Source organism: Mercenaria mercenaria, chromosome 10 (assembly GCF_021730395.1).
Source record: "Mercenaria mercenaria strain notata chromosome 10, MADL_Memer_1, whole genome shotgun sequence".
Lineage (NCBI taxonomy): Eukaryota > Metazoa > Mollusca > Bivalvia > Venerida > Veneridae > Mercenaria > Mercenaria mercenaria.
The window spans coordinates 71,438,226-71,562,688 of record NC_069370.1 but is presented as its reverse complement, the minus strand read 5'-3'; the positions used below and the strand labels follow the sequence as shown (position 1 = coordinate 71,562,688).

The following is a 124,463-nucleotide window of genomic DNA, read 5'->3' as shown; positions in this document are numbered from 1 at the left end:
ATCAATTAGTGTATACAGTGCTTTAGGGTATAGCGGATAGGTAACTAATTCTTACTGCATTCCAATTCAAAGAAATGAAAATAGTAGTTTTTTTCAGTATATATCAGACAGAAAATATCTGTTCTTCTTAAAACATTCAGCTTTTAATAGAAATTCACGTGTTTTTTTTCCAAGTCATTGTTTACATGTGCGCTGATTTAGGGTGTACAGGATAGCTTTGGTAATTTTTCCATTATTAGTTTAAAATCCACATCTTAACAAACTTTCCAAGATTTCTTTACTATAAATCAGAATAATAATGTATTCTCTTTTCAAAAACATTCAGCTTTTTAAATTTCTATCAAATACTTTTCATTCACTGACGTTTTTTACATATACACTGATTTAGTCTATAGGGGATAGCTTTATTTTACATTTGATGACATACGAAAAATAACACAACAAGCAAATATTCAAAATGTATGTCAGAATGTCTGTTTGCATGCCAGTAAAAGAATGAAATGAAAAAAAATACAATAATTCAAGTCTAAAGATAAAATTTATCAATCTATCCTCTATACCCTAAAACCCGCTATACCCTAAAGCACTGTACTAATTTGTTTAGCTCGATTGTGAAGAAAGCGTCAAGCTTATTGTAACCACTCTCGAGTCCGCTTCCTGGAAAAACCAGTACTGGTGTCATATGAGAAGTCATGGTCGTGACTCCAGTGGGGCTCGAACCCACGATCCCTGGATTGAGCGGCCGGCACCTTATCCGCTAGACCACCGCTCCCATTCAACTTAAATACAGCGAATCCCCTAGATATTTCGAAGGAATTTATATAACGTTTATAACTGTAACATATAAACATGAAGTTATGGGAAAATCAGGAAAAATAAAATAAAATAAAAATATAACTGAACATGTTGTCACTATAAAGTTCTAAATTACACCTTTATGTGCTCTTAGAAACTTGTCGTAGCAAACAAATTGAGAGATTACCTAAATGAAATTTTAGTGTTTTATATCACTTATTTTTTTAAGTAAAAGACTGCATAAATAATTTGAAACTTCTAAAATATTTGTTTCATTATTGAAAATAAAAATTAACAGTATACAAAATCACATACATTCATTTTTTTCCAATCTGGTTAATAATTCAGGAGATGAAATATTTGAAACTAACTTTTCTCCTTATTATTTTAAATGTCATTGAAAATAATAAGCATGACATAAAAACTTACATGTATGTTTAGTTTAATAATATTTTATTGTATTTGTTATTAGGCATATGTACAATAGAATGAACACAAAAGTAACATATACAAATGGATTGGGCCACGAGTTATATCAACATCAGCAAACGGCCCGTTCCACATGTATGTATACTGTCTTTCTCTACGTAAAACTCTCTGCTTCACTCTGATTTTGAAAAGTTTTGTAACAAAGACAAACAGGCGCAAAAGGTAATAAGAAAAAAACGCAAAATTAGGGTAGCTATACACATTTCTTAGTTTTTATCGTCTGTATGATTTTTTGTTATCAATTTTTGGTCATTTACTAGCTGGCAGAAAATATTTCTTTGGACAACTGATGGAGATTGCAGGTCTGAATGTGCTGTAAATTTGACACCATTAGCAGTCATAAATGGTGCGCCAAAATATATATCATACCATTTCTAATGTCAGGAGGATATAACTAGCAGCTTTGCGTTAATGCGAGGAAAAAAGTTAAAAGTTTTCAAAAGTGATAGAAGTGAAAAGATGACAACAAGTCATTAGGTGAGTTAAAAAGGTTAGGAACACTGCTTCGCCTATCTAGGGGCTGGGGTATATTTAAGATATCAAGATCAGGTTGCATAACAACATATGAAGGAAGGCTGTTCCATATCTTAACTGTGTAAGTGAAAAAAGAAAATCTAAAATAATTGGAAGAGGTATGTTACTGTCTGTATGACATGGTATGCATATGGCGAGTCAATCTCAAGGGCCGCTCAAGGTATGTCTGCAATATGGGGAATATTCAACATTTGGCAATGTATATATTTAGAAAGAATTTAATGAATACTATAAACTGGCGAAAAAATTATGAAAATCGGACTATAAACAAAAAAGATATGGTGGTTTAAATATTATCAATTAATTAAACGGCAACCATTTTGGGCACAGTAACGTCATCGTCCTTTCCTTATATGGGCATTACCAAATTTTGTATTATGGATGGCAAAATTATGTTAAATACAATTAAACATGGAGCATAAATTTAAGGTATACACCTTTACACACATACTAAGGTGAATATTATATTATGGCCCTCAAAAAAAATGTTTCTCTTAGTTGTCATTCACCGATTTTCCATACATGGTAATGCCCATATAAGGAAAGAATGATGATGTCACTGTGCCCAAAATGACTGCCATTTAAGTATATTGGTGGTATTCAAATGGCTATATGTTTGTAGTCAGATTTTGATACCTTCTTCATTACTGTTAATGTTTCACCTAGTTCTTTCTAATAAGAAATGTTGCCAAATGTTGCATATTCCCCTTTACTAATAGGGTTGAAATCCATTTCCTACGTATCCTCCAATTTTAACAGTTTTCTAATATTTTTTGAAGAACGTTGGAATCGTGCAGGTAATTTGTAGTGAGATAAACAGCAGTGTGATCTGCAAATAAAACGAACACGGGATCTGAGGGTTTCACGGACTTCATTTAAATATAATAAAAAATAGTGAGGGTCAAAATACAGACCTACGTAGTACTCCAGATGTAACTGCTACTTAAGACGAGTGTTCACTTTCCACTTATAGAAAAATATTTAATCCATTATAATGCAGTATTGTCGGGGTGACACTGCCTCGTACCATGGTACAACTTGGACCAGACAACCCGTACCATATAAGGAGTAACCAGGATCATGTTTTAGGACGACCCGTACCATGTTTCTGTAAGTTCTACAAAATTGTTTTTACAAATATACAATGTTCTTTTGGGATAACTAGTAGAGCTAAAGATGCTCATTGTCTATATCACGAACGACTGGATCATATCATGGACAAACTGGGCCGTATTATTGATATCCAGGTCTTATTGATTACCCAAGTTTTAGGGCGATCCAAATTATGTTTCAATATCTAAATTTATATTGGATTTGTAGAATGACTATTTACAGTGTAGATGAACAATGTCCATTGCTATAAATATATATGGTACTCCAAATATAATTGCTATTTCAGATGGTTGCCTCTTTGAATGATTATCATCTCCAGTTATTTTCAAAAAATATACAAATGATGAGAGTTAGGATTTGTATTTTACCGGCGAAATGGATAGTTTCTGCAAATTCCCCTAGCTGCAGTACACACCAGGATCCGTGTTAAATGTTTTAAAAACACTGTCAGAACTAAAGGAAACTCAAAACAAATTCTTGTTGTTATATTTTTTAACAGCTCATTGTTATTATATTTTCTGGTCCTTAAGGATCATGGATTATATTCATTTTTATCGTAACAGAGTTCCGCTTTAGTCGTTGCTGGTCGGCGTGTAAGGTGTTGCACGTTTTATTACCTCTCATAAACAGATCCAGTTTAACCTGGTCTGTCGTTATGTAGCTTGGTTGCATTTTATGCTTCCAAAGGATCTTTTCACAGATTTTTTTGTATTGGGATTGGGTTGGAAGGGCCATGCTTGATGCAAGAAAAATTTTCAGGGAAATAAACACACTGTTAGGAGATGCCAGTATGCAGTGGAGTGTGACGCCAGTCTTATATAAAATCAACAAAGCAAAACACACTCAAAACAACAAACAAGCGGAGAACTTTTGAAAACCGCCATTATGCAAATAACATTTGTGGTGCCATTTTACTGTTTATTGTCTCTATACTTGAAATAGCCCTTGGCGATTTGTCTAAATCTGGCAGCTGTCGTTTCCAGTTCGTCTAGCCTGGAAAGTCTCAAACGAAAATTACCTCAGTAGTGGACGCAGTGGTCCAGTGGGGACACTGTCTTACTACGAAACCACTGGTCATGAGTTCGAGCCCCCGTTCCACTAACTAAAAATACTACTTTTTGGATAAGAGTCTGGAGTAAGGGTGTTTTACACCTGGCAAGCAAAAGAGCTATGGAAGCTTCTGGATTTGGAGCGTTTTCTTTATCTTGCACTATCCTCCAACTAAAATTACTTATAGTCTTCTGGAGGAGTCACCCATATAGGTTTCCGGTGGCGAATATCAGTTAGCTTGCAAACAAACAAATCACTTCAATCCCGGGATCGAACTAATGACTTAAAGATTGGTTATCTTGTACTTCTCTGTATAACCTATGGTATACGATATGTTTCGAAATTTGGCGACTGTAAATACTTTTATAATTATGTTGAAAGTATGAAGGTGTTGTGGGAAAAACACAATTTTCTGTAATCAACTTGAAAGTGTCAATTAAGTCTTATTGCAATACTCGAAATAAGTTGCTACTAATATGGTCGGAAACATACAACGGTATCTATGTAGTTTTCCCCATTAAAAAAGTGATGATTAATCTTCCAAAGATACCAAACCCATTAACTGAAAGCAGAAAGCCACACAGTAATTTATACCTAAAGGAAAATAAAATGTGTTGGTGTTAGAAAGTAAAATCAATGGAAACGGCAAGCTTATGATATGACATGTTCAGTGTTCTAACAACCACATTGAGTTGCGAAAAGGTCGGGTTAAAGGGGAAATGAGGGGAAGACTATACCGGTGTGCTATTAACCTTAAAATGAGAGAACATTTGTTAGTGTTCTGGTCCTTCGGGATCATTGATTTCAACTCATTTAGATTTGAAGATTGAATACTGCTTAAGCCGGCGATTTTTCATGCTTGTCGTATTATTTGGTGTTATTGGTCAGCTATTTTGGATTAGTGTAATCTTAAAGCTATAATCTAAAATCTCAATTTCCATAAAAAATAATCGTTTTTAAAAAAATTATTGTTGTAATTTTCTTGTTTTTTAATAGTATGTAAGAGTATGTTATTATTTCAAAGTCATGATTATGCATTTTTCCATAGTCGGTTCAAAAGCGCTGGCCGCTTATGTTTTACTGCTTTTCTGTCTTGCCGATTTGAAATAAAACTTATCTTATCTTATTTTCCTTTCATTTTTCATTGTTTCTTCTCAAATCGCTATTTTAGTGAAATAAGTAAGTTTACAACATCATTTATGCATGTCCTAACATATATTTGATGCATCTTAAATACTTCCGTAATCCTAGCTTATCCTTAAGGGTTGTCTAGGAATACGGAACTTTCGTAGGCTAGAATTACCGTAATCCTAGTCACTGCCATTCTAGAATTCATATAATTGTTTACACGCACATTTTTGCGTTTTACATATTGTGCCTTTTCACTTATTTGCGTGTTAGCGATTTACCTGACGGGGCTAACTTAATTTTAAACCTGAACTCTGATAATAATTCTGGAGCATGCTACTGAAGTCACTGACCACACGAAAATCACTGTATATTATATAATATTTGAAATGGTATAATGACATTTTTTTGGTAGTTCGATTATTTTAAGACGTTAGATGTTATATTGTGTCGAAAAAGTATGGGATTTTTGTCTTGCACTGGGAGGGCGTACATGGTGTCAGTCGTTTCATATCTTCTCATGAACAGATTCAATCGAACTGCGTTGGGTGATTACTTGGTTGCATTCTATGCTTCCAAATGAACTTTGTTATATTAGTGTGTTCGGACAAATATGACGTTTGTTCCAAAAAAAGACAACGTATTTTACTGATTTTTGTTTTCTAGATTTACAAATCTTTAAATCTGATTTATTCTATCGAAAAAAATAGACAGAGATAGATATGGACAGACGTACGTCGATCACTGGAATATGAGGATTTTTTTTTCAAATTTAACCCCACAACCAACGGATTGTACAATTAGAGATTGTAAGTAATTCTTACAATATGTAGGTTCCTGGCAAACTGGACAGAAAATGGGCCATATATTATGAACAACTAACACCAGATTTGTGTTGTTCGAATTGTAATCGTTTAGATATAGCTTATCTATCTATCTGCCGTTGATGTCAAACCCCTTTCGGGAACGTAGACGTTTTGCGCGTCAAAATCAAGAAGAGAAAGAAATACAGTGATAAAAAAATTAGAGTGGAAGAAACTAAAAATAAATGTGGTGATATAAAAAAGATTATAACTTGAGTTTGCAGGATAACTAGGGCGAGACATGTTCCATGCTGCAACAAACTGTAGCATTGAACTGCTCTAGGGTAGGGAGATGGGCAACTCTGAGGGGAAGTTGGTTCCAATGGTACACTGTTCTCGGAAAATAAGAAAACTTGTAATAGTCAATGGTTGCAGTAATTAACCTACAACTTAGGGAATGGCCATAGCGAACATAGCGGGTCATTGGGGTCAGGTAATCTTCGATTGGGATGGCAACCAAATCATGATGAATCTTATAGAAGAGTGATAACCTAGAATCAATACGCCTTAAATCCAGTCGACGAAGGTTTAGGGAGTGTAGCATATCTGTTACACTGGAAATACGGCCGTAGTCGGTCTTGATCCAACGGGCGGCTCTCCTTTGGACGCTTTCAATTTGGTCAATTTGAGTTTGAGTGTGGGCGACCATACCTCGGAGGCATATTCAAGCTTGGGTCGGACTAGAGTCTGGTAAGCAATGGTCTTAATGGGTTCGGATTTGACCTTAATGTTTCTTCGCAGAAACCCTAGGGTTTGTTTAGCTTTCTTGGTTGACCTGTTTATGTGATTGTCCCATGATATTTCATTTGAGATATCCACGCCAAGGTATTTATCTGAGCTGACCGATTCAAGTTGGACTCCATGTAGGTAATACTGGGTAGGGATATGATGTTTTCTTCTAGTGGCGTGGATAACTTGACACTTGGAGGGGTTGAACTCCATGTCCCACTCCAACTCCCACTTTTCTAGAAGTTTAAATTTGAGGTCATTTTGGAGAGTGACAGATTGGTCTGCAGTTGTCAGAGTTAGATATATTGCCGTGTCATCTGCAAACAGACGGACTTTGGAGCTGACGTTTTGTGGGCGGTCATTTTTGTAGGCTAGGAAATGCAGGGGACCAAGTACAGACCCCTGCGGGACACCTGATGATACTGGGATGGCATCAAAGGTAGTGCCATTTAGGACTACTGATTGGATCCTATCATCTAAGGAGCTTTTGACCCATCTTAGTGTGTTACCTCTGACTCCATGTTCACGCATTTTTAGAAGAACTTTCTCATGGCTAACCTTGTCGAAAGCCTTGCTAAAGTCTAGCAGTGTAAGATCTAATTGTTTCTTATTGTAGACTGAAGTGACCAGATCATTTACTATCATAACTAACTGAGTAACACATGATCTTTTCCCTAAAACCATGCTGCAGGTCATACAGAATACCATGGTTGGTGAAGTGCTTAACAATAGATGAGGAAACTATGTGTTCTAGCACCTTGCACAGGACACATGTTAATGAAATTGGCCTATAATTTACTGGATTTGACCTTTCACCTTTTTTAAAAATGGGGGTAACATATGCGGATTTCCACTGGGGTGGAAGTGATCCTTCCTCCAGGGATTTCTGGAATATGACCTCAAGGATGGGGGACAGTTATATTTATACACACGACGTAACTCACCTCTCTCTGTCTCTACTTTTTTGTACTCTGATAATTTGGGTTTCCTCTAATATTTTGCAAGTTATTACAAAAAATCATTAAGTTAATGCCTTTACTTTGTTAATTCCTACCTTGATCCAAAGAATCAAAAAAAAATATACTATACCCTGTTCAAAATGGTACGGAAAATCCGGTACGCAACTTGCACGGAACAGCTATAATTCAATGGAAGTTACTCCCCTTTAAGCCGCATCACTTGCAATTAACCGGATCAATCAATCCGCGTGACCCAATTTAATATTTCTGCCGGTTTCTTTGAGATTATCTGTACGTTGTTGTTTTTCAGACGTACGTTTAAAATAATTACCCTTTTTATGTACCAAAAATGCAAATTAAAATGTCAGAAATTTTCATATAAGTCAACAATTTATTTTAGTGGGGACTATTTATTTGATTTTTAATTAACACTGAAACCTTACAACCGCCAAAATGGCAGCCATCGATTAATTAGCACCAAATATAATCGGAATTTTTAACGATTTCCCAAGATTTCCGACATAATTCCAAGTTGAAGGTATTACAATGAGCGAATTAAAACGGTTTGACATTGATTTTCAGAAATTATTTGTGCATTGGCATGCAATTTGTAACTCATCTTCGATGTTGAGAAATTCGAACAAAGTTGAACGGGACGCTTCTAAAATTTCACTGACTGACATGTCGAGCAGATCCGTTGATGGCCGACTTTTTATCGTCTTTTATATGGTTGTTTGAAACACAAGTCTTGTCACATCTCTTACGTTGGGTAAAACTTTAATGAAGTGTTAAGCGGTAGTTAATAGCCATAATCAGAGAAAAAAAGTTATTTACTCTGTTGCCATGTAATCTGAATTAGTCAGGTTGAATATATTTGCAAAGAACTGCTAGGTCTGGTCCATAGAAAAGTGTTTTCATTGTTTATTTCAACACTTGGTGTCATCATTTTTCTCACTTCCGTTTGGATTCTGTTTCTGCATGGACATGGAGTCGGTACCAGAGACAGATAGAATGGATTTAAATTTTAATTGAATACAGGCTGACTTGGACCATGGCTGATTCGGACCAAATTTACTTGGCTTATTCGGCCCAAATTGTTTAAGTTTTCCTGACACTAATGTCATGAGTAAAAATAAAATTTATGAGTATTAAGTTTAATGTCTGATGCAAAGAATAATTAAAGTCCTTATTTAGATGCATTTTAGTTTGTCAAAACTTCTTACCTGCTTGTACGGTGTATATTTTATGTCTTTACTTCAAGTTAAACCTCTATATAAGCAATAATCAACATTATTTTCTGAATTGCTGAATCATCCAAAATTTATGGTCATTATTGACTGTTAAATATAAGTTTGTGGTCTGAATCAGCCAAAATATATGGTCATTATGTACTTTTATTCGAAGTATGTGGTCCGAATCAGCCAAAATATTTGGTCCGAATCAGCCATGGTCCGAATCAGCCACGGTCCGAATCAGCCTGTTTCCTTTTAATTGCACATTCAAGACTAATGTTTTGTTGTATACCAATTACTGGGATATACAAATTACTGCGAATGTCCTGTTTTGATACTTAACTTGAAAAGTGCTTTACATTTTCTCTCTCATTATTTATGCGCGATGTGCTTAGATTTTTAGAAAAGCTATTTTTGAAAATTGGAGTGTCTTTCTTTTTGTTTCACACTGAATGATTGACTGATCCCAGAAATTAAAGAATTATGCTAAGTGACTGGTCATTATGGTTAATCTTTGCAATTTTTCTCCGCTAATTTTCAATGAAGTTGGTTATTTCTGCCATATCTGTTTTATATTTAGTTTGACCCGTTGTAAAATAGAATTGCTTTCTTTGTCTTAGATCAGTTTTAACAGCTTCTTTAGATTGAAAGTTGAAATTCACGGTAATAGGTATATGCCAGAAAGTGCTAAAATTCTCCACCTCTGTTCTTTGAATGACAAAAGTGGAAGTTTTACCTGGTGTTTTGACGAATTTTTCGCCAAAAGTCTAAAGCTAAAATATAAATTGATCAAACAGAATAAAATTTTTTCTTTTATACAATCATTTTGTCATAAATAGAGTCCACTGAATATAAGACTCACCTTAATTGGTATACCCAGTATAATTGTTGTTTAAGTGCACAAGGTTAGACATACAGAAAGCAGAACTTTTTCTTTCTACAGCAACAGGATGAAAAGCATGGTTTTGGACTTGTATTAGGCGTAAAAAAAAACGTTTGTTTCGTGTATCCTAACCTACTCTAAATTTTTGGCCCGAACCTAAATGTTTTTATGGCCTTGGAGAATATTTTTTCAATGTTTTAACAAAAAGTTGCAAAACTGCACTTTTAATACTTTAAACATGGTCAGTGATGCTAAATGTTTTTTAAAAGAGAATATATTTTTCTTCTGTTTTATAGTAAAAAAGTCTTTCAAGAGAAGTTTTTTAGATGTGGACTTTAAATTGATAATGGAAAAAATGACCAAAGCTATCCCGTACTTCCTAAATCAGTACATACGTAAACAATGGCATGGAGAGAAAATAGACATGAATTTCTTTTAAAAGCTGAATGTTTTGAAAACAATAGCTGTTTTCTGTCAGATATACAGAAAAAAAACTACATAATTTCATTAATTTTCTTTAAATTGGAATGCAGGAAAAATTAGCTGTCAGCTATACTCTAAATAACTGTATTCGTTTTTTGACACAAAATAATTTCTGGAATTTTTAGAATTTTTGTTTAGGCCTTATGATGATAGGGAAAAAGTATAAATGTAGTAGGGTAGAGTATAAGGGTGCACTTACACTTCCTTGCTATTGAGCTAGCTTTTATAGCGACGTAGAGTGTCTGCCTTAGGTGTGAGAGGTCCGGGCTTTGATTCCTGGTCACTGGTCAGGCCTGAAATATTTTCAGCCTGTTACATATAAATCCTGAAAGGTTTGTTCTCCCCCTTGTAATCTCGTCATTGTATTCTTCAGCTAAGTTAGATAGATGTCCTCAATGCTGAATCTGAGTGACAGTTTTTAAATTATGTCTCCCACACCACCATGTGGTGGGAGACATATTGATTTACTCCTGTCTGTCTGTCACAAATCTTGTCCGTATTCTATGTGCTTTTGCTGTATCTGTTATAACTATATTGTATTTCACTGACATCATATGACACAAAGTCCATAACTCATTAACTCTGGCACATTTATTTCATGAATTATGCTCCCTGTTACTTTTGAATTTCAGATTAGACTCATTAGTTTTAATGCTCTTTCACACTTTTAATAGTTTTTATCTTGTATATTTCAGAATTTTGTTTGAAGACTTGATGAAAATGTTCAGATAGGTCAAAAGTGGAAATGGCAGGTAATAAGGATGTACAGATATTAGCTTGTGTTGTAGTAAGTAAGTAAGTGATGACTTGATTTACTGAGGCAACACAATTGGGCAAGCCTCTTCAGAATATACTTGTGTACACATGTATAGCATTGAATTTATGTTAATGTTTAGTTTAGTTAATGTGATCTGCATGAATTCCTAGCAGTTTTTCAGCTTCTGTGAATTCTGTTTCTTGTAGTACTAATATATGATTATAATGCCCCACTTGTGTGTTTTTTATGCCCCCAAAGGCGAGCATGTTAAAGTCGCGCTGTCTGTCCATCAGTGTATGTGTGTGTGTGTTTGCGTGCATCTGTGTAAATCCTTGTCTGGGCTGTTACTTCAACATTCATAGGGGGTTTGAAAATAATTTGACACAAATATTTTACCATATTGAGGTGTGTCATGCTTATGACTCTTGGGGGAGGGGGGGGGGTGGGGTCCCTCAGGTCAAGGTCAAGGTCACAAAAGTCATACACTGAAGAACCAGACAAAATTATCTTAATTGTGTTTTCTCTGCATTATTCAGGAAATTTGATAAATTGATAGTTATGTTAATTATCTTTTACATAGATGGTAAAGATACTGCCAGAAAACAACTTGAGTCTAGAATGTCGTCTCAGGATAATCCCAGTTCCGTCCCATCTGTAAGGACTCGAAGTGACTCTAGAGACCGTGGCAGCAGTGAGATGCCAGTTTTGTCAAGATCTAACTCAAGATCAGAAACATCTCATGTAAGGTCGGAGTCTAAGGATAGAGCATCGGGATCATCCCGCAGTGAATCACGTGAAAGATCCAAATCAGAAGCAGGAGCATCAAAATCGAAGGACTCTCCGGGGCCGGTGCCCAAATTAGAATCTCGAGAATTGTCGAAATCGACTAAATCAGACTCTGTAAAAAGTAAATCAGAAACTAAATATAAAATTGAATCTCCTGATAAAAAGTCAAAATACTCTGATGGTGAAAAGAAAACAAAATCAACGCCTCCAGTGTTAGAAGCTCCGCCTCCAGAGCCAGAACATAAGGAGCCAATCAAACTAAAGCTTTCTTTATCTCAGATAAGATCATACAGTTCAAAGGCAAATACTCGAGATGATTCAGATTCAGCAACTTCATTTGAAGACTATGAGGAACCAGTTGGAAAGAAAAAGACAAAGAAGAAAGATGGTAGTTCTGGAAAAAAGAAAAGGTAAAGTTACTTTATAATTATGATGTTTATATCAATAACCTAGATGTATTCTTAATTGAAATAGTTGCAAGAGCAAGGAATGATAAAAATTTAATATCTGAATAAAACTTCACTGTTTTTTTTCATGAAAAAGGTGAAATAACCACTGTGGTCAGTTTATCAAATGCAAATCTGGTTAATCAGCTTATTAAGTACAATGCAAAGAATATTTCTTCGTTGGTGGACAATATCTCATTCAGTTATCACAAAATTTATCCAGATTTTGCTCTGTGTTATGAGAGCTTTCAGATCTGTTTTAGTTTAAAGATTCTTGGCCAGACCTGGAGTCTGGCATTTTCAGTTGATGTCAGATAGGATACAGAATGATCTTTAAAGATGAAAGAAAGTCTTGGAAAAGAAGCCAAAAAATTGGCGGTGAAATTTTTCACTCAAGTTTGCATAATTTGTTTGATTTAAAACTGCTATTATTCAATGCATAAAGGCATCATTTTACTCTTGCAAGTCTTATTATTAATATAGATTTGGAAATTAAAGATTTTTTTGTGCTATTTTAGAAGTAAAGATAAAGACAAGGCCAGAAAGTCGAAATCTCAGCCTATGGATCAGGACTCTCAGCCGCCACCAGAACTTGAATTGATGGAGACCGGAGAGGTACCAGTGATCAACAGTGATGCAGAAGCCAGTATGAACACTGACCCAGATCCCCTTCCTCCACCTGACATGGATATGTCCACTGATCCAGGTAAGATACCACAGAAATTACAAACCTTAAAGATTGACTGTCCTGTTAAAAGTTATTAATTAATTTGTCTCCAACTGATAAGGATATGTCCATGGATCTAGGTAAGATACTGTTGAAGTAGAAAACCTTAAAGATTGTCATGATAAGTTATTGTTCATAGATATATAACTGTTTTCTCATAATCACTCCCTACACCTGATATGGATATTGTCATGGATCTAGGTAGGATACTGTGGAAAACCCTAAAGATTGACTGTCATGTTAAAAGTTATAGTTCATATTACCCAAATGTTTAATAATTATCTGCTGCATGGAACTTGCTGCTTTTTTTCATTAACAAAGAAAGGATTTTATTTTGCAGAAAGAATTGGTGTAAATCTAGGTGAAATGAGTGATGGCTATATTGCTGTATTTCAGGTCTTGGGGGCAGTTATTTGGATATGGAGGATGATGAACAACAGAGTCAAGAAATGTAAGTTATGTTTGACAACACACAAGAATATACATACTTCATGCTGGTATAATAGTGTCATGTCGTTGAGAAATCTTGAAGCATGTTTGAATCTCTCAAGTCTACAGTATTGACTTTAAATGAGGAGGTTGTTGTAATATTCAACCCCTACATGCAAGTCTGTGAAAGAATATTTCCTTTGTGTTGGCTTCAGGAGTTGAATTAATATTTACCATGAAATGTTTATAAATGGTCTTTTCAGACAGTTGAAAAATTTTAGTCTTTGCAGCTTCACATATCAAAGGTTTTCTAACTTGTAGAAACACAGAAGAAGTTTTTATCACCTCTGTTATTAATAGTTAGCTTCACTGCCAAGAGGAGATGTGCATATCTTGTGCATGCTTTTTCTCAACAACTATGTGCTGGAGGTTTAAGAAACTTCCTTGGAAGCTTCACTAAAAAAAAAGATATGTGCCCAGTCTATGACTTGAGCTGTTGTGATTTTAATATGCAATAATCATATTTTGGGGAGCATCCATCAGTTTTACCAGTTTCTGTAAGGGCTGTAGCTTGGAAACATTGTTCACATGCATATTATCATTACATGAGTAACTTTAGTATGTAGGTCAAGAACCATAACTCTTCCATTTTGTCAGAATTATGACCCCTTTTATTGCATAATGCACTTACAGACAAGTGTTGGCATCCATAGGTGGTGCCTTTGATAAATTTAGCTACAAAGGGTAGTATGTTTTCAGTGGGAAGATTTGCTCGTTTTGTGCTTGTGGTATGAAGAGTCTGCTAGGTCAGGGGGAGTTGTGTAGGTATGATCCTACTCCAGGCTTCAACCCATTCAGACAAGCTGCTGCACTCAAAGCTATGAAAAAATCAAGTACTGATGTTGAAGATAGACCGTCAGACAAAGGCCCTAAACCTTTAACATCTAGGAGAAATAGAGGGCCTCTAAAAAGGTACGCTTTTTTTAATGTTAGTTTCATATTGGTATATTGCCAACATAGTCTTTCAATTTTTCAGTTACATCTGTTGTAGAGCTCAGAAACATAAATTTTTACCCACCCACCAACACACTTGATTTGCAAAATTATGAAGCATATTTTTATATTTTTAAAAATAACCTTATGAAATGTAATTATATAATATTTGAAAAGTAAAGCTTTGCCTTGCTCAAGACAAAAGATCTATATGTAGGAATTTGTACAAATTTTACAGAGATGCTTTCCGATCTCCCCGACGTGGTATTGACGATGACATTTGTGAAGGTTTTGATGAATTAGCAACTGTTGGATTTCCCGACGATACTGAAGTAACTTCTGTCTTTGAACAATCAGGTACATGTATATTCTATTTTTTTTTTGTTGAAAGACGAGTGAGAAAATTGTTTGATATAGAGATTTTCTTGCAGAATTTTTAAAATTACCACATTGGTTATGTTTGGTCACCGTGGCCAAGTGATTAAATTGCCAATTTATTTAATGTGTTGCCAGCTCTGCAACTTGTATTCTTTCATGTGAGGAAGCTATCCAGGTGATGGTTGCAGGCTCTGTTCAGGAGCCAGTGTATGTCTGATAATATTCTATTGTTATGCACAATCATGATTATTGTAAGCAGAGATTGTAATTTAGGGGAAAAAGTATTCCTGCTGAAGTTCACAAGAGCATATTTAGGTGACCTGCAGGTTGCCTGAGATATACATTGTATTATTGCAAGCTGTCTGTGTATTACAGACTTTACAGTCAGAGATTCAGTAAACTGTTTAAAGTTGTGTGTTGAAACACACTGTATTATTTTTAATGCAGGCTGGAACACCAGCCAGAATTTTGGTGTCAGTGATGCATAAATGTCATATATGATATTTGTTATTTTAGGTCATACCTGGGCACATCACTGCTGTGCAGCATGGTCTGAGGGAGTGATACAGAATGAAGATTGTGTCCTCAAGTTTGTTGACAAAGCTGTCGTATCAGGGCTTTCTAAAGTAAGTTTTCACTTAACATATTTGGGACATTTTCTATTATTTCAGGTTAGAGAAAAGGTGCGTTTGTAAGTTGCTATATAGCCATTAAATAATGTAGTTTCTTTCAGTTTACCTAAAAACTGTCCAACAGAATTGCTTCGCATTTTAAACAGTTGTTTCACATCATCACCCATATCATGTTAGACAAGATTGATAGCTTTGGCGTAGTATTTAACTGTGCCACATTTTTACTTAGAATTTTGGGTTTCATGCACTTCTTAGAACTGTACATTAAATATACAAATGTAGCGGTATGTTGACATATGTTAAGCAGTGATTAACGAGGAATTATCTTCAAACATAGAATAGATGATACGTCAAGATTTCAGAAAAAGACACCCTGAAAAATCTGTTTTTCAAAGGCAAAGGGATCTGGCTTTAACTGGATCAAGGCATTTCTCACATCACTGTATTGTCACAGAAAGGCTGTAACTATTTCAACATTTTTTCAAGTGAAATAGTTCAGCATGTTTCCTTCTCTGACCTCTCTTGTTTAATATCTTTCTTCAAATAATGTAGTAAAACACAATTTCATCCTTGCATTTCAGCGATGCAGCTACTGTTCACGGTATGGTGCTACAATCAACTGCAGATATCCACATTGCAATAAAATATATCATTATCCATGTGCTTCTGGTGGTGGTTGCTTCCAGGTAAGCATTTTCAACTTTAGGGACTGTGGTCATTGGCTTTAAGTGAGGGAATTACAAAAGCTAGTTCTTGTTCTATGTCAAAATGATGTAAAAAAATATGGAGGGGATTTTAGTCAATATCTAGGGAAAATGTTACTGTTGGGGGGGAATCAGGCCAAATTTTAGCCAGTAAAACATGAAATATAAGGGTACTGTACTTAGTAATATGTTTCCCTTCAGGAAGTTTATCAGGTTCTGGCAGGCACCTCGGTAGAACCACTGTAGTCTGTATAATATTTAATTGTAGTTAGAAGTAAATTTATAAGTATCCAGTTTAAGGTATTTCTGTACATTTGGATAAAAAAACTTTCTACATTGTAGAATTTGATTATTTAAACCCTGATTTTTCAAAACTTCAGAATATACTTAGAAAATTCAGCAAATAAAAAACAGAGGATCGTTGGCTTGAATTTTTGCTAGACTGATTTGAAAAATTTGATCTGCACACAAGTTTTCATAATGGAAATCTATGGGAAAATCACAATTTTGGTAACACTTCTGTGAAAATGAATTTTTCTACAATGTAGACTTAAATGAAACTTCCCTTAGTCTTAAAGATATAGACTGTTATAATGGTGAAATAGTATGTATAGGTCTGTGTGCTTGTTTTTGAGATTCTTGCCCATGAATGAAAGATATCTGTATATTTCAAGTCGATGTTAAGATATTATCTAGAATTTATATCATATTTTATCTTTATAAAGACAGTGAAGTTACCGTTTTAACACATTTAGTCTCGGGTTGCTATTAATTCACAAATGGATTTTCGTTTCCGTATACAGAGTCCAAATTTTTTTTAAATCACTTCTGGTTTATTAAATGTGCAGAACTACCTTGAGTTGCCCAGGAAGAAACAATTTTTTGTTTCATTTGTTGAACCATTAGATAAGCATTTCAGTAAGGTTTTAAACTATATAGACGAAATGACGAGATAATAATTGAAGGTTCTAAACCGTAATTTGCATTTCAGGATATAAAGACGCTTTCCTTACTTTGCCCAGAACATTCTGACGAGGCCCAGACAATAGGTATGTATTTTAGAGAATGGATGTAATACTATCATGATGTTTAAAGAAACTACATAGCAGAATGCAATTTAGTTGAGAAATGATGATCCTTTCATCATGCAGATTGATATGTTTCAAGTATGTAAACCTATTTCCTTGTAAAAATATACACCAAGAAGAAGGGATTTCCATTTTCAGAATTTGTTAAAATGCATAATTTTGACCTGACCAAGCACATTGTATCAGACTGGAAGAACAGATTTGGCATCTAGCTACAATTAACCTTGCATAAATATTCATTGGAAGTGTTGTATAATTTTACCAGGGATTTGGTAAGAGTAACGGTTTATTTTGCCAATACTGTTATTTCTGTTGAAAGTGCTATCTGTGTGAGTTTGATCTGCAGGCAAGAGCTGCAGGTAGGTGAGTTGTTGGGCAGGCAAGTGAATTTGATTCACAGGCAAGTGAGGCTGATTCACAGGCAAGTGAGGCTGATTCACAGGCAAGTGAGGTTGATCTGTAGACAAGTGAATTTGATTCACATGCAAACGAGGTTGATTTACAGGCATGTGAGTTTGATTGGCAAGCAAGATAGGTTGAATTGCAGGCTAGTGAGGTTGATTCACAGACAAGTGTGTTTCATCTGTAGGGAAGTTTAAATTGGTCTGCAGGCAATATGAACATCCTTAGTTGCTGTCAGCTATATGCAGAAAAAAAGTTTTTTAATAATGTTGTGAAATTAAGGAATATTTGTTCTTGTTAAAAGATGTCAAATATTTATGTTTACACAATTTATAAGTATTCCAAAATAAATCTGACCAGTTATTCCATTCAGAAGCAAGTGAACTGTGATATTTATGAATACTTATGGTTGATCTTTATATTGTTCTTGCAGATTCAGCAGGTAATATAGTGTGTTTACTAATGTTGGTTTGGGGATTTTGGAGGACATAGTTGTTTTTAGCTCACCTGAGCACAAAGTGCTCAGGGTGAGGTATTGTGATCACTCACCGTCCGGCGTCCGTCCGTCCGTCGTCCGTCCGTCCACACTTTCCTTTAAACAACATCTCCTCCTAAACCAACAGGCCAATTTTGATGAAACTTCACAGGGTTGTTCCTTGGATGGTCTTCTTTAAAAATTATTCAAAGAATTGAATTCCATACAGAATTCTGGTTGCCATGGCAACCAAAAGTAAAAACTTTAAAAATCTTCTTCTCAAAAACCAGAAGCCCTAGAGCTTAGATATTTGGTGTGAAGCATTGCCTAGTGGACCTCTACCAAGTTTGTTCAAATCATGACCCCAGGGTCAAAATTGATCCCGCCCCGGGGGGTCACTTGATTTTACATAGGAAAATCTTAAAAATTTTCTTCTCAAAAACCAGAAGCCCTAGAGCTTAGATATTTGACTTGCAGCATTGCCTAGTGGACCTCTACTAAAATTGTTCAAATCATGACCCCGGGGTCAAAATTGACCTCCCCCCAGGGGTCACTTGATTTTACATAGGAAAATCTTCAAAAAATTTCTAAAAATAAACCAGAAGGCTTAGAGCTTAGATATTTGACATGTAGCATTGCCTAGTGGACCTCTACAAAATTTGTTCAAATCATGACCCCCGGGTCAAAATTGACCCCACCCCAGGGGTCACTTGATTTTACAAAGGAAAATCTTCAAAAATTTTCTAAAAATAAACCAGAAGGCCTAGGTCTTAGATATTTGACATGTAGCATTGCCTAGTAGACTTCTACAAAATTTATTCAAATCATGACCCCCGGGGTCAAATTGACCCCGCCACATGGGATTACTTGATTGTACATAGAAAAATCTTCAGAATAAACCAGAAGGCCTAGAGCTTAGATATTTCATATGTAGCATTGCCTAGTGGACCTCTACAAAATTTGTTCAAATCATGACCCCCGGGGTTAAAATTGACCCCACCCCAGGGGTCACTTGATTTTACATAGGAAAATCTTAAAAAAATTTCTAAAAATAAACCAGAAGGCTTAGATCTTAGATATTTGACATGTAGCATTGCCTAGTAGACTTCTACAAAATTTGTTCAAATCATTACCTCCGGGGTCAAATTGACCCCACCCCATGGGGTTATTTGTTTAGCTTTAGCAAAGAATTTTTTCAAGAAAGCAATTAAACTAAGGTGAGCGATATAGGGCCATCATGGCCCTCTTGTTTTAGCTCACCAGAGCACAAAGTGCTCAGGGTGAGCTATTGTGATCGCTCACCATCCGGCGTCCGTCCGTCCTTCCACACTTTCCTTTAAACAACATCTCCTCCTAAACCAACAGGCCAATTTTGATGAAACTTCACAGGGATGTTCCTTGGATGGTCTTCTTTTTGAATTCCATGCAGAACTCTGGTTCAGGTTGCCATGGCAACAGAAAGGAAAAAATTTAAAAATCTTCTTCTCAAAAACCAGAAGCCCTAGAGCTTAGATATTTGGTGTGAAGCATTGCCTAGTGGACCTCTACCAAGTTTGTTCAAATCATGACCCCAGGGTCAAAATTGACCCCGCCCTAGGGGTCACTTGATTTTACATAGGAAAATCTTAAAAAATCTTCTTCTCAAAAACCAGAAGCCCTAGAGCTTAGATATTTGACTTGTAGCATTGCCTTGTGGACCTCTACTAAAATTGTTCAAATCATGACCCCGGGGTCAAAATTGACCTCCCCCCAAGGGTCACTTGATTTTACATAGGAAAATCTTCAAAAATTTTCTAAAAATAAATCAAAAAGCCTAGATCTTAGATATTTGACGTGTAGCATTGCCTAGTAGACTTCTACAAAAAAATTTCAAATCATGACCCCCGGGATCAAATTGACACCGCCCCATGGGGTCACTTGATTTTACATAGGAAAATCTTCAAAAATTTTCTAAAAATAAACCAGAAGGCCTAGATCTTAGATATTTGACGTGTAGCATTGCCTAGTAGACTTCTACAAAAAAATTTCAAATCTGGACCCCCCAGGGTCAAATTTACCCAGCCCCAGGGGTTACTTGATTGTATATAGGGAAATCTTCATAAATTTGCTAAAAATAAACCAGAAGGCCTAGATCTTAGATATTTGATATGTTACATTGCCTAGTAGACTTCTACAAACTTTGTTCCATTCATGACCCTCGGGGTAAACTTGGCCCTGCCCCAGGGGTTACTTCACTGTACATCAGAAAATCTTCAAAAAAAATTCTAAAAATCATCAGTTTGACATTTGAAACATGTAGCTCATATTACTGTGGTGAGCGATCCAGGGTCATCATGACCCTCTTGTTTTAAGGAAGATTTTGTTTCAGATACTAAAATCATGAAAAGTCACATGTTAATTTGCATCACACCTTTACACTTGGCCAGAATAATATAAGAAAAAGCTGAGATGTCAGATGTCATTGCAAACCCTTTATGGCAATTGTCATGCTTGCACGGACATTTGTCACCAACTGGAACTTTCATTTGATTTGATAAATATTCATGGATATTACCATGGCAGACAGACAGACAGACGCTTTCTTCACCCAAGATGTAAAATATAATGAAAGAAGTGCATACTTGGGATTGTAGGTTTAGATGTTGAGACTGCAAACTGTTCCCACTTCATAATTCTCAGCTCAAATTATTTCATTCAGATTAATTATTCATATCATAAAACTAAAATTTCTTAATTTTACCAGATGCATGTTAAAAATCTTTAATGACTCACTTTACAATGAGGTGATAGTAATTTTATATTAATCATTGATTGGAGAACTGTCCTAGAGTACAGTAATGCCATTGGTCAATTTCAATACTGTTCGCAAACAGCCAACCAGGTGCTGTAGATTTGAGAAAACTCAATTGCTGAAGTCAGTGTTTCTTTAATTTCTCAGAAAATGCTGGGTTCAAGTTCATAAATCTGAGTTTTGAGACCAGATTTTGGGACAACTTGTATATGAAAAGAATTGGAACCATTGTCTTACTGTTGCATGATTGTAAGAGATGATGTATAGATTATGAACATGTATCTTTGCTGTATCTCTGTCATTTCAGCATGTATCAAAGTTCTATACTACATACTTCCATTTTGATGTAAAAAATGTTAAACCAAAATTTTACACTTTGGATGCCATATAACCTGTTCTGTGCTGATGATCTGTAAATCAAAATCAGATTTAATACCAGTCTCAGAACTCCAGAATCTGATTGGTTGTTTCTGAACACAGTTTTGAAATTGACTAATGACACACTGGTCTCTAATCTCAGGTGTATAATCTTGGAACCTGGTGAGATTGTTTTTCAAGCTTTGAGCTTGTTGCCTTGCACTCTAAACTTCTCAGTTTGTTAAAATGGTTCTTTAACACAGCACAATAATGGTATTTAGACATTTCATGAAATTACTGATGTAAAGTGTGTTGAAGTATAACATGTATCAGGATTGCAATTCAATGTTTAAAAGTTCCTTGTCATATATAGAGGTATATTTGAATTTTGAAACGAACAAGTGCTCTTTTTTCACGGCAGTGAGATGCTTACCAGGTAAATAAAGAAGTAAACTGCCTTCATAATTTACTTCTTTGACATTATAAAATTTCTTATTCATAAAATGAAAATATTATTTATGGTTTGATGGTGTACAGGAAATGATTTTTGTTTTTCATTAAGTTTATATCAGAAATTTCCAAAAATGTGCGAGATAGTGATTTAAAAGAAAGCATCTTTCTGCAATATTAAGTTAGTAGATTTATTGACGTATGCAGTTATCTATTACAGCGGGTGACGAGGCAGTCTGTATAGTGTGTAATATTGTTGGTAACATCTCTGAGCAGTTGTTCTGTACAAGTTGTGGTCATCATTACCATGGAAACTGTTTACATCCAGCTGTTGAGGTCAATCCAACAGTACGAGCAGGCTGGCAGTGTCCCGATTGTAAAATATGCCAAATGTGCAGGTAAGGAAACACTCATTTATTTTACTAGCTCATTTCAAATGAGTAATATGTTTAGGCATGTATTGGTAGGCGGGCGAATGAAAACAGTGTACTGTATACACAGTAGCTAGAGTTCTTTTTCTTTGACCTAAATCAAATTAATACAGATTAGGCGTCATCATAATTTCAAGGTCACGATTTATGAACAGTCAGTTTGCACTTGACATAAAGATGATGGTGTGTGCGCAAACACTTTAGTGATTTTTAAGGGGATTTTTATCAAACTTTTACAGAATATATATCAATATATTAATAATATCAGGGTCAAGTTTGATAACTTTACAGTTTAAGACCTGATGTACATCACGTTAGTGACACTGTGGTACAGTTGTCAGATTTCCTACTCCACAGTTGTATTTTTTGTTAACAGGTCACATTTTACAAAATGTGTATCGCAAAGGTAAAATTGCTTTTGTTTAATCATGAATATATGTACAATGAAATATACACAGTTAGTTTGTTTCGTACCACAAAAAATGGTCATGATAGTTAATACCGCATAAAGGGTGTATAATGGAACGTCATGTAAATTAGTTATTCAGGTCCAATTGCTTAAGTTTAATCAATCATACTTGGTCTTTTTTTTGTCGACAGACATCCAGGGAATGATAGTAAGATGCTGGTATGTGATATGTGTGATAAAGGTTACCATACCTTCTGTCTTAAACCTGTCATGACGACCATTCCAAAAAATGGCTGGAAATGTAAAGTAAGTTAAATACAGTTTACATGTAAATATCTTGTGCTGATTAGCCAGGTTAGCTATAAAGCTAACCATTTAAGAGACAGAAAAAAAGAAAAGAAAAGAGTTGATACTGGTACTGATGATAAACCCGGACAGATGATAAAGTCGACCACCTTGGAAATATTCGATTGCAATCAGTTCTTTATAAAATTGAACACACCATCTAATAGTTTCCACTTAAAACACCAACTGGTGTAAACAAAAACAAAATTGGTAAATATTCTGTATAAATAAATGACTTACATTTATTTGTATAAAAAATATTTATCCAAAATTACTGGGAAAGAGGGTGTTTTTTTGCGCATTCTCACTGTCGAAACATAAAGGCCTGACATATGGTAACTTTTCATTACTTGATCAGGAATGACTGTTGCAGCTTTTTGGGGAAAGTTTCAATATGATAATACCAAGAAAATTTTGTAAATGACAAAGTGTTCGAATTTATCATCAGTCAACGTTCATACAGTCGCCATTTTACATACCCCTTTCAGGGCTTCACTTCGTGTGAGTTTGCTTACTAAATATAAATTTGAATTATGTAATGTTTTCAGCAAAGTTTAAGCATTATTTTGATACCGACCATTGATTACAATTTGCAGAAATAAAAAAGTTACAGGTAAAAAACCTCATTTTTTGTTCGGGTTTATCATCAGTACCAGTAACCCTTACAGATTAAAGAAAATATATGAAAGCCCAAAAATCTTTTGGATTGTAATCTGATCTTGTGAAGTACGTGTGTTTGCCTCTACTTAAGATGTTGTTCGAAAAATAAATATTGTCAGATGTGATTATGTCACTTTGTGAAGGTCAAGTTAGTATGCATATTTTCCATGGCTCATCCAGATATTCAAATGAATCTTGAACAATATTGAAGTGAAGCTGTAGTTCTTTCAGTGGCCATGCATCTTTATCAACTCAATGATTTTGCATTTAATTTTAGATGTGTACTGTAAGTGTTTCTGCTTAATTGTTAATTAAGTTACCTTAGATACCCATGTATAATGCGCAGTTTTTTTACCCCCGGGACCACCCCCGAATCGTGGGTGCGCATTATACACAGGTATAGACGATTTTCCAACTTCAAACCAAGTTTTGTTTCGATTTTCGCCATTTTGGTAAAGGGAAACTACTCTCCGCGCTGTCACCACTAAAATCTAAGATTGCCGTTACGTTCCGTAAAAGATAGAATGGTTTATTTTTCTTTCAAACAAAATTAATTTCATATAAATTTAAAAGTATTGTGAGGAAAGAAATATTAATAAATCACAAAAATTATGATACTAATTAAAGATCGAGTATTATCTTTAACCGAGATCAAACTGTGAACAACAAAATTGACACGAAGTGACACGCTAATTGCCGGTAATTACTGGCTATTGATCGTGACAAAAAGACTGTCACGCCTTTTGTTATCGGTTTGAATTGAGAAGCTCATGTCATTTTGAAAGATACCATTCCGAAATATTGAATCAGCTGCTATTTATTTATTCAAAATAGTTTATTAAAAATGGTAAAACAACAAATATAACAATATTTTACTGGTTTCATTTTCGAGAAAACAAAAATCGATAGTACCGCGATACCGATGCTGCTCTCCGCCGTGGAGATAAAATTCATTACCGGTGTAGATGTAAACTCTACTCTCATTTTCCATCAACCTCAAAATTGACCATAAATGTTTTTTTTTCCCCAGGATTTGGGCTAAAATGGGAGGGAGGGGTGCATTATACATGACAATCTACGGTAGTTCTAAATGGAATTAATGGAACATTTATAAGAACAGAATAATGTGAAAAGTAAAATGGTTTTTTATATATTTCCAGAATTGTCGTATATGTGTGGACTGTAACTCTAGAACACCTGGAAGTGGGCGGAGTTCACGTTGGCACTTAAACTACACTGTTTGTGATAGCTGTTATCAGCAGCGTAACAAGGGTCTGTCGTGTCCATTATGTGGTAAAGCGTACAGACATTTCTCCCAAAAGGCCATGGTTCAGTGCAATATGTGTAAAAAGTGAGTGCAGTTGGGTTTGTTTATATTACTATGTCTGGTTAATGATTGTTAAACATAATTTTCCTTTTAGATCGAATTAAGCTGACAGTTTTCATTTCATCAAACTTCTACAGAGGCCTGTGTGGCTGAGTGATTTAGGTAAAAATGATTGCCTCTCTCCTTTGTGGGTTTTAAACCTTAGAGGTTTTATTCATGTGAGAAAGCCATCCAGCTGGCTTACGAAAAACGTCGGTGTTTCTGCTGAGGTACTTATTTGTTCCTGCTATAATCAGTAATGCAGAGGAACTACTTGTGTATTCCTCCACAGTCACAGCTGGAATGGTTCCATATGACCTGTAATTGTATTGATGTGATGTTAAACACAAGCAAGTGAACTAAATGTTTATAATCACAATTTTCAGACTGATGATTTTTTTTTTTAAAAAAGGAAGGTTCAATAGAAAAGTTTCATAAATATATTAGCATTCCAGATATGATGTTTCAATATTTGTTCTTAAAAGCAGCTTCCAGTAACCATCTAGTTGTTGTTTTCTGGTGATAAATAATAGAACTGTCTAACTCAACTAGAAAATTTGACTTTGTTGTTGGAGGAAATTTTTCACATTGCTTTTTGTTATGTATAAACTTTTCAGACTAGTACATTCAGAATGTGATCCTAAAATAGATGCTGCATTATTAGTACATGTGAAGAATGAAGAACCAACAGATTATCTATGTACTATATGTAGAAATAGAGACCCTGAGGTGGGTATCAGGAAGGTAGGATTCGTACATGTTTCCCATGCTGAAAGTCACTGTTAGTCATGGTCATGTATTATTGGTATTATTTGATTAACCTTTAATTGATGTTGTGATAACCTTTTTAGCTCACCTGTCACATAGTGACAGTCGCCCTTCGTCCGTCGTCCGTCCGTCGTCCGTCCACAATTTCTTGTCTGCACGATAGAGGTTTCATTTATGATTTTATTTTAACCAAACTTGCACACAACTTGTATCACCATAAGATCTCGGTTCCTTTCTTGAACTGGCCAGATCCCATTATGGGTTCCAGAGTTATGGCCCCTGAAAGGGCCAAAATGAGCTATTTTGACCTTGTCTGCACAATAGCAGCTTCATTTATGATTCGATTTTTACCAAACTGACACACAACTTGTATCACCATAAGATCTCGGTTCCTGTCTTGAACTGGCCAGATTCCATTATGGGTTTCAGAGTTATGACCCCTGAAAGGGCCAAAATTAGCTATTTTGACTTTGTCTGCACAGTAGCAGCTTTATTTATAATTTGATATTTACCAAACTGACACACAACTTGTATCACCATAAGATCTTGGTTCTTTTCTTGAACTGGCGAGATTCCATTATGGGTTCCAGAGTTATGGCCCCTTAAAGGGCCAAAATTAACTTATTTGACCTTGTCGGCACAATAGCAGCTTCATTTATGATTTGATTTTAACCAAACTCGCATACAACTTGTATCACCATAAGATCTTGGTTTCTTTCTTGAACTGGCGAGATTCAATTATGGGTTCCAGAGTTATGGCCCCTGAAAGGGCCAAAATTAGCTATTTTGACCTTGTCTGCACAGTAGCAGCTTTATTTATGATTTGATTTTTACCAAACTGGCACACAACTTGTATCACCATAAGATCTCAGTTCCTTTTTTGAACTGGCCAGATCCCATTATGGGTTCCAGAGTTATGGCCCCTGAAAGGGCCAAAATTAGCTATTTTGACCTTGTCTGCACAATAGCAGCTTCATTTATGATTCGATTTTAACCAAACTTGCACAAAACTTGTATCACCACAAGATCTTGGTTCTTTTCTTGAACTGGCCAGATTTCTTTATGGGTTTCAGAGTTATGGCCCCTTAAAGGTCCAAAATTGGCTATTTTGGCCTTTGCAGCCATATAGAGACTTCATTTATGGTTTTATTTGATACAAACTTCCAAAATAACTTCAACAACAATACTTGGATTCCATGACAAATCAGATCTAAACGTAGGTTCAGAGTTATTTTATATCTGATTACCTCCCCTGATTGTAATCAAAATGGATTTATATCAGTAAGTACTTATAGTACTTATTTGAAATTTCATTATTGTCATTAGTTGGACTGAGCCAATCAGGGTAGATAACTATGGACTGATTTTATGTCAAATTACCTCCCTTTATTTTAAATTAAAATGGGTATATCTTTGTGACTAATGAAGATACTGATCTGAAATTTCATTTATGTCAACAGATTTATTTGGCAGATCCTTCTTTTCTTCACTTACAATAATTTTTTTTTTAATTACTTCCCTTTTACGTTACTATAAATAGCTTACTTTTAGTAACTTTTTTATTATTGGCCGTAGGGAAAAACCAAGACCACTTTTCTGTGGTACAACATGGATGATACCTCCAATTTTTAGGTGTATTTTGACATATCTGTACCTTGTAAGAATTTTTTTCTTTTTGATTAAATTTCTTCCCTTTGTTGTTACTGGCCTTTGGACTTAGATATTTTTTCTTATGACCTTCTTGTCCACAAGTGCAATGATAACAGGTGAGCGATATAGGGCCATCATGGCCCTCTTGTTGTTTACATAGTCAAATTTGTTATTGCTAGGAGCAGTTGCTGTGAGTTTACTTTCTGTCTCCAGTTTAGTATTAGATATATGTTTAGTTTGTATTTATTTTGTACTACCTTAGGAGAAGTTATAGCAATTTATATTAACTAGGTCTTCTGACAGCTTGTTGGATTTTAGATTTCAAATTTTTGACAGTGTAAGGGATTTTGTTTTCAAACCGATTCAGAGTTATTAGTCGACCTCTATTCCAATGTTCTGCTTTGATAATCCCTGCATCCCTACCCTACCACTTTGCAAGAGACAAATTAAACAAAATTGAAAGTTACTGCAGTTGTGTTCTCATATTGGTACACATAAAAACTCACTGTCAACAGCAAAGGACATTTTATTTAAAATCTCTTTCTGAATATGTGTACATCCATATTGCCACTTTAAAAATGTGAAAGACAAACAGCAATTTGAAAGTATTTTGAGTATAAAATGCTAATTCTGTTCTTTGCTTCAGATGGATATGCCAGATTTTCCTATGCCAATTGCTGGTATGATAGAAGATTCAGGGGATGGTGTATATATGCAAAAAGGTAACATTTTATTACTAACTTGTTTCAAGTGTTCACTAGAAATTGACATAGACACATGAGGCCAGCATTTTTTTATTTTCTGGTTTACGGGAGATTTTTCAAAAAGTTTGGGTCGGGGGGACAAATAAAAATAAAAAGTAAAAATCCCAATTTTGAGCAGTCGACCAAATAAATAAAAATAAAACGTCCAAAAGGATACAATTTTTTTATTTTTTGAAAACCACAGAAAAAAACTTGCAAGCTTAAATTGCAAACACTCTCACAAATGAACTATTCTGAACTGGTTTATATCTCATCATCTCAGTATACTGTTGTTTTCTTTATATGTAGCTTGTATGAATAATGCAATTTTCAAAGTCACTAAAGATATGTGTTATTTGTGTTTTTGTATGTATCTATTTTGTAGTAAAAATATTTGTGGTTTTTCATAATAAAATAGACAGATACCACAGCTTACATATCATAAGAATATTGCATAATGTTTATTATATAAACATGAATAAAAACTGCTATTAGAATGGGGATATGCAATGACTACTTTAGGTCTGCACCCTGCATACATGCATATTAATTGGCCTTAGATAAAAAGTCTTAAAAGACAGGCACTGTCATACTAGAAAGCCAAAATTACAAATTGATAAACTGGCTTTAAAATTAAATGGCTTTGGTTAAGTTTCAGTGGCTTAAATATTGTTTTATATTTTGCGATTGTCAGTGCCACCTATATTGTTCGACATGTCAAAACAATCTGAATTTTGGTTCAGCTAAAATGTGTACAAAATAACAACCTTATTGGTAGATGTTCAAACAACAGTATCGGATATTTATAAGACTCTTCACTGAGATGGGACTTGGACCTAGTAAGTAATTATGAGTCTGAAAAAGCATTTATTATTGGATATGTCATTATGTGTTCCTCAGTGTCAAAGGCACATGTGGCATATAGTGTCTGAATGTTTGTCCCAAACATGCTTTCAAAGGGTCTTCTTACAGATTTTATCGGTATACTTCAAGTGAACAGGACTCATGAGAATATTGCTGAGAGTTTCATGTTTGATAATTATCTTTTGAATTACAGTACCTGGCTAGAACTTTAGTCAAACTAATTTGACACGATCCTAGGAAATATTGAGATAATCTTTTCATATGAGAAATATCTCCACTCGGATTAGATTGCCTGTAAAAAATATTAAACAACCATTAATCTGACTGTCCAATTATTTCGACTACATGTAGTTCGAATTTTTTTTCATGTGTACATTTGTATCTTTGTCTAGCATTTGCAGGGACATGTGTCATTTTACATTGAAATGCATTAATGTACTTATTGAGTACACCACCCCTACTGACTTTGGGGTCACCAGGTCAAAGGTCAAGGGCACAGGGGCCAACGTTAACTTTTTGCATGAAGGCACTTTACTCGCGAACCACTGCACCCAGGACCTTCGAACTTCACGTGGTGATAGAACTTATTGAGTACACCACCCCTACTGACTTTAGGGTCACCAGGTCAAAGGTCAAGGTCACAGGGGCCAACGTTATCTTTTTGCATGAAGGCACTTTACTCGCGAACCACTTCACCCAGGACCTTCAAACTTTACATGCTGATAGTACTTTATGAGTACACCAACCCTACTGACTTTGGGGTCACCAGGTCAAAGGTCAAGGTCAAGGGGCCAACATTAACTTTTTGCGTGAAGGCACTTTACATGCGAACCACTTCACCCAGGACCTTCAAACTTCACATGCTGATAGTACTTATTGAGTACACCACCCCTACTGACTTTGGGGTCACCAGGTCAAAGGTCAAGGTTGCTGCGGGGGCATTTGTCACCATTAGTGACAGCTCTTGTTAAGTGGAAGTAAAGCAATGTTTGGTAGTTCTTTTCTTGACTTTCATTCAGAAGTTCAGAAGAGTAGAAAAAAAAGTCTTTTGAAAAAGACTATTTACAGAATGCATTTCAGTTACCCAGTGCATCAGCTTTATCATTTTTGAAGTAATAAATATAGAAAAAGTAGTATTTCATTAACACTGAAAATAAACATCATTTGTTGTGGAACATTGATCTCTAAATTATGTGCTTAACAGCACTGAAATATATCCTTGAATCATTCACATATGCATATAATACTTGTACAAGTATAAAACCTAAGTCAGTCTAGCATTGAAGGGAATTCTTTCTTTACTAATATAATTTTTTACACACAGAAAGTACGATGGACACAGAAACAACAGATGATGTTGGAGAGGATAGTTCACAACATAGTTCACAGTTCCTACTCAATGAGGATAGTTGTTCTAGTGTTGATATAGATCCTGCTCTCATATATGGCAAGGTAAAGCCTTTCATTTCATTGTTTAATGCTTATCTCCTGATCTCTTATGTTGCTAGTCTTGCCTTCTCCCTGCTGTCACAGGAGGACTCCTTATATATGAATTGAAAATGTAGTTTTGAAATGCATTAAGTAAATTGTCATAGATATTGAATTGATAATTTTCCAAACATTTAAGGGTTTTTCATTTGATCATGTCAGAATAAAAAAAAATGTGTCGTAGGGCAATAGTTTTTAGCTCACCTGTCAAAAAGTGACAAGGTGAGCTTTTGTGATCGCGCAGCGTCCGTGCGTAAACTTTCGCTTGTGACCACTCTAGAGGTCACATTTTTCATTGGATCTTTATGAAAATTGGTCAGAATGTTTACCTTGATGATATCTAGGTCAAGTTCGAAACTGGGTCACATGCGGTCAAAAACTAGGTCAGTAGGTCTAAAAATAGAAAAACCTTGTGACCTCTCTAGAGGCCATATATTTCTCAAGATCTTCATGAAAATTGGTCAGAATGTTCACCTTGATGATATCTAGGTCAAGTTCAAAACTGGGTTATGTGCCCTTAAAAACTAGGTCAGTAGGTCAAATAATAGAAAAACCTTGTGACCACTCTAGAGGTCAAATTTTTCATGGGGTCTTTATGAAAATTGGTCAGAATGTTCACCTTGATGATATCTAGGTCAGGTTCGAAACTGGGTTACGTGCGGTCAAAAACTAGGTCAGTAGGTCTAAAAATAGAAAAACTTTGTGACCTCTCTAGAGGCTATATATTTTACAAGATCTTCATGAAAATTGGTCAGAATGTTCACCTTGATGGTATCTAGGTCAAGTTCGAATCTAGGTCACGTGCCATCAAAAACTAGGTCAGAAGGTCAAATAATAGAAAAACCTTGTGACCTCTCTAAAGGCCAATTTTTTCATGGGATCTGTATGAAAGTTGGTCTGAATGTTCACCTTGATGATATCTAGGTCAAGTTTGAAACTGGGTCGCGTGCAGTCAAAAACTAGATCAGTAGGTCTAAAAATAGAAAAACCTTGTGACCCCTTTAGAGGCCATACTTTTGAATGGATCTTCATAAAAATTGGTCAGAATGTTCATCCTGATGATATCTAGGTCAAATTCGAAACTGGGTCACGTGCCTTCAAAAAGTAGGTCAGTAGGTCAAATAATGAAAAAACCTTGTGACCTCTCTAGAGGCCATATTTTTCATGGGATATGTATGAAAGTTGGTCTGACTGTTCATCTTGATGATATATAGGTCAAGTTCGAAACTTGGTCAGCTGCGGTCAAAAACTAGGTCAGTAGGTCTAAAATTAGAAAAATCTTTTGACCTCTCTAGAGGCCATATTTTTCAATAGATCTTCATGAAAATTGGTCTGAATGTTCACCTTGATGGTATCTAGGTCAGTTTTGAAACTGGGTCACATGCGGTCAAAAACTAGGCCAGTAGGTATAAAAATAGAAAAACCTTGTGACCTCTCTAGAGGCCATATTTTTCATGAGATCTTCATGAAAATTAGTGAGAATGTTCACCTTGATGATATCTAGGTCAAGTTCAAAACAGGGTCACGTACCTTTGAAAACTAGGTCAATAGGTCAAATAATAGAAAAACCTTGTGACCTCTGTAGGGGCCATATTTTTCAATGGATCTTCATGAAAATTGGTCAGAATTGATGATATCTAGATCAAATTCAAAACTGGGTCACATGAGCTCAAAAACTAGGTCACTATATCAAATAATAGAAAAAACGACGTCATACTCAAAACTGGGTCATGTGGGAACAGGTGAGCGATTCAGGACCATCATGGTCCTCTTGTTGGTTTATGCTGTCATAGTTACATTTTCGTATTATTCATCTTAGAAATCACTGCAAAATATTTTCTTAAATTTTTTACTGCAATTTTTTTAGCTCACCTGTCAAGAAGTGACAAGGTGAGCTTTTGTGATCGCGCAGCGTCCGTCGTGCGTCCGTGCGTAAACTTTTCCTTGTGACATCTCTAGAGGTCACAGTTTTCATGGGATCTTTATGAAAATGGGTCAAAATATTCATCTTGGTAAATTCTAGGTCAAGTTCGAAACTGGGTCACGTGCGGCCAAAAAGTAGGTCAGTAGGTCTAAAAATAGAAAAACCTTGTGACCACTCTAGAGGCCATAATTTTCAATGGATCTTCATGAAAGTTGGTCAGAATGTTCACCTTGATGATATCTAGGTCAGGTTTGAAACTGGGTCACGTGCCCTCAAAAACTAGGTCAGTAGGTCAAATAATAGAAAAACCTTGTGACCTCTCTAGAGGCCATATTTTTCATGGGATCTGTATGAAAGTTGGTCTGAATGTTCATCTTGATGATATCTAGGTCAAGTTTGAAAGTGGGTTACGTGCCATCAAAAACTAGGTCAGTAGGTCAAATAATAGAAAAACCTTGTGACCTCTCTAAAGGCCATATTTTTCATGGGATCTGTATGAAAGTTGGTCTGAATGTTCATCTTAATGATATCTAGGTCAAGTTTGAAACAGGGTCATGTGCGGTCAAAAACTAGGTCAGTAGGTCTAAAAATAGAAAAACCTTGTGACCTCTCTAGAGGCCATACTTGTGAATGGATCTCCATAAAAATTGGTCAGAATGTTCATCTTGATGATATCTAGATCAAGTTCAAAAGTGGGTCACGTGCCATGAAAAAGTAGGTCAGTAGGTCAAATAATGAAAAAACGTGACCTCTCTAGAGGCCATATTTTTCATGGGATCTGTATGAAAGGTGGTCTGAATGTTTATCTTGATGATATATAAGTCAAGTTTGAAATGGGACAACTGCAATCAAAAACTAGGTCAGTAGGTCTTGAAATAGAAAAACCTTGTGACCTCTCTAGAGGTCATACCCTTGAATGGATCTTCATGAAAGTTGGTCAGAATGTTCACCTTGATGATATCTAGGTCAAGTTTGAAACTGGGTCACTTGCCGTAAAAAACTAGGTCAGTAGGTCAAATAATAAAAAAAACGTGACCTCTCTAGAGGCCATACTTTTCATGGGATCTGTATGAAAGTTGGTCTGATTGTTCAGCTTCATGATATCTAGGTCAAGTTTGAAACTGGGTCAACTGCGGTCAAAAGCTAGGTCAGTAGGTCTAAAATTAGAAAAATCTTTTGACCTCTCTAGAGGCCATATTTTTCAATGGATCTTCATGAAAATTGTTCTGAATGTTCACCTTGATGATATCTAGGTCAGTTTCGAAACTGGGTCACGTGCGGTCAAAAACTAGGCCAGTAGGTATAAAAATAGAAAAACCTTGTGACCTCTCTAGAGGCCATATTTTTCATGAGATCTTCATGAAAATTATTGAGAATGTTCACCTTGATTTTTTCTAGGTAAAGTTAAAAACAGGGTCATGTAACTTCGAAAACTAGGTCAATAGGTCAAATAATAGAAAAACCTTGTGACCTCTTTAGAGACCATATTTTTCAATGGATCTTCATGAAAATTGGTCAGAATTTTTATCTTGATAATATCTAGGTCAAATTCAGAACTGGTTCACATGAGCTCATGGACTAGGTCACTATGTCAAATAATAGAAAAAACGACGTCATACTCAAAACTGGGTCATGTGGGAAGAGGTGAGCGATTCAGGACCATCATGGTCCTCTTGTTTTCATAATCTACTTATTTTGTTAGATTTTGAAAATTCCTTCCCAACACAGATAGTGTCTAAGGAGATCTGGAACAATAAATGCATATGGACAGAAATGTTTATTTTGTTTTTCAATTCAGATGTCACCAAACTATTTACCTGGTAGAGACGGAGATATGGGTAAACATGGTAAGCTGGTTGCCATGGCAAGAAAAAAGATGTCTATAGCAAGTAAAGCAAAGGTTAATATACATTGTTTTGTAAACTTGATTACACCGAAAATATCTCATAAAATATACAGCTATTGAAATGGAAAATGGCATATTGTATTAATCTGACAAAACCAACAAATTGAAGCTTCACAGACATGTCCTCTTTAAAGTTCTACTCACATGTTCTTATCTTGCTCAAAATCAATTTATGTGAAGGAATTAAAAGTTCTTTACTTAACTGTTTGATAGTCAGTATGTTTGTGTCTTAACGTTGTCCACACTTTGTTGCAGGGTCGTAGTATGGGACCGGAAAAAAGGAAGAGACCATTAACATTTGGAGAAAAACGAAGAGGGCCTAAACCTAAGGTATTTAGCAGACACAGATTAAGACTTAACTGTTGATATTTTACAGTAGGCCGAATTCTTTGGGATTTATTTGACACTACATGTAATTGTAAGACTTTTTTCTGTAAAAAACAAAGTTACTGTTGCTATACATAAACAGTACTGTTGCTATAGAAATTTCTACCCAACAGATGCATTAGGTTGATCTTCAACAAAAATTAATGACTTCACTATTATTAATATTTGCTTAACAGAACTCATGAAGAACAGTTTTTAAAAAGTTAAAAAATCCTTCTGTTACAGTTACATTCTGCAATGGGTATAAGAGAGTCAAAGAAGGTGAATGCAGACACGGATGATGACGATGATGATCATCCAAACACTATAGTGCTAGCTAATAAATCTGACATATTTACATTTGATCAGGTAGGTTTTCTTCTTCTCACAACTGATTTATTTAACTAAGTTTGTTGAGAAAAATTATTTAAATCACTTTGAAGTTTGGCTTCTGAAAACAAAAGTACTTATATGTTGTACCTTAGCAGGATTCCAACTCATGCTTGTGTTTTTCTTTAAGTGTAAAGAAAGGTTCTTTTAAGTCTAGAACTCTAAAGTTCTTTTAAGACAAGAACTCTGTTTCAAACCCTGTAATTCCTGACATGCTTATAATTCAGAGCTGGTATATGACTTGAAGTTGAGGCACTGCAGTAATGAATCAGAAAATCCATTTAAAACTAAATTTGTATGAAGAATTTTATTGAAATATCTTAAATTACGCAGATCCCATATATCATCAGGTTTTAGTCAGTTTGATTTCTTGTTTTCTTTGACAACTTAATTAAGATCACTTGATGAGTTTTACTATCAGTTTGTTTTAGCACAGGCAGTACACATTCTTGACTGTCTGGAAGCAGGAATATAGATGTTCTACAATGAACATGTATTGTGTTTTATTACAGGATATTTGTAAGAGCTGTGGAAGTTTTGGCAAGGGTGATGAGGGTCGTATGATTGCTTGTACCCAGTGTGGACAGTGCTACCATCCATATTGTGCTAATATTAAGGTATGCCACAACTGCATTAAGAACTGTCATTGAAAACAAGGGCTGTCATAGAAAGGTGATGTATTTTCATATCACTGACTCTTGTTTGGACTGCTTTACGCATGTAGGCCAAAGAAAGATTAATTTTCGTGATTTCAAGATCTTGATATTAAAATTTTTAGTCAGTTTAAACATACTTTAAACATACTTATTCCCAAATTACAGCACTTACATTATCTTTTTAGCCTTTGTTTGATCATAAACTTAGGTAAATACAAGAATGGAGGACAAATCTTACAGAACTCTTCTTCCAATTTTGCATCATTTAATTATGAATGTTTCAATTTCTGAATTTCAGTGTTAGCTGTGCTTGCCTATCTAGTAACATGCATTTGTTTATAATGAACACTGGAGTCATTTTGCTAACTTTGTGTTCGTCCCTGCATTGAAAATGATTTTCGTAATGACATTTTGTCAAGGAGTTCATATATAGTTTTCGTACAGTTGTGTATTATCATCAGTTTTAGTTAAGAACCCATCAGGAATATAAAAAAAGTGAAATAACCATTTTAAAATCTGCAAAGTCTACAATTTTCATAAAGTTTGAATAGAATCTTCCTGTGTAACACGATAACTTGAAGACATGCGTATTATTCCAGTGTTTACTCTTACAGGTTACGAAAGTGGTGCTACAGAAAGGTTGGCGATGTTTAGATTGTACAGTTTGTGAGGGGTGCGGCAGGCCTCATGATGAAGGGAGATTACTCTTGTGTGATGAATGTGATATAAGTTACCATACTTACTGTCTCGATCCTCCACTAGACCATGTACCTAAAGGAACATGGAAATGTAAATGGTATGTCCAGATTTATGCCAGAGTTTTCAAACTTTAGAGTTGACTTTAGTTTATTAGTTATTGGAAAAACAAGGAAAATCCAAGTGATTCATGTGTTGTGAGCGGTATTCTAGGAAAGTTGTAGCAAACTCAGTACTTTGTTAGTCACACTAAAATTTTGATGTAAAATGGAAGGAATTTAGCTTTACTAAATTTATATCAATACAGTATCAGCTTAAAACAATACTTTTTCTAGTTTAAAATTTTCACATGTATACTGGGGCACTCTACTTTTGATTACCTCGAAGTGACAGTTGCATTGAAGATATTAAAATTCTTGTGAATATAGAAAGATTTTACATTTCCTGATATTTGTTTTTCTATAAAATATGTTTTCTTTCATTAAAATTTAAATGTTTCCAAATCCAATTGCTTATGAGAACACAATTTATATTGTTTTCGCAATATTGCAAATGTAGGTGTGTGATGTGTATAATATGTGGATCAAAGACACCAGGATATGGTTGTCAGTGGCAACGGAACTATACTCACTGTGGACCGTGTCACAGCAAGATCTCATGTCCAGTTTGCAGGATAAAATACATGGAGGAAGACCTTATAATGCAGTGTGTACAGTGCTACAGGTATGTGCTTGAAGCAGGTGTTGTTTGTTTGATACAAGTTCATGCAACATCGTTGAACTGTGTTTCATTTGCTTAGTTTTCCATGTAGGTGTTCTTCATGAGAAATTGATAACTTCAGAGATGGAGAATAAGCAACATCAGATATACTGTTTTCTGTCAAATTATTACATAGAATGTTTGGTGTTTTTGAACCTTGTGGTCTCACAACTAAACCTTCTTAACAGGGTAGTTTATTTATGCTGTTCTGATTAATGTATGTTGACCAAAGTCAATGGAGGAGGTGGAGAATGTTAGGTTTGTAACGGTAATTTTTATATTGGATAGTTATTACACTTGTATACATCTTTCAGATGGTTACATTCTCACTGTGATGGTGTACACAATGAGGATGATGCTGAACGTGCGGCCGAACATGGCTATCATTGCTGCTTTTGTCGGCCTAGAACTGGACAGATAGGACCATGTGAGTGTTACCCTCTTTGCACTTGTCTCTGTTGTAACATTATTATTATTTTACCAGATTTATATTGCACCCTTTTCATGATAAACATGTTCAGAGGTGCTTTGAAATAGTGAAGTTACTGGGAAAAGTACTTTTCCTGCCATTGAGGTGGGGATCCATTTATGAACAGATCTGGTACACAGAGGTTGTACAGTCACTTACCAAGTTCAGTTCAGTGTTGTATTTTTAGCTCATCTGATTTTTTGAAAAAAAATGATGAGTTATTGTCATCACTTGAGCGGTTGTCGGCGTCGGTGTCGGCGTCTGCGTTGCCTGGTTAAGTTTTATGTTTAGGTCAGCTTTTCTCCTAAACTATCAAAGCTATTGCTTTGAAACTTGGAAGACTTGTTCACCATCATAAGCTGACCCTGTATAGCAAGAAACATAACTCCATCTTGCTTTTTGCAAGATTTATGGCCCCTTTTGTACTTAGAAAATATCAGATTTCTTGGTTAAGTTTTATGTTTAGGTCAACTTTTCTCCTAAACTATCAAAGCTATTGCTTTGAAACTTGGAATACTTGTTCACCATCATAAGCAGACCCTGTACATCAAGAAACATAACTCCATCTTGCTTTTTGCAAGAATTATTGCCCCTTTTGGACTTAGAAAATCAGTTTTCTTGGTTAAGTTTTATGTTTAGGTCAGCTTTTATTCTAAACTATCAAAGCTATTGCTTTAAAACTTGCAACACTTGTCCACCATCATAAGCTGACCCTGTACAGCAAGAAACATAACTCCATCCTGCTTTTTGCAAGATTTATGGCCCCTTTTGGACTTAGAAAATATCAGATTTCTTGGTTAAGTTTTATGTTTAGGTCAACTTTTTCTCTTAAACTATCAAAGCTATTGCTTTGAAACTTGCAACACTTGTTCACCATCATAAGCTGACCCTGTACAGCAAGCAACATAACTCCATCCTGCTTTTTGCAATAATTATTGCCCCTTTTGGACTTAGAAAATCATTTTCTTGGTTGAGTATTATGTTTAAGGCAAGTTTTCTCATAAACTATCAAAGCTATTGCTTTAAAACTTGCAACAGTTTTTCACAATCATAAGTGGACACTGTACATCAAGAAACATAACTCTATCCTGCTTTTTGCAAGAATGATGGCCCTTTTTAGACTTAGAAAATCATGGGTAGAACAATATTTCTATTATACAAAAAAAATCAGATGAGCGTCAGCACCCGCAAGGCGGTGCTCTTGTTTAATTTTGGACTGAATTACTTTTTTAAGGCATTTAAACTGGTACCTAAAACATATTGATGTTTTTCTAGAAATGTAAAGTTAGAGATTGGTGAAGGAGAAGCCACCCAATGTTATCTGTTGATTTATGACTGCTACAGCTTTTGTAAATATGTATGTTGCTCTTAATTTCTACTTAATGTTCACTGGGGTCAAATGTCCATCAGTCAAAAATTGTTAGAAATCTTCGTGTAAATTGTATTATGTATGAAAAGAAGTGTAAATTGTATTTCAGGTGTTAGATTCTACAGGAAGGGATTAACATAGAATAAAGCCTGGACTCTGTATATGAAAATGAAAACTGTTTTATGACACTGTTAGAAAATGTATTCAAATAACATTGTCACTAACGACAACTTTTCTAAACATAAAATTTGATATTAAAATGTATGACATGTCAGATAATCCCAAATTATGTATTAAAATCAACTGACCTTAACATTTTGTTTCTACATATTACACATTCATTTGTTCTGTTACCACTGTGAAAAGTTTCTATCTACATTGGAGAAGACATTTATTCTTGAAAATGTTAGCAAAATTGTAATTTTCCCCCAGATGCCTGTTATGAAAATTTTTCTGTGGTCTAAAGTTTTCAAATAAGTCTAACCAAAAATCGCGCATAGGACCCTATCTTTTTTATTTGCCGATTTTTCTAAAGATATTTTTGAAGTTTTGAAAAATCATGATTTATTCAAATTCTTCATTGTAGATAAAAAATTGATCTGAATGTGCAGCACTACCTTAATTAGTGTGTGTATTTGGGTTGAAAAAAAAACGTTTATGCCAATATATTTTCAGTTGTTTTCAGGCTTAAGAACAGGTGTAGATACAAAACATGAAGTGTAAATTTCTATATTTGCATGAAAAAATATACCTTTTATTCTTTCATGAATTGATATTGCACTCGTAGAGTTGAGCGGTACCTCCACTACAGAACTCGTGCACATGATACAATACAAATCTACATGTAATAAACAGTGTGTGTACTGTATATTTATATTTTAGTACCACCACTACCACCACCTCCACAGCCGGTGTATGACGACTTTTCTTTGACATTCCCATTCCCAGCCCCTCCAGTGCGAGAACCTGAACCTCCAAGATATTACCTCTTTGATGGAGTTCACATTACCCAGCATGCTAAACGCCAAATTGAGAAGACAATGATGGAAGCTCCAAAAATCAAGCGAAATCGTCGATGGAGCAAGAAACCGGAAGGTTGGAATGAGAAAAAGGAGGAGATTGAGAAAAAGATTGAAGAGTTAAAAATGGCGAGACAAAATTCTCAAGAATCTGAAGGATCAGCGACACCAGCCTTGTCACGACTTTTATCTGTTGGGTCAGATAAAGATGATGATAAAGGTTGGAGTGCCATTGTACCTTTAAATCTTTATCTCTCAAGCTTTGCTTTTGTTGTTTCCTGTTTTGTTTTGTTTTGCTTTGCTTAAGTTAACAGTTAACCATTTGTTTTTTGCTTTGCTGTTATTTCCCATTTCCCTTTGTTTTAACTAATAGTTAACCCTTTTTTTTTGGCCATGTTTCAAGTTTTGCATTTGTTGTTCTCATATGATTATTTTACTTATTTTAATGACCCAATTTTTATGCTCCCCGAAGGGGGGAGCATATAGTCGCCACCTTGTCCTTCTGTCTGTCCTTCCATCACACTTCTTGTCTGGAGGAAAACTTAAAAAGGATAACTCAAAAAGTATTGAAGATACCAAGTTGTAAATTTATACAATGATAGAGCTCATTGAGAGGAAGTGCAGTGACAAGGAACCTTAACTCTAGGTTCTCCCATTTTTAGCTCATCTGATTTTTTGAAAAAAAATGATGAGTTATTGTCATCACTTGAGCGGTTGTCGGCGTCGACGTCGGCGTCTGCGTCGGCGTTGCCTGGTTAAGTTTTATGTTTAGGTCAGCTTTTCTCCTAAACTATCAAAGCTATTGCTTTGAAACTTGGAATACTTGTTCACCATCATAAGCTGACCCTGTATAGCAAGAAACATAACTCCATCTTGCTTTTTGCAAGATTTATGGCCCCTTTTGTACTTAGAAAATATCAGATTTCTTGGTTAAGTTTTATGTTTAGGTCAACTTTTCTCCTAAACTATCAAAGCTTTTGCTTTGAAACTTGGAATACTTGTTCACCATCATAAGCAGACCCTGTACATCAAGAAACATAACTCCATCTTGCTTTTTGCAAGAATTATTGCCCCTTTTGGACTTAGAAAATCAGTTTTCTTGGTTAAGTTTTATGTTTAGGTCAGCTTTTATCCTAAACTATCAAAGCTATTCCTTTAAAACTTGCAACACTTGTTCACCATCATAAGCTGACCCTGTACAGCAAGAAACATAACTCCATCCTGCTTTTTGCAAGATTTATGGCCCCTTTGACTTAGAAAATATCAATTTCTTTGGTTAAGTTTTATGTTTAGGTCAACTTTTTCTCTTAAACTATCAAAGCTATTCCTTTAAAACTTGCAACACTTGTTCACCATCATAAGCTGACCCTGTACAGCAAGAAACATAACTCCATCCTGCTTTTTGCAAGATTTATGGCCCCTTTTGGACTTAGAAAATATCAGATTTTCTTGGTTAAGTTTTATGTTTAGGTCAACTTTTTCTCTTAAACTATCAAAGCTATTGCTTTAAAACTTGCAACTCTTGTTCACCATCATAAGCTGACCCTGTACAGCAAGCAACATAACTCCATCCTGCTTTTTGCAATAATTATTGCCCCTTTTGGACTTAGAAAAATCATTTTCTTGGTTGAATATTATGTTTAAGTCAACTTTTCTCATAAACTATCAAAGCTATTGCTTTAAAACTTGCAACAGTTTTTCACCATCATAAGTGGACACTGTACATCAAGAAACATAACTCTATCCTGCTTTTTGCAAGAGTGATGGCCCTTTTTAGACTTAGAAAATCATGGGTAGGACAATATTTCTATTATACAAAAAAAATCAGATGAGCGTCAGCACCCGCAAGGCGGTGCTCTTGTTTAATTTTCTCCCTTTTTTGAAAACCTTGTCCAGGGCATAACTCAAATACTATGTAATTTGTTGACTTGAAACTTTACACATTCATAGAGATCAATGAGAGAGAACCACAATTCTTGCTGACCACATTTCTCCTTAACATATCCGTCGTGACTGAAAGCCACATTTGCTACAGTAATTTCGAGGAGCATCCATTGTTGTTAACCATCACCTTGTTGTCTTTGTTGTTCTCATTTTCTCTTCTTATGCTAATAGTGAGGCATCTGTTTTGATGGTTGGTCTTTGCTTTGCTTTGTTTTGTGGTATTAAGGCATTTGTTTAGATGGCTGCAATCCTTAATTGTCCTCATTTGCTTTGTTTGAAATAACAGTAAACCATTCTTTTGTTGCTGTTGATTTATTGTTTATTGTAATCAGACAGGAAAGTCTGTGAAATGTCAAAAAAGCATGAATCGGTATAAAGATACCCTATATCAGTTGTTATGATCAGTATGAACTAAAATAGCTAAATTCCTTCTACTTTACATCTTATTTTTTCCTGCAGTACTAACACAGCCAGTCAGTTATGACTACAAGCGTTCTGTAATCATACTGTCTACAATTCTTCAAACAACCTTTTTTCCATGTTATATACAGTTGCTAACAAACAAAAATAATATCTAATTTTTCTAAATACAATTTACATAAATTTGGAGAAATGCCCCTTTAATTGCATAAGTCAGAATGTTGCTGAAAACTGACTGTTTTCACACACTAACCCTACTTTTGATTTCATTTCCTATAGATACTCTTCCTCAGTTCTCCTTGTTTATTTATGTACACTTTTAAATTTCTTTTCCAATGTTTGAACATAAAACATGCACATGTAAACAGCTATGCTAATGTGAAGCTTTTTTCATGTTGGGTAAAGTTTAATTTAAATGTACTTTTATACAGTTTTGAAAATAAATCTTACCGGATTAACAATCTCTCAGAATAATTAAGGCTAACAAAATTTCACTTAGTAAAATGGTTAAGCACGAGTCACTAGAAGTCATTAGCTGATGAGCAAAAAATTCCAGTTCATCCAGGGTTTCAACTGGTCCAAACAGAAGATATAAGGAAAATGTCTGAGAACCATATGAACTGTTTGAGTCAGTCTCCATGCTCAAAGTTTTAAGGCTCAATAGAGCAGTGTTAAGCTGTACATTCTTAATTAGATAGTAGATTTGTTTCATCTAAAAAAAAAAAAAAAAAAAAAAAAAAAAAAAAAAAAAAAGAATCGGAAGAGCGTCAATTAAAATTTAATTAGTGAACAATTTGGCTTATTTAAGAAGTTGAATATATATATGTAAGTTACAATTCATTAGTTATATTGTAGTATCAATATTGTTTATATATTTGAAAAGTGTAAGGAAATCTGTTCATGAAAAGAAAAGATAAGGACAGGAGCAGTAAAAGGTGGACACTTTTCAGGTGTATACTTTGAGTGAAGATCTCTGTGTAAATGTAAAAGACATACTTAGTTTCAGAAGTGATGGACATGAAGTCACCAGATATTGAGGAATTTCGTCTTCACCTAGAGGCAGAGGCAATCAAACAGCTTGAAGATGAGAAAAAGCAGAAGAAGAAGAGAAATGTTACAAAGATTGGTACGACAATATCCTTCACTATAACTTGTTAACTTCTTAAACTTACAGCCTGACTGAGAAGTAAGTAAAGCTGTTGCTCACCAAGGCCACAGTGGCATTGGTTTTATGGCAAGCTTCTCCTTTTCACTGTAACACATTATCATCTTTAATCCTGCATCAAACCTCACACAAGGATTCATCCCTGGCTTTAACTGTTCAAGTGAATTTTGTACAAAAACTTCAAATACTAAATCCTTTGTTTAAAGAATGCCTTATGATATTTTGTGCCTTGAGTTTTGCTCTATGTATATGCAATGAAAATCAAACCCAGGTTTTAATTTTTTGTCTGTTGTGTATGAATTTAATAATTTTTTCTAATATATTTTAGGTGTGGGAGGCTTTAATGTAAACAAAAGAAAAACATACGGTCGAGGACGACCTCCTGGTGAAGAAGGGGCTTCATTAGAAGGAATGATGGATAAACCATTGCCGATAGTTCCAGGAGGGTCAATGGAAGGGGAAGACAGTATGCCTGTTCCCATGGAGGAAGATAAACCACGTAAATGGCAGAGAAAAGTTGGCTCAGGGAGACGTAAAAGTGCACTTCAAGAGAACTTTCCATCATACATGCAGGTTTGTATAAATTGCGAAATTGTTTCATTTTGCGGGCATGAAATTTCATGGCTTTAGCAAAATGGCTATTTAGTGGGGACTTGAAATTGCTTATTTCAGCTTTCTTAAATAAAATAAGTAGGAACTATATTTGTTTGTTGGGAATAAACTTTGTGGATTTACGCAACCACGTACTCCACGAATATTTGTTCCCACAAATATAAATGATTTTGCTTACGATGAAGATGCTAATCTTGCGCTGAATTTGCATATGTAATGATTGATTTGAGTAGTGTTGTAGAAAACTATTCTGGAAGTTAAAGTACACATTTCCTATATAAACATTCATGCATCAGCTTAATCATGGAAGATAACTGACAATCATAACGTAACTGAAACCCATGATACTTGTATGCTTTAATATTCAAGATACTGTCTAGCTGTTTAAAATCTGACTACTTTGTAGCAAGACATATAAATTTTTAGCTCACCTGAGCAATGCTCAGGTGAGTTTTTCTGATCGCTCGATGTCCGGCGTCTGTCGTCTGTCTGTCGTCTGTCGTCTGTCTGTCGTCTGTCTGTCAACATTTAGCTTGTGTATGCGATAGAGGCTGTATTTTTCAACTGATCTTCATGAAACTTGGTCAGAATGATAACCTTGATGAAATCTAGGCCGAGTTCGAAAATGAGTCATCTGGGGTCAAAAACTAGGTCACTAGGTCAAATCAAAGAAAAACCTTGTGTATGCGATAGAGGCTGTATTTTTCAATTGATCTTCATGAATTTTGGTCAGAATGATAACCTTGATAAAATCTAGGCCGAGTTCGAAAATGGGTCATCTCGGGTCAAAAACTAGGTCACTAGGTCAAATCAAAGAAAAACCTTGTGTATGCGATAGAGGCTGTATTTTTCAACTGATCTTCATGAATATTGGTCAGAATGATTGCCTTGATGAAATCTAGGCCGAGTTCGAAAATGGGTCATCTCGGGTCAAAAACTAGGTCACTAGGTCAAATCAAAGAAAAACCTTGTGTATGCGATAGAGGCTGTATTTTTCAATTATTCTTCATGAATATTGGTCAGAATGATAATCTTGATGAAATCTAGGCCGAGTTTGAAAATGGGTCATCTCGGTTTAAAAACTAGGTCACTAGGTCAAATCAAAGAAAAACCTTGTGTATGCGATAGAGGCTGTACTTTTCAATTGATCTTCATGAATATTGTCAGAATGATTGCCTTGATGAAATCTAGGCCGAGTTCGAAAATGGGTCATCTCGGGTCAAAAACTAGGTCACTAGGTCAAATCAAAGAAAAACCTTGTGTATGCGATAGAGGCGGTATTTTTCAATTGATCTTCATGAATTTTGGTCAGAATGATTACCTTGATGAAATCTAGGCCGAGTTCGAAAATGGGTCATCTCGGTCAAAAACTAGGTCACTAGGTCAAATCAAGGAAAAACCTTGTGTATGCGATAGAGGCTGTATTTTTCAACTGATCTTCATGAAATTTAGCCAGAATGATTACCTTGATAAAATCTAGGCCGAGTTCGAAAATGGGTCATCTTGGTCAAAAACTAGGTCACTAGGTCAAATCGAAGAAAAACATTGTGTATGCAATAGAGGATGTAGTTTTCAATTGATCTTCATGAAATTTGGTCAGAGTGATTGCGTTGATGAAATCTAGGTCGAATTTGAATATGGGTTATCTGAGGTCAAAAACTAGGTCACTAGGTCAAATTAAAAGAAAAATCTTGTGTATGCGATAGAGACTGTTTTTTTTTCAATTGATTTTTATGAAATTTGGTCAGGATGATTGCCTTAATGAAATCTAGGTCGAATTTGAATATGGGTCATCTGAGGTCAAAAACTAGGTCACTTGGTCAAATCAAAGAAAAAACTTGTGTATGTGATAGAGGCTGTATTTTTCAATTGATCTTTATGAATTTTGGTCAGAATGATTGCCTTGATAAAATCTAGGTCGAGTTTGAACATGGTCATCTAGGTCAAAAACTAGGTCATATCTAAGAAAATGCTTGTTTTTTATCGCAAGAGACCAATTTTTTGGTCCAATCTTAATGAAAATTGGTCAGAATATTTGTTTCCATGAAATCACTAGGTCAAACATGTTTTACACTGTTATGGTGTGTTTCTTAGGTGAGCGACCTAGGGCCATCTTGGCCCTCTTGTTATTTGTTGTGTCTTTGAGTTTTTGCTTTGAGATTATTTTGATTAAATCCTAAATTTTACCTAGTTTTTCATTGCTAAAATATTTTTCATTGCTTTGTAGGAGGCATTTTTCGGAAGTGAAATTTTGTTTAAAAGTCGTGAAGCCCCAAAAGAAACCCTCAAATCCTTAGACTCTGATGAAGAAAAGTCTGCTACAGAGACAGCAAAATTATTTACCGACACAACAGTAAAGGATGAGAGTTCTATACAGATATCAAGCCAAATTCGGAAAGAACTTGCTGAAATGCCTAAACCGTCATCTGTAGATATTTCTGCAGATAAAGGAACAGATTTGAAAGAACCATTAGATCATGAAACTGGAATAAATGTTTCTCCAGAAACAGCAGATTTCCAGTTACCAGAAGATGTTGGTGACTTTGACATTGATGATAATTTTATAAAGATGATTGAGAGTGAATTAGAGGGAGGCAATCATCTGGACAACAATATAGATATAGAATCAGGTATCTTAATTAATATTTATTGCCTTTATTACCTATTGGTTTATTATGTCAGGTTCTCTAGTCATCATTTGAGGAAGCCATTTAACTGACCTGGGAATGCCAGTGTGCCTGCCCATGGCTTAAATAATATATCAAGGCTTTTCCTCAACCTTTAAAAGCTGGAAAGTGACTGGATGAGCTAACTTGTGTTAGTACGACTTGAACCCAACAAGCAGAAAAGCTAAAATTGATCAGCAAAAAAATGGATTGATCCAGATTAGATGTTACCAAACAGCCTAATGGTACATAAAAATCGTTTTAAAAGAACTTAAATTTTGTTTTGTTGAAGTGGCATTTCTAGCTTTATTATGCCTCCCTGGTGAGGTAATTCTTAGCATGTTCAAAGTCATTCATGATTGATAAAACAGTATGTTCAAAGTCATTCATGATTGATAAAACAGTATGTTCAAAGTCATTCATCCTCCACCTGGTATTTGTGAGGGGAAGTAGTCACTTATTTCTAGAGAATAAATCAGTTCTGGTACAGAATCCAAGAACATTGCATAGGATAAATCCGGTATAACATATAATATATATGTAACTGACCACAATTACATAACTGAAATACTGTTGAAAAGATATTAAACTTGAGTCAGACACATTAAGCAGAGGTGATGCTGTACATTTTTTACAGGATTGAACACGGCGCTGCTGGAGGAGGAGGAAGCTGCTGTGGCTCAGGAACCGAAACCTCTGGAAACTAAACCAGCAGATACTGAGAACCTTGGGGACTTGGATGAGGTGGAGGATACAATATCTATGCTGTCTGCAGGTATATATCTCTCTTATTGGATTGTTTACTTGTTGTACAATGTTTTAAAAATTGGAATATGCATACACATGCCTGTGGTCAATGAGAAGTATGTTAATGTTAATCTTACAAGATCCCTATAGGGAACAGTAAAATGTTAAATGGGTAACTCGGGATTTATACCATTTGGTAAGTCTTCGTCATAGTGGTGTCACCATGTGCTTTCTTAATTTTTCTAAAGAAAGCAGACAAAGGATTTCTGCATAATTATGCTAAAATAAATTTGTTAAACCAAATTTTAAGTGAGGAAATTTTGAAAAGTTTCTGAACAGAAATTCTTTGTGACTGAAGTTAGTTTGAATAATCGCATTGAGATTTTCTTCTTATAATAGCAGGTCTGCAGCACATTGATAGCAAGACTGTAGAGGATGTATTTAAAGTTGTTATGCAAGGTGATGGTCAGGGCGATCAGGGACCAGGCCCCTCGCAGTCACAGCCACCCAGCTTGCCACCCGTGCCACATCCAGGCCACACACAAGAGCCCACACCTCAGCTACTGGGCCTTCAACAACCTCCGCCCCAGCTTCCACCACAAGGTAAATAAAGTCTCAGAAAGAAGTTACCAGTTATATTTTAGAAGAGATATACAGGATTTTTTGTGTGAAATTGATTAATGCTGGGATAGCTATTTTACCCTGACACCTCAAAGTAAGAGAAAAAATTGGTTTTGTTGTACAGAAACCCTGCATAGAAGTTGTCCGACAATCTGTGATAGAAGGAAAGTAAGTGAAAAGTTTACTTACTGAAAAAGCATGATGTTTTTCAAAAACAAGACTGGTTGAACTTTTTGAACTACATTGTTTAGTCAGGAATATAAATAAACAGTCAGCAGCAGCTAGCCAGCAATACTTGTAGCTTTCAAAGTTTAGGGATCATTTTTAAAACATGGGGCTCACCTATCTGACGAAATACATTGTACTGTTTTCATGAAAAAATGACTATTTTGGACATAAGTATGCAGAATTTGAGGCTGTATTTAACAGGGCACCTGTAACCATTCATGTAGCCATACCTTAACTTTGATACTTCATCTATAGTGTTGTCTGTCACAGAACTTTATAACCTATACTGTGTTGTTGCACCGTAAAACCCAAATAAATCGATAAATAAATAAATAGTCACAGAACTTGACTTCAATAATTTGCATTCCATCAAAATAACTTCACCACTTTGGAAGTAATATCAGAATCTTTACATGGGGACAATCATTAGATGTTCCATAGGTTCTGTATCAAGTATGCTGATTGGATATAGTATACAGTCTAACCTGTACTAACGGTCACCTCCGATCAGCGGTCACCTCCGTTCAGCGGCCATTTTATGACGCCCCCGACGGATTTTCCTCTATTTTATCACTTTATTCAGTGGGCCATCTGCGGCCAGCGGCCACCGAAATTGCCTCCCGACCGCCGTATTTGACCCCTTTCAGCGGCCATTTTTCTTCTAAAACCAATTATTTTTAGGCAATAATCGCCGAAGATACCCGATTTTGAGAAGCACGTGGTTGCTAAGTTTCACGTGACTTCACCACAAGAACGACAAAATGACATGAGCTTCTCAATTAAAACTGATAACCAAAGGTTTAATCCCCTTTTGTTATGATCAAATGGCCAGTAATTATCGGTAATTAGCATGTCACCTCGTGTCAGTTTTGTTGTTCACAGTTTGACCTCGGTTAAAGATAATACTCGATAACTAACCAGTAGCATAATATTTGTGATTTTTTTATACTTCTGTTATGAAAATACTATTAAATTTATACCAAATTAATTGTGTTTGAAAAAAAAACATAAACCACTCTTATCTTTTACGGAACGTAACGGCAATCTTAGATCTAGCGTAGACAATAAGCGCCGAGAGTGGCTTCCCTTACCAAAATGGCGAAAATTGTAAACAAACTTGTTTGAAGTTGGAAAATTGTCTGTAACAATTTTTGTGGTAAAAAAAAACGCGCCGGAGTTTTCGTACTGTGAAGGCAAATGCACGTCATTGTATTCTGGCAAAATAATAATGGAAACCCCAAAAAGAAATGGGCCAAAAGGCTATAGACCGGTCAGAAGTTTGAAAAATACATATACTGGCTGCACCTCCGATCGGCGGTCACCTGGCTTAAGCGGCCAAATTGTCTGCTTCCCTTGGCTGGCTGCTTAAGACAGGTTAGACTGTATACATGTTCTAACTGGTTGTCTGCTGTGCATGAAAGTTTAATAAAAAGAAATTATATTGCTGCTTGGTGCCTGGATAATTGTCATTGAAAATTGAGTCGTCAAGCATATAACAAGGGTATTTGTGGGTGACTGGGCTAGTGCTGATTTATATCCCTGGTAATTTGTTGGATTGACAGAAGTTAATATTCCCTACATGTATATTATTAAGGTCAGGCAAAGAAAAATGATTTCTGACACACATAATAAAATGTTGTTTTGAAGGGCAAGGGTTCCAGTTACCATTGTCATCTGCTCATGGACAGGGTTTACCAGAAATGTCTATTAGACCATCATTTCCTGGATTTCCACCACAGAACTTTCCGTAAGTAGATGAGCATTAATTTTTACTAAGGTTTCTTATTTCTAGGAGTTTAATTTTTCTGTCAAGATCTCATATTTGATACGCATTTTTCCCAAATAAAAAGGTAAAATATGGCAGTAACCGAAAATGACTGTTTCTCACAATTATCTGTAACAGAAGTATGTTTTTATTCAGTTGATATGACGAAGGATGATTGTCTTCAGAATAATTTCATGAGAACATAGCCAGAACAAATTATGCCTATACTAACTCCGGAGTGTTTAAATAAATATAAACAGGATTCTGTATATTATTTTGATTCTAGTAGGTCTTACATGTATTATTGTAGATCAAATATAAAAACATTATTTCTTATTTGTGAAAAGTAGGTTGATGTTGCATATTATAAAGAAATAAACATGATTTTTTGGTGTAAGAAGGTATTTGTATGTTACTTTATTACAGACGGCCACCACCACCACAGGCGGCACAATTCCCGCCAAATTTCATCCCCCCTGGTTGGCCGTCAATGCCAGCAGATGACACAGCAATAAATGACAGTAGCAGACGTAACATGCAGAAATGGGAGTCAGATGAGGATCTCGGTGATAATGCTACCATCTCTCCTATTCTTTACTGTAATCTGTGTCATCCCGAGCTGAAGAGACAATATCCAGGTATTTGGCAAATCAGTGCCCAATATTTTTCTGTGAGGACTTCTTAATTTGAAATACTCGAAGGCCTTGAAGTAGTTGACATTATAATTATGTCATTAAGATAAATCTGAAGAATTTAGAGACAGCTAAACGTAAAGGCTGTTTGGTATTGCAAACATTCCTTAGTAAAGAACAGTAACTAAGGGATGGAAGATTAGAACCCATTCTTGGAACAAGACTGTTTTCCAGAAAGGGATTGTTACAAAATTGTTTATTCCAGTTCCAGGGTGCACTTTTTTTTAATGTTTGCTTTGTACAGTTTATATGCATTTAAATGTCTCATTTCTTACAGACTGGTCTGAGCGATCAAAACAGATTGCCAAGATCTGGCGTAAATTGACACCGGATGAAAAACAGCCTTACCTGGTAATTTGAATTTTCATGTCTCTTATTTTTGAGTACGTATTATACAGATTTTTTTCAGAATGAAAAACTGTCAAATTATAACCTTAATTATGTCTCCCCCAGGAGACATATTGTTTTTGCACTGTCCGTCCGTCCGTCCGTCCGTCACACTTCATTTCCGAGCAATAACTGGAGAACCATTTGACCTAGAACCTTCAAACTTCATAGGGTTGTAGAGCTGCTGGAGTAGACGACCCCTATTGTTTTTGGGGTCACTCCGTCAAAGGTCAAGGTCACAGGGGCCCGAACATTGAAAACCATTTCCGATCAATAACTAGAGAACCACTTGACCCAGAATGTTGAAACTTCATAGGATGATTGATCATGAAGGGTAGATGACCCCTTTTGATTTTGGGGTCACTCCATTAAAGGTCAAGGTCACAGGGGCCCAAACATTGAAAACCATTTCCGGTCAGTAACTTGAGAACCACTTGACCCAGAATGTTGAAACTTCATAGGATGATTGGTCATGAAGAGTAGATGACCCCTATTGATTTTGGGGTCACTCTGTCAAAGGTCAAGGTCACAGGGGCCTGAACATGGAAAACCATTTCCGATCAATAACTAGAGAACCACTTGAGCCAGAATGTTGAAACTTCATAGGATGATTGTACATGCAAAGTAGATGACCCCTTTCGATTTTGGGGTCACTCCATTAAAGGTCAAGGTCACAAGGGCCCGCACAATGAAAACCATTTCCGGTCAGTAACTTGAGAACCACTTGACCCATAATGTTGAAACTTCATAGGATGATTGGTCATGCAGAGTAGATGACCCCTATTGATTTTGGGGTCACTCTGTCAAAGGTCAAGGTCACAGGGGCCTGAACATGGAAAACTATTTCCGATCAATAACTAGAGAACCACTTGACCAAGAATGTTGAAACTTCATAGGATGATTGTACATGCAAAGTAGATGACCCCTATCGATTTTGGGGTCACTCCATTAAAGGTCAAGGTCACAGGGGCCTGAACATTGAAAACCATTTCCGGTCAGTAACTTGAGAACCACTTGACCCAGAATGTTGAAACTTAATAGGATGATTGGTCATGCAGAGTAGATGACCCCTAACGATTTTTGGGTCACTTTATGAAAGGTCAAGGTCACAGGGGCCTGAACATTGAAAACCATTTCCGGTCAGTAACTTGAGAACCACTTGACCCAGAATGATGAAACTTCATAGGATGATTGGTCATGCAGAGTAGATGTTCCCTAACGATTTTAGGGTCACTCTGTTAAAGGTGAAGGCCACAGGGGCCTGAACATGGAAAACCATTTCCAATCAATAACTTGAGAACCTCTCGACCCAGAATGTTGAAACTTCATAGGATGATTGTTCATGCAGAGTAAATGACCCCTATTGTTTTTGGGGTCACTCCGTTAAAGGTCAAGGTCACAGGGGCCTGAACATTGATAACCAGTTCCGATCAATAACTTGAGAACCACTTGACCCAGAATGTTGAAACTTCATAGGATGATTGAACATGCAGAGTAGATGACCCCTATTGATTTTGGGGTCAGTCTATTAAAGGTCAAGGTCACAGTGGCCTGTTCATGTAAAATCATTTTCTGGAAATAACTTGAGAACCACTTGACCTACAATGTCGAAACTTAATAGGATGATTGGACATGCAGAGTAGATGACCCCTATTTATTTTGAGGTCACTTGATCAAAGGTCAAGGTCACAGAAGCCTGAACAGTGACTTGAGAACCACTAGGCCAAGAGTGTTGAAATTTAGCGGGATGATTGGACATGTAGATGATCCCTATTGCAGCCAACCATCAGTGTCTCTTTGACTTTCGCTCCTGACCCCTATTGACTTCTTGGCTATAGGACTTTGCATTGGGGGAGACATGCGCTTTTTTACAAAAGCATTTTCTAGTTATTTTTCAGTAGTTATGCCCTTTCAGTAACGGTCTCAAAATAGCTGTGTATGATATCCTCTTAGATAGAAGCCTTCACAATTTGTGTATTATATCTCTTTTTTTGAAAGCAAAAAAGATATGTATAACTTTCAGAAAGTGGTTTTCATGCTTTGGAATTTTAACTTCATGCCAGTTCTGCCTGTACAAGTAGGCATGGACACAGCAACCTCTGACAGAGTACTGGTTTGAATTCCAGGAAGCAGATGTGAAGTATATTATGTAATATCAAGAACTTTTTTAACTGTGAAGTATTAATGTTTAAACTTACTGAATTCAGCTGAAGGCAAGGAAGAATAGAGGTAACATTAAGGCTAAAGCACAGACCAAATTGACACCAGAGCAGCGCAGGAAGAAAACTGAAGCCCTTATTCAGCAGCAACAACAACAACAACAGCAGCAGCAGGGTCATTTACCAGGCATGCCAGGAATGAGAGCACCAGAAATGTTTCCAAGCCCTGAGGGCAAGTATTTAGTTATTGTCTCTTGTTGAACACTGTTAATGGCATCTCTTCAGTACCATTTAACAATGTATTTTCTTTGCAGTGTATTATCTTCATTGATTTAATATCTACTGGTGGTCAATACTAGTCATGTCAGTACTGAAATCATACAATTTACATTGTCATTGAATTTCCTGGTTGTGCTAGAAAATAAGCTATTTTGTGCAAACATGAATTATGGCATTTCAAATTTAAATTAGAAAAACAAAAATATTTATTTATTCCTTTTGAGCTTTATCTTTCAAAGGGGCACAAACTTTAAATATACAAAAATGAGTCCCCTCGAGATTACACTGTATGTAGTCAAGTTGTATGTATGGAATGGACATACTTGAAAAGAAGATTATAATAGCAGAATATAGATCATTGTCAGTATGTTGCATATCTTTACTGCAGTTGTTATATAATAAAAGTAGAATTGTGTTTTTAATTAGCAGGTGCAGCAGGTATGCAAAGTCCTATCCATTCAAGTCCAGGTGGTATGCAGAGTCCGATGAGGCATGGTTCTCAAATGATTCCAGGAACACCTGATGGTAAGATATTGTTCGTTGATTAAAGAGAATTCATAATTCTGGTTTTTAAGTGTGAAAATTTAAGTTGGGAGAGCAGTCTCGGAATACAAACCTTGGCATTGGTCAATTTTAAATTTGTCTTCAGAAACAACCAGTCACATGCTGGTCTCCAGTTTTAGTTTTATAACCTTGAATTAAGTTGTTTAAAATATACTCATTTTTTTCGACTGGAAACATTTTGCTTTGTGTTTGGATACATTCCAATAATCATGTGGAAGCCAGACTTTCAGAGATGATTACCTGTGATAAGTAATTGGTTTGAAAGGATGAATGATCTGTTAATATTTATTGTAACAGCCTACAAAATTTGTCTACTTTTGGATTCTGTTCATTGTAGGTCATTCACCCGGTCAGCCGAGTCCTCAAGGGTTCCCAGGGCAACAGCAGGACCCATATCACCACATGCCTCCTACACCTCGATCCCAGGACCCATATGCAGTTACTCCGCCAACATCTAGACAGCCAGGCTCTGAGTTCAGTGTACCCCCAGGAACTCCAAGAGCAGAGGCTATGGGTCAGTCTCCAGGTAGAAAACCTGTAGATCCCTACAGTCAGCCACCTTCAACACCTAGACCAGGGGAGCATCTGCCACAACCAGACCAGTTCAGAAGCCCTGTCAGGGGCCCAGATCCATTTGGGGCAAACACTGGACTTCAGCAGGATTCATTTGGACCAGGTGTTCCAAGAGCTCAGCCAGGGATGGGACCACGGCCGCCGCTGAAAGGCAAAGGTATATGGCCTGGCCAAGACCAAGATCCTTATGCTCATCCCCCAGGAACACCTCATCCACAGGGTTCTCAGATGCCACATAGATTTGAGAGGCAGTTGAGTGCACCACAACCTGCTGCGAGCTCTGAGGAGCAATTTAACATGCCACCTACTTCAGATCACCCTGAGACCACGTCAGCAGCGGATCCATTTTCACAACCGCAGGCTGCACCACATAGCAGAATGCAGAGACCTCCTATGCAGAGAATGCAGTCAATGCCTGGGGTTGAAGGTCATATGTTACCAGGGCAACAGTTCAGACATCCATTCCGTCCCCCACACCCTGGTATGATGAGGCCCCCAGGTATGCCAGCAGATGTGTTCCCTGGAGGTGTGAGACCCAGGATGGACATGCCTCCTCATTCTGGAATGAGACTTCCAGAAACCTCAGCTGTAAGTATATACATAGATGATTATGTCATTTCGTTATTAATATATGTGATTATGTTGAAATTAGTTATTAGTTCATTTTATGTAGATGTGAAGTTTTGTTGATAATATTTGATGTATGCCAATACAGTCTGAAGACATTACATTGGTATTTACAGTGTGACAAGCACTAAAACAGAAACACATGTACAAATAATTGTCTCTTGGTTTTCTTTCACATAGATAGTTGGTACTTTGAAATTAAGGGACAGCTGATAAATATACATATCTTTCATAAAATTTCAGTAGAAATAAAGGACTAAGGAGTAATTATTTTGCTAATGTATCATGTTTCTTATACAAATAGTTGGTCAAAAGACCCATGGATCCTAAGGTAAATGAGAGGGAAAAATATAAATATTATATATATTTTATTTATGTAACACCCCAGTATAAAACCATGAGTGAATTTTCCTTCCTTTTTTTTAAACAGTTGCTTTTGCTAACTTGTTGTTGTCACCAGGTTCCAAGATTATAAAATCTTCAGTTTGGAGACCAGTTTTGAAATATAGCTCTGCATTTGGTCAATTCAAAAAAAAAATTTCAGAAACAACTAGTCAAATTCTTGAGTTGTCAGACTGGTCTCTAGAATTAATTTTATTATCTTGGAACCTGAATTATTGTTGTTTTTGTAGATGAACATAGTAATTGTATAGTTGCTAATAATAACCATGTAATCAGGATTTTCATACTGTCTGTTACAATAATTTCATGACGAGTGCAGAAAATGCTGTTCAGTTCACATGCTTTAAAGTCTGGTTTTACAAATATGATATAGACTGTAACTTACAAAAAAAATGTTCATGTGGAAACCATTTAAATGTATCAATGGACAGTTATAACAATAAATTCTTACCATTTCCTTAAAGAAAGTGTATCCCAAAGATGAACATTGAATGTCTTTTTTGGTTTGCTTTTTCTGCACTTTTGGAAGACACAGTATTTCTGTGTTTTGGAAGTTATCATTATTTTATGTTGGCAGTTCATAGAACAGCACAATATATTCAGTAGTGTAATAGAATGTTTATTGTTAGGTATATACAAAATTATTTTCATTGCTGTAAGAAAGAAAACAGAAGTTCTGCATATGCACCTGTAATCCAGCCACTCCCATTAGTTCTAGCAAAATTGTAAAGCCCTATGCACCTACCTACTATTACTGTCAGCATAGTTTGTATAATCTTTTTTACCCACTGGCTCTCCTTATTGCCTGCTGATTTGTAAATTCTGCATTGCCAACAAACTTGAATTTCAGCAAGATCAGTAAAATCCACAGCTTCGACCTGTTGCCCTCATTGCAGACTGTTTGTAAAGTCTTCTACATCTACTCACACATCCATGGCAGGTAGTGTTTGCAAAGTCCTGTACATCTACATGTGACCCTCATTGTAGGTTGTTTGCAAAGGTATCAATGCCCCTCATGGCAGTCTGTGTTTGCAAAGTCTTTTGCACCTACACTGGCCCCTCATTGCAGGTTTTTGTAAAGTCCTTCATGCCCCTCATGGCAGATTATGTTTGTAAAGTCCTTTTCATCTACCAGTGCCCCTCATTGCAGGTTTGCAGGTTGCGTGTGCAAAGTCCTCTTAACCTACTCCTGCTCTTTATTGCCAACAAGATTCCTGCAGTCCTCACTGCCTATACACATCATTCACAGGTTTGGTCTTGACATCTTCCTGTCGATGTCACTTTTGTCCTTTGACATTTGAACAGAGGCGTAGTCTTGATGTCTGTGGGATTCATGTCATTTGGTTACAGTAATTATTCATGAAAAAGATTATGCCTTTTGATAATTTGAAAAATGCAGAGGATTCTTTAGCAATCAGCCCATTTCAGAGCAAGTTAGTTCTGGTGTGAAATCCAGAAAGACAAAGTAATTGATTTACTTACAGTGCATAAGTAAACCCATTTCCTGTATTACGCAGCCACTTGCCTTAAGCAGTTTGTCAGTTTACTCCCAAATTGACTTGTTATTAATCCCCCACCACAAATGGTCTCCGTCCGTCCTTTCGTCCGTCCTTCCATCCGTCCTTCGGTCTGTCCGTAACACTTTTGTGTCCGCTCCATATCTCCTAAACCCCTTGAAGGATTTTCATCAAACTTGGGTTAAATTATCACCTCATCAAGACAATATGCAGAACCGATGAGTCAGCCTTGTCGGCTCAAGGTCAAGGTCACAGCCCAAGGTCAAAGGTTTGAGCCTTCCATTTTGTGTCCGCTCTATATCTCCTAAACCCCTTGAAGGAATTTTATAAAACTTGGGTCAAATGATCACCTCATCAAGACAATGTGCAGAACCCATGAGTCAGCCTTGTCGGCGCAAGGTCAAGGTCACAACTCAAGGTCAAAGGTTTGAGCCTTCCATTTTGTGTCTGCTCTATATCTCCTAAACCCCTTGAAGGAATTTTATAAAACTTGGGTCGAATGATCAACTCATCAAGACAATGTGCAGAACCCATGAGTCAGCCATGCCAGCTCAAGGTCAAGGTCTCAACTTAGGGTCAAAGGTTTGAGCCTTCCATTTTGTGTCCACTTTGTATCTCCTAAACTCCTTGAAAAATTTTCATCAAACTTGGGTCAAATGATCACCTCATCAAGAACTCATGAGGCAGCCATGTCAACTTGAGGTCATGGTCACAACTCAAGGTCAAAGGTTTGAGCTCTCTATCTCCTAAACCCCTTGAAGGATTTTCATGAAACTTGGGTCAAATGATCAACCCATCAAGTTATTATGCAGAATTCATGAGTCAGCCATGTCAGTTCAAGGTCAAGGTCACAGCTTAAGGTCAAAGGTTTACCCTTTCACTATCCATAGCAGTGGCAGGGGATTTAGCTGTCTTTCAGACTGCCTTGTTTCAACTTGTCATAAGCAGCCACATTATGTCACTTCTGGAAACCTTGGCTGGCTGTTTAATACAGGTTGTACTATAAACAGTTCATTAAAACTTGACACCACCAATGCATCAACCTAGAATGTTACATGCAACATAATATAGATTCTGATATCTGAAGCAGATCTAGTGCATATGGAGTCTTCTACTTTTAAAATTAAGGGTTCAAATAGAATTATTGTGTCAATGAAATAGCGATTTTGTCTTGCGAAGAATGAAAATTACAAATTAAAGACCATTAGTTTGTTTGTTAGAAATAAAGTATTATTGTTAAATATCAGAAAAAAGGAGTTTCAGCATACCAGAGCAGCAAGATAAAATCTAAATGCAGTGAAATCTGTATATAAATGCCGCAGTTAGGCAAGTCAGAAAGTTTCCTTTCTCTTCAGATGTTCATTATTCAGAGGTTAAAACACACTGCAAATATTTAAGTCTGAAATAAAAGATGTGTTGAGAGCCAGGGTTCCAATGTAATTATTAGTAGTGTTTTAAAACATGTATTGCTTATTTAGCAATTTCAATGTATCATACAAATTGTACTAAATATAGATATATCTCAACTGATTTCGTAAGCAAATACCAATTTACAAGCAATATAAAGAATTAAGATTTTGCAAATATATTCTTATATACATCGATTAAAATCAGAATTGTTGTCTTAATTGAAAGATTGTATTTTAGAAAAGTAATACACATTGAAACAAATACAGCATAATAATAACAGATTGCTAGAATTTAAGTGAATTGCGGGTTCTCTGTTAGGTGTCTTTAACACGGTTTGACCATACAATTTAATGTATATATCTAATGACAAAAGTAGATATCTCAACTGTTTGTGATAGAATACCAATAAACATAGATAAGAATTAGATTTTGCAATTTCCTTATAGAGAAAACATGGAATTTTTTGTCATAAGTTGAAAGATTTATTTTGAAATCGGGTACAAATCTGGGAACTAAGTACCAAGGTCATATACAGATGTCAGAATTTAAGTGATTGCGTCTGTTTTCAGTGTTTGATAAGAAGATATTCTATTACTAACAGTTGATATTGTAGCTAAATTAATCTTTTATTTTGCTTCTGTAGTTTCCTTCCACACAGCACACGTTCTCAGTATCACCTCAGTGTATTAATTTTATTTGTTCCGTTTCATTGATAGAATTTTCACTCCAGGGGAAAATTGACATCATAGAATGTCGTTGTGCTAAAACTGAAATTGATGCATAGGTTTATAATTATCAGAAAGGTTAAACATGCGTTTGCTAGAGCATCCAATTCTTTTGAAATCTCTGCCTACATTGAAAATTTCTACAGTGTACCCTTATCTATGCTCAGTGTACACTGCATATTAGTATTAATAGATACTTCACTGCCATTGGGCAAGTTACATTTGTAATCCAAATTTATGAAAAACATTCTTGAAAAATATGGAAGGCTTAATGGAAAACTGTAAAAGTGCTCTTTATTCATTGAATTACAGCAGTTTTCCATTTAAATCGTTATAAATGTAACTATATCTGTTACTGTCAGTTACTGACTTTGCTATACCTGTGGAAGTAGACTATATGAAAAGTTACTGTGTGGCTGATTCCCAGTATCATGTCACCTGGTGTTGTGTATTTAACCTATTTTCTCTCTATCTCTCTCTCTCACCGCCCTCCTGGTAGCTACAGCGGATATTTGCCGTGGCGAACCGTCAACACGTGTCTCCGCTGTCCAGGATGTGGCCGCACCATATTGCACAATCTCTACACGCGGCCGCGGTAAGTTGCACGAGACTGGACGCTTTATCCCATACAGCTCAAGAATAATAATTGCATGCTTTCTTTTAATATTTGTTGTCGCCATTAACGGTAAAATATCAGGAATTGATTCAGAGTCCTTGAATTGATGTCAAATATATTTTTAGTCAGTTGCAATACTGAATACTACACTTATCAAAACTTTTAACAGCTTGGTTCAAAATTCAGATGTGAAGGAATTGAACCATGAGGATATTAGCCCGAGTGTTTAAATATCCAAGTATCTGAATGAAAAACTGGTAAAACAGGTTATAAACCATAAGAAAGCCTTGTTTATTTTCATTCATACATCTTCATTGAAATATGAATTTTATTCAACTGAGTACTAATGAGTTGGACTTCTTTGCAGAAGTTTGATAGCAATCTGCCTGTCAGCTGTTGTTTTATCACAGAATGTAAACACTTGCATTCCTGCTTTGTGTAACTGATAAACAATTCGAGCCGTTTAGAGTACAAGTTTTCCTGAAGGTGGGGAAATGTTGCTTTTGATATTACTTTTATTATTTTGAAAGGGTTCAGAATCTATTCCTGATGTGCATGAATCCAAGTTGTAACCATCACAGTTGTATTCAGTGTGTATTTTAATATGTGCTTGTTCAGTACACTAACATAAAGTCTATGGTCATTTTGAATGCATTATGTAAATGAGTATTGTATACACCAAGTCCATGTAGTGAACTTCTGCAAATGGTCAATGATGAAACTTGATTTGTTTTATATAAGTCAGCAAAGAATTTCTCAAGTCTTTTAATGTTCCCAGAACTTTAAGCTGAATCTGCGGTTAAGTGATTTTTTTTCTAAGTATATAAATATTGAAAGCAAAGAAGTGTTCAGTTGCTTTTGCGAGTCGTACCTAATTTGCGAAAAACATCATGGTTGACCTTAAGGATGACTACCCGTAATAGGCCTCAGTTTCACCAAAAGCGTACATACAACTTCATAATGTAAGCTTTGAAAATGTCAAATGATAGAAATAAGGTGCACTAGACTAAGTTGATTCTAGTGACAGAAATTCTCAAAAATTTTCCTTTTCATTATCTCCGTGAAATTTTTGTTTTTTCATGAGTTATCTCCTGATAACTAGAAAAAATTAATCTTCTCTTTTCTAAGGGATTTAGATTTCTATTTTTGATATTTGTATCAGAATTCAATATGCAGCTTTCTAACCGCAATTTTCTCAAAATCAAGTCTAGATTCTCATATCAAAGGATTTTATATTTCCCATAGGCATTCAATGTTAAATTCAATATACGATTATTCTCCCAAAAAATCAAAAAATTTGAAAAAATCTCTCGGTGAAACGTATTTTAACTTTGAGGTTTTAAGTGACTAATTTCATTTAAATATTACATCCAGTTACAAGATATGAAATACGGCTATTACACCATGTTATCCTTAAATTTAGTAATTCAGTACTGAAACTAATAGAAGGTCTGGCAAGATGGATAGATTTTCATGAAAGTAATGTTTACATTTCTTACATTTATTGCTTGTTTCCAAGGTATGTTACAGATCTGTTTACCATTCTGTTACTTCTGTTGAAAAGCAGTATCAGGCACACAGCTTTAATAATTTTTCTAAATTTTCCGTTGGAGTTTTGTTCCATATTGAAGATATGCTCGTATTATCTTGTCTGGTCTTATCTACTCTTATCCGTAACAGGACAGAATATAATATTTACAAAGTAATGAATAGAGAAATGGTTGGTGGAAGCTCTCCCAAAGTGCATGCTCTGCAGAATGCTCTTGTTTATAATTCAACAAATAAATGCATGACAATTACTGTGACACATTCATATAAAACTTGTGCATGTTGGTATGATGGTGGGTGAGGCAAAGAGAGAAATTGCTGAGACTGTTTTAAACAGAACCTGCCTGCAGGGGATAGGGTTGTTTATCTCATGGACTGCATTCTGTGTAAATTTGTGCCATGTATGCTTGCTCCTGAAAAAAAACTGTAAAATTAAAAATGAACCATCCATTGTTTAAGGTGTTAAGATTTTCCCTGCATATAATAATCATATTATAAATGTGTACTCCATTGAAATTTTCAAATATATGGAACATGTTCTTGGTCAAAGGAATTATTTATAAAAAATATTCTTAAATATTCTGAATAATGCAAACTGTTCCATATAAAACCTGGTGCAGGCATTTGATACAGCACGTATGCTTAAGATTATTGTGTCTCATTTCTTTTTATTATGATTCCCCCTAGCAGAACTCAGAACATTGTTTTGTATCATTCCACTGACAGTAATTTTTGAGTTGATAAAGGAATAAACCAGTAATGGAAAATTGCAGAAAGTATTACATCACCTCAAAGGCATGAAGTTATGGAAGATACATGAACATTACTCTTAAATGTTTTTCTAAAGAATATATTTCAGACAAGTTAAAGAAAATACAAAAACAAAGTGTTTCAACTTCATTTTTTTGCTAGAACCACAATGGTCTTAATTAATAGATGCTACAAACAGGCTGATAATATTTATTTTATTGTGGTTTCAACTTATAAATGATATTGGTAGCCTGATAAACTTAAAATGCACAAACATTTTTCATGTACCTTAACATCTTAGTATATGGCATGTTCTGTATTTCTTTGAGAATATGTTAAGTCTTGAGTGGTACTTCACTGCATTATCAGTATGTTTTAAAAAAGTATTTTTACATGACTACAGACTGGAACCCCGAGTGATGTACAGAAACAGCAGATGATGGAGTTCTTCAAGGAGCAGGCAGAAAGGAAAAAACAAGGTAACAGTGTTCATACATCATGTAATACTTTCTTAGGGGATGATATGTTATACCTGGTAAAATGTGTCTTTGGTGTATTCACTGCATGTCACAATTCTACTGCTGCAGCTTACAAGAAAGACTGTAGACAAAATGAAATTCATGTACTGCAGGTGTTTTTTTTTATATCAGAACTAAATAAACAGGTTATGTAGCTGTTAAGAGCTTTAGTAAAGTGTGCTGTTATTATTTGGTCGAAAGTTCCACTATGTGGTAATGCTATATATGAAAAGAAACTTGAAACTGTTTTACAGAAGGTTATACAGAGATGATGGGGCAAGGGTTCCCAGCTGGTATGAGACCTCCACGGCCTCCCATGCCAAGAGAAGGCTTCCCACCACAGACTATGGGTCAAGGGCCATCCCAGTCAGGTGATATGAAGCCCAATCAAGATATACTTCAAGAATGGAAGGAAAAAATCAAAGAATCAGCAAAGAAACTCGGCTATGCTCCTGGTCAACAGCATCACGAAAGTGCAAGTACCGCACAGTCTGGTAAGGCACAACAACAGGTGAGCATTCCAGTTGCAGCAGATGGTAGTAGTGTAAAGAAAATGACAGAAACTAAAGCTGCACCTGCTGGACATAAAGCATCAGCTTCATCTGAGGAGGAGAAAACTGACGACACTGATGAACTGGCAGACTTCTTTAGTAAGTTTTTTAGCTGCTGTTTATTTATGGGTAAATGAAGTTTACATTTTACTCCTGGTTAACTTCTATATACTTCTCTGTGGCCGAGAGGTTCTGGTCGTTGATTTAGTATCATATGCTCCTCTTGTCTGTGGGTGTGAGCACTGTACGAGGATATCGTGTGAAAAAGTCTAAAAGTTGGCTTTCAGAAGGTTGGTGTTTCTCACCAGGTACCCGCCACTGATTGAAATAATGCCTGTAGGAACATCTGTTGTCTTCCGCCAATATTAAACTAGGATGGTCATTGTATAACCTGAACTGTATCGGTGTGACTGAAACCCTAACAAAGCAAACAAATAATAGTTTGAAATGGAACCACTATGTTTTAAAGGAAAAGGAATTTATATTTTTACTAAGTAATGAAGGAAAGGCAAAATTGATTTTATATGATTAGGGTAATTTAGTTCATTTTCTAATGCCTTTACATGAATGAATTTAATATAATGATTCGATTGCAGGTGCTGATGGAACTTTTGATATTTTGAAATATGCCGACCCTGACCTTGACCTTGGTTCCGATAACAAGACAATCTTTGATGACCTTGTGGAAGATGTGAAACCACAGGATGAACAAAAGAAAGCAGGAAAAAAGGAAGATGAGTTCTCTGAGATTAAACCACAGACAAAACAAGAAACAGAAGGTAGGCATGGGTGATGACCTGTTAAGTTATTATTGTAAATCAACTTTTTATATACCTTACTATAAATAGTAACAAAACTGCATAGGAACGAATCTGGTAACCAAAGCCAAATTATTGGAAACAGGCAATATAACCAGCGATTAGCCTGTTGTATGATGTCATTTTTAGCTCGACTATTTGAAGAATAGTCTAGCTATTCTACTCACCCTGGTGTCGGCGTCGGCGTCGGCGTCGGCGTCACACCTTGGTTAAGTTTTTGCATGCAAGTACATACAGCCATCAATTAAAGGCATATAGCTTTGAAACTTATTTTTTCTTTTTCTAGGTCAATTACCAACCTCTCTGTGTCAAGTCCCATAACTCTGACATGTATTTTGAGCAAATTATGCCCCCTTTGGACTTAGAAAATTTTGGTTAAAGTTTTACATGCAAGTTACTATCTCCAAAACTAATGCAGATATTGATTTGAAACTTCATATGTGTCTTTGGGGTTATAAAACTAGTTGATAGCAGCAAGTCCCATAACTCTGACTTTCATTTTGGCCAAATTATGCCCCCTTTTGGACTTAGAAAATTCTGGTTAAAGTTTTGCGTGCAAGTACATACAGCTATTTCTAAAAGGCATATAGTTTTGAAGCTTATTTTTTCTTTTTCTAGATCAATTACCAACCTCACTGGGTCAAGGCCCATAACTCTGACATGTATTTTGAGCAAATTATGCCCCCTTTTAGACTTAACAATTTTGGTTAAAGTTTTACATGCAAGTTATTATCTCCAAAACTAATGCAGATATTGATTTGAAACTTCACATGTCTTCGGGGTTATAAAACTAGTTGATAGCAGCAAGTCCCATAACTCTGACCTTCACTTTGGCCAAATTATGCCCCCTTTTGGACTTAGAAAATTCTGGTTAAAGTTTTGCGTGCAAGTACATACAGCTATTTCTAAAAGGCATATAGATTTGAAACTTATTTTTTCTTTTTCTAGATCAATTACCAACCCCACTGGGTCAAGTTCCATAACTCTGACATGTTTTTTGAGCAAATTATGCACCCTTTTTAGACTTAGAAAATTTTGGTTAAAGTTTTACATGCAAGTTATTATCTCCAAAACTAATGCAGATATTGATTTGAAACTTCACATGTGCCTTAGGGGTTATAAAACTAGTTGATAGCAGCAAGTCCCATAACTGATATGCATTTTGGTCAAATTATTCCCCCGTTTGAACTTAAAACTCTTTTGATATTTAACCTTTTTAGGTAATATTTTCCTGCCTTTGGGACAATATTTCGAATAGTCGAGCTTGGCTGTCTTACATACAGCTCTTGTTTATCTCCTTGTACACATATAGGTTAAGTTCTGCTTATAACTACTTCAGATCCACCTCTGCTGTTTAATACATGTACCATGCTATGTTCCTGATACAATCCCCATATAGGAAATACCGCTGTCTAAGATTTCAATGCATTTTTAGAACAGAGATTTTTGCTTTTGGGAGGTTATTTGATTAAGAAACCTGCCATAGTAAAAATAAGATGATGTGAACAGATATTGTACTGTGATAATATTATTGGACAGAGATATTCAGGTAGTGGCAATGGATAATTTTTCTGCAATACTATATTCTTATATGGCATTTTTGGCATTCTTTGATGGGTGGTAATGTAGTTCATATGCGCACCTGGCTTCCTGTTCTAACTGCAGATTGCCAAAATCACATTTGGAGAATACATTATTGAACAAAAATATCCATTCACTGCCTGGAACATGAACTAAAACTTCATTTTATGCAAATAAGATGAAATATTGAGTTTTATCTGTGAAATATAATCCAGATCATTCACACTGTCATTTACTTCTTTGCTTGTTTTAAATCAAATAGCATCAAATAAATAGATTTTTTTTTTGTGAATATGGAGTATATTACACATATAAGTGAGACTATTTTCACATTGCAGTGAAATGTGTTCCATATTCATGAAAATCAAACAACTGTTCTCTCTGTATCTTGTTAACTATACAAAGTGGACTGTAAAACAATCTGTGTATCAGATTTCATATTATGGGGGAGTTTGTGAATGACACATACAAGGAGATTTTCTTTGTAAAACTTTATAATGTCTTACACTTTGAGAAGTGTAAACAATGGATTTGTGGTCTTTGTATTTAAGATGCATAAGATATATATGGAATTGTCGTAAGAAATAAGAAGTATAAGGAATGATCTTAAGAAGTTGATGAAATTGTCTTGATATTTGATTTTAAGATGTGTAGAGATTGGATCAGTGGGATTACCTCATAATATTATCAAAATATTTGGGATATGTTAAAATCTATGAATTGTCTTTGTCTTTTAATCATGTGTTTTAAAACAGTCTATACATGATTTCAGGTGAGAAAGGAGAAGGGAATAAACAGAGTGTAAATGAGTTCCAAGCGAAATTTCTCGAGTTTAGTCAGAAAAAACAAGGAGATGAAGCAAAAGTTGGGGAGGGAGGAAAGAAACCACAACCGACTTTAATAAAAACTGAAAGTATTGAGGGTACAGAGACACGAACCCCATCAGCTCCTGGAACACCTATGACCCCTGCAGGTGCAGGTACCATGGGTTCTGGTCAATACACACCAGGGGCTCCATCCCCTCATCAGGCTGCATTGTTTGGACAGCCTTCCCCATCTGGAATGCCATCACCAAAGGTTATGCCTTCTCCAAAGAGCCAGCCATCACCAAGGACACCAGGCGAGGGTCAGCTTACTCAGCAGCCTTCACCTTTTTCACAACACTCCGTGCAGTCTCCATTTTCACCATCTGCAACAACTCCGGCTTCAGCTCCACAGTCTCCTTATGCTGGAACTAATCAAAGGACACAGTCTCCATTTGCTGTTCCAGGGACAGCTGGTCAGTCTGTGCCGGTAATGATGGGTCAGGGGTCACCACTCCCAACTTCATATAGTCCATCACATACCCCACCAGCAGCCTTTCCTATGCAGAGGTCACCGAGGGCAAATATACCTGGTCAGCCGGGGCAGTTTCCACAGGGACAGTTTCCACAGGGGTACATGCAGGGTCAGCCACCACCACGTGGGATGGTTCCAGGTCAGACAGGTCATCCTTTCAATCAGCCTGGCATGAGACAGCAGATTCCAGGGATACGACCTCCAACCTCATTGCCATTGTCACAGCAACAACTTTTACCAGGACAGCCTCCAGTTTCTGGAGATATCACATCACCAGGTATGAGACCTGTGCATCCAGGGATGAGACTAGAGAGGCCTCCTTTTCCTGGACATCCACCCTCATCACCAGGGAAGCCAGGTCAAGGTCAAGTGCCAGGAGCTATGTTTCCTGGAATGCGTGCTACCACCCCTGGTTCCCAACCTCCACAGTCTTTCATGTCACAACAGAATGTAGCACATTCTGCAAGCATGGGTACCATGGCAACTGCTGGGTCAACGGTTACTTCATCAACAGGTCAAGGTCGTACAGCTTTACTGCAGGACCAGCCCCTACTGATACAGGACCTACTCGAACAGGTACAGTTGAGATCTATGGTGAGTTAAAGGGAAAAATGTAATTTGTGTTAAACAGAATTTAAGTCAGTTAAATGAGCATCCCTCTAGAATTATGTCATTTGTTTTTAAATTTAGAAAATACATCCTTTTGTTGGTATCTGTAAATGAAAAGTACCAATGAATTGTCTCTCTAACAAGCTATCTAATGCATTAATTACACACTAAAATTTAGTAGTAAAAGCAGTAGGAGTTATCTTTCTCATGAATAATTGAATTGTCTATATAAGTAAGTGATAACTGGTGTTATGATGTGATAATTTATAGATGTTAGCTATTCATAAAAGAAATACATGTTGTGATGTAGATCTGGAGACATGTCACTTCAAAGCTTCTCATTTACACATGAAGCAAATGTTTTATTAACCCTCACTAGAGATGGAGGGATATAGATTTTGTGTCGTCCTTTTGACTGTTCAACCGTCCGTGGATGCATTCCTGTGTGCTTTCCTCCATCTCAAAAAACTCAAAAACTATTTTAGCTAGAATCACCAAACCTCATAATTATTAATTAGCACATGACCTTTGTTCACATATACTATTACTCCCCTTGAACCCAGTGAAAGCAGAGTTTTTCTGCTTTATTTAAAAAAAATAATGATTTTTGACTTACCTAAGTAACCTATTGATGGATCTTCATGAAACTACACAAATGTAGATCACTGTAGGGCAGAAGTGCATGTGCAACTTTTGTCAGGATCACTTCAGTAACTACAGAGTTATTGCCTTTTAGTTGTTTTACACTCCATGAATTTCCACAAAACAAAGTAATCCATGAATGGATCTTACATCAGGATCTCTGCAGTAACTGCAGAGTTATTGCCCTCTAGATATGTTCAAATTCATCATTATACCCCCACCAAACATGTTTTAGGGAGGTATATAGGAGTCAGTTTTGTCGCGTCCCATTGTGTCGCGTCCCGTCCCGTCCTGTCGCGTCCCGAAATCTATTATCTCAGTTATTACCAAATGGATTTGATTCAAACTTAAAATACATGTTCCACCTTATCACCCACATCATGTGACACAAGGTGCATAACTCTTGACACCAAGTTTTCATGAATTATGTCCCCTTTTACTTAGAATTTAAGGTTAATTTTGTTGTATTTTCACTATATCTCAGTTATTACTAAATGGATTTGATTCAAACTTAAAATAGATGTTCCACCTCATCACCCACATCATGTGACACAAGGTGCATAACTCTGACACCATTTGTTTTATGAATTATGCCCCTCTTTACTTAGAATTTAAGGTTGATTTTGATGTATTTTCACTATATCTCAGTTACTACTGAATGGATTTGATTCAAACTTAAAATAGATGTTCCACCTCATCACCCACATCATGTGCCCACATCATGTGACACAAGGTGCATAACTCTGACACCAAGTTTTCATGAATTATGTCCCCTTTTACTTAGAATTTAAGGTTAATTTTGTTGTATTTTCACTATATCTCAGTTATTGTACCCCCCGACAACAAAGTTGTAAGGGGGGGTATACTGGTTTCAGGTTGTCTGTCTGTCTGTCTGTACGTCTGTCTGTCTGTCTGTCTGGTCGTCTGTCCGTAGACGCAATCCTGCGCGCACCATCTCTCCTTATCCCCTTGACAGAATTTAATGAAACTTCACACAAGTGATCAGTACCAACAGTAGTTGTGCATGGGGCATGTTAGGTTCTTTTAGAAAAAAAATTTGCAGAGTTATGGGACTTTGTTTTTTTGTTACTATACTATATACATAGACACAATCTTGTGCGCACCATCTCTCCTCATCCCCTTGACACAATTTAATGAAACTTCACACAAGTGATCAGTAACAACAGTAGTTGTGCATGGGGCATGTTAGGTTCTTTCAGAAAAAAAATTTGCCGAGTTATGGGACTTTGTTTTTTTGTTACTATACTATATATATAGACACAGTCTTGTGCGCACCATCTCTCCTCATCCCCTTGACACAATTTAATGAAACTTCACACAAGTGATCAGTAACAACAGTGGTTGTGCATGGGGCATGTTAGGTTCTTTCAGCGACAAAAATTGCAGAATTATGGGACTTTGTTTCTTGTTAACATACTATGTACATACAGTCTGCATATGCAATCTTGTGCGTGCCTAATCTACCAAAACCTTGCACACAATTTAATGAAACTTCACACAAGTGATCAGTAACCAACCTAGTGTTGTGCATGGGCATGTTACATTCTTTTAGATAAATATTGCATATTATGGGACTTTGTTTTTTGTTACTATACGTATACATACATTATATACAACAGTCCACGAATTATGCAGTCTTGTTGTCAAATTGCAATGTACTGTCAGTGCATGCGGGGGTACATTCATCACCTTAGTGATAGCTCTAGTTACTAAATGGATTTGATAAACTACAAAGTGTCATACCACCCAGTGTGACATAGGTGCAGTACATTCTTTTAGATAAATATTCTGCATAGTCATGCATAACTCTGACCTAAATTTTTTATGAATTATGTCCCCTTTTACTTTAAATTTAAGGTTGATTTTGATGTATTTTCACTATATCTCAGTTACTACTGAATGGATTTGATTCAGACTTAAAATAGATGTTCCACCTCATCACCCACATCATGTGACACAAGGTGCATAACTCTGACACTAATTTTTCTTGAATTGTGTCCCCTTTTACCTAGAATTTAAGGTCAATTTTGATGTATTTTCACTATATCTCATTCTGATTGGCTTAGAGTCAAAGGGAAGTAACCTTTTTTTAACTTTTGTTCTGAGTTTCTTCCTCTTAAATTCCAGGAATTAGTCTATTTTTTAGAAATCCTATTTTTAGATTTTCAATATTTTAGGTATTTTTCTAACTGTTTTATTATAAGTCCTATGTAAAAAGTAAAAACGTTTTTCTGTGGTAACATGTGTCGGTAAGACACTTTTTTGTATTCACTTTTAGTGTATCTCTAATATTAGAGATTTAATATATTTACTAGTATTACTTTACTAGTATTATACTAGTATTACTTATATGTGGAAGCCCAGGATGAAGTACTCCAGAGTATTTTTAAGATTCCTTATGGTTGCCATTCTTCAGTGACAAGACCGTATGGTGGGGGTATGAGTCACTCCTGTGACAGTTCTAGTTATATCTAGAAATTAAAGACCTTTCAAAACATAGTTCCCTCATTCACAAAACAACCTATTGAGCAGGGGATATAAATTCACTGAACTTGCTTGTTATCTTTGTATCAGAAAGCAATAATGAGTTTGCTTTCTATAGTAACAGAAATGGATGTCAAACATGTGTAAATGCTCAAAAGGAATATTGATTCAGAAAATATTTGGAGTCTTCAGATGGTACTTTGCAAGTGTACTTAACAATATATAGAAGAATTAATCCATGGCAACTTAACACACTGATACTTAAAAGTTTTCAACCATGTTTATTTTACTTAAAAATCAGCGATCTGGTTGCTTTTACCAGAGAACAAAGAAATATATTCTAATGTGCTGCATGTTTTTGTAAGGAAGTTAGTATTCTGTTAAGACATTTCGTGGGAAAAAAGGAAAGTTCTGATGCATGTTTTCCTTCAGGAGAAACTAGAGCAAGAGAAAAGACAGCGAGAACAACAGGTTATGTTACAGAGGACTGGTGGTATACGTCCGGAGGGTATGATTGGGCCACGACCAGGTGCCCCAGGTATGGTTGCTATGCCACCTGGGATGCCACAAAGAATGGAATCACCGGTCAGGTAGGAAGCTGTATTGATAAAATTTGTTTATATATCATATTAAGCATAATGTGCACCATTTTGAAAAAGCTTGAAGGTTAATTGAGTCCTTAGCTAGTCCACATCCTGGAAAAACCAAGGACTGATGTCTATTGATAAGTGCAAGCATGGCACAGATTATCTCCAAATTTCATTTAAAAATATTGCAGAAATGAAAATAAACTATCGTAGTAGATTATCAGATGACGACTTGCGTTAACTTAAATAGCAAAATTGTCAATATCTGTAGACATTATTTGATTTGACTTTTATTTTCAGACATCCGGGACAGCCTGGTATTTTTGCCCAGCCAGACATGCCAGGTATGAGAGCCAGGATGCCAGGGCAGATAAGTCCACACACCCAGGGAGCTCAGTCATTTGGAGTGCCACCTGGCCCCATGCCCCCACCTAAGCCTCCAACACCAGGTATTATTCTGTTAGAGCTAGGTGTTACTGGAAATATGTAAATTAGATTACAAGCAGTTTTTCGTGTCACCTAGAAAATTAGAAATGGGACATGAAAAGTTTCCCTTGTGATTTGTGTACATCTTGAAGTATGTAGATATCTTAAATTACTCCTAATATCAGTATTATGTTACTGTTTTAATGATTACAGATACGTAAATCTGCAAAAATGTTGTGTTTTGAAGGATTTATAAATTTTGCTTTGTTGCTGATATTTGTAGGGTTTAAACATGTATGACAAACTTGAGCATTTCTAGATTGATAAAAGTACATTACATTTATGATAAGACTGCATATTGCATATAAATGCGTATTGAATGAATATCACAGGTTTTTATGGAGTTGTATTGACTTATGATGCTCCCTGAAAAGAACTTTGTATATTCTCCATTATTTTATTAAAAAATATATCTCAGACTTTGTTACATGAGAAATGGTTCATGGTTGATTGTTTCAGTTGACAATGCACCGGACTCAGACAGACAGTACTATCAATATGAACATTGGTTAATGAAACATGGGGAGTTCCTGGAAATGCAGGTCAAATTCTTGGAACAGCAAATACAGAAACAGAAACGAACAAAGAAAGCCATTAATGCCAGGAATCGACAGGTATAGAACCATACCATTCTTAAAAAAATGCTGATAAATGTTTGAATGTTTAAGGTAGCTGCCTTCAAAGCACATGCTTTCCTTACTACTGTTAGTTTGAAATCATACTAAAGGGTGTAGCACTTTTTGCATGAGAAAGCCATGCAGCTAGCAAACAGAGGGTTGGTGCAAGAAGTAAAAATTACCTGTTTTACCCTACTTAGGAGGTATTGCTTGTATTCCTGTAAAAAATATTATACATGATACAAGCATATCTAAAACTATTCTAGAGAAATACTGTGTGTAGTTTCATAAAAAGTTTCAGAGAAATATTGTTTATGTTCAGGCAAAGAAGAATGGTCAGGAGATGCCAGCCCAGGATGTGATGGAGCTGGAGCGAGCGAGCCAGGAACAAGCCATGTTACAGAAACAGCTAGAACAAATGAGAAAACAGAACAGACAACACCAGATAGCTGTACAGGACTATAGAACTAAGCAACAGGTTAGCATTGTTTCTGTCTATAATATTTTTACTGAGTCTGACCTTGTTCCCCTTTGAAATAGTATGGACATTTTTGTCTCCCTTGCAGACAAAACTCACATGATTTTATGAACAAGAACATGATATTACCATTCTTGTCTCAGTGTAACAATTTAACTGGGTTATACTTATGAAGATACTTATTGTCTACCCTAGATTCATGTGAGGAAGTTGTTGGGTAAGTTATCACTGAAATGAAATCTAGGAAAACTAGGTTTTTTTGAACTGACTGCTGTTACACAACAAGTACTTTCGAAAAATGACTTAGGTCTATGTATATTTAGCTTGAGGGGATTTGATCTGGCTTGAGACAGATATTTGATACTTTTTCAGGATCGCTTCAATCAACAGATGGTTCAGTCTGGTCAGGCATCGCCATTGATGGGTTCAATGCCCGGTGCTCCACCCGGTGCACCGCCAGTCACCTCAAATATGCAGGCTGGGCCACAGATGCAACCACCGCCAGTTAGAATGCCTGGAAATCAAGCCTCTGCTAGAATGACTCGAGACATGAGGCAGGAATATGAACAGTATATGCAGAACAGGCTACGTCTGGCTGCACAGGGAGTACCTGGGCAGAGAATGCCAGGACCACGCCCACCTATGATGCAGTCAGCCCCAGGGGCATCTCCTCAACCTAGAATGGCAAACTTTGGTGTAAGAAATTCTCCAGCATTGTTATTATACGCCCAAAGGGACGTATGATGTTATACCCCAGGTGTCCGACTGTCCATCCCTCTGTTAGCAATTTCCTGTCCGCTCTGTAACTCTTGAACCCCTTGAAGGATTTCAAAGAAACTTGACACAAATGTTCATCACACCGAAACGACATGCAGAGCTTATGTTTTTGGATGTCTCGCTTCAAGGTCAAGGTCACACTTGGGGGTCAAAGGTCATACCAGTTTGTTTCGTGTCCGCTCTGTAACTCTGAACTGCTTGAAGGATTTCAAAGAAACTTGGCACAAATGTTTACCACACCGAGACGACATGCAGAGCGCATGTTTCGGATGACTCGCTTCAAGGTCAAGGTCACACTTAGGGGTCAAAGGTCATATATGACTTTGCTTTGGGTATATTGCTCTGCATTGCGGTGCTCTTGCTTTTATTTGGCAGATCCCATTTTTGTTCACTTACAATAAAAAAAATTTTTGAATTACTTCCCTTTTATGTTACTATAACTTGCTTATTTTGAAGCTTTTTTATTATTGGCCGTAGGGAAAAACTGAGACCACTTTTCTGTGGTACAACATGGATGGTACCTCCAATTTTTAGGTGTATTTTGACATACATTTACCTGGTAAGGATTTTTTTGTGGACTTAGAAAATTTTTTTGGAATTTCTTCCCTTTGTTGTTCCTGTCCTTTGGGCTTAAACAGTAAAGTTCTTTAAATTTTGCTCCCATCCTCTGATATAACCCTTCGGGCATATATTGCCCCGCTTGGCAGAGCTCTACTTTATATTTTTTTAACTTAGTGTCAGCTTTTTTGTTGAAATAAAATTAAATCTTTTTAAATGTGAAATAGAACATTTGATGTTATGAGTTTTTTTTTCTTTGTTATTTTATCTGAAAATGTTCTAATTTTTCCTCACTAGAGCACAGTGTGTTTAAAGTGAATTATTGTGATACACCTATGGCCGTCTTTTATTAGTACTGTTACTGTTAACACAGTAGAGGCCACAGTTTTTTAAAAGGGGTCAAATCATAGAAAACCTTGTTAACACTATTCAAACTGTCTACTTGATCATATGTTTTGTCAGAAAGTTTGTATAAAATTTAGGTCACATTTAAAACTGGTTTACCTGATGTCAAAAACTAGGTCACTTGGTTTAATCATAAAATATTTTTAACACTCTAGAGATCATAGTAAAAAAATACAAGGCCACATAAAACATGGTCAGAATGTTTGTTTTGCTGAAATCTAGGCCAAATTAGATGTAAGGTTATCTGGGGTAAAACCTAGGTCAGGTGAGCGATACAGAGCCTTCAGAGCCCTCTTGTTTTCAAATGCTTTAGTAAATCATTGAGAATACTTAAGACAACCAGTGCTGGAGTACTATATGCATTTATTGTTGTTCTCCTGTTTGATGGGTGACTGATTTTATTTCAGACTTTGTATATATATTTGTTTTAAATGCTTCCCAGTTTGTATGAACATCTGATTTTTATTGGTTGTGAAGTGTATTTGTGCTATTGTAAAGAATCCTGAAATATTTTTCCATGGTAAATTATTGGAGCAAATTTTAACTTGAAAATATGTTTTATTTACAGGACAACAACCCATTTAGTGATACATACCAGCAACAAGAGAAGATAGAGAAGTTGAGAGAAACCCACATAAAACAAGGTGACCAACCAGGTTAGAATATTAGCTACATGTATATTTTTGTATTTTAAAAAAAAAACAACAGTTTTTAGGATCAAAGTGGTTACATTTGCATGTCTTCCATTCACCTTTCTCTTACTACTATTGGTTCACTGCTTTAGATGTAGACGTCTTTCATATGAGGAACCCAGCCATTTAGCTTGCAGAAGGTTGATGGTTCTACTCTGGTGCTCACTTGTTTCTGTAGATCCTGAGGGGAAAGTTTGATCTTCCTTTAAGCTGGGAGGTTTCCATACTTCTTAAGTTGTAAAGAATTTTTTAGGTCCAGAAAGAGATATTATGTGGCATTTAAAATATATAGAAAAAGTTGGCTGAATTTGGTAATAAATTTAGCAGTCTGTTACAGATTTGAAGTATAAAGAAAAAAGTTTGCATTATTTGATAATAAATTTAACAAACTGTAGCAAGTATATTTTGTACACATAGGAGAAGCTACTGAAGCCCCTGTGGCCCCAGGTCAACCACCTGTGTTTGCGGACCATCGTTTCCCTGGGCCTAGAGAACCACACCCTGTAAGGTTCCCAGGCCCAGCAATGGAAGGTCAGCATCCATCTCGGTTCCCAGCTGGACCCATGGAAGGTCAGCAGGCTTGGTTACAGCAACAACAACAACAGCAACAGCAGAGATTTCCAATGGAGACAGTTGGCCCAAGACTGCCTGTCCCTGGTCCTAGTGGTGAGGTGAGGTTTCCGGGGCCGGCTGGATCGTTTCCGCCACAAGTACCGACACAAGCAGTCCCGCAGACAGTGGCACAAGGTAAGACAATGACTGACAAATTGATATATACCTAATCTGGGTAAAGGTTTATTTTTCTTGAACAACTTAAATATTTCCATACGGACAGGGTGTTCTTGCATATGCTAGTTGGTGATGATGTGATGTGATCTGATTACTAATTCAATTAATGGAGAAGTTCTGTGCATGATTTGTTTGTAACTGTCTTAAATTCTTATTGATTCCATTTAACCTCCATATTAATACTGAAGTTCTGAATAAAGGATATGAATGTAATCCATATTTATAAGCATGCTGAAATTGAAGAGTCTGTTAACAAATTAGTGTAAAGATAACTGTGCATAATTAAATATTAAACTGTTTGTTGTTTCCATTTCTGCCAAATTATGCTTGTTCATTAAAACTTTCATATGGAACGAAGAAGAAAACAGTCTTTATTTTGTAAAAATCTTATCTTTCTTTTCGCATCCCTTCCATGAAGAGTGGGTATATTGTTTTGCTCATATCAGATGATCTGTCTGTCCATCCTTAGGTAGAAACTTTGGCTTCCCTTAAGTAACTAGACAATGCTTTAGCCTGTAATGGCAAAACTCATAGGATGATTGTTTGTTTTCAGTACGGGTATTATTTTGGGCATCAGGTCAAAGGTCAAGGTCACATTAATCGTTAGACTGAAAATAGTTTCCAGTCAATAGCTAGAGAATACTTGTGCCTACATTATGGTTATGGATTGTCATTCAAAGACTCCTTTTGTTTGTGGGATCAGTAGGTCAAAGGTCAGGGCCTCTTATGACTGAAATTGAAAATAGTTTCCCTTATTAACTGAGAAAACTCAACGTACAGACATCAATTTACATAGGATGAAAGTGTATGGTCACTGAATGGCCACTGTTGCCTTTAGTATAAGACAAAGGACAAGGTCAGATTGACCTTAGATTAAAAATGGTTTTTAATAATGAACTGGATAATAATGAAACCTTAGACATTAACTGGTAAAGGGGTCATAAGGACAAATGTCAGCTCTTGTTTCTTGCACAATCAGTTTTTACCACCTGTCACAAAGTGACAGTGAGCTTTTGTGATCGCGACGTGTCGTCGTCGTCGATCCGTGGTCCGTGGTCACAGCGTCCGTTCGTCCGTAAACTTTTGCTTGTGACCACTCTAGAGGTACTTTTCATGGATCTTTATGAAAGTTGGTCAGAATTTCATCTTGATGATATCAGTCAAGTTCGAAACTGGTCACGTGCCGTCAAAATCTAGGTAGTAGGTCTAAAATATAGAAAAACTTTGTGACCTCTCTAGAGCCATTATTTCACAAGATTCTTCATGAAAATTGTCAGAATGTTCACCTTGATGTATATCTAGGTCAAGTTCGAAACTGGTTCAACGTGGGGTCAAAACTAGTGCATAGTCTAAAATAGAAAAAACTTGTGACCTCTCTAGAGGCCATATTTCTCAAGGATCTTCATTAAAATAGGTCAGCAATGGTTCATCTTGATGATATCTAGGTCAAGTTCGAAACTGGTCACGTTGGGTTAAAAACTAGGTCAGTAGATCCTAAAAATTCAGAAAAACCTTGGACCTCTTTCTAAGGCCATATTTTTCATGAATCTTCATGAATATGGTCAGAATGTTTACCTTGAATGACACTAGGTTCAGTCGAAACTGGTCACGTTAGGGTCAAAAACTAGTCATTAGGTCTAAAAATAGAAAAACCTTGTGACCTTCTAGATGGCCAATATTTCTCAATGGATCTTCATGTAAAATTGGTCAGAATGTTCATCTTGATGATATCTAGGTCAAGTTCGAAACTGGTTACGTGGGTTAAAAACAGGTCAGTAGGTCTAAAAATAGAAAAAAACCTTGTGACCTCTCTAGAGGCCATATTTTTCATGACATCTTCATGAATTTGGTTTCAAATGTTCACCTTGATGATATCTAGGTCAAGTTCGAATGGTCATGTGGGTGTCAAAATTTAGGTCAGTAGATCTAAAATAGAAAACCTTGTGACCTCTCTAGAGGCCATATTTCTCAATGGATTCATGAAAATTGTCAGAATGTTCACCTTGATGATATCTAGGTCATGTTCGAAACTGGTCATCGTGCAGTCAAAAACTAGGTCATAGTCTAAAAATAGAAAAACCTTGTGACCTCTTCAAGAGGCATATTTTCAATGGATTCTTCATGAAAATTGTCGATGTTTACCTTGAAGATATCTAGGTCAAGTTCGAAACTGGTCATGTGGGGTTTAAAAACTAGGTCATAATCTAAAAATAGAAAACCTTGTGACTCTCTAGAGGCCATATCTTTTTCATAGATCTTCATGAATTGGTCAGAAGTTCATCTTGTATGAATATCTAAGTCAAATTCGAAACTGGTCCTGTGGTCAAAAACTAGTCAGTAGGCTAAAAATAGAAAAAACCCTTGTGACCTCTCTTAGGCCATATTTCTCAATGGATCTTCATGAAAAATTGGTGAATGTTCACTTGTATAATCTAGGTCAGGTTCTAAACTGGGTCATGTAGGTCAAAAACTAGGTCATAGGTTCGAAAATAGAAAAACCTTGTGACCTCTCTAGAGGCCATATTTTTCACGAGATCTTCATGAAATTGGTGAGAATGTTCACCTTGAATGAATAGGTCAAGTTTATAAATTGGGTACCTTGCCTTCAAAACTAGGTCATTAGTCAAATAATAAGAAAAACCTTGTGACCTCTGAGGCCATATTTTCATGGATCTTCATGAAAATTGGTCGATTTTTAATCTGATGATATCTAGTTCACATTGTGCTCAATAACTAGGTCTCATGTGTCAAATAATAGAATAACAGTCATACTCATTGCACACTGGTCATTGGGGATAGGTGAGAATTCAGGACCATCATGTTCCTCTTGTTAAATTTAGAAGTTGAGTTGGAGAAAATTTCTGTTCAAAGTCTGTTTTGTACAATTTATCGGTGTATAGTGTTGATGTTTTGACAAGGAACGGTTATTATCGCAATGATCTTGTTTGACATAACATCTGCTGAGAATAACCAAGACATGTGATTACTTGACATTGTAATCATACAGTTAAATTGATGAAATATTTGAGTAAAGTTTGTGTGTGACATTTTCTGAAATTTTTAAGTTGACATGTAAGTAAATAAATTCAAATTTATGTGTGTTAAACATGCAAGTAAATCTGTTGAAATTTTTGAGTGAACACGTAAAAGTGAATTTAATGACTTTAATGAGTAAACATGTTAATTGATAAAATTTATAGGGAGTAGGTGTTGCTAAAATTCTCATTAATAAGAATAAAGTGCATGGTTTTTATAGATAACAATGTTTACATCTCTGAACATAGGTTTTAGCCTTTTCAATGCTGTGTCTTGATTTGCTCCTGAATTTCCATCAGGGACCATTATAAGGGAGATTTGTCTTATGCATTCATTTGACTAATATGTTAGCAAAATACTAAAGTTTGTAGAAAATCAGGCTGCTGGGCAAAGAAAGCAGGGGAATAAGACAAGCCACCCCAGTTCTAGGAAGATGTTGCCCAGCTTTCTGTAGCATAAAAAATATATTTTGATGTAAAAACCAAGAATTTAATCAAGTATTTGTTAGAGAGATTTAGTTTGAAATTAATTGGTTGCATGGAGGTTTTAGGGTTTGGTGTTTTTGTGTTTTATTGGGCAATGGTAATTTGTTTGATTTTGATTGGTTGAGCTGGCTGTTACAGAAGTTAATCCACCTCCCCACACCCTGGATGCTGTGACTAACACAACGGAATCCAAGGAAAAAACAAAGAAGAGAAAAAAGAAGAAAAAACAACCAACTGATAGTAATAAAACAGAATTGTGACCTTTTTATATTGTAGTGTGCTTTTTACTTACACCTTGAGTTTTGCTTTTCAAATGACTGTGATATTCTTTGCTTAGAGAGTGATTTATATATCATATGTATTGTACAGTGGTTTAAAGGCTTTTTCACATACCTTGTTAGATAGAAACTTTTCCACTTGATGAGGAAACATATATTTGGTGGTATAAAAGGGATTTTAAATTTTGCCATCAGTAGCGTCTGTTCTGTCAAGTGGAAAATTTCTATCAAAGAATACATTTCTTACATAAAGAAAATATTTGTGAATATTAAGAAGCATGAATTTCAGTTTGAATGTTTTAAAACATTTCTTTTTACTTTCTTCAGTTGGAGTAAATTAATTTTTTTTCTTGTATGCAAGGTAGTTGTTACAGGTTTAAAAAGAGGACTATATTCATCCAAATCAAAGCCCTTTTAACTTTAAATGCACTTTATGTGAGGGGGCCATATCAGTTTTATATTAATGATAAATTTCATTACATGCTGGCTTATGGAAGGTCTTTGGTCTACCCTGGTCACTGCCTGTGCCTGATGTAATGCACGGAGGGGTATCTGGAATCTTTTATCACCATTAAATGCTGGAATGTCACTATATGACCAACAGTTGTGTCAGTGTTAAACTTAACTAAAATAAGAACTAAAACTTAAAACTGGACTAGATACTGAAAATACCCAGTAGTCCTTTTAATCATTAATACTAGAATTCAGAATTTTGAAAAAGATTGCTAATTTACTTGGAATATTTCAGACTTTTAAAAAGGAATGTTTATTTCTTAAGATTTTTTTAAAATATTGTAGTGGTTAATGTAAACAACCTAAGTATCTTACCGGTTGTAAACTGAAAATTTTATTGTGACATGGGAGTTGCAAAATCAAGATTTGAATGGGAACTTGTATCGCATTAACCTGAAAGATCTCCTTTACATAAATCTTCTGGTACCTTTCTTTGATTAGGTACATAAAACTTCTTATGAAGGTAAAAATCTCCTTGTGAATTCAGTTTAAATCAGTTGATTAGATTTTGTTTAAAATGATTTGTCACGTCCGTGCTTCTGGCTATTTTGTCAGTAGACTTTGTTCTCAGATATGTTGGTCACCACTGTTTGGATTTTTCATGTTGCCATCAGCGTCATGCAATGAAAAGATCTGATTTAAAGAAAGTTAATTAAAAATTTTCTCTGCATTGTATTACCTCTTGTGTATATTGTATTTATCTAGTATATTTAGGCTTTCACCATATCACAGAATTTGAAGAGCACTTTATATTGTGTGTATCAAGTTTATATTGTGTGTATCAAGCATTTTGTAGTTTAATACATGCATTTTTCTTACGTTGTATCCCAGTTCCGTATTGTGCTGTTTTGTTTGTTTAATTTTATTTTGATATTAAAGAAACTTGTCTCAAGTAGGATGACATGTGCAAGAAATATACTCAAATATTTGGATATATCATGGTATATATGAATTCAAATAATATTGTTTAAGTGCCCACTGTTGCTCACCTATAACAAAGTAATCAAAGTGCTACTTTTACCTAGGAAACTGACTATGGAATCTTTTAAGTTTGAAGCGTTTAAGGAGTTGAGTCACTGTTAAAGTCACTGTTAAGCAAAATTTTAAGACATGCAGAACCATTACATAGAGTAAGGTCTCACATAGAGTACAGTCTCTATAAGAAATTTATATTTTATTATTTTCATGAAATTTTGGATTTACCTCCCTTTAATATGGAAGTACTTAGAAAGTAGACTATTTATTTTGATTTCAGTATAATTTTGAGTTTTACAGTTGAATTTAATAGATGTTTGGCAACCAGGATAGCAAAATCAAAACTTAAAAATACCTCGGATGAAAATCTAGCATGTATTAAGCACTAAGAATACAAACAAGTGTAAATGATCTATTGCCAAAGTTTCGAACAAGTTAGATAACTTGACCAAAATCTAATTAATGCCTTGAGTTACTGGAAAAAATTCAGTTCTCAAGAATAGATACATGTATGAAAGCAGTTTTATTCTAAAGTCCAAATTCTAGTAGAACACAGTAGCTTTTAGTTTGGTTCCGACACAGAAGGATTTTTATTAGATGTGAAACAGGTCTATAGAAATAATGCTCAGTGAGTTTCTGTAAGTATGTGTGAAAAATTCTGTCTGTAGACCATCCATTGCTATTCTCTACATTTTTGTGGCTTAAACCGGAAATGCAGATATACAAAGCTTTCCTTTATTGTCCCCTGCCTTTTTCGAAGAGAAAAAAGGGGACATTATCATAGAAATAGGCTGCGTCCTAACGTCTGTCCATCCGTCACACTTCATCTCCTGTCCGTAACTCTTCCAGCCATGAAGGGATTTTGAAATAACTTTGCACAAATTTTTCCCATAATGAGACGACATGTCATGCCCAAGACCAAGACCACTAGCTCCAAGGTCAAGGTCAAATTTAGAGGTCAAAGGTTAATAGTGTCTGTTTCATGTCTGGTCTATAACTCTGCCATTCATCAAGGGATTTTGAAATTAGTTGGCACAGATATTCCCCGTAATGATTTGATGTGTCATGCACAAGACTCAGACCCCTAGCTCAAAGGTCAAGGTCACACTTAGAGGTCAAAGGTTAACATGGTCTGTTTCTTGACTGGTCCATAACCCTGCCATTCATCAAGGGATTTTAAAATTACATGGCACAAATCTGCCCCATAATAAGTTGATGTGTCATGGGCAAGAGCCAGACCCTTGGCTCCAAGGTCAAGTTCACACTTGGATGTCACTGGTTTAGAGCATCAGTTTCATGTCCAGTCCTTAACTCTACCATTCATCAAGGGATTTAAAATCCACTTGGCGCAAATGTTCCCCATAATGAGATGAGGTGTCATGTGCAAGACGGGTGTTAGCATTTGAAAGCATTCACCAATTATAGATTTCCAGACATTTTCAAACTACATAACGTCTTCATGAATTATATGATGTATAGTTATGATTTATAAACATTGTTAGTATGTTGCCTTATTACTTAGATGATGTTGTATTGGCATGCAATATGTTTTGTGAAAAATGTCCCTAGGCGGGGGACATTGGTAACTCTGTTACAAATTCTTGTTTTGTTTTTTTTTCCTTCCAACTATCCTTAAAGAAAGTAATTAAAAGTACATGTGTTTCAGTAAATGCAGTATAAAGCTGAAATTGTTGATGTCTATTGAAATAGTGTAATCGACTATCAAGAAAATTAATCTAGTTGATTTTTAAAAAAAAAGTGATACATGAAAGCTAACTGTCCTATACATTTTCTAACTGGATTGCAGGAAATAAGATATATATAAACTTATATTTGTATACCATCAGATGTACAGCATTTGTATTTATATGTTTAATATTTTACCAGTGCAATGTCAACAACAAAATCAGTACTCACTTGAAAGTCAGGCCACAGAAAATTTTTCCCATTTAGTGTAATTCTATGGAGATAAAGAAAAAGATGGTCCAAGCTTTATTATTTTTTTTATCTGTAGGGGACGGTGATCTATATGATCTTCAAAAGGTTTCTGTTTGTTTTGTTTAGATGTTACAAATGTAACAGACCAGCACTGTTAATTTAGAAAGGACAGCACGAAGCTACAAACCAATAGGTTGCCAGTTTGATCACCAGAAGTTATAAACCTTGAGTTTAGAGAACAGATTTGTTATTACAGGATTGATTGATCGTTTCTAAGCTAAAAGCTTTGAATTGACCAATGGCAAAGCCGTACTCTGTGACTGGTCTCCAAACTAGTAGTAAAACTTCAGAGCCAGGTGAACTGAATGTTCATTGTTACAATTCTGACTAATGTCTCCTTCACATCTGATTCATGTCCCTGACAGGAAGTTGTTGGTCACTTGTGGAGAAATTTTAGTACTGTAGCAAAATCCAGAAACACTGATCAAGTTTACTGACTGCTGTTGGTGAAAATGTTGAATTGAACCCATGTCAAAAAAATATAAAAAAAAAAATAAAAAATTAGCAGTGATGATTTAGTACTGATTTTGTTTGTTGCCGAGGTACTGTGTTATAGCTTATCAATAATTGCATGAATGAATGTATGACACAGCATGTATATATCTGTATTTCACTGACACTTAATACAGCTCCCCCAGATCGTTCCAGACAGTTGCATTTGTTCTCACAACTTGTCCGCTTTCCAACAACTTGTTAGCATTAAAGATCAGTTACAGGCTGTTGGCAGAGGAAGATGCTCAGTATCAGAAGGTCAAAAGATCAAGTTGGGAGTGCATGTTATGTTATTTTTTTTTTGTGTTGTTTAAAAAACAATGCATGTTTAAGGGGAAAATGCATCTGTCTGCAGAATTGAAGGGAGATGTGTTTGCCTGCTTAAATATACCACTGGAGTCATCATAGTCCTGTAACCTTATAAAATTGTGGTAATACCTTATTATACATACTAAAACACTTAACTCTCTGTCCAATACAAAATTGGTAATAAATGTTACATTGATAGATCTCCCATACGTATGTTGACATATTAGGTGGTGGACCCATAGTGACAATCAGAAAATTCTGTTACTTATACAATTTTGGTATTCTTTGGAACAGAAAGTCATAGGCTCAGTTATGTAAACATCTGGAAAATGCCAAACATAATAACACAGGAATTCCCAATGGCCATTATGGGTCCACTACCTTTCATATTTTTAGAATCACTATGATTATATCCTTGCATATGACTGATGCACCCAGTTGGGCCGCACAATGTTTGGTTTTCCAAGCTAAGTACATTCCGGAACAAATAGTTTATACTAAATTTAATTTCGCTTGATTTGTGATGATAGCTTCAAGTTTATTTGAACCACTCTTGAGTCTGCTTCCTGGAAAAACCAATTCTGGTGTCATGAGAAGGCATGGTCGTGATCCTAGTGGGGCTTGAATTTAACGAGTCCAACTTTAGGATACAAAAAGGAAACATATTTTTTGAGTTGACCCCAAACATTCTAAGTTAGGTTGCATTATATTCCGGTTGTTGAGAGTAATAGAATTTAAAATGTATGTGATACACCAGGGTCTGGACTTGGTTTCATGTTTGGAGACCAGTCTGAAAATGAGACATTCCAATTGGTCAGTTTCAAAATTGAAACAGTCAAGTAAGTTGCTGGAGTGGTTTTCAGTCACAGCTTTAAGACCTAGTCTTTAATGATCGTGGATACAAGTTTATAAGCCATTATCTTGTGTAAACTTCCAGGCTCCCAGCCAGCATCGACCCAGCAGACTCAGAGTAAGCCGCCCCCAATGCAGTTCAAGCCTCAGGATGAGACAGAGAGAAGGATCATGGAAATACTGAGTAACACTGCTAACATGCAACGCGGACAGTCTCCCTCTCTCGCCACATCTGCACAGTCAACTGCAACAACACAAAGCCCAGCAGTGAGTGAATTCTATAAAGTATCTAAATACTGTGATTTTTATGCCCCCTGCATCTACTGATGTGGGAGGCATATATAGAGATTGTCCTGTCCGTCCGTTCGTTTGTTCGTCCGTCCGAACGAGGTTAACCAAATGGGACCGTTTCGTCTAGCATCAATACCCCTTACTAGAATGACTTGATACTAATGCAGATGTAACCTGTGACCATTCCTCATCTTCACACATCACCTGACCTCAGTTTGACCTTTACCTCGTTTTGGACTTGGGTTGCTTTGTATCGACAAGGATGCCACCGGGGGCATCAAGCATTTATTGAACGCAGCTCCTTGTTTTGGAAGAGAAATCGGCTTTCCCAGTCGATGTTTGGGAGTTTACAGCCATAAACATATATTTTAAAGATAACATTTTCTGTCTGGACTTACACTACTGAAAGTACTTTAGTCAGATTTCAAAATTCAGTGGTATAAGATAAAAAAAGGTGTACTGGAAAAACAACAACTATATCAAAAACTAAAAAAACATGTTGATCAGTGTTTAATTGAATACAATAATTGCACGACACATCAGTACATGAAGTTCTCCAGCAAACATATTGTGTAGAAGGGATTGAGGTTCTTTAGTTGATCTGTTTGTTTACATTTGTTTTAGACTGTTGCCAATGGGAGTGTTCCCCAAGCAGTTGAAGGTCAGCAAGTCACCTTGACCTCTCAGAGTCAACAGACTACCTTGACATCTCAGGGTCAACAAGCAACTTTGACCTCGCAGCTTGCAACACAAGCTGGTCAGATTCCAAGCCCTGGTGTGCCGCCATCAAAGGTAAACAAGATTTTGCTTAATATATTGGTGAATTTGTTTTGTCTTTTGGGGGGAAAATCTGAAGAAATTATGTATTTTGTGATTGAAAATTCAGTACTTTGTGTTTTAAAGCTTTAAAATATTACACCAGTTAAAAGTCATGTTATAACAGTTTTTACTGGTGTAACTGGATGATTTATTTATTGGGTGTTTTTTTGTACAATATAACCTATTTCTGTGGCCCCACAAACATTTACTCATTTCAGTAACTTTGTGAATTTATTCTGTCTCAAATTCCATTAAAATTAGAGGCAAACAATTTAATGTTTTCTCAGTAGACATAAAATACTTGATTATTATGTCTCCCCCAGGAGACATATTGTTTTTGCCCTGTCCGTCCGTCCTTCCGTCCGTCTGTCCGTCCGTCCATCCGTACGTCACACTTCATTTCCGAGCAATAACTGGAGAACCATTTGACCTAGAACCTTCAAACTTCATAGGGTTGTAGGGCTGCTGGAGTAGACGACCCCTATTGTTTTTGGGGTCACTCCATCAAAGGTCAAGGTCACAGGGGCCTGAACATTGAAAACCATTTCCGATCAATAACTAGAGAACCACTTGACCCAGAATGTTGAAACTTCATAGGATGATTGATCATGAAGAGTAGATGACCCCTATTGATTTTGGGGTCACTTCGTCAAAGGTCAAGGTCACAGGGGCCTGAACATTGAAAACCATTTCCGATCAATAACTAGAGAACCACTTGACCCAGAATGTTGAAACTTCATAGGATGATTGGGCATGAAGAGTAGATGACCCCTATTGATTTTGGGGTCACTCCATCAAAGGTCAAGGTCACAGGGGCCTGAACATTGAAAACCATTTTCAATCAATAACTAGAGAACCACCTGACACAGAATGTTGAAACTTCATAGGATGATTGATCATAAGGAGTAGACGACCCCTATTGTTTTTGGGGTCACTCCGTCAAAGGTCAAGGTCACAGGGGCCTGAACATTGAAAACCATTTCTGATCAATAACTAGAAAACCACTTGACCCAGAATGTTGAAACTTCATAGGATGATTGTACATGCAAAGTAGATGACCCCTATCGATTTTGGGGTCACTCCATTAAAGGTCAAGGTCACAGGGGCCTGAACATTGAAAACCATTTCCGGTCAGTAACTTGAGAACCACTTGACCCAGAATGTTGAAACTTTATAGGATGATTGATCATAAAGAGTAGATGACCCCTAACGATTTTGGGGTCACTCTGTGAAAGATCAAGGTCACAGGGGCCCGAACATTGAAAACCATTTCCGGTCAGTAACTTGAGAACCACTTGACCCAGAATGATGAAACTTCGTAGGATTATTGGTCATGCAGAGTAGATGAACCCCAACGATTTAAGGGTCACTCTGTTAAAGGTCAAGGCCACAGGGGCCTGAACATGGAAAACCATTTCCAATCAATAACTTGAGAACCTCTCGACCCATAATGTTGAAACTTCATAGGATGATTGTTCATGCAGAGTAAATGACCCTTATTGTTTTTGGGGTCACTCCGTTAAAGGTCAAGGTCACAGGGGCCTGAACATTGATAACCAGTTCCGATCAATAACTTGAGAACCACTTGACCCAGAATGTTGAAACTTCATAGGATGATTGAACATGAAGAGTAGATGACCCCTATTGATTTTGGAGTCAGTCTATTAAAGGTCAAGGTCACAGTGGCCTGTTCATGTAAAATCATTTTTTGGAAATAACTTGAGAACCACTTGACCTACAATGTCGAAACTTAATAGGATGATTGGACATGCAGAGTAGATGACCCCTATTTATTTTGTGGTCACTTGATCAAATGTCAAGGTCACAGGAGCCTGAACAGTGACTTGAGAACCACTAGGCCACTAGTGTTGAAATTTAGCAGGATGACTGGACATGCCAAGTAGATGATCCCTATTGCAGCCAACCATCAGTGTCTCTTTGACTTTCGCTCCTGACCCCTATTGACTTCGTGCCTATAGGACTTTGCATTGGGGGAGACATGCGCTTTTTTACAAAAGCATTTTCTAGTTACTCAATCATTCTTGCTCATTTGAAGATTTTGTTTGTAGACTCCACCAGCTCAAGGCAGATTGACTCCTGGACAGGGTGGGAGGCTCACGCCAGGTTCTCAGGGTAGACTTACTCCAGTCCAGCAAGGTAGACTTACACCTGGATCTCAGGGAAGACTTACACCTGGCTCGCAGGGTCGATTAACACCAGGTCAGTCGGGCACCTCAGCAGTTCCATCTCCAGGTCAGCCAGTACAATCACCATTAAGTCAACCTTCTCCATCTTCAGATCAAAGTGCCATACAGCAGTCATTATCAGGTCAGAGTCCCTCAGCTGTACCAGCTGTGTCAGCTTCTTCCCCAAGAGGTTCCAGCCAGCAGTTGAATTTGAATATTTCTACTATGACTGCAACAAATCCAGCTACACAGTCAGTTAATGCTGGGCCACAGTTGGTAACAAGTCAACAAGAAGGTCAAGTGTCAGGATCTCAGCAGGTTCTCACATTTCAGCCAACTTCAGCACCACCAGGTCATCTTGCCAGTCAGACAGTCTCAGGTTCTAGTCAGTCTTCATCATTTCAAGGTCAAAATTTAGTGTCATCAGCATCTACATCACAAGGTCACATTCCAGTATTAGGTCAGGATCATCCTCTTCCTGGGCCAGGAAGTCGGACAGCACCGGTACCAAGCTCTGTGCAGGTGAGGTCAGTGCAAGGTCAGCCTGCAATGGTTACAGGTCTCCAAGGGCAACATCCAGCATTGCATGGTCAGGTTGTAGGTCACCCTCAGAGACCAGCATTGTCAAGTCCCGAACAACAACTACGCCATCCTGCCTTTCCTGGCCAGCAAGCCAGATTCCCACGGCTGCCACCGGGACTTGCCCAGTACCCTGCTCACATCAGACACCTAATGCAACAGAGAGGAGAGACACCCCAGTTTCCCCCAGGTTTTCTTCCTTTTGATGCCTTGCCAGGCCAGCCAAGAGTTAGACCACCTATGCAGCCTCACTGGAGGGCTCCAGAAGCAACAAGTGCACCTGCAAGAAGATCACCAAGACCAGCTGGTCCTAATCTTGGACAAATTCCTAGAATGAGCATGCAACCTAATCCTAACTTTCCTCAGGAACTTATGACAGGTGTTGGACCTACTCCTGTCAGTAAAGAACAAATGATTGGACAGCAGATGCAGGAATCATCTGCTGCCCCAGCAAGATCTAGTCCAACTGTTACTCAACCTCATTTACCAGAAACCACTTCATCAAGTACTGTAAGTATTACAACCACAGCAGCTAGTGTTCCCAATATTGCTGTGTCTAGTTCAGCACCCACATTGAGTGCTCCAGTGACATCAGTTCAAGAAGCAGAAAAAGACAGTAGTCAGTCTCAGATGTTAGAGCAGTCTGGAGGATTTCAGAGTATGCCAGTAGATCAGGTTTCAGAAATGACGTCAAATACTTCGTCATCTAATAGTGAAGCAACAGTTACAGCTATGACAGATGCACAAAGCGGGAGTAGTTCAAAGAGTCTGCCAGAGACAAATAGTCCAAAAGTAGACATAAAGCAGGAAGAAACAATTGACACTTCTGGGCAAGAGATGGAAAAAGACTCAAATGAAAAACAAACTGAATGTTCAGATGGAATTCATTGTGGCACTCCACCTCCTACTGGGGAATGTAATGATGGAATTCACTGTGGCACTCCCCCTCCTCAAGAATGTACAGATGGAATGCATTGTGGCACACCACCTCCAACTGGAAAATGTGCAGATGGAATGCATTGTGGCACTCCCCCTCCTCAAGAATGTACAGATGGAATACATTGTGGCACTCCTCCTCCTCAAGAATGTACAGATGGAATGCATTGTGGCACTCCACCTCCTCAAGAATGTACGGATGGAATTCATTGTGGCACTCCCCCTCCTCAAGAATGTACAGATGGAATACATTGTGGCACTCCCCCTCCTCAAGAATGTACAGATGGAATGCATTGTGGCACCCCACCTCCAACTGAAAAATGTGCAGATGGAATTCATTGTGGTACTCCACCACCTCAAGAATGTACAGATGGAATGCATTGTGGCACACCACCTCCTCAAGAATGTACAGATGGAATACATTGTGGCACTCCACCTCCAACTGGGGAATGTACAGATGGCATGCATTGTGGCACACCACCTCCATCTGGGGAATGTACAGATGGGCTTCATTGTGGTACACCACCTCCTCAAGAATGTTCAGATGGAATGCATTGTGGCACTCCACCGCCAACTGGGGAATGTGCAGATGGAATTCATTGTGGCACTCCACCTCCAACTGGGGTATGTGCAGATGGAATACATTGTGGCACTCCACCTCCAACTGGGGAATGTGCAGATGGGCTTCATTGTGGTACACCACCTCCTCAAGAATGTACAGATGGAATGCATTGTGGCACTCCACCTCCAACTGGGCAATGTACAGATGGGCAACATTGTGGCACACCACCACCAACTGGGCAATGTGCAGATGGAATGCATTGTGGTACTCCACCTCCATCTGGGGAATGTGCAGATGGAATTCATTGTGGCACTCCACCTCCATCTGGGCAATGTCCAGATGGAATGCATTGTGGCACTCCACCTCCATCTGGGGAATGTGCAGATGGAATTCATTGTGGCACTCCACCTCCATCTGGGCAATGTGCAGATGGAATGCATTGTGGCACTCCACCTCCATCTGGGCAATGTACAGATGGAATGCATTGTGGCAATCCACCTCCAACTGGGCAATGTACAGATGGGCTTCATTGTGGCACTCCACCGCCAAGTGGGGAATGTACGGATGGTCTACATTGTGGTACACCCCCACCAACACAAGATGAGCAGTCATCAAATGGTGAAAACAATTCTACTAATCAATCTGAACCCCTCTCTGTTGTTACAACTAGTCAGGATGTTCCTCCACCTCCATTACAATCCTCTCTTCTCTCACCACAGCAAATAGCAGTGCATGCGGATCATCCATACATCACCGTATCTTCCAATCCCCCAGCATTGAAACCTACACCAGTTGTAGCCACATTTACGTCAGCTGTATCTTCCAATCCCCCAGCATTGAAACCTACACCAGTTGTAGCCACATTTACATCAACTAATCCTGTCACAATTGCCCAGTCACCTCAGATTACAACCTTGTCTACAGCCTCGACAACAATTATTTCTTCTGAAATCAGTGCCTTTGTCAATCCAGTAGTCTCAAGAAAATCCCCCGAGAGTGATACTAAAAGCATACTTTCACAAACTTCTTCATCTGAGAGTTCCAGTCATGTAACCGTTTTATCAAACACTCCAGTAACAGATATCGAAAAATCAAATGCAATAAAGCAGGAACAAAGTTTTCCCATTGGTACATCAGACATATCAGCAGATACTAGTATTCCAAAGGAACCACCAGCAAAAGAGGTACTGACTACGGTAGAAACGAAGTCAGAACCTACAGCACAATCTACTGACATAGAACACATGCAGCAGGCATATCAAGGTCAGCAGCAGTTAGAACACTTGGGTAGTGTTCCCATAGCAACAGTGAAAGATGATAATTCAGACCATAATTCCACAACTGTACCTACTCAACCATTAGAGACTGTTGATGTTTCTAAATCAGATGGGTTACCAAAAGTTAATATTTCGACTATTTCGGTTTCAGGACCCCAGTATTCATTGCCACAGACAACAGAAATGATTGCAGAATTAAAGACATCAACTCCAGAAAATCTTCCTGCTTTAGCATCAGCATCAACAGCACCCGTCAGTACAGCTTCCAAGCCTGCTGAACCACTGACAGCACCAGCTGCAGAGATGGGCCCAACCTTGACAACTGTGCCTAGACCACAACATTTTGGACCTCTGCCAACAATATCATCAGATCCCTTGCAGAGGCCACCAAATATTTCACAAAGCTTTCCCCACCCTATTTCTTCACAAGGTGGGAGATTGCCACTTGTTCAAGATCAGCAGCAGCCAACAGTCTCTAATGTGTCACATCCATCAGCTGTTCCAGATTTAAGGCAGAGGTTTCCAAGTCCTGAAGCATTTGCCCTTGCAGGGCGTGGAGTTTTTCGGCCAGGCATTGGTCAGGTGAGACCAGGCCAGCCAGAGTTTATGGCACAACTCCAGCAACAACAAGCAATGAATCATCCAGAGTTTAGGAACAGAGCACCTGGGCAGGATCCAAGAATATCTCAAGCTGCACATGAGAGAATGGTACGACCTGGACTGGATCAAAGTTTGAGACAAAGAATGCCAGGAGCCAGACCATCAGGTCCAATGCCAGGATTTCCAGGGCTTGAACAAAGGTTACCACTTCCTTCTGAGGGACGTGGCCAAGATTCAAGGTACTTTCTGCAGGATCCGAGGTATTCTATGCCAGGCAGTCAGGAACAGAGATACTTCATGCAGGATCCTAGACACCCATTTGCAGGCCAGATGGGTTTGAGACATCCATTCTTCCAACAGAGGCCAGGTATGCCACCAATGCAAAGAGGGCAGTTTCCTGAACATGTTTTACAACAGCAGGCTCAGCAGCGACCACCTTTACCTGGAATGACTGGGCAAGGACACCGAGCGCCTGAGTCGACACTTCCAGTTACAACTGAACAAGAGGCAGTTGTGAAGATGGAACCAGGTATTAAACAGGAGCCTGGTGTAAAACAGGAACCCAAAGGTTATGAAGATGCTCAAGCATTTCATCAGGCAAGCACTGTGGGAACAGAGGGAAAAGTAGTGCCTCAGCAAAGCCCTCGGCCAAAATCTCAAACACCACCTTCTGCAGGAGGTCACTCTGTTCATTCAGGGAGTAACAGATCAACCCCTTTATCTAGACCACCTAGTGTTCAGCGCCAGTCTCCTGGTGCATCAACTGGAAGTCAGAGGAACTCGCCTGCTCAAGCTCAGTCTCCAGGGCACTCCTTTACAGTCCCATCTCCAGGTCACTCAATTCCAGCACAGTCTCCAAGTCACATGACTACAGTCCAGTCACCAAGTCAGATAAATGCAGCTCAGTCACCAGGTCACTCAAATGTGTCTGCATCTCAAAATGACCTTCAACTTCCATCTGTATCAGCCACTTTTGCTGCAGCAGGGATGATGCGACTTGGTGAAATGGCAGATTCTCCACAGCAACCATACCATCCAATGACAAGACATACTGTGCCAAGTTCATCTGGTTCAGGTCCGGCATTTTCTTCAGTGTCGTCTATTGTGCAAGCAGTCTCAACAGTTTCATTTCCACCTATTCAGGGTCAAGCAGTTTCATCACAGTGTACAACTCCCACTGAAGTGTCTTTACCTCCGAGTACTTACGTAAAGACTGAAGGTGTTGGGGCATCGCTAATTGGTTCATCTGCTTCTACACAGACTCCTGTTCATAGTCGCCCAGCCCCAACAATACCTCAGGCAGGTCAGGGGTCGGTACCACAGCCAATGCCAACAAACCAGACTGCATCAGGACCTCATACTGTGTCATCAGCTTCCCATGGTCCAGCTGCTGGTCAAAGACCTTCACCCCAGCAGTCACCACAGCAAGGACCTCAAGGGCCACCAGGAGCTCACGGTGCACCTGGAGGACCGAGGATGTATGGACAGACTACAGCAACAGCACCAGCCTCCACAGCTCCTCATGCAACTAGAGCACGTGGCCCCAGACAGCAGCAGTCACATGCTCAGCAACCAAGATACACACTTCCAAGTAACCTTCCTCCACATCTCGCTGGAATGTTGTCGATGAATATGAGACCAAACAAGTCTATGTACCCCCAGTCACAGGAACGCCCTGTGGGTCCTATGCATATGAGATTTCCTCCAGGTCATCCTATGTCAATGCCTCCTACAGCACCACGAGGATTCCCAATGCCAAGTGGACATATTCCGGCAGAAGCCATGACAACATCTTCTGGCATGCAGCAAATGTCGCCGACGGCAAGACACCCAGGTATGATGCAACATCCAGGAATGGCAGGTATGAGACTTCCTGGTATGAGACCAGGAGTACCTATGGGGCATCCAATGTCTCAGATGCATCCTGGGCAGATGTCACCAACTAGTCCCCATCCAGGGGTTCCACAGATGCATATGTCCACATCTGGTATGGTAATGATGGGACCACCAGGAGTGCCCCATATGTCTGTAGCACAACTGAATACAGAGTTGCCCTCACCAACACACCGACCAGGTGCACCACCTACACCAGGCTCTGTACCATCGACACCATCACCTACTCCAGCTTCATATCCTCATGGTGTCTTGCCGCCAAATTCAGCAGCAGTCTCAACTGCTCCAGGATTCCCTGGAGAGGTTCCCAGTAGACCACAGTTCCCATTTCATAGAATGCCTGGTTCCCAAAGGATGCAGTTTGATCCCAGAATGCAAATGGATCCCAGAATGCAAATGGATCCCAGAATGCAATTTGACCCAAATGTAAGGCAAGGCTCAGAAGAAAGGCAGCAGCCACCTGGAATGGGTCCCAGATTTCCTCCAGGATTTCAGTTTCCTGGTATGCCACATGGTAAACCAGGCAATTCTCATGAGCCAAATACAAGCCATGGTCAGTTGGAAGAAGCGATGAGGAGACTGGTACCAGGTCCGTTCCCACATGGAGTTATGACTTCAGCCCAAGGTGGACCTGCTAGGAGTGTTGCCCAGGCTCAAAGTGCTGCCTCAACTCCAAGTCCTGTTAGTACAGTCAAGCAAGAACCATCTGGTAATTATTATGATTTCTTTACTTGACATGAATTTTGTATATGTACAGGTTTCTTTACATGTTACCTTTGAACATTGACATTTTTTACATAATTAGTATACAATTGTTTTAGTTCATACATGTAAAAAATAACATACAATTCAAGTTTAGAAGCTAAGTTGTGTTTTTGTTACTTTTCTTACTGTTGAATGTTAAATGCTATGTTAAAGCACTCTTTCAGTAAATGTTACGATCCAGCTAGACTGCCGACACCTTTGCAGTTCTTAGTCAGTTATAAAATGTAGCAGATATTCATATAAATATGCAGTAAAATTTCATGCAAATTTAATTAAACTTTTACTGTACAGAATTGCCAGCGCATCTGGATCAACAAATGGCAAGTCAGAACGCTCTCTTGAAGAAGCTACTTGCAAAGAGCAATGCTGCCGCTGCAGCAGCTGCTGCTGGACACATCACACCACAATCGGACAATTCGGAGGTACAGTGAAGAATTACACTTGTTTTATTATAGTCTGTTAAATGGTTAATTCTTTGAAAGCATGAAGATAGATACAAATTTATTTCGGGAAATAGGATTTGTGCTTTATTAACTGTAAATTTTACCAGTCAACTCAGTTTAAAATGATAGAGAGACTGCTATATCAAATAAAAGCTTGATATTTATAGTTGCTTACACTGTTGTATATTGGGTAGTTTTAGTGAAGGCTTTATTTAGTGAGTTCAGGGTTGGCAGCCTTACTTGCAGTGTTAAGAATTTACAAAATATGCGTTTCCCCGCCCGCTTAGCTCAGTAGGTAGAGCGTTGGTCTACGGATCGCGGGGTCGTGAGTTCGATCCTCGGGCGGGGCATATGTTCTCCGTGACTATTTGATAAACGACATTGTGTCTGAAATCATTAGTCCTCCACCTCTGATTCATGTGGGGAAGTTGGCAGTTACTTGCGGAGATCAGGTTAGTACTGGTACAGAATCCAGGAACACTGGTTAGGTTAACTGCCCGCCGTTACATGACTGAAATACTGTTGAAAAACGGAGTTAAACCCAAAAAAACAAACAAACAAAATATGCATTTGTTTCATGACATGTTGCTTCTTAATATTCAAAAATATTTCGAAATTTAGAGTGTTACTGTTCTTCAGTAAAGGCAAAATTAAATCCAGTGCACATATTACTGAATGTACAGTATGGTGAATCTTGAACTACCCATGATAGATTTTTTGGACCTGGGTTCTTAGTATTAATAAGTAGCAGGACAAATTGTAAAATACAGAAAAACGTGATGGTCCTGGTGAATAGATGATTAAGAGTGATTGGAATGTAAGTACATTCTACTCATTTTACAGGATTCTAATGAATTTCCTAACATTCAGTTGACCCCAGAACAACAGCGTCAACTTGAGGAGATTGAGAAGATGCCATTGACTACGCAGCGCCCCGTGTCTGAGTCTGGACTTTTGCTCGATACCAATGATCCAGATATTGGTAAGTGTTTTTGTCAGTACTAGGTTGTACTAAGCCAGCTGGATTTGCTTAGAGTAGCCTTGAAGTTTCATAAAAGGCTTCTGATATATATATATATCTTAAAAGTTGACTTCAAATTACTTACCCTCCACTGTTGGAGATTGAAAACTGAAAAAGGCGTAGAATTCTTCATGTGAGGAAGCTGCCCAGTTGGCATATGAAAGGTTGGTGTCTTTACCCTATGCCTGCACGTGCCCAAAGTAAAGCTTGGAGGGGCACCTGTAGTCTAACTGCACCATTAATAGCCAGAAAGTTGTCACATGACCTGCATTGTGTGACATGAAACCAACCAAACAACTTAATTGTTTAATTTCAAGTTTCAGAGTTTGCAATACATATATTGTTTCGACCTGGAAGGTATTAAAAGATAGCATGTAACAGTTTTTGTTGATCTCAAAATGTACCTTGTTTCAGAAGCCAAGAAAATGGAGTTTGAGAGACGAAGGAAGGAAATGGAAGATGCTCGTAGAGAAAAGAGGAAAAATACAGATGGAACACCGAGAAAAAGAAAGAAGAAGAAAGAGATGTTGGAACAGGAAAAACTGCAAGCGTTGCAAGCTGCTCAAGGGCAAGGTCAGCTTCTCAGTCCTTTCGATCCTCAAAATCTTGACAGAGGTCCAGGGTTAGATAGCCTTCCGCCAGGACTGATGTCCCCAGAAAAGGAGAAGAAGAAGAGAAGTAGGAAAGGGAAGAAGGATAAGGTGGCACCGGAAGGGGGCCCGGACAATGTGGATATTATCATGGAGAATTTCAACCAACAGCTGAAGCAGTTAGCACCGGTTCCTTTGATGGAACCAGATGTTGGTCACTCATACACAATTTGTTCTCTGGCTGGCTCGGCAGCAGATGTTAATGGTAAGTGGCAAGTGGTATTAAGCAATTTCCGATAAAAGTTTCTTGTTTATCTCAACGGCATTGTGCAAAAGGTCATACAGCTTTGTCTCTCAAATGGGCTCAAACTACTCAACGTGTGAAGTTATTTCATATGTTGAAGCCATCAAGCTTGCCAGTGGTACTTAAATGTTTGCCCATACCTGAAACGATACTGGTGTGGCATCTAGCACATTATGGTAAAACTTCCATTACAAATATTTTAACATGTTGAGATCACAGACCATTATTTTTAGATAACAAAAAATAATAATACACTAAGGTACTATTGAAGATGTTTACTTGTTTTGATTTCGTAGTTGTGAAATGTGATTGATTTCATTGATCTTAAAAAAACAAAATGAAAATTGCTGAAACAATTATTGTTTCTGCACAATAAAAATGGCAGCCATGATATGTTTTGTGTTCATTCAGGGGAGAGTACTCTAGTTGGAGCATTTGGAAAGACAAAGATGGCTGATGAAATGACAGATTTCTATGAGGAACTCTTGCTTGGTAAAATCTCGCCCACTGTGCTGGCCAGAGAAATAGCAGAAAAGCGTAAACAAGCAAATGAATCAAAACCTGATCTTGCAGGTAATGTGTGACCTCCTTTTCCTAATGTTTACATGGTCAGTATGTTTACCGTACTTCCAGACCACCAAATCAAGTGTATTTAAAGCAGGGGAAAAGTTGACATTGAACAATACAGGTGGCTGAGTGCTTAAGATTGAGAACTTAAATCACTTGTCCAACATTGCTGTTGGTTGTGGGTTCAAGCATTGTTCAGCTGGCATTCAGAAGTTTGATGTTTCTACCCAGATGCCTGCTTATGTATGAAACAAGGCCAGAAGTCATCCTCCAGGAGTACTTTCATAATATGCTTAACTGTACCCATTTGACTTAACCCCAGCACAATAAACATAAACAGTTTGACTAAAGTATTTTCATATAGAAATTTGACATGTTTATAAAAAACAAGTTTGACCCAGTAAAATAATTTAGGAACTTTTGTATAATGTTAGCTCTGATTAAGATCAAATCAAAACAGAAATATCAGTTTGTATGTATTTACTTTGATGGTTTTTAACTGAAACTTTGGTATGTTTTTTCTATAGATTTAAAGATATGCAGTCTGAATTTATTCATTTTTCTTTCTTTTTTTTTTTGTTGATGCAATAATGATTCTTGTTTGCCTAAATAAACAGGTTTAACTGAAGATCAGAAACGGTACCGTATGATGATGGACAGCATTCAGAATGAAGGTCAGAGGTCATCGCCACCTTTTGGTTTGTCAGGGCTTGGACCAGCACGGGGTGCTGTACCAGTACTTCCTCCACCACCTAGGGTAGGGCCAAGGAGTAGAATTCCTAAGTGAGTTGGATATGTAATGCTCGTATTGGCCATTTTTGGAAGCAGAGTTTGTTGTGTGTTGTATCTTTGAAAATATGTTTATTATTTGGTTTTCTGAAATTGGAATGGTGCAGACAGAATTTGAAAGCATTCTGATTATCTGAATAAAGGGGGAAGTAAGAGTTTTGCAAAAAAAAAAAATATGATGTGCATAAAAGAAAATGACATGTTCTTTATCAGTAGAAAACTGTGTCTTCATTGCTTCCTCATACTGTAAAATCATTTAATTTCATGGGCATGAAATTTTGTGGTTTTGGTCAAAATGAATTCATGGATTTCAACTTTTGAACATAAAATGAATGGGAATTTTACTTGTTCGTTGGGATTAAATTTCGTGGATTGACATAACCACGAAATCCACGAAAATTAGTCACCCACAAATATTAATGATTTCACAGTTTATGAAAAATAATTGCTTTTGCTTCCAGGGCATCAGGTAGCCCAGAATCTGTGATATCATCATCCTCGCCGGAAGCTGGGTTTGGTGAGGAAGAGAAAACAGATTTCCCAATGCTACGTCCAATAGAACCTGCGGCACAGGATGAGGAAACCCGAACCTCCCCCACTGTACCGCTGTTGCAACCAGTGCCCATCAAGTTCCCGCCATTTTTGGTCAAACAGGAGAACCAGACTGGATTAGAGGTTTCCCAGGCTGACGTAAAAGCTCCGCTAAATGTTCAAATCCCCGCCCAGAAAGGAAAACAGGAGCTGGACTCTGCATTATCTGCCCTTGCAGGCAAGGAGAACCGTGACATTGACCCCATGACTGGACTTGCAAGGTCATCAAAGGATGCTGCAGCAGACGCAGAAGTTTCTGTAACCTTGACCTTGTCAGCCAAGGCAGCAGAAGATATTGGTGGTGTTTTGTCTGCTATTGCTGATCTACTGAAGATTGCAGCGCCGCCAACATACGAGGAGAGTCGAAGTCCATCACCAGAACAGTTCAAATCCAACCTAAAACGTAAGTGAAAATACAAATTTTTGGATAGGCTTACCAGAAGTATAGTTCTGATTTAATTATGTATTATCAAGTTGATGGTTTAAATGGATTTGCCTGATTGAAAGCACCTGAAAAGATAATTTTGTATATTTACTGAAATTTATATGAGGATCTAGGACAGCTGGCTGATTATTTCCATCTTAGAATTGAAACGGTTTATTCTCAGAACATTTGTGCATTGATATTTCTAAATGTGAACTTCATTGTTGAAAAATGTGTTGCAGATAAAGAGGAAGCATTAAAGATTCATTCCCTCTACAAGTCAAAGCAGACGTACTGCCGTCACTGTGAAGTGGCATTTGTTAATGCTGGTATAAGGAAGAAAAAGTCAGAAATACCACTTCTGACAAGGGAAGAAATGGTAGGCTGAAATTGTTGTATATATTTCATTCTAAATATTCCTTTACATGACCTAGCTCATCTATGGACACAGAGATTGAGAGCTTTCATAGAAAATGTTTAGTGTTTCTTTACACATTTTTGGTACAGCAATCATTGTCTTCATTAATACATTCTTTATAAATCCAGGCATGAAAGCTAATTATCACTTTTAGTTATGGATGCATGAGCTTTCCATTCATAATGTGCTGAAAATGTGCTCCGTCTATTCATCTGTCTGTTTGTCCATCTGCTTGAATTTTGTCTGGCACATCTCAAAAAGTATTTGACCTAGAATCATCAAACATCTTATGTATGTTATGCAGCATGTGAAGTTGTGCATATAGGTTTTTGTTTGAGATTTCATTCGGCCACACCAGAGTTATAGCACTTGATTTCTAAAGCAAAAAATATGCATAAAGGACTTAAGTTGCATATGTCTCAAAAAGTATTTGACCTAGAGTCATTAAATCTGAGAGGATTTGTTATTCAGCCTGTGTAGTTACACACCTGGGTTCTGTTTAGGATTTCACCCAGCAAGACTGGAGTTGAATGTGCATAAAGGGCCTAACAGTTGTGTCACACTTTTCTACAAAAGTACTTAACTCAGAGCCGTGAAACTATATAGGAATGTAATACAGCATGAGAAGTTTTGCACCAGGGGTTTATGTATTGAGGACCTAAAAGTTTGTGTAGTTTGTATCTGTGCAACACAAAGTATTTGATTGCAGTCCTGAAATATTATAAGGATGTTGTTCAGCATGTGAAGATGTGCACCTGTGATTTTATTTGAGATTATATGAAAGTTTACATAGTTTTGCATTATCAACAAGGAACAAATGACTGTATAGTGACAGTAAGTGAGGGCATTAGTGACCTCTGGAAACAAACGTCTTGTTTACTCTAGTTTGTAGTTGATGGGATGGGTCATGTTTTTGGTAATTTTTCCTGAAAGAGATTAAATACACCTAATATACACAGTTACATGGAATCAGTTTGGTTGAAACAGTCTAAATTTAAATATAATGGTCACTTTAAACAGATATTTCTGATAAAGCTGCTTTGTATTCAGAGTAGGAAAACTTGGAAAAGACACTACATTGTATTTATAATTTAATTTTTTTGTGTTTAGGAGGCAGAAGGAGACATGATGACATTTTGTAGTAGGAACTGTTTCGCCAACTTTACTCTCACACGGCAAATGACGTATAAACCAGACTTGCAGGACCTCGATCAAAATAGTCAGCATTCCCTTTTTGCACCTCATAGAGGTAAGAACTTGGATTTAGATATACTTTTGTTTAATACCTCATCTTCCATTTATCATACTAACTCACCCAAGAATAATAATGTCATGTTACATAACCACTTAACAGGGTGGTTATGGTTATATAATTTTGATGTAAGTCGGCCTATTTTGTATGAAGTGATCTATTAATACGTTAAAGAGTTGTTTGCTTAATTTTGAGAAATTAACCACTGACAGTACAAATACAAATGTATATTCCAAAATTTCAAGCAGATTTTATGAAATTATTGGAATGTACCAGCATATTTGATAATACATTTAAATATTGAAACCTATATTGCCAGTTTCAAAGAAAGACAGATTTGTAATTTACTTGTTTAATGTTTAATGTTTCTGTTTCTTAGAACTAGTTTGTGATGTTAGTTACCATTTGTGAATAAATTATGTGAAACCATTGCTTCTAGTTTGATAAACATGTATATATCTACAGTAAAACATTTATGTCATACTCTTCTTTTGAATATTTTATGTAGAACAAGGATTACTTAGTCCAAGGGATTTAACTCCATCATCCAGTACTACAGCAACGCCCTCAATCACACCCTCTCCAGGTATGGGGATGGACTCGATGGACACCACGCCCATAAAGTCTGGACCTCCGACACCACAGTTAGGCAGTCCTACCATGATGAGAGGTCGACCAGAGTTAGGCAAACGTCCATATAGAAGAAGCAGCAGCTTCACAGAGCCAAAGGTAAACTTGTGAATAAACTTGTGTTGGCTTCATATAAAGGAAATATTCTGTCAGCTTGTTATATAGTAAATACATGGAAATTGTATGAAACTTTATCAAGTGAATGTATGTGGAGAGCCATACATTGTATGTCTTTTAAGAATGAAGAATCTGCATTATGTGATTTCATTCTTTGTATTAGTTTCTGTACATTAGTTTATTTCTGAGTTTCAAAACTAATAAAATTATGCAGATAATCTGCTTTATCAGTTAAAAAAATTTGAGAACTGAAAAGAAGACGTTGAAGATAAAAATTATTTATTGAAGTCCTGGAAATCTTTCTTTCAGGTGCCACTTGTAAAAAAATGGAAAGATATACGATACAAGAGATTCGATGTGAACATGTTCCCTGAGGTGTATACAAGTATGAAGAAAGATGAAGATGAAAATCTGGTAAGATACCATTTGAATATTGTCTGAATGTTCAGTGTGCCAGCAGTGGTACTGAATATAAATAAAGGAATAAGTACTTGGTTATTTATTCAGATACATTACTTTCTGCCACCAAAAGTTGGAAAGTCACTGAAAGACCTTAATTTTCGCCGGTATGAATAAAATGTAATATATATTGAAGGCTGTCCAGGTGGCTTGTGATAGGTCTGTGGTATTACCCAGCTGCCAGCCTTTGTTCGAAATGAAGTCCTTGGGGCCCCATGTGGTTCTGGAAGTCCTTGGAGCCCCATGTGGTTCTGGGACGATCTTTATATGAAAAGAATTGGAACCACTGCCTTACCCTTGCATGATCGTAAGAGGCGACTAATAGGGTCTTAACACTTGGTTTTGCAGTAACTCTGTGATTCAAGCAGGTATGCAAATTTTGATTCCATACCTCATCTTTTTATTTTGATGTAAATGAGATGTGGAACCAAAATTTGTAGTCCTGTTTGGCGCCATATAACCTATACTGTGTTGGTGCGCTGTAAAACTCAAGTAAATAAGTCCTTGGGTTTTCCTGGAGTTTTACTCAATGATTAAGCTGACCTTACAAAAAAAATATATTCCACATTAAGAAGGCTTATTGTTTTTGCCCTTTCTTGACCTGTAAAATGCAAGGAGGGGTAAAGATTTTCCCTTTTTTTATCTAAAATCCTGTTTGTCAAACTTGTTTCAACATTTTGCGAAAGTTGCATGTTAAAAAAAAAGAATTTGAAGGTGACATTGTATGAAGTTTTGGAAAATGGTTTTGAATTATTTTGAAGTGTCTATATGTACAAATCTAAACATGTTTTTGTAGCTATGGCAGAGCTATTCATTGGCATTGAGACATGACAAGGAAAAAATGAAGGACACAAGGATCTGTGAGTTCTGTCTCGAGCATAGTGACGCTGACTCAAATGGAGCAGGAAGGTTGGTTTTGTACAGAATATATCCTTGACATTTCGTTTTGGTTGACACTCAAGTCTGAGCAATTTATGCTTCTGATAAGCTTATTAGCTTAAACATTAGGTGAACAAAGCCGTAGTTAAAGTTCCATTGTGCTTTTGATTTATGTTAAATGCAGAAAAAGCAGCTAACCAAATAGAGAATATGCACAGTTACATGACTAAAAAGGCACTATTTTCAGTGTTGTATTATGAATTTACATTGTCAGAGCCATTGGGAAAATTAATAAAAATTTGATGGATTTAATAACACTTTCTGCATTGAACTATGTTAATCAAATAATCAAATTGTATGACAAATATATTGGAGTAATTACCAAAAGTAGGAAATAAGAAAATACGTTTTATGTTCATTGCAAAAAATGTGGCAGCCAAATCATAACCAACACTATTAGAAAGCTTTTCTCGGGTAAATAAAAAGGAATAGCCAGATGAATTTCAGTGACATTTAATCATTTCAGGTTACTCAACATGGATATTGACAAGTGGGCACATCTTAACTGTGCTCTGTGGTCCCAGGAGGTATACGAGACACTAAATGGAGCCCTGATGAATGTACAACAGGCATACAAACGAAGTATAAAGCAGAAATGTGTTGTATGCATCAAAGCTGGAGCGTCCCTCAGCTGCTTCAAACAACGATGTAATAATATCTACCATGTAGCTTGTGCCCGGCTTGTTGGCTGTATCTTCTTTGAAGATAAGGTGATTTTTTTTTCTGTTCAGATCAAATCTGTTTTTTGAAAGAGTTGAGATCATGTATGATTTTACTTACTTAAAATTGGCCATGGTCCAGGCGTTAAACCCATATTTGAATTAAAGAAAAAGTATTTGAACATAGAGATGATTACATAGATAAGATTATGTACCTTTTCTATTTCCAGACCATTCTCTGCCCGCCACACACTCCAAAAGGTGTACAGCTTGAACAGGTGCTCAAGTCTCTGGTGGTTCATCGTAGAGTATACATCAACAGGGACGAGGATGCTCAAGTTGCCAAGTAAGTTTTTATGTTAAAATTTCATCTTTAATCATTAATTATCATACTTTACATAAGTGGCATGCTTATGAGATTATTTAAGAAAACACAATACTTTTCTGAAAAACTGGATGTTTTCTATGCTGTCTCCGAATTCTTGGAGAAGATTGAGAATCACTTGCCTCTCTCTGCTTTAAATTCAAAACCTCGGGATGTGGCATTATTCCATATAAGGAAGCTATCCAACTGACTTATGGAAGGTTGGTGGTTTTACCCAGTTGCCTTGCAAATGCATGAAGTAATGCCCGGAGAGGCATCCGGGGTCTCCCTCCAACATCAAAAGTTGAAAAGATGCCACATGACATATCATTGTGTTGAAGTGATGTTAAAACCAACATAAACAAAAAGCAAACTTGAAGTTGGATGGTAAAGGAACCAGGCTATATTTTCTGTTTATAGTACATTTTATGATGACTATGTATGTTTGTAGCATGCTTCTTCAAGAGGATGGTCAGCACACATTACGTCTTGGGTCTATGGTTTTGCACTCTATTGGTCAATTACTACCTCACCAGATGGCTAGTGGCAAGTACAACACCAGGGATCATATCTATCCAGTAAGTTATTCGGTAGAAGAACTGATTTAAATACTCCTTCATATCTTGAATGGAAAAACAAAGCTGTATTAGAGAAACCGGCTGAAGCTTGACAGATTCCTCTGTTACATAGTTGTGTGTTTCATATCATTTAATTTATTACAGATCATCTTGATTATAACAATCTTCCATTGGTAGAATGTTCCGATGGATATAACTGGCTTGAGGATAACTGTTCCGGCAGTAACAAGGCTCTGCCAAGTTACAGCAAAACAGTTACCTGAGAGCCAAATATTTCCATCCACATCTTCAACTAGTGACAGATTCTTTTTCTTGCATGCCGTATTCTTTTACTGAGAGAAGATGTGAAGTAAAACGTACACTTCTTTTAAACAATATTTTCTTATAGTAGCTTGTGAATTTACTTCTTCTTTCATAAATTACAGCATGCGAGTCATCTTACATCCCAGGGTGTTAGATGAATTTTTTTAGCACCTACAAAAACGGGGGAAATCCTGTCTTACATGAAAGAATACATTTCACAAAGTGACACTAACTGAAACATGACTGATTAGTTTACTAGATAACTGCCTGCTATATGGGCAGCAGTCACTCGGTATCATTAAAAGGATCTGAATGAAAGGATAGAATCTTTTAACAATGGCACAAAAGCTATGTACAGTAGGTTGCAGTCCTTTGATGAAAAATCAAAACAAAATTTTTTTTAGGTTGGCTTCAAGGCATCAAGGTTTTATTGGAGTATGCGGCAGCTTTACAAGCGTAGTCGATATATCTGTAGTATACATGACAACGAAGGTCAGCCAGAGTTTGTTGTCAAGGTCGTAGAGGAAGGTCAGGAAGATTTTGTTACAAAACATACATCATGTGCAGGGGTCTGGCGCAGTATATTAGAACCACTGGAGAAACTTCGTAGAGATGCAGATCTTGTGAAAGTATTCCCAACCTTCACTACAGGAGAAGAGCTGTACGGGCTTACAGATCCAAATATTGTCAGATTGGTTGAATCTGTAAGTTATTTACTTGAAAATTTAATACTGTGAAATATTTTAATTTTGTGGGCACATGGTTCACAGGGATATGAAATTGTGGATTTCAGGTTTAGAACATGAAATATGTGGGAATTATCACTTGTTTGTTGGGATTCAGCTACAGAATTCACAAAAATTAGTCTCCAGTGAATATTTATGACTTTGCAGTATTTGAAATATATGATATACGAATGTATCATATTTCTTTGTTTGCTCAGTCAATTACTGGATAGGTCATACAGTGAAACTTACTAATGAATGGTCAGTGAAATTTTATTCCAAGCCTATGGTATAGAACTGAAAATACAGATGCTTCCAATATTTCATGGTTAAAGTAATAGTTGAAAAATGATAATTTATCTACTTTATAAGAATTGATACTGGTATTTCTTAATAATTTGACATACTTAAGTTTTTACACTGAACAACATAATTCCTTACTCAATGAATATTTTTCTCATGGACTAATTTTCTGTCATATGTATCATAAACCTGATACAATGTTTGTAATTATTGCAGCTTCCTGGTACAGATCTACTTAGAGATTATGTGTTCAAGTTTGGCCGACGACAGTTAATAGATCTTCCACTCACAATTAATCCATCAGGTTGTGCAAGATCAGAGCCAAAACTGCGAACACACTTCAAAAAGTAAGGACATATATATTCTTACAGATTAGAAAGGGCTTGTACCATTTTAAAAATTCGATAAATGGTTCTTTAAGAGTTTGATGAATATTATCCATTTGTTGTCCATTTCCATTTTGTTAAAGGTAGATTTCACTGATTTTTAGTGTTGTGAAAAATACTGTCATAAGATTTTGATATTAAGCAAGCTAATGGTACTACAAGTAAGATTTGCGGAAAAAGTTTTCCCTGTCAAAGTGATTTGGGTCTGATATTGTGAAATGATTGTTTTGCTTTTATAAATACTGATCTTTATAATTTTACTGAACTGAGGTGTAAAAATTTAGAAATTTCATACCTTAAAGTTTGGTAATGCCATTTTGTCAGTCACTTGCCTAATTGAGAAGAAAAGATACATTTGTTGTCAATTATAGTGGTCAGTAATGAATGACATATGAGCCATGCCATGGGAAAACCAACATAGTGAGTATTAGCGACAGCTAATGGATCCAGACCAGTGCGCAAGTTCGCAGTTGGTAGGATCATGTGTTCGCTAACATGTTTTCTTCCATTCAATGTGCTTTAAAGGCGAACAGCTGGAGCTGACAGACTGCGCAATTGCACTAGCAGTCTGGATCCATTGTAGGTCGCGGAAACCATAAGTTGGTTTTCCCATGGCACGGCTCATATCATTTCCACTCAGATTTCAGATATTCTATGACTTAAAATTTCATGATTTTGCACTGAAAGAAATGTATCATTTGAAACAGTGATTATAGTGTCAGTATCAGACCTTGATTCATATTTGAAAGATAGCTATATTCACCTACATGTTTAGTAATAATACATATTGTAATATTTATAGGCCACATACTCTGCAGTCAAGTCACACTCATTCTCTACCATCGACTGTTACCAGCCTTACTGGAGACATGAACTCACCATATATGAAACACTTTGTGCACTCAAAGTCTCAACAATATCGTAGACTGAAGACGGAATGGAAAAACCTTGTCTACCTAGGCAGGTCAAGGATTCAGGTAAAAATGACATATATTCCTAAATTACTGGCTGATACTGGTGAATTGATGCTAACTGATTGGCTTGACTAGACAGCGTAAATGATAATTGTCTTGTTAAAGGCACAATAGATGAAATATCTGAAATTCTCTGCAGTTTTCAAAACCTTGATATTACCTTTTTAAAAGTACTAATATAACTTAAGGTTCAGTCTAAAAGTTCAAAAAAACTTCTAATGAAATCAGTTACTTAATAAAAACTAATATTTAATGATATGTGGTGTAGATACTATTATAATAAGTCTGTGTCTAGTCCCCTGGTATAAGTGTTGGGGGGCTGAAGGGACTGATCTGTCGACAGTTGTTCCTCTAAATGTGCATGAACTGCAATGCAGATTGGTAAACATATTACTTTCAAATCTTCACTTTGTTTTCTTGCATGAATGGTTCCAGAATTCAACATTAGACATTATTGTTCTAAGTTTATTTACATTTGTAATTATCATATTATTACTTGAAGTATTCACAATATTTTTACAGAGAAGTTGTTTGATGTTCAGTCATTCAGCGTCCTTTCTACATACAAGACCATGGAATTACCTTGTATTCATACATGTATAAAAATCTTAATCTCTCTGTTTCTTGTATATAGGGCCTTGGTTTGTACGCTGCCAAAGATCTGGACATGCACACAATGGTGATAGAATATATAGGAGATCTCATCAGGAATGAGGTGGCCAACAGAAGAGAAAAAACATACGAATCTCAGGTTTGTCAGCAAGAATTTGTACACATATTGCAGAAAATTTGGTTCGGATAAATTAGGAATTCTTTATAAAAAGTTTCATATATAATGAGACACAACACCAGGTTATGTTAATTTCTAAATTAAGATTAATTTGATTCATAAACAAAAAATAAGTGTTGTTTTGTGACTCGGATAGTATTTATTTATAAAAACACACAGTAAAATAAGTAGAAAAACTCCTTAAAAGTATTAGTTATGCAGTAAAATTTGAATGTAATAAAGCAGAAAATTATCTTTACTTTATCATACAGCATCTGGAAAATTTCAGTTCTTTGTAGGTTTTGAAAATGAAGATATTTTGGCAATAATCTGGAGGCAAGATTGTCCCTTTAAAAGTTATTTAAACTTTTGATCAAATTGGTTTTCGTTCAGAATCATTTTATGCAGTTTGTGCCTTTTCATGTGTTTTGAATGATACATCGTTCATTTCTCCTATAGAATCGAGGTGTGTACATGTTCAGGATTGATAATGACACCGTTTGTGATGCTACGATGGCAGGTGGGCCAGCACGATACATCAACCACTCCTGTGATCCTAATTGTGTTGCTGAGGTTGTAGATATTGATAAAGAGGGGAAAATCATCATTATAACAAATAGACGGATATCTAAGGGAGAGGAGGTGAGAGGTTTAATGAAAAAAAGCATTGTCGTTTGTGTAAATGTATTTATCTACGATCAGTATTAAAGGTTACAGGCCTTCGTGGATGAGTGGTTAAGATTGCTGACTTTAATTCCCTTGTGTATCACCTTTGATGGTTCAGGCCCCGCTAGGGTCTGAACTGTGTCACTGTGATTTGAACCCCAACAGAATGAATAAATTGTTATTTGTTTTACATAATAGATTAACCGCTATGTGTATTGGTATATCAGAAAATATGTTCTTCTTAAGTTTTGGTCAAATAAAATGCGAAAAGTATGAAAATGGGTACATCATGCCTAACCGTACTGAAGAATTTATTGTCCCCGTCACCTGAATATTACTATCGAAAACCAGGATAGCTGCATAGGAGTCTAGTCAGCTTTGACATGGCTTTGGCTTTGCTAAAACCTGTGCCTTTGTCTTTGCTAAAACTTGTGCCTTTGTCAAGCTTATTTATTTGTTTATTTATTATATGACTCATTTTATAAATTGCTGGTCTATGGTTTGGGCTATTACAGATTTATAGTTCAATAAGATTTGCTTAGTTAAAGTCAAATATTTCAAGATAAAAACCCTTTTAAAAAAATTCTCATTCAAATATCCACTCTGTCTGAACATGCTAACTGTGAAGTTATTGAAATTTTTAGGCATTTTTTGTCTTGGTTTGGAGCAGAACAGTTTTTATGGGGTGATTATTTATGAATTAAAAATGTTTATAAAGGTATAATAAATTGATAGGATTGAATAACATGGATTGACTTAACCATGAAATCTCAGAAAATTTGTCCACCACTGATATAATGATTTCACAGTATTATTTGTTGTCAGTCATTCTTTGTTTAATAAACATCTAATCTTTGTGGATGCTTAAAGATAATTTTTTAACACTCGTTTATTTGTTGATTAAATGAAGACTAATTGCATGCATATCTATTGTAAATGTAGCATTTCTGAGTTTGCTTTTACTCATTTTGGTTTGCAAATAATCAAGGCCTTAAAATGGTTTATTGTCTGAGTTACCATGGTCAAACATCTGCAGGAATTTATCCACAAGAGCATGAGCCCAAGTAATTAAATATCTTAAGTAACTGAATGACAAACCTAGGTATATCGGACTATAAACCACAAGACTGCCTCGTATATTTTCATTCTTATACATGCTTATTGAAATGTTATGGTAAAAATTATGCTTGACCTCGCTTATCCAAGTAGAAATGAACCAGACATCAGACAGCATTTGGAAAGAATTGCACTCTAATCAAGTAAAATTGAAATAATGAAAGAAATCACTTAAGAACTATGAAACCCATGAAGATGTAATAATTTCAAAGTATATGTTTATAAAGGTAGATTGGTGGACAGCAATGAATGTTCAGCCGCTTACTTTCTTTTGTTATTTTGGCATTGTTTGGCTGTTAATGAAATTGTCATGAGCACATTGTTTCCTTCAACAGCTGGGAAATGCTGAAATTAACTATATAGAAAATGTAAACCTACAAATATTACTGATTATCATTACAGGTCTACTACCTTCATTTATAGGAAACACAAAATGTTAATAATAAATATTTATACTTTAAATAAGTTAAGCTTAAGAAGAAATCAATCTGGTGGAGGGTAAATACTGTGAAATATTTAATTTCGTGGGTATTAAATTTCATGGTTTGGATACAGATTTGTGGGTTTTAACTTTTCAACCTAAAATGAGCGGGAATTACACTTGTTTATTGCGATTCATTTCTTGGATATTGATATTGACCAAACCACAAAATCTACAAAAATAATCCCCCACGAATATTAATGATTTCTCAGTAGCATAGAGAAAGAGACTAACCTTATTGTAGCTTTTGTTTTTGTTCTTGTTACAGCTAACGTATGACTATCAGTTTGATTTTGAGGATGATCAGCATAAAATACCTTGTAACTGCAATGCTGCCAACTGTCGTAAATGGATGAACTAAGTGATCTTGTTACCATAGTGACAGTGACTTGGCATCTTGTCATGGTGACTGAAGTCGACATTTCATCATCATTTAATAATGACACGTTGATGGAGGCTCGATATTGGTTGCTATGGTTAATTGGAACTTCAGTTGTATCTCCAAATGGTTCTGGAGACAAGTCCCGTATTGTTGTCATAGTTACCATTTTGGTTGCTATGCAGCAGGGAACTAAGTGCGCTTATTTCTCCTCATGGTTTTGGAGATGAGTCACATGATCTTGTAGTCATGGTGATTTTCTCAACAACCTAAAGTAACAGCAATAGGAACTCAAAATTTTGAACTTCATACATATCAGTTTGCTATACATGTTATTTTGTCTGGGTAAATATGTAAGGATTTTATTGTCAGTTAGTTTTTGTATATCTGTGATAAATATGCATAATAAGATTATGGTTTTTACAGCTGTCATATGATTACCAGTTTGACGTGGAAGATGACGCAAATAAAATACCCTGTAACTGTGGAGCCTGGAACTGTCGCAAGTGGATGAATTAAAGATCTGTTATCTATAATTACGGAGCAAGGAATTGTGGTAGATGGATGTATTGAATATCTGTAATACCCTGTAATTTCCTGTAACTTTGAAGTGCAGATTTACCAGAAGTAAATGAAGCTCTTGTAAAGTAGAGAGTGTGGAAATGTCATAAGTTTATGAAATAAAGGTATAAAGTCTCCAGTAAGTGGGAGTGTAGAACTGTAATAAGTAAGTAAATTGAAGATCTAAAATAGAATGTGAATTTGTGACAAGTGGATGAAATAAACATTTGTAATATCCTGTAACAGTCAAGTGTGGAGTTGTGACAAGTGGATGAATTAAAGATCGGAAAGCTTTTGTAACATAGAGAGATATACATTGTAATTGTCACAACTTGATGAGTTACAGACCGGAAATCCCAATTAAATAGAAATCGTGATGATATATGGATGACTGGAAGATCTAAAGAGTATTCAAGGACAGATGCAGAACTGCATGTTTTGAAAATTATGTGGAAAGAAATAAGTAATCAAATATATGGTCATTGTTCAGAAATGTTACAAGATGGAGGGAGATAAACTAATGAACTGACAAACTGAAATAATTGTCTGTTTTGTGGCAGACATGTTATAGGATACATTGCCAGTTGTTTAAAATTAAGTACAAATTGTTTATTCCCTTTCTAATCATATAAATGTTCTCAGGCTTTCACTAAAGTATTCTTACCAAAGCTTGAAGTCGTGTAAATAACTGAAATATGTTTGTTATACCTGTAAATATATATATATGATACTTTCAGTGGATTGTACATTGTATATAAAAAAGCAAAGAAAAATCTCCAAATCGTGAACAAAACATATTTTACTTAACATACAGAAATAATTTCCATGTAGTTGCGAAAATATTTGTTGTGAAGAGGGACTACTTTTTATTTGCCAAATCTGAAGAATCCTTTTATCACATTGTGTTTGTTTTTGTTACTGGATATTGTTCATTGAGAAGAAAACTGTAAATAGCACTACCTCAGAAAAACGGCATGGTGTGTTGTTAGTGAGTTAATCAGTTGTATATATTTGTGGTTTATAACTTTATATATTGAAGTCATTTCATTTGGAACAAGTGCAGTAGATATTCATACATTGTGCATACACATCTATTTCACATTTGTTGGTATTTCTTTTGTACAGTATTGATATTGAATAAATGTTTTGATGAAATCGTAAGTACAGCAGGTTTTATCATAAGCCCTTGTCAGTTATTCATGGATAAATTATGCAATGTTTCAATGGATTTTTATCCGCCAGTATAAATTACTTGTTGTTGTTATAGAAGTGTAATTCTTTTTGTATGCCTGTAATTAGTTTTGAACTTTAAAATTCGGACCTTTTCACTTTCTTGGAAAAAGCAAAATGTAGTAAAATTATTTGCCTTAAAATGTTTTTCATTTAAGGTGAAAATATTCTGTTATTGTAGAATATAATACTCTGTGGTATTTTGTGTCTGTTTATTCTACTTAGTGCTGTTTTTGGAAAGAAATAAGTTTTCTTTGAACTTGATAAAACAAGCTATTAACATACTAAAGCTAAATCACTTTAAAAGATACCCTGCATCATTATTTTTGGACGTAACATGATTTTGGATGTTTTTCAACTTGAACCTGATAAGAAGATTCAATTAATTAAAGAAAGTAAAAGAGAAAACTGCTATGTAGAGCAATAATACATCTTCATTATAACTTTTGGTTATTGTAGTATGCTAGATATTTTATCATCCGGTGTGTTTGAAAAAAAAAATGTAAATGTGGAACAGTGTGTTACAAAGTGCTAATACATCCAGCAATAAGATACACCTTTCATGCAACCAACATGTTGTTGTCATACAGGATGTTTTGCAGTCATCATTTATACCTCTGTGGGGTACTGAGAAATTATGGGCATGAAAGTTTGTGGTTTTGACCAAAACGGCTATTTCTTGGGGATTCATTGGTGCCATCTTGTATAAAATGAATAGAATTGTCATTAGGTTTTAACTTTATGGATTTAATATTAATGATTTCATAGTAATTAAATGTCACCCTTCATTACATCTGTAGGATAGATAGATGTTTTCACTATCATTTATGTATATATTGCCATGTATAAGTTATTTAACACTTGCAATTATTCCATGGAATATGATCTCCATTTGCTAGAGGCAGCAAGATTCAGAACAAGGGAAATAACTGTGTTGTCAAGTCTTGTAAGAGTTTAACACCCTTTTTAAAATAAGGGAGGTTATTTATGTAGTTTAGTATAACTTGTGTGAAGTCACTTTTGTTTTTTTGTGTGTTATTTTTCCATGTAATTATTCAATGATCAGAGCAAATAAAGCAATAGTGTTAGGGATCACTTGAAACAGCTCTGATATGTAAACGAGGTTTGGGGACGGTCCTGTGAGTGATCAGTTTTAGTTCTGTTCTGGTTTAGTCATTCACATGCTGGAGATTTAGGACTGGTCTACAAACTATGTACTTAATTTTAATTTATAAATGGTGAGTGGAACAAATACAAAAATGTGCTGTAATTTCCGAAATCCCGCAGTGTAAATAGGCCATATTTCATTCATAGATACTTACGGATTAACAGTAGAACTGTTGATTTTACTTAAATTTCATGTTAAGTGACTTACATCAGATTTTTGTTCAGCCCGAGTAGGCTACTACAAATAAAAATATTATAGCTTTGTAATTTTACTGTGATGTAACTGTAACACTGTAACAATGTTTAAACTACTAACTGACAAGTTATTCTAGTCAACTTTTGCATGTTGTTTGGAAAATTACTAGACAGGGGAAGTTTTTTTGTGCTGAACTTCGAAAAGTTTAAATTAAATTTTTTTTTTTTTTTTTTCAAATACTACCATAGCCCTCCAGTATTGACAGTTCGTAAAATGGAAGTATCTTTTTAGGCCAGTTTTTCTTGAATCCAAATTATTATGCTTGGTTGTGCACTGTTGATGTATATGTATCTATTTTCTATATTACAGCAAACCTTGACAGCCATAATTGAGAAAAAATCTATAGCAAAGAGTGTTTTAAACAGTATTTATGCACGATGGGCGGTTATATGTTGGGCTCAATAATTTCACGAGGGTGCAGCTTGAGTGAAATTATTTGTTTGACGTTTTACCGCCCGAGTGTATAAATACTGTTAAAACACAGTTTTCCTATAAATTATTTCGGTTCTAATATGCCCTTAATCTAAAACAGTAGATAAAATACAGTAGCGCTCTTTCTTGGTCGCAACAAAAACATTGACGTCATTTTAGCCTAAGAGTGTTTTAACAGAGAAAAGCATATTAGAATAATTATTAAACTTGAGTAGCATGAATTGTTTGGTTTTAATCCTAAGTACTAATTAAATAGGCATTTCTCCAGAATATATGTCAACTTTCAGCATTTTAGGCATTTTGAAAATGATTTTGTTTGTTAAGAAAATTAAGTGATTTAGAAATAAAGTTATTTAGGGAGTTTGTGGCACACTTCCTAAAATAAATTGTTTATTCTGTAAAATGTGTAGAAAGCTCCGTAACGTGTTAACCCTTATCATGTTGAACACGATTGATTCTGCCTTTGCGACCAGTGTAGCTCATGATCAGCCTGCACATACATGCAGTCTGATCAAGATCTGCACTGTTTGCTATTCAGTCGTATCTTTTTGTTAAGCACCTCTTTTAAGAGCTAATGGTATAGTCCAAATTGAAAGATAGACAAGTTCATTATAGGAATTCAGCAGGATAAGGCTAAAGTCACGCAGTAAAAATGTGACATAAAATGGAAGGAATTATATTTCCTACACATAATAGATAAATTTGAATTTGTTTTGTGATATTTGATTCTAAATACACATTGCTGTTCTTTAAATTTTGTTCCAAAATTTTGGTGTTCATCAGGGTGTATGTCCCTTTAATCTAAAAATGGTGTTATATAGAGTTTTATTTCACTGTTATTATGTACATAGCAATGCAACATGCAGGTGAATATTACAGAGTTGGTGGCTGTTGGTGTGATGTATATACTTGCTGTATTGTTACCATGATTTTCACTTACATAATGTACCAGTGATCATGTTTGTTTTGTATATGTTTTACAATTTATTGTGTAGTCACAGTGTTTTTGTACCATTTCTTAAAGAGATTTTATATCCTATGTTTTGAATTGCAAAGTCTGGTACGGTTAATAATACATTTATAGAAAGATATTTTCCAAGTTCGTTTTGTTTTGCTTCATGTTTTGTGTCCCCTGAAGAAAAGCGGGTATGTTGATTTGCTCATCAATAGAAAACACTTGGACCAACAGTGGTCCAACCTTTCAGGATGATTTCCTGTGGTCAGTAGATGACCCTATTATGTGGGGTTAGTTAGTTTAAGATGAAGGTCATGGAGAACTTGAAATCAGAACTTTCAGCCATCGAATACCTGTGATCAGTAGTTTAAGAGGTTAAGGGTACCGAGCTTTAGTCTAGACTGAAAAAAAGAGAATGTTTCAGTCTACAGCCGTCAAATTTCATGGTAAGTTGTTGACCCTTGATGTTTTAGAGGCAAATAGTGCAAAGCTCAAGCTCGCAGTCACACCATGACTGCAAAATGTTCATTAACTTGATAGTGTATTGGCCTGGAAACCAGCCTGTGGTTAGTAGATAGATAGATAGATTTGCATATATACATCATATTCTATCACAGCATTTCAAACGCATCACACAAAATATCACAATAATGTATCACAGAATTATTTGATCACGTTTACTAGCACATAACTTATTTCTGTCTGTAATAACATTTTTATGAAATCATAGTAAGCTTACAGATACCTATGCCAACACAAAACCTAGCCCATTTTAGTCGGACTTGAGGGGGTATGGGAGTGTACCGAGGAAGATGTATATATGCAGGATAGCCCATAAAGGTAAGACTTGTTTCCAATGGGGTCCTTTTAAAATTTGTATATTATTTCAAGTGTCAAAAGGTCGCTGTCAAATGTAAGATGACCAATACTTTTAGAGATCAACGTCTGGTGGTCAGCAGATATCACCTATTTGTAAAGGTCAAGGTCGCAGTGACCTTCATACTGAAAATAGATTGTGTTTTGTATTTTGTTAATGGGTATTAAAGGAGTGGTCATCTGTTAGGTTTACACCAAGGTATTTCACATTTGTTACGGTTTCAAGGATCTTGATTAGGAACCTGGTATTTACTTTAGTTGGAAGCACATTTCACATTTATGATCATGTTGTGTTATTGATAATAATGTAGACAGCTGTGTCCTCAGTAAAAAGTCGGACCTGGGATTTAACATGATCAGGTAATTCATTAATATGTAGAAGAGAGGAGCGCCCCGAGGACAGATCCTTGAGCCACCCTGGAACTTCAACAGATATATAGACATTTAATTGTGATTGCAGCTAACACAGCTTATATATTTAGCCAAGTGAAGGATGTTTGATGAGGACTAAGGATGAAATAATATTTTCAGGTAAAAAGTAAGCATAGTGCATCTTTAAAAGGAACCTGTAATAAAACAAATGCTTTGGTTAAGTCTTTTCTACGCTGTATCGTATTAATATATAAATTAACTAAAGAAACTCGATTGATTAAAAAAAACAAACAGAACAAACAATTATCTAGCCAGGACTTAAATCTTTCCATTTTTAACACAAATGGACACAAAACCATAGAATTAAACAGAATAATAAGTATAACTGTATTTGATTTGCAGCATCTGTATCTACTTTGACGTTCAGTTTGCAGCATAACATATGTAGAGCGTGTTGAATGTTCGGAAATACCCACTTATATTGCCATCTTAAAACAACTTGTTTACAAAGTGATTCCAACTGATAGTGTATAATTCCGAACTATAGTATAGTAGATACTGTCGGTATAGTGTATTAAAGATATTACCTATTGAACTTTTTAAAAATAGACAGTTTGTTTACAATGATAAACATAAACATTCTTTACATTATTACTTGCTTTTTTTAACTAAGAACTTTATAAAAACAAAACATAATTTGTATTTACAGAGAATCCGTATCTAAACCTAAATTTGCAGAAACACAGCACAACATCTTGACAACTTTCTACAAGATTAATGTCCGAAACATTGTTTCAGTAAACATTCTTATACATGATGCATGTGCAGTGTCATAACTGTTCAAAAATGTCTAATTTAACAGTATTTGCGTTCAAACAGAAGTTTGTCTGTATTGTCCAATAACTCATCTGCCATGCATTCAGGGTGAAATCTGCGCCCACAACTGGTGCATGTATGGTTTTTCACACGCATAGCAGTTATGTGGACCTTGTGCAGGGATGTATTTGGTACCCCAAATTCTCTTTCAGCTCTTGACAGGCTCATGCTATTGCTTCTCACGAGTCGCCGCATCCGATCATAATGACGATGTTTAAAACGAGCCTTTAGGATGCCAACTTGATCCATGTCATTCATTTTACAAAGTAGATTTATTTATTAATTTATTTATTTATTGATAATCTAGCACTAGTTATTTGCTTCAAATATAATATAACTCTATACTTATTTTGGATAAACTGTTCCCGATATTGTTTGGAATTAGCCACACGTTAATTGATAAGTATATATCTAATTCCGAACGGTCTATTTAATCTTTCAGTGTTTTCCATAAGGAAAAATGAGGTTAATTCCCATCCTATGGGGCACTCGTGACATAAGAATTCCATCAAAACACTGTCAGCTATAAAAACCAAAACTTCTAGATCCTTATATATTACTTACACCGAAATTCAAAAACAGAGAAGAACGACTTAACTGCAAGCTGTCTTATAAATTCTGGTCTGTTATTTTGAAAACATGCGCCTCAAAACTTCGTATCCATTGCAATATGGGACTGAATGTTATGATATCACCTATGTAACGTCGTGGGTTAGACCAGTACCTTTCAAGAATACAAAAATGTCGTTGGAAAAATGTGTTCGGAATCAGTATCCCCCCAGTTCGGGATTACCCACACCCGCTCTATTGACATTTCTACTTTTGTTGCTGTTGTGACATTCCTTAAACCATGAAATATTGCTGTTCCGTAAAATGTAAAAAAAAAAAAACCAACAAACATCTAGTGAAAATAGACATGAAGTGAAGCAGTTAAAATCGTTTCAGAAATGTTTAAGCCTCTGTCTGAAAAACATCAAAAAAATTGTTTCTAAAATTTCATTGAAATTATTTCAACTTCTGTTGTAAATATCTTCTCTGAATAATATTTATTTTATACTTGTAAAGATGTAAATGTCTGATCACACCGAGACCCAGGAGCAAGACTGCACGATATGGAAACTATATATGATTTAAACGTACGGCGGAAAGATTTGTTATAGCGCTTATACAACAGTTTTTTGTACTACTCTAGAACGCACTTAGATATGCTTTGCATGTATGATAGACCTGTCACAAGTAAGGACACAAAGGGTCGTGCTAAAATCAGATACGAAAAGATAATTGTTGCTACAGCTATAGAGTCAGATGTGACTGAAAATATTTTTTAAAACCGTCCCTAGCACTAACTAGAAGGTATGTTGACCCATTTAGGAAAGAAAAATGTTTATTGGAGAAAGGCGCTCACAAATATTATTTGTTCAAAGAGGCCAACGCTCTGTAGGTGAAATTTCACAAGTCTTACAATGTGAAAATTTCAATTACATCTACATTCGGCAATAAACACAAGTAGTGAAGACTGGTGATCTGGCACCGGTGCCGGATCACTTCCAATACGGTGCCAGATCACCATCCAGGAGGGAGGAGGGTGCCATATCACCATCCAGGTGCCCTATCACCATCCAGTACGGTGTCATAATTTTTTACTAGTAGATAATAAGAAAAGGTACATTCTTTCGTAAAAGAAATGGAGTGGCCCTGAAAAGGGCCGTTGTGTTTTGTGAGCTGTTTACTTCTTTGCCTTCTTGTAGTTGTTGATAGATTTCATGTGTGCACCTCGAAATGGATTTATATCAGTAAGTACTTACAGGACTTATTTGAAATTTCATTATTTTCATGAGTTGGACTGAGACAATCAGGGTAGATAACTATGGACAGATTTTATGTCAAATTACCTCCCTTTATTTCAAATTAAAATGGGTATATCTCCGTAACTAATGAAGATACTGATCTGAAATTTCAGTTATGTCTACAGATGGACTTGGACAATCAGTGAAGATACATATTGACTGAATTTGACAAATTACCTCCCTTATTTTTTATCTAAATGAATACACCTTAGCAGCTTCTAATGAGATTGGTTTGAAACGTTATTTATGTCTTCCATGGTAAGAAATAGTCATATTAGATAACTCTTGATATAACATTTATCGATATGAATACTTTACTAATATATTGTTGTATAGGCGTGTATTCTGTATCTTCCATATGCATATACCAATGCATGATTACCTCCCCTGATTCTAATAAAAAAGGATAAGTTATCTCAGTAAATATTTATAGAACTCATTTGAAATTTCATTATTGTCTTTAGTTGGACTGAGGCAATCAGGGTAGATAGGTATGGACTGATTTTATGTCAAATTACCTCCCTTTGTTTCAAATTGAAATGGGTGTATCTCCGTAACCAATGAAGATACTGATATGAAATGTCATTTGTGCCATCAGATGGACTCGGACAATCAGGGTAGATAACTTTTGACTGAATTTATGACAAATTACCTCCCTTTATTTTATGTAAACGAATATATCTCAGCAGCATCTAATGAGATTGGTTTTAAATGTTATTTAAGTCTTCCAGGGTAAGGAATAGTCATGTTAGTACAAAAATGCAGCATTTGAGCCTCAAACTTGGTATGGAAATTGGCCCTTACTAGGTCAAAAGGGACTGTGACAAGAAAAGGTTTATCCTGATGATATATAATGTGTATGCCTATGTGCTCTATGTCAAACTTGATCATATCATTTTGAGCAATGGTACTCAGGTGAGCGATACAGGGCCATCATGGCCCTCTTGTTTAGCTCACCTGAGCAATGCTCAGGCGAGTTATTCTGATCGCTCAATGTCCAGCGTCTGTCTGTCTGTCTGTCAACATTTAGCATGTGTATGCAATAGAGGCTGTATTTTTTAACTGATCTTCATGAAATTTGGTCAGAATGATTACATTGATGAAATCTAGGCCAAGTTCGAAAATGGGTCATCTGGGGTCAAAAATTAGGTCACTAGGTCAAATGAAAGAAAAACATTTTGTTTGCGATAGAGGCTGTATTTTTGAACTGATCTTCATGAAATTTTGTCAGAATGATTACTTTGATGAAATTTAGGCCAAGTTTGAAAATGGGTTGTTTGGGTTCTAAAACTAGGTCACTAGGTCAAATCAAAGAAAAACCTAGTGTATGTGATAGAGGCTGTATTTTCAATTGATCTTCATGGATTTTGGTTGGAATGATTACCTTAATGAAATCTAGGCCAAGTTTGACAAGAGCACCGCCTTGCAGGTGCAGACGCTCATCTGATTTTTTTTGTCTCTGTATAATAGAAATATTGTCCTACCCATGATTTTCTAAGTCCAAAAAAAGGCCATAATTCTTGCAACAAGAGGGTCATGATGACCCTGGATCGCTCACCTGAGTAATATGAGCTACATGTTTCAAATGTCAAACTGATGATCAAATATTAAGAAAGTCAGTAGGTCACATACATGGTCAATGAAATTCAGTTTTACGATTTGTGTGCAAAACTGTGTACGTCATCAAAATTTCAAGGCTGTACCTTGAAAAACAAGAAAGTAGGTCAGTAGGTCACAGTCAAGTGACATCATATTACTTGGGGTCATCAGCAATGTTGGCAAAAAGCCGGTCAATATGAGTATTGACCGGGCCAGCGGTCAATACTGGTTAAAACCGGTCAATTCAATACTTTGGTCACTCTTGGGTGGTCAATACTGGTTTATTCAACACTTTTACATAATGCACATTCACAGATTAGAACAAGCTGTATCAGTAAATGTAAAAATTATAAAGCAGTCTGAATAACATAAAATTTTGTTTGTTAAAAAGTATAGTGGATTAGTTGTCAATACTGGTCGATTCAGTTTTGGTCCTTGGCAATATGTCCTGGTCAGGCTCAGTTCTGGACATTATACTTGGACTGGTCAGTGGTCAATACTAGTTTATTAAATGCTTTTTTCACCTTAAAGTATAGCCTTTATTTTGAATTAATTAAAAAAAATATTACTGATGACTCATCAGGTAATTATAATTAAACAGTCTTGGAAATAGGATCAGATCATTTTTAAAGAATTTTTCCTATATAACTCACATAATAACTAAGTGACCCCAGGGCGGGGCCTCTTTTAACCCCAGGGGCATAATTTGAACAATTTTGGTAGAGGACTACTAGACAATGCATCATACCAAATATCAAAAGTCTAGGTCGTATGGTTTCAGACAAGAACAGGGGTGTAAAATTCTTTTTCACACCACTCGCCCTGCAGGACTAGTAGCTACTAAAATCTACTCGCCCTTAGTGGACAGTCACTCGCCCTAATAATTGACATTTTTAATACTGTCACATTTTATGGAAGGAGTATTTATACAACAAGCAAATTTCAAACATAACACATAGCTCGTACACTTTGTTTCCTTTTTGATTTATTCATTTTTGTTACTCTTAAATTTCCTTTTCACACCAGACATTTTTCTTTCATTAATTTTGTCATCTCCACCATCAAGTTGCTCTGCATAATAACTGCATCGATAGTAAAAGTAATCACAGCCTAACCCCTACCGTAGTTTCCCAAAGTGTCAGGAAAGTATTAAAAATCAGTTATTTTCATTTTCTCAAGACTTATTTCCCGTAAAATAATTATTTTGAAAAGTGTCCTAAAAATATGGACACAATAATCATCATCCACCTACCCGTCTTGAAAGCGAAAAAAAAAAAGTTGACGATCATTGGTAATTATTCTGTTGGTAAACTAAGTAATTGGCCTGTTTTCATCATCAATTAACATCCTCTCAAAGAGCTAAAGAAGTGTGTCGGTATCATGACATCTGAAGCGGTGATCAAAGCGGTATTGTTGCACGAGATTGTCATGGCATTACGCCATATTACAGTTTTCGCGCCATGTGACCTATTTGCCCTCAATGAATTTACATTATCGTTTGAGAAGAATATTTTATAACAAGAGGGCCATGATGGCCCTATATCGCTCACCTGTTATCATTGCACTTAAGGACAAGTCTTCAAGGTCAAAAGATCATAATAGAAATCAATCAAAAGAATTATGAGAAAATATAGTTGAAATTTTCTTTAAGTAACTTTAAAAACAAGATTTGAAAACTTTTTGTAGAGGTCCACTAGGCAATGCTACATGTCAAATATCTAAGCTCTTCTGGCTTATTTTTAGAAAATTTTGAAGATTTTTCTATGTACAATCAAGTAACCCCATGGGGCAGGGTCAATTTGACCCCAGGGGTCATGATTTGAATAAACTTTGTAAAAGTCTAATAGGCAATGCTACATGTCAAATATCTAAGATCTAGGCCTTCTGGTTTATTTTTAGAATTTTTTTTTAAGATTTTCCTATGTAAAATCAAGTGACCCCTAGGGCGGAGTCAATTTTGACCCCGGGGGACAAGGTTTGAACAAATTTTGTAGAGGTCCACTAGGCAATGCTACATGTCAAATATCTAGTCTCTACGCCTTCTAGTTTATTTTTAGAAAATTTTTGAAGATTTTCCTATGTAAAATCAAGTGACCTCTGGGGCGGGGTCAATTTTGACCCAGGGGGTCATGATATGAACAAATTTTGTAGAGGTCCACTAGGTAATGCTACATGTGAAATATCTAAGCTCTAGGCCTTCTGGTTTGTTTTTAGAAAACTTTTGAAGATTTTCCGTTGTAAAGTCAAGTGACCCCTAGGGCGGGGTCAATTTTGACCCCCGGGTCAAAATTTGAACAACTTTAGTAGAGGTCAACTAGGCAATGCTACATGTCAAATATCTAAGCTCTAGGGCTTCTGGTTTTTGAGAAGAAGATTTTTTAAATATTTTCTTATGTAAAATCAAGTGACCCCTGGGGCGGGGTCAATTTTGACCCCGGGGCCATGATTTGAACAAATTTTGTAGAGGTCCACTAGGCAATGCTACATGTGAAATATCTAAGCTTTAGGCCTTCTGGTTTATTTTTAGAAATTTTTTGAAGATTTTCCTATGTAAAATCAAGTGCCCCCTGGGGCAGAGTCAATTTTGACCCCGGGGTCATGATTTGAACAATTTTAGTAGAGGTCCACTAGGCAATGCTACATGTCAAATATCTAAGCTCTAAGGCTTCTGGTTTTTGAGAAGAAGATTTTTTAAGATTTTCTTATGTAAAATCAAGTGACCCCTGGGGCGGGGTCAATTTTGACCCCGGGGTCATGATTTGAACAAACTTGGTAGAGGTCCACTAGGCAATGCTTCACACCAAATATCTAAGCTCTAGGTCTTCTGGTTTTTGAGAAGAAGATTTTTAAAGTTTTTCCTTTCGGTTGCCATGGCAACCA

General features: G+C 36.4%; 1 protein-coding gene across 12 annotated transcripts; it reads left to right on the top strand.

Annotated features, from left to right (window-relative positions):
- The first annotated feature begins 8,094 nt into the window (after positions 1-8,094).
- On the top strand, positions 8,095-116,149 carry LOC123560649 (histone-lysine N-methyltransferase 2C-like). 12 transcript variants are annotated; one of them, XM_053553333.1, is made up of 71 exons: positions 8,095-8,198; positions 10,954-11,010; positions 11,596-12,211; positions 12,766-12,953; positions 13,371-13,425; positions 14,163-14,375; positions 14,635-14,753; positions 15,291-15,400; positions 15,988-16,092; positions 17,102-17,159; positions 21,894-22,071; positions 22,705-22,819; positions 24,679-24,869; positions 25,502-25,613; positions 27,949-28,024; positions 30,234-30,361; positions 34,120-34,221; positions 34,483-34,557; positions 34,840-34,962; positions 35,496-35,600; positions 36,254-36,435; positions 36,894-37,058; positions 37,409-37,521; positions 39,815-40,171; positions 43,316-43,441; positions 43,809-44,053; positions 46,320-46,722; positions 47,396-47,533; positions 47,905-48,108; positions 50,002-50,101; positions 50,546-50,757; positions 51,089-51,162; positions 53,406-53,589; positions 54,063-54,161; positions 54,538-55,361; positions 59,954-60,049; positions 62,772-62,847; positions 63,141-63,536; positions 64,034-64,216; positions 66,609-67,768; positions 71,363-71,520; positions 71,818-71,966; positions 72,463-72,617; positions 72,943-73,098; positions 73,471-73,794; positions 75,407-75,494; positions 75,948-76,277; positions 79,979-80,080; positions 85,343-85,524; positions 86,173-86,340; positions 88,437-95,109; positions 95,457-95,587; positions 96,452-96,590; positions 97,044-97,484; positions 97,935-98,096; positions 98,708-98,873; positions 99,341-99,873; positions 100,137-100,273; positions 101,423-101,561; positions 102,073-102,293; positions 102,621-102,725; positions 103,567-103,679; positions 104,176-104,419; positions 104,599-104,714; positions 105,184-105,310; positions 106,018-106,317; positions 106,858-106,988; positions 107,830-108,004; positions 108,636-108,752; positions 109,230-109,412; positions 111,839-116,149. In XM_053553333.1, the coding sequence occupies exons 2-71, from the start codon at positions 11,004-11,006 to the stop codon at positions 111,929-111,931; spliced, it is 20,271 nt and encodes a 6,756-aa protein (XP_053409308.1). In that variant the 5' UTR covers positions 8,095-8,198; positions 10,954-11,003; the 3' UTR covers positions 111,932-116,149. The 12 variants fall into 12 exon arrangements, with proteins under 12 accessions (XP_053409308.1, XP_053409315.1, XP_053409307.1 ...); XM_053553340.1 differs by having other exon boundaries at positions 25,502-25,628; positions 39,815-40,027; XM_053553332.1 differs by having other exon boundaries at positions 25,502-25,628; positions 43,322-43,441.
- The last annotated feature ends 8,314 nt before the right edge of the window (positions 116,150-124,463 follow it).

What these genes read in the sequence shown, in the direction of transcription:
- LOC123560649 (XM_053553330.1), top strand. An exon ending in AGTTCTGGAAAAAAGAAAAG is followed by an intron (nt 12,212 to 12,765) that starts GTAAAGTTACTT and finishes GTGCTATTTTAG; the next exon opens with AAGTAAAGATAAAGACAAGG. An exon ending in CAGTGTGTACAGTGCTACAG is followed by an intron (nt 37,059 to 37,408) that starts GTATGTGCTTGA and finishes TACATCTTTCAG; the next exon opens with ATGGTTACATTCTCACTGTG.